This window comes from Alosa pseudoharengus, unplaced genomic scaffold (genome assembly GCF_046254945.1).
Source record: "Alosa pseudoharengus isolate Yale_2024_CS ecotype anadromous, Long Island Sound unplaced genomic scaffold, YU_APseudo_1.1 YU_APseudo_1.1_scf_16, whole genome shotgun sequence".
Classification (NCBI taxonomy): domain Eukaryota; kingdom Metazoa; phylum Chordata; class Actinopteri; order Clupeiformes; family Clupeidae; genus Alosa; species Alosa pseudoharengus.
The window spans coordinates 20,839,573-20,980,794 of record NW_027468630.1 but is presented as its reverse complement, the minus strand read 5'-3'; the positions used below and the strand labels follow the sequence as shown (position 1 = coordinate 20,980,794).

At 41.5% G+C, this 141,222-nt stretch overlaps 12 protein-coding genes and 1 pseudogene across 19 annotated transcripts in view; 10 read left to right on the top strand and 3 right to left on the bottom strand.

Moving 5' to 3' along the window:
* Window positions 1–282: 282 nt before the first annotated feature.
* On the top strand, window positions 283–4,066 carry and4 (actinodin4). The gene is made up of 5 exons (XM_076286596.1): window positions 283–320; window positions 1,920–1,982; window positions 2,069–2,148; window positions 2,604–2,764; window positions 3,083–4,066. Exons 1-5 carry the CDS (start codon window positions 283–285, stop codon window positions 3,821–3,823), a joined length of 1,083 nt encoding a protein of 360 aa, XP_076142711.1. The 3' UTR covers window positions 3,824–4,066.
* A 981-nt stretch (window positions 4,067–5,047) lies between these two features.
* On the bottom strand, window positions 5,048–12,177 carry cops6 (COP9 signalosome subunit 6). Its single transcript, XM_076287413.1, has 10 exons — window positions 12,115–12,177; window positions 11,400–11,525; window positions 10,977–11,108; window positions 9,070–9,158; window positions 8,303–8,365; window positions 8,065–8,112; window positions 7,631–7,745; window positions 6,982–7,074; window positions 6,326–6,426; window positions 5,048–5,621 (listed from the first exon to the last, which is right to left on the bottom strand). The coding sequence occupies exons 1-10, from the start codon at window positions 12,155–12,157 to the stop codon at window positions 5,481–5,483; spliced, it is 951 nt and encodes a 316-aa protein (XP_076143528.1). The 5' UTR covers window positions 12,158–12,177; the 3' UTR covers window positions 5,048–5,480.
* A 315-nt stretch (window positions 12,178–12,492) lies between these two features.
* Window positions 12,493–14,724, top strand: LOC143125714 (F-box/LRR-repeat protein 12). Its single transcript, XM_076287412.1, has 3 exons — window positions 12,493–12,606; window positions 12,958–13,033; window positions 13,443–14,724. The coding sequence occupies exons 1-3, from the start codon at window positions 12,506–12,508 to the stop codon at window positions 14,571–14,573; spliced, it is 1,308 nt and encodes a 435-aa protein (XP_076143527.1). The 5' UTR covers window positions 12,493–12,505; the 3' UTR covers window positions 14,574–14,724.
* Window positions 14,725–15,340: 616 nt separating this feature from the next.
* Window positions 15,341–38,629, top strand: LOC143125254 (NXPE family member 3-like). The gene is made up of 5 exons (XM_076286595.1): window positions 15,341–15,444; window positions 34,949–35,623; window positions 36,026–36,030; window positions 36,951–37,157; window positions 38,023–38,629. Exons 1-5 carry the CDS (start codon window positions 15,341–15,343, stop codon window positions 38,556–38,558), a joined length of 1,527 nt encoding a protein of 508 aa, XP_076142710.1. The 3' UTR covers window positions 38,559–38,629.
* A 1,993-nt stretch (window positions 38,630–40,622) lies between these two features.
* On the top strand, window positions 40,623–46,529 carry LOC143125710 (retinol dehydrogenase 11-like). Of its 2 annotated transcripts, XM_076287407.1 has the most exons (8): window positions 40,623–40,824; window positions 40,921–41,061; window positions 41,205–41,396; window positions 41,657–41,818; window positions 42,278–42,394; window positions 43,676–43,880; window positions 44,079–44,160; window positions 46,440–46,529. In XM_076287407.1, exons 1-8 carry the CDS (start codon window positions 40,752–40,754, stop codon window positions 46,479–46,481), a joined length of 1,014 nt encoding a protein of 337 aa, XP_076143522.1. In that variant the 5' UTR covers window positions 40,623–40,751; the 3' UTR covers window positions 46,482–46,529. The 2 variants fall into 2 exon arrangements, with proteins under 2 accessions (XP_076143522.1, XP_076143523.1); XM_076287408.1 differs by lacking the exon at window positions 46,440–46,529 and having other exon boundaries at window positions 44,079–44,858.
* On the top strand, window positions 45,449–53,788 carry LOC143125713 (retinol dehydrogenase 12-like). The gene is made up of 7 exons (XM_076287411.1): window positions 45,449–45,851; window positions 46,415–46,555; window positions 46,731–46,922; window positions 47,233–47,394; window positions 49,937–50,053; window positions 51,669–51,873; window positions 52,061–53,788. The coding sequence occupies exons 1-7, from the start codon at window positions 45,779–45,781 to the stop codon at window positions 52,155–52,157; spliced, it is 987 nt and encodes a 328-aa protein (XP_076143526.1). The 5' UTR covers window positions 45,449–45,778; the 3' UTR covers window positions 52,158–53,788.
* Window positions 53,789–54,335: 547 nt separating this feature from the next.
* On the top strand, window positions 54,336–58,565 carry LOC143125712 (retinol dehydrogenase 12-like). Its single transcript, XM_076287410.1, has 7 exons — window positions 54,336–54,606; window positions 54,829–54,969; window positions 55,115–55,306; window positions 55,597–55,758; window positions 56,036–56,152; window positions 57,054–57,267; window positions 57,354–58,565. Exons 1-7 carry the CDS (start codon window positions 54,534–54,536, stop codon window positions 57,448–57,450), a joined length of 996 nt encoding a protein of 331 aa, XP_076143525.1. The 5' UTR covers window positions 54,336–54,533; the 3' UTR covers window positions 57,451–58,565.
* Window positions 58,566–60,487: 1,922 nt separating this feature from the next.
* Window positions 60,488–64,894, top strand: LOC143125711 (retinol dehydrogenase 12-like; annotated as a pseudogene).
* A 3,013-nt stretch (window positions 64,895–67,907) lies between these two features.
* On the top strand, window positions 67,908–77,558 carry LOC143125708 (retinol dehydrogenase 11-like). Of its 3 annotated transcripts, none has more exons than XM_076287405.1 (7): window positions 67,908–68,174; window positions 72,367–72,507; window positions 72,834–73,025; window positions 74,223–74,384; window positions 74,538–74,654; window positions 75,278–75,491; window positions 77,239–77,558. In XM_076287405.1, exons 1-7 carry the CDS (start codon window positions 68,102–68,104, stop codon window positions 77,333–77,335), a joined length of 996 nt encoding a protein of 331 aa, XP_076143520.1. In that variant the 5' UTR covers window positions 67,908–68,101; the 3' UTR covers window positions 77,336–77,558. The 3 variants fall into 3 exon arrangements, with proteins under 3 accessions (XP_076143520.1, XP_076143519.1, XP_076143521.1); XM_076287404.1 differs by having other exon boundaries at window positions 72,364–72,507; XM_076287406.1 differs by lacking the exon at window positions 67,908–68,174 and adding an exon at window positions 68,181–68,268 and having other exon boundaries at window positions 72,364–72,507.
* Window positions 77,559–85,095: 7,537 nt separating this feature from the next.
* On the top strand, window positions 85,096–95,030 carry LOC143125707 (retinol dehydrogenase 13-like). 3 transcript variants are annotated; one of them, XM_076287403.1, is made up of 7 exons: window positions 85,096–85,325; window positions 86,245–86,388; window positions 86,763–86,954; window positions 90,160–90,321; window positions 90,465–90,581; window positions 91,181–91,391; window positions 93,262–95,030. In XM_076287403.1, exons 1-7 carry the CDS (start codon window positions 85,250–85,252, stop codon window positions 93,359–93,361), a joined length of 1,002 nt encoding a protein of 333 aa, XP_076143518.1. In that variant the 5' UTR covers window positions 85,096–85,249; the 3' UTR covers window positions 93,362–95,030. The 3 variants fall into 3 exon arrangements, with proteins under 3 accessions (XP_076143518.1, XP_076143517.1, XP_076143516.1); XM_076287402.1 differs by lacking the exon at window positions 93,262–95,030 and adding an exon at window positions 85,718–85,780 and having other exon boundaries at window positions 85,236–85,325; window positions 86,248–86,388; window positions 91,181–91,638; XM_076287401.1 differs by lacking the exon at window positions 93,262–95,030 and adding an exon at window positions 85,718–85,780 and having other exon boundaries at window positions 85,236–85,325; window positions 91,181–91,637.
* Window positions 95,031–100,819: 5,789 nt separating this feature from the next.
* Window positions 100,820–105,008, bottom strand: LOC143125253 (protein unc-93 homolog A-like). Its single transcript, XM_076286594.1, has 8 exons — window positions 104,916–105,008; window positions 104,234–104,415; window positions 103,323–103,561; window positions 102,836–102,961; window positions 102,313–102,524; window positions 101,875–102,010; window positions 101,441–101,572; window positions 100,820–101,124 (listed from the first exon to the last, which is right to left on the bottom strand). The coding sequence occupies exons 1-8, from the start codon at window positions 105,006–105,008 to the stop codon at window positions 100,820–100,822; spliced, it is 1,425 nt and encodes a 474-aa protein (XP_076142709.1).
* Window positions 105,009–108,163: 3,155 nt separating this feature from the next.
* slc26a2 (solute carrier family 26 member 2) lies at window positions 108,164–118,714 on the bottom strand. 3 transcript variants are annotated; one of them, XM_076287398.1, is made up of 4 exons: window positions 118,643–118,714; window positions 115,629–116,254; window positions 113,446–114,185; window positions 108,164–112,982 (listed from the first exon to the last, which is right to left on the bottom strand). In XM_076287398.1, exons 1-4 carry the CDS (start codon window positions 118,686–118,688, stop codon window positions 112,136–112,138), a joined length of 2,259 nt encoding a protein of 752 aa, XP_076143513.1. In that variant the 5' UTR covers window positions 118,689–118,714; the 3' UTR covers window positions 108,164–112,135. The 3 variants fall into 3 exon arrangements, with proteins under 3 accessions (XP_076143513.1, XP_076143514.1, XP_076143515.1); XM_076287399.1 differs by having other exon boundaries at window positions 118,577–118,663; XM_076287400.1 differs by having other exon boundaries at window positions 118,389–118,662.
* Window positions 118,715–131,811: 13,097 nt separating this feature from the next.
* pde6a (phosphodiesterase 6A, cGMP-specific, rod, alpha) overlaps window positions 131,812–141,222 on the top strand; it is a 17,067-nt gene continuing 7,656 nt past the window's right edge. The window contains exons 1-10 of the mRNA XM_076286593.1: window positions 131,812–132,279; window positions 135,025–135,177; window positions 135,609–135,698; window positions 136,742–136,882; window positions 137,540–137,614; window positions 138,367–138,431; window positions 139,392–139,458; window positions 139,923–139,970; window positions 140,247–140,396; window positions 141,072–141,215. Of these exons, the coding sequence (XP_076142708.1) occupies window positions 131,812–132,279; window positions 135,025–135,177; window positions 135,609–135,698; window positions 136,742–136,882; window positions 137,540–137,614; window positions 138,367–138,431; window positions 139,392–139,458; window positions 139,923–139,970; window positions 140,247–140,396; window positions 141,072–141,215 (1,401 nt within the window). The remainder of the gene's footprint in view (window positions 132,280–135,024; window positions 135,178–135,608; window positions 135,699–136,741; window positions 136,883–137,539; window positions 137,615–138,366; window positions 138,432–139,391; window positions 139,459–139,922; window positions 139,971–140,246; window positions 140,397–141,071; window positions 141,216–141,222) is intronic.

Below are 141,222 nucleotides of genomic sequence, written 5' to 3'. Positions count from 1 at the left end.
CCGGTCTAGACGAATGAATCCTGCTTTTTTCGTGCATGTCCGTAAATATCAGCAGAGGGCCACAGCACTTTCTATGATCAATTGTCAACAATGGGGAAAAATGAGTTTTCATAAACAAAAACCATAAACATACAAACTATACAAGGCACAACTGCCGAGTCTTTATAAACGCTATGTCCTGAAATTATCACAAGAACGCAGAGCACTCGGCAACTCTTTCCTCCAACCAGGAACCACCAACGGAAAAAGTCTTGATTGTGAGTGACCTCTGAGTGTTAATGGATGGTTGACAGGAGATGCTCATCAGAGGACTGCAGTTGGTGAGCGGTGATCTTGGAAAATGTAGTAAAATATAATTTCTGCACTTGCATTGCCCATGCCTCAGGAACACCTGTTTTTCCTAAGGACACATTCAATCTTTCAGTTTGTTTTGACATTTACTGGGGCATGACATTTTTGGCATTTGTCCATCAGATGAGAATTGATGTCTTTCAACAATTTATTGCAGTGTTCTCCCTCATGCTTAACTTGACTTCTGTGGCATCATGCGGGCATGTTGATACACAAACTGAAAAATCAAATGAGGTGTGCCGTGACAGGCTTATGAAATAGGCTAGAGGGACATTTTTAAATGCATCAATGACTGATCTTAAATTAACCTTTAAACAGTTTTAGGTAGTCATAAATTGGTTGTTATAAAATAGCCTAATAGGCTACAGATTTATTACACAGCTCAGGCTACATCGTGTGAGATTGCCATGGTCTCAGTTTGTAAACACTATAGGGGAAATGTATACAAATGAACACCCTGTTATAGACTAATGTGTTTGACATGCATCATAATCAGTAATCATTAGTGGGTGTTTTGGTTTGATCTTTGGTGCCCCAAAAAGGTTGAGAGAACCTCTGATCTAGTCTAGAGTGGTATGTGTAGGTTTGCTTTGTAAATGTGTCCTTTCCTTGATAACACTTTATTTTACAGGGTCCTTTTTCCAGTGTATCTACATAATGAAGTACAGTCTAACAGCCAATGTAACAATATATCACATACTTATGTTGTCCATACATAACCTACTCTTTCATTTCCCTCGTGCACTTGCCTTGAGTGGAATCTCAATAAGTTGGTTAATGTTAAGAGTCCCAAAGGTCACCCCATAGCCACTTTTTGTCCTTCCCTAAAGAGAAGCCACTTTGGCAACGTATTGTAACAAGCACTTCTTATAACACATGTATTAATGATCTGTAGGTACACAAAAATAGCAGACATATCTACATCAATAGTTGCCAGGAAGACAAGGCGTCAGTTGATCTGACGCGTGTGCAGGTAGCCTATTATATTAATTATATTTTACTACTTCTGTCCATTTTGGTATGCTTGCCATTAGGCTGTATCTGCTCCACGTAGACTGGTAGGCCTAATTGGTACCAGAGGCATCTGTACGGCTTCTTTATGACGAGAAGGAGGGGACTGAAGGCCGGGCTGGGGATTACCTGCAGCCTATTGGACAAACCCCTTCCATGTCTCCGCTTGTTAGAATAATTTACATTATACTGCACGTATAAGAGTGCAGAGTTTGCAGCTCAAGGCAAAGGGGCCTCGCATCATACAAACAGGTGAGTTGTTGACTGGTTTATTCTGTAGAGCAGTGAATAGTAATGCTTCATATTTTGAACAATAGTTTAAAAGACATCAAAGTTAGGGCGTAATGATACGCTTTTGAACTTCTTGCCGTTTGTTTAGGATTATTCACCCTGTTGCTGTAAACATTTTCATTACATGTTTTTTAATCACATAGATTGAGGTTTAGTTTTTTATTGTTATAATGGTGATAAATGTAGCCAGACCTTGCTTTTTTAAAGTGACATTGGCAGCGTTCTGAGAGTGGTTCAAACCTGCTATAACTACCTCCCACTTGCAGGTGGTACAAAGATGTCCCTACTGTGGCTAGTGGGGGTAGCATGCTGTCTCACAGCACTGCCAGGTTGGCAAAATCCTAACAGTTTCTCACAATACATTTCTGGAGAATATAGTGTACATTTTGCAAACTATTCAAAGTTCTATATTTAGACATCACTGTAATATTGTAATACTTCTTACTACAGGGTGGACTGATGCCAAGTCTTTGTTGAACGTTATTCAACCAGAAGGTAATTTGTCATTGTTTTTTTGTTGTCTCCAAGTAATATGATGTGGGAAAACACAATTTGGGAGGGATTGTTTAATGTCCTCAGTTGTTCAGATAAAAAAAAACTAGGTGGTATGATTAAATATTGATCATAAATCTTTTTTCCATCTGTTGGAATTATTTCATGAAGAGTTTTCATGGACTGGGTGTGGCTGGTATCGAAACAACAACATGCCATTAGCCTAAAACTGTTTCCTCTTGACTGTTGGCTGAACAAAACAAATCTGAATCTGAAATCTAATTATCCAGTGGGACAGAGCCTCTTTGCCTTAATGTCATGAACTGACTTGTGTCAACTCCGTGGCAAAGGATTTGGGCAAAAAATCTCACTTCCATGATGAAACTCAGGGGTTTTCCCAACCGTACCTTTTTAAAATGTGTGCATGTACATGTATCTCCCACTGTTCCGCATACCAGAGACCCTGCCTGCCAGTGCATTGAGTATTGACTCGGAGAAGGCCAATGACTTTCTCCACCACTCCCGACCCAAGAGGAACGTGGACCAACGCTGGTACCGAGCCTCTCCGGACTTCCAGTCCTACTACCGCTACTACACAAGCATCGGACACACAGAGGGGGTGAGAGGCAGGGCTTGGGTCTGAGGTACTGGGTTGAGTAGGTGGACTGTAGTTAGCCTATGGTTATGAAAGCCTCTGTGAATTCTGCATTAGCGTGTGATGTGGCACAGAAAGCGTAAGGTTGTATTGTCTTTAATAATGCTTCCACAGATTAGTGAAGTAATTGTCAATAATGGACTTCTTCTTTTTCATTCTCTCATCTGTCATTGTCTCAACTCTCTCTCTCTTTTTCTCTTCCTTCATTCTTTGAGCCTCTTCTTTCTGTTTCATCCCCTCCCTGTTCTCGGTCTGTTTCATTGCCTCCCTCTGAAACTGCAGCTCTATGAGATTGATAGGCTCAGGATGCTGTACCAGCAGATGCGCCACCTGGAGCATGTGTACGGCCCCAATGCCTCCTATTACCAGAACAAGCTGGGGATGCCCACCCTGAGGTGTGATCCATCGAAGGACAAGAAGTGCCCAGTACCCCCACCGCCACCCCAGAAGGGCCCCCCTCCACCACCCATGAAGGGTCCCCCTCCTCCAGCCCCACAGAAGGGGCACCCTCCCCCACCTCCCATCTCACATGATGCTGATGTGATCTACCTGTGCAACGCCAAGGACCCTCTGTGCAAGCCCCACATTGTCTACCTGCCAACCGGGGCCGTTCCTGTGCTTTGTGACCCTCGTTACCACCCATCCTGCAAACTCCACAAAGTACCCCCTCCCACCTTGCCACCCCTGCCTCCTCCTCCTCCTCCCAAAAAGTCGGAGCCCCTCCCTCCGCCCGTGCCAATTCGCTACAAGGGCATGGAGTACGACTGTGACCCCTACTGGGATCCCGACTGTTTGATTGACCACCCACCACGCCCAATCAAAGGCAAGGCTATGCCCCCTCCACCCCCACCACCCCCCGAGGAGGAAGAGGAAGAGCCCGAGGTAGAGGAGCCACTACCGCCAGCACCAGTGGCCAAAAAACACCCGTACCCATACCATTATCCCTACCCCTACCCCTACCAGCACGAGCTGTATGACCCGTACCTTCACTCCTACCCAGGCCCAGACCCAGACAATGAGTAGAGCCTGCCACCACTGAACCGCAAGAAGAAGCGGACGAAGACGACCACATGGTAACCTCTACTAGTATGGGGGAATGGTACTGAAAGCCTGTAAGAGCTTTAACGCCAGTGTCTAAAGAGGACACTATATGCAGATCACAGTGAGTTCAGATGAAGGTATTAACTAAGTTCTTTTGAGATTTAAAGTCATTGTTGGCCCACATTACTATGCACAATTGTTAGGCGTTGTTAGGCCAACTTTCCAGAGCTCCTACAACTGTAATTGCATTATGTCTTAGTCAACCACCACTGATTTTCTGACAGGTATTCTGAGGAAACAGAAATAAACATTCAACTTATTTCCTCTCTTTCAGTGTCTGACTACAATATGACAACTTTATAACTGTGTGACTACAACATATGACAACTCTATAACATTGATGTTTTTAATTGAGCAACAGCCATACGTTTTGACTTCCCCCGGAAATATACTGTTGCCACTGTAATGTTTATAACGGGAAGCTCTAAACCCGAGATGGTGATTTAGGAGCAGTAAGGTCATATTAAAGTCTTAAAGGTTTTCAAGCTACAGCCGCACGAAAATAAAAAGTGAGACGCTTATTAAAAACAGAGCAATAACCAAAGCCTAGGAGGGGATTTGGGTCAAATTCTGCCACCTTTGCATTTAATGCCCAACTAAAAGCTGACTCGTACCACGTTAATAAGGCTACCCATCTCCTATTTTCCAGCAGTGGCTCGTAATTCGTTACCCCCTGCCTTGCAAAGAACACAGGGCACTTTACCTTACAACAGCCCTTAAATGACTTCAAAGGAAACAGTAACTGCAAACACATTCTCACCGACGGGCCTGTAGACTGCAGAGCCGCTGACATAGCAGCAGGTGAGGTTTACAAGAACGCTCTCATGATTATGGGTTTTGTTCCTCCTGTTCCCCCGAGAGAGGGTCTGCCTGTTGTTAGTTCCTGTGCTATATGAAGAGTAGTGTCATACCAGTGATGTAAAGAAAGATGGAAATTCTAAACATATAGAATTTAGGTTATGAATATACAAGTTATGCATAGCCTGTGTATATCAACACACTTCACTGACCCATCCAAAATGAGCACCTATTCTTACATAAGGTTACCAAAAGAGCCTGTAGACTGTTTATTGGAATAAACACTTTCTTATAATTGTTATTTACTATTCAATAACTCCAGAAACATTTCACATCAGAACACATAAACAAAATCAGTAGACGTTTATTTTTCTCTCAAGAACAAACAGAATAATTTCAGCAACAACAAAAGAAAGAAGCAAAAGGATACAATGGAAGTTTGTGTAAGTTCAAGTGTACCAGATGCCAACATTATGCACACTCGAACACATAAAAAAGATGAGTGTGTCTGTGTGCAATTACGTTTACAATTGACCTGCCTATGTTGTATTTGGTACAGCTACTCATCCAGTCTTTAGCTGTGCTTGGCTGCTTTACATCACCCCATAACTGTGACAACTAAATCACGGATTTTTTGTTTTTTTGTTAAATAACTGTTAGTGAAGGAACACCAGCGAGCAAATGAGGATCCGCAGTGCATGCTGCCTCTTCTGAATCCTTTCTCTCCTATAGTCAAAGGCCTCCCATCCTTGGGGTATGTAATAGTTTTTTTGTTCCTCCTTCAAAAGAACAGGCCCCTCATTCTTCGACCGATCCCTTGGCGGTCATAGAGGACGTTGAATTTATTGATGAACTGGTTCATGCTGTTGCAGGTCTTTGTGATGGTGCCCAGGTAGGCCATCAGACCTACATCATTGCATTGCTGGAATAGAACAAGGTAAAGTGATTCAGAGGGATATACAAAGAGACAGAAAGAGACGCTTACCACTGGCGAAGTGAAATAAAACCTGTGTCCAGGAAAAGAAGTCTTGTTTAACCACATACATTCACTATATAGAATGCATTCTTCAAGTTTAGCCCTGGGAACACTACACAGAGAGGAACAGGAAGCCAGACCAAGAGTAGGAAGGCACCAGGAAATAATCATTGTGTAGTGAGTGAGTGTATAGGGTGGTGCTTGGTCTTAATTAGATACATATCGTTTAAATGTATACATTTACCTTCACTTAGAACATTAACATAATACAGTTAAGTAAAATTCCAGTTTTTAGCACTTTAAGGCCCTTTTCTGGTTTGTTTTGGATGAACAAGAGTGGTGGACACCGAAATTTTGACGATGGGTCCTGTCTCGACTTTTCTGACTCGTTTTGAATCGCCTTTGACTACTCAGGGTGGCTGCCAATAGGCATACTGTAGTAGGCTACTCAAACATGTCCTAAAACAACCCTTAACGTTCGTCTTCAAAACTGTGCAACTCACCACTCTAGTTCATCCAAAACAAACCAGAAAAGGGCCTTAAAGTGCTAAAAACCGGAATTTTCCTTTAAGTGAAATTCCATTTCCCTGTGTACATGGCAAATGCTGAGTTGAGTTTGAGAAGAGACATTTGGTGGGGCAGCAACTCACATCATAGAAGTCAGTCTTGAACTTGAGTGTGCTGAGCACAGGCAGTCGGTGGCACAGAGCATTGGCCTCACGCAGAATTTCATGGTTAAAGGGCACCTCACCTGGGCAGGGTCACACCGCAGAGAGGAGAAAATGCAGTTTATTACCACAATCTCCATGTTAATCAATGGCAAACAGAGCAAAAATATAATGATTTAGTCCATCTTCTTTTGTAAATTAGAACACTGCACCTCTATCTACAGTGTAGCAATAGATTATGTCAGATACACGAAGATCAGAAAGTTTCCTAATTGTCATTTCATATTTCCCCTCAAGCAGTGAGTGGAAAATAAAAGGTTGTATTTGCACATAAAACTGCACCAATAGAAAGTACTCATTTAGCAGACGCTTTTATCCAACATGACCTACAAAATGAGGAATAACTTTAAAGCCGCATTTTGAAGGACACCTTATGTAACATTAAATACTACTACCAGAGGATGAGAGTGTAGAAGTTTAAGTATTAGTTAAAGTGCTGACGAAGAGGGTAGTGGGAGAAAGAGAAGGAGGAGGAGGGAAGGGGAAGGAGGGACGAAAGGAAGTGCATATGGTAGGAGCAAGTTAGGTGTGTGGGGTTGTTAGAGGAGTTAGGAGAGGAGATACTCCATTCTGCCTACCTGCTTCCACTGCTTTGACGTACTCTAGGATCACCTTCACCCGGCTGTGGAGCATTTTGATTGCACTGTGTTGGGCAATGAGGTGCTCTGCCACTAAAAAACAGACCAAGGGTCATTATTTCAATTATAGGTAAAATGCAGAGTCCTAAAGAAAAACTCCGGTCTAAAAATAACATAGGGGGCCCAAACTTAAACCCGGTGCAACGTGGTGCCAAGCTCAACGCAAGTCTTGTTCCACTCTTACACCCAAGGCAATGATAAATTTTTCAATTCAGAACTGCACCCATAGGAGCGTCATTTAAAAAAAACAGTAGGTGTGGTCAAGCACATGATCCAAAAATCATTATCTTAAAACCCAGGGCCCAGGGTCTATTTTTCTATGGTAGTGAGTGTAAGCTTTCTTTGGGGACCAAAATGATGTTACTCAGAGTAGTTCTGAATAAGATCGGTATATGCAATTACGACTATGGACTAGGCTTAAAAATATCTTTACAATACTCATCAACAACCACATAATACTTCCAGACTAACAATAACACTTCCTTCAATGTTTCATTACACTTAGTTTGTAGAGCATCACACACAGCATCAAACAGACATGGGACATGAAACAAATGTTTGTTTGTTTTTCAGTTGTGGGCGTAGTTACCTGTGGAGTTCTCCCCCGTTCCGGTAGCAGTCATGCGGGCCACGTGGTCCACTCCTATCCGCTCTGCCTCCTCTGTGGCCAGAGTGTAGCCGAGCTCCGCAAACAGCATGGTGGCCTAGGACCCAGAGCATACAGAGGGAGGGGGATACTTAATGCACACACTGGCCTTGGTAATGGTGCAGGGTAATTTACTTCATTTAATTCATTTGTGAAGCGAACTTGGGTGACTTGAAAGGCGCTTTATAAATAACATTTATTATTATTATTATTACTAATTACCGGTAGTATCAGGAATTCTTAGTGCATGATATAAAGCTCTGGAGGATATTTTAATCTTCATATGCTGATTGGACTAAAAACCCAAATACAAGTGATAAAGTGATGAATGGCTATGTTAATATCTTTGTATGAAGTACTCATAAGATGTAAATTACCTCTCCATTGATGATATCAATGACAGATTCGTACACACTGACAGGGAGCTTTGGGGTGAAAAAGACAAAAAAAAAAAAGAGAAACTGAGAAAATGAAGCAGACTTTTTCACATCACCACACGTCCCAATTCACTAACACAGATTATTAGTGTTAAATTATTGTTATCATACTACGCACAAACTGACAATTCATGTATTCATTTATCATTTAGATACTATCCTCCCTAATGCTACTCACATCAGTATGCTTTGTCATGGGGTTAAGTTTGAGGAAGAGGGGACTCTCAATGATCTCGCACACCTGCACATGAGACAGAGGAAAGAATAAAGAGACATTAAATGAGCCCCGGCTGTGGCGTGACTGGCTGGGGCACCTGCACCGTACGCCGGTGACCCGGGTTCGATTCCCGCCCCGTGGTCCTTTACGGATCCCACCCCGACTCTCTCTCCCTCGCTTCATGTCATTTTCCACTGTCCTGTCATTAAAGGCATAAAAAGGCCAAAAAAATATACTTTAAAAAAAAAAAGGGACATTAAATGAGCCCAGAGGTGCGTTCAAATTCCTTGAACAGAGGTGAACATTTGCGGCGGAACGTGTTTGTATGAACAGATACATTTGAAAGTTTTTCTGTAAACAGACAGAAAAGTAATCTTCCATGGTAACTCTCCATCCAACTTCTTACATGTTTGCAGAAAACTACCTCCTCAAACTGTTTGCGAGTGTTTGCTGAAAACTCAAGGCACTTGTGGGTGTGTGGCTGAAGTTGATGCCCTCTGTAACTCATCTTGACATTTCATTTTCTTTTATCCAATCCTGAGTGATGTTATTAGTCTTTAACTATTATGTTGCTCTAACATGATAACTAAAGTATATGCATTGTATTATTTATATAATATATAAGTGACATTTCTACAACAACAGACTTAACTGCTCTGTGTAGTTCTGTGCATCTGCACACATCAAAGCACCAAAAAAATCCCTTGTCTTGTATCTAATCCACTCACCTGCTTATGAATGTGGATGTCTGATTGGTCAGGGGGCCCGCCTGTTGTGTACCAGCCCAAGAACTCCATCTCCTTAAAAACTTGTTTAACTAGAGGGACAAAGGTGGTGTGGGACAAACAGTCTTACAGAATAGTGACAGAATGATGGACATGTTTACATTAGGGACCGTTCGTTATTTATAAACGGGGTCACCGGAGGAAAATAGGGGAGGGTCATGTCTTTTTATTCTTTGATGAGGGGAGGGTCACCTAACTTTTTTTTGTCTAGGAGGGAGGGTCACCCATCTTTTGTATTAATGAAAACAGCAAAAAATCAAAGTGGCTTGTTTGATTGTTGATTTCTGTCGCCATATAACGTTCTCTTTCGTTCCATAGCTCTGTCAACATTGAACAATGAAAATAAGGGAGATTTCCCGGGTTTCTCACGCAAAATAAGGAAAATGTCAACATTCGTCCCCATTAACGTTGGAAGGGTTGAAGCAACAAAGTAGCCTACTTCATTCACGCAGCCTATATCCATTTGGTCAACTTTATCCAGCCCTAAAAAAGCTAAATTTAACTTTGGTTTACTTGTAGTTTACCGAGTAGCCTAACTTTAAACAGTGTGCATGCTTAACATAAATAGGCCTACTTGTGCTTCATTCATCCACACATCCAGCTCCTAACGTTTTGACAAGCATTTCTACCAATTGACCTTGTTCCTGCCCATCTCTAGCTTTGCTGTCTCCATCCTTTCTGTTTTTGTTGTTTGCAAAAAAATATATAGTATTTATTGGTAACCAGCAACAAGTGCAATTTGTTAATCGCTGTCATTCTCTCTCCTGCCAACAAAAATGTGTTACGTTCCAAGTAGCAGTGCATCGTGTTCTCACGACAACCACGTCGTTAACTTAAATAGGCCTAGGTTAACATCACTCTGAGTTCGCATTCAAGCAAGCAAAACAATGATTTGAATACACTGGAAGGGCAAGGGGTAACAACAGGACAACACAGAGACAGCCAGAATGCAGGACTAATGTTATGATAGTATTACAGTAATATGGATATTCTACGGGAAAATATTAAAACGGCAAGACAGCGGGGAAACGTTAAAATGATAAACCCGGAAAAAGTTGGCATGTTATTTTTCGGTCCCTGTGATTATTTGTGAAATTGTGCAAACGGCCTTTTCAAGTCATTTGAGAAGGAAGGAGTGTAGCAAGCTCCCAAATTGACGCTCGTCTGAGAAATTGAGTTTTGGAAAATGTTCAGCTTCGGCAGCTTTACAATGACCGAGGAAGCCTAGAGACGAGTCCATAGCAACAAGTTCATGTGTTGAATTTGTTATTACCCAGTGTGCTTTGTTGAATGGTCTCAATGCTTTATTGTTTTATTTCATGTGAATACTTACTAGAGGAGTAACTTTTCAAGTAGGCTAATGCAGTTGCAGGAAGTGTGCATTTACTTTCTATGCTTATTGTGTTTCCACAACAATGTTAGTGAGTAAATCTACTGAAATGGCCACCATCTTGGTGAAGTGTGATGTAAGATCAGAAAGCAGAGGTTGGTTTGAGGGCGGTATATGTTGATGTGGATTCATAGCGCGTATAGCGTGGGCGGAAGACATCGACAATTGGCCAGGGAGGGTCATGTCATTTTTGAAAATACTGCTGGAGGGTCGTTGAAAATTATATAGCAGGCAGGAGAGGGTCATGCAACTTTTGATCGTGGCACTCAAAATCCCTCCGGTGATCCCGTTTATAAATAACGAACGGTCCCTTACTTCTAATTTGAATCTCAAGATAAAATGTATTCAACCTTAATATGGGTAGGGTTATATCCCCACATACCTGTTACATAATGCATATAGTGCACATATTCGTAAACAGAAATACAAAACACACACACACACAGGTACACATACTCACATTGTTCTTCTTTTGTATAGTAGTACTCTTTGTCAATGTGTACTCTGTCATCCACCGTATGGGACAGAAGCTCAAAGGAGTTCATCACCTCAATGTTTCTACCCTCTTGCTTCCCAATTAGGGCACCGATCACTGAAAAAGAATATACACCACTAATCATCAAATTACTGTTCTTGTAACAGGCTTCACACTGAAAATTCATATACTAATGTTAGTCTGAAATCAAATCAATAAAAAGACTATCTGGTGAGCAAGTTTTCGCACATTCCAATCAGAACCATTTGTTAAACTGTATGAGATTCTGTAGACATAATAGACAATAATAATCAACTTTTCATCATACTTGGCACAGAGACTGTGGTGCATGCTTGGTGAAGATGAACTGACCATGACGTGCGAGTGCCTAGGCCATTCTCCACTTACCCTGCATTGGGCGTCCCTCCTGGGAGCGAATGCGTATCCAATGATCAGAGATGTTGAGGATGACCAGCGGGTGCAGGGCAACAGACACACTCCCGGTCACTCCGGAGGCCATGACGCTGGGGCTTGCTGTGTCATCATGAAGTGAGTGAGATGTCATTTACCATACATTTACATAGTGAACCCATCCTAAAGACGCAACAAGTTTATCCCGTTTTCCGCTGAAGTGCACTATAAAGAGGTAGCGCAGCATTCCTAACACCTAACACTGACTCTTCTATACAACGTCGTGAGGTGGTACAACCACAACTTTGCATACAAATCTATGGATCTGAATTTATGTTGACAGTGTGACTGTGGCTAGCTTGTTGTTGTCATTGATGATTTTGCTGATCTATGGGGCAGTTGGACAAATAGGCCCAACCAACGATTTCAATCATGTTGTAACCTAAACAGGGACGCACCGTTAGTTAACTAGTGGCAGAAATAAATTACATAAAAAAATGCTATGCCAATATAAAGCTAACAGTAACCATTTGCCATTCAATCGGGTAAGTTAAACAGCTAAGCTAACTTAGGTAGCTAGCCATTGCATTGAACAACGTTCATGAAACAACTGTGCAAGTGCCTCGAAGTCGTTATTCCGTTAGGCAATGCAGAATGACTGACTGTCTGATATTCTCGAGGAAGACACTATTTCGCTCGTAAATACACTTACCTGCCCCGTCCACTTCCATTCCACCACCATTGCTTGTCGCCATCTTGTCTGACTGACACCTGCGCAAGCGCGCATGGTTTTGTGAAGCCGAAAGAATAAGGTACGGTAAATTGTGCCATCTGCTGGCCACAACGCTTTAGTAGTAGTTCTTATTGTGGATAAGCAACACTGTTGTTACAGCTTAGCTAAAAACAACGGAATGAACATAGAAGTTAATTTCATGTTAATATAGAGCATAGCACAGAATACTACAGTAGCTGAAAGAAGGCTGATATCTAAGGCACTTTATTTGGCTAAAATCACGTATATAAAATTGGTCCGTCTGCATATAATGACCGTGTGATCATTGCCGACAAGTCAACAGTGGTTCCTTCGCCATATTGTTTACAAAATGGCTGACATTAAAACTTGTACATTGGACTACTTCCCTGAAAATATTTTAATTGACATTTTATCTTATTTAAACATTAGGGAGCTCGTGCGCGCTGGCAGGTAATTCATGGGTAGCAGAACTGTTAACCACCATGTGTTTTCTTCAAAGGTTTCTCTTTGTGCTTAGCCTAGCGATATTTCACGATGAAATTGTTAGAATATGTAGGCTATTTGTGCATGATGTGAGCTCGGCGGCTTTCTACCTTTTTGTGTTTTCACAAAAGATTTTTGTTTAAGGAACACAACTTCGTGTTTTAAAATGTCATGCTCACTCGGTTCTGTCTCCTTATGTAGCCTACTTCACATGCTTTGTTCTTTCATGCCATTGTACTGCTTCCTGTTTGATCCAAGCTGAAATGTTTTATTGTTAATAACCCCCACTGAAAGTTCTGTTTATGTTGATGTACTTAGGGTGTGTAAGAGATGGAGACGTTTAGTGAAAGACCAAAGACTATGGCGTGCTGTTGATCTCACCACATGGAAAGGGGTATGCTAACACCAGTTGTCTCTCTTGAGTTGCATCAGTTAGCCCTCACCTCATCCACCCAGATAGCAAGAGGCTGGTGGACCACCAAGGGTAGACACTTCTTTTTAAATATATTTATTCAGTTTTACTTATTCTTTCATTTTAAAAATATTTCCTGTTTTCTTTCTTCTTTTTAATATTCACAATAAGTTAAATTAGGTGATGGTGGTCCAACAGCGGACAAGAAGTGGCATGTCACTGGCAGTCCGAATCTGTAAATCTGATTTTGCTATCTGGGCAGTGACATTTCTGGATTTCATATATTCAAAATGTTTGGTCTTTCAACAAAGATGTGGCTATTCATGTTGTCACAGTAACCCATGTTGTCCCACCTTTTCCATTTATCTTTTCCCTTCCTCATGTTTCCAAGATCACGTTGCACTTGCTGTGGGTTCTGCTGCGCCAATATCTGGGCTGTGGCCTACGTTGCTTGCGTCTGCGAGGCCTGCTGCTGTCTGCCAGGGCTGGGAAGTTATTGTCAGAGTCCTGGCTACAGGCTCTGGCCTCTAAGTGTCCTCGTCTGCGCAGACTGTCCTTGTTCCACGCAGACCTCAGGGGCTTACGGAGCTGCTCCCTTCTGCCTCGGACAATACAGGTGCTTGAGCTGCATGGATGCGAGCTGCCCCCTGGGTTTTTCACCCAGCCTCCCCCAGAGGGGGATGAGGGGGAGACTGCAGCGTCGGCCAGCGTTAAAACGGCTGAGGGAGATGAGGGCAAGCTGAGCAAAGGGCAAGGCTCTGCCGCGTCAGGCATCGCCATTGAGACACTGGTCCTGGACAACGTGCCGTCCTTCACAGACCAGCACCTGCAGAGCCTGAGCTCCTGGGAGAAGCTGACTCGACTGGAGCTGCGTGATGTCATCCGTGTCACGGCAGCGGGCGTGCGTAACTGCGCGCCCAAGGAATTCGTCCTCAAGACCCCCACCGGCGGCCTCTCCCGGCTGCGGCGCCTCGAGATGGGCAACTTCGGCCGGCCTGGCTCCCAGATGCAGATGGCCTCCCTTGGCCTCGGCGTGGGCTGGCCCGGACTGGAGGAGGTCAGTCTAGGGGGTCGGGAGGTGGGGCCGGGGCTCCTGTGCCTAAGGCGCCTGCGCGACTTGCATTGGCTGCGGCTGCGCGGCTGCCCGCTCAGTGAGATGCAGGTGCTCCGCGGCTGCCGCATCCTACGCGGCCTCAAGCGGCTGGAGTTCTGCGAGGTGGACTTCCAGGTGCACCAGCGGCAGCCAGACAGGGAGGCTGGTGAGTGGGGAGGTGGGGCAGCGGAGGGCGAGGAAGAGGAGGAGGACAGGGGGCCAGACAGGGGGCCGGACAGGGAGGCAGATGTCGAAGATCGCGACGGCGGAGAAGGGGAAGAAGGTGAAGGACACGAGCATGTGGCGGAACCAGGGGGGCCGTATGACGAGACAGACCCGGTGCCAACAATACGCCGTGCCCTGGCCAAGCTTTTGCCCCAGTGCACACTAGTGTTCACAGGTTGCAAAGTGACGATGCGTTATGACTAGTATCCTCTCATGAAGGGTTCTGTGGATGCAGCAGAAGTTTCACATTTATGTGTTGTCATGACTATCAAAGTGCAAACGCCTCTGTATGAAGGACAGGATGTTCTGTCTCTCTGATGTTATGCTGAGAAATAAAGTATTTCTGAGAAATTAACTGTGAAATTTCACAGGGTTGCCCAGTGATGTGTCCAGGCTGCTTTTTTTGTAATGTTTTAACTTTTCAATTCTTTTCATTTACTTCATATGGCTCTCAATGTTGACTTTTTAAATCTAGCTTTTTTTTTTTCTTACCCTATATGGTCCTATTATAGTGATTATTTTGATCCGTGTGACATTGTTGAACGGAACACTTGTGGTTATCAGATTTCATCAGTTACTGTGTGTACATGGACATTGAGTATCCTGTTTAATATCTAAATATTCTAAAATTTTTGAGTTTTCGTTTGCGCATGTAAACATATCCCAATTTCAGAGTCTCCAATAAGCCCTTATCCCGGTTTTGGGAATTCCGGCTATAGCCTACTAGCAAGACTAAAAAAAAAAAAACAGGAGACTGTTACTTGTTTTAGTTCCTGACAAAGACGTGCAAGATACATTGAGGATTAGTACCAAAGATAACACGGTGATGCTCTCTAGAATCTTTGGCAAGAAAACTAATACAACCCCAATCAGAAAAAGTTGGGATGTTGTGTAAAATGCAAATAAAAGCAAAATGAAAATCTCATAAACCTATTTAACATAGACAACATATTGAATGTTGAAAGTGACAAATGGCGTGGCAGAGAAAGAGGAAGAAGAGGAGGAGCAAAGGGGGCTGGACAGGGGGTCAGATGTTGAAGATCGCTATGGGGAAGAAGGTGGAACCAGGGGGACAGTATATAACAAGACCCGGTGCCAACAGTACGCCGTGCCCAGGCAAAGGGTTGCAATGCACACTCGTGTTCACAGGTTGCAAAGCGACGATGCATTAAGACCTGTATCCTCTCATGAAGGAGTTCTGTGGACGCAGCAGAAGTTTCATATTCAGTGATGCCGTGATTACAATGCAATTGCGGTACCTGAAAAGATGCAGAACAAATTTTCAAAATTTCATGTAACCTTTCATTTAGTCTCTCTTTAGAGGCAGAATTGGCTATTTTAGTGTACCCAAAGGGATAGGCCTACTTCTGCAGCCTTCCTTCTTGAAGAAAGATTCAAGAGCTCTGGCCAGGTGTTTAATGAGTTTTCCAAGATCTTTATACCCCTTATCAAAGAGAATCTCAGAAGGACGAAGAGTGGAGTTTGTATGGGACTGCTAGGAAGTCAACAGATTAAATTCCCACAAAGGACAGAAGTGGGCAAAGGGGTCAAGAATAATAGTGGATGGAAAAAACAACACACTACTGGAAAGGTTTCCTGACAATGGATGGAAACAATTACAACTCTTCCACTTTCAGACCTTGCATGGCTAACCTAGACAGACTTGTTAACGCAGCCATTGATGCACGTGATTGTAGATCCTGGATTTTTGATTGATTGATATTTTATTAATCATTTACAGGAAATTGCTTTGTTTCAGCAGCTAGGCATCATCAGAGCACCACAACACACACACACACACACACATTGCATCCATGACCATGGAATACATTGATACAGAGCACAGATATTGTAAAAAATAAATTAGTCTGCTGTAATTGTAAATGTACATTTATAATTAATAGAAGGTTTTAAAAAAAATATGTGTACCTAAAAAATAAATAATACATGCATATTGAACAGTGTTATGGCAGCTGGCAGGAAGGACCTTCTTTTTTGGTAATTTGGAATGTGTGGAGAAATGACTCCTTTACGTTGTTTGGTGTTTGCTTTCCTATTTTGTTGTGTTTATATTGAAATCCTCTTATAGTTAATTCTTTTGCACATTAAGTTATGTGTTTCTTTCCTTCAGAGGGCCCTTTCTATTGTAAGCTACTTGAGTTGTACATACCTTCCATTTCTTTCATAGGTCTCTGATCCATCCGTTAGGGTTTATGTCATGGCTGTTTCCTCTTGCATTCCCTGTGGTCAGTTATCTTCTAACTTGTTCAGGCCTGGTATGATTTCACAACATGTATTTCGGCTATCACCACTCCGATATTTTTATTTTGCCTTTAACACACACACACACAAATGTGTAGGTTGGGCTCACTAGCTTACTTGAAGTCGGCAAACCAGTTTCCTGTTCATTGACATTGCTGTCAACAGGCACCTGAAGATGCTTGAGTTGAACCAAAACGTGTGCTCACCGAAAATCCTTCCCTCCTTATTTTGTGCAGGCACTGCACATAGGCTGGTGTTTTTAGGAAAAATTTTGAAGCTAAAATCGCTTTTATAACGACTTGAAGCCGAGCATAGTGGCACACAGCAGTGCTCCTTAGAGCCACTGACATTAAGACATTGTAGCCTATTTCTTACGTTTTGGTACAAATAAAGCACTCATCTTCAGGTGCTTGTTGACAGCCATGGTTTGCTCCCCAGGGTAAGTGGTTGTGCATATGGCCCCACCTGGTCACACAGATGGTATCTCTTGGTTAATGAATTGTTGACATTACAAGTTGGTAATTTTGCAAGCAATATCTATTGTGTATCTATTGCTGTGAAGAAATGATAAACAGTTAATCCAATAGAGGTCAGCAAAGATGGGAAACTCGACTTCAGAAACAAGGGCGTTACTAGGATTGTAAGACAGGGGAGGGGCTTAGCCCCAGGGTTGTATGGTAAAGCATGCAGTGAAAAAATCTCATCACACCTTAAAAAGGCTTCAATGAATTAGTATTAACAGGGACACCATGCCATTTTCACTTTCACAATATTAAGTCTGTGACTGTGTTACATTGGGTATTTAAATTAATAGTAAATTTCATTTTTGTTTAAATTTACCCACTGCAAAACATCACATATACAGTATTGCTTTGAGGCCTATAGGCTATTTTCAGTGTCATTTTACAATTACTTATCTTGGCCATTGTAAGGGACATCTATGAGTTTGGATCCAACACGCTATATCCTCCATTGTGTATTTTTTTTCAATTTTGTTTTTTCAAGTAATTTCAGTGGAACTGTAATTGGGTTGTTGTTGTCATTCGATTTATCTTTACTAAATCAAAACAACACAACTGCACTTTTATTGATATTACCTGAAATACACAATGAAATAACATGAGTTATTAATGTTTTCAAAAATAGATTTATAGCTTTTTGGAAAAAAGCTTTTCATAGCTAGGCTATATCATTTTCAAGACAGTATAACCCATATCTGAGGAAGTATCAAGTATATCATGCATATATCTTCTGTATTTCCAAATATCAAGGAAAAATACTTTGTCTCATGATTGTTTTGCATTCATGTCACCTGAAGCATGCCGGAATAGAAATATCTATTTAAAAGTACAGTTGATCTGTACATGCCATGATCAAGTTTTGATTATTTAATATGGAAACCAAGTTCATTATAGAATGAACCGCAGAGCGGTACAAAATATGACCGCCGCCCAGTCCAGCACATGTTTTCCACAAAAATAAGTCACGCTGAAAGGCATATATGATTCTAACTGTCTCACTGAATTGCATTATGCACACTCAATTCTCACTGGTATCTGCTAGACAACAAGTACCAAAACATGATTAGTTCATAGATTTCACATGTAATATACATTTTTTACAACCCCACCCCCATCTTGCCTGTTCATAATTCTGAGAAATTCTTGAATTGTGTGCATGTGTGCGTGTACATGTTTATGTTTATGTATGTGTGGGTGTGTGGGTGGGTGTGTGTGCGTGCATGTGTGTGTCTGCCTGTTTATGTGCCTGTGTGTGTGCATGTGCATGCATGCGTATATATGTCTACTGTGTGAGTATGTGTCATACGTAGGACTACTGTGAATGTATGTGTGTGCGTGTGTATTTGTTTATGCACATGTGTGCATATGGAATGGGTTTACATGACCCTGGAGGCAAACATACGCCAAAAATTGGTCATCCTAGGCCCTACGGTTCTCAAGATATTCACAGAAACCTGTGTCTGCCCTACCCTCCTTTCGGGGGGTCCAGTCCAGTGGGGGGGCTACAGATCAAAACCAAAAGCGATGGTTCCATGCTATCCATGTGGGGTTACATGCCCACCAAGTTTCGTGTACCCCGGTCTTTCAGTGTCCCGGGAATCCTTGTTGGTGTACGGTCACTAAATGTACACATAAATTATTTTATTGTAAGGCCCCCCATGAACGAAAGTGTACGAAACTTGGCATGCATTCGGAGGGTGTCATAATGATCCTACACTTTCAATTTCGTGTAGTTTTGACCATGTCAGCCAGAGATATTGTGATGAAAACACCTAATGTTTTGCTTTTTAATTTTTAACTAGGTGGCGCTATGTAAGGGATAATGTATAGAACGCCGGTCATTGTTGGGAGATAGGTCCCGACAGGGCGAACCGGACCCCGACGTGCAGCGGAGGGGTCTTGTTCCGCCCTGAAGGGACCTATCTCCCGACAATGACCGGCGTTCTATACATTATCCCGCTTATTACACGGCTACTTACCAAAACAACACAATAAACTCCCCACGATATGACTCTTTAACCTACATAGCCTAGGCTATAGCCTATTTGTTACCGTTTCATCATGGCTTTTGCTGAGAAACAAATAGTTCGCAACAACACACGCTGAACTTGAATCAAACATTCTTTAGAACACAGCTGATCAACCGTCTGCTTTTACTTTTGAATGAAGTTCCAATCCTTGCGTAGTGATATGAAAGACTTGACTTAGAAGCACAAAGCCCATTTTCCTTGACAGCGGTCTGTTATACTTAGCAACGGTCTGTTATTCAGAATTAGCAGACCGCCGAACGTTGGGAAGGCCCATTCAAGTGAATGGAGCATTCTGCAGCACTATGAAGAGCCGTGTAATAAACATGAAATAAGTGGTAATGAGATAGGTTGACATGCCCCGTTAAGACCAACATACAAAAAAAAGGTGGACCTCCTAGGCCCTATACTCCTATGCTTATCACCCGGTTGCCACTGTAAAGCAAAGGAAACACACGGTTCTGTTTAAAAAGAAGCTCACTAGTTTAGCTTGTTGTACAACTTTAGCATGGACAGTTAGCTTGTTTACAGTTGATTCCATTGTTGGGAAGCCTGCAAGCAAAGATTCTAGAGCGCTGCAACCATCGTCCTACTATGGTTGTTATAGTTACCATTCATAAGCATTGATATGGAACGGTGTCCTTATTCAGAATTATCACCCGGAGAGAAGAAATACTCTTTTCTGATTGGCTGGCGGGTGGCCTTTAATTCTGAATAACAGGACACCGTTCCATATCAATGCTTATGAATGGTAACTATAACAACCATAGTAGGACAACGGTTGCAGCGCTCTAGAATCTTTTGGTTGCAGGCTTCCCAACAATGGAATCAACTGTAAACAAGCTAACTGTCCATGCTAAAGTTGTACAACAAGCTGAACTAGTGAGCTTCTTTTTAAACAGAACCGCGTGTTTCCAGTGTTTACAGTGGCAACCGGGTGATAAGCGGGATAACGGCCTTCGAGGTGTGTCCAGTTATACGGAATTAATGGACTTGGGCGGAAGCAACTCCCCTCCGCTGCGCGTCGGGGAGTTTTTGCCCCTCGCCCTCGTCCATTAATTCCGTATAACAGGACACCTCGGCGGCCGTTATCCCTTACTTAAAGGCCACCCCGCCAGCCAATCAGAAAAGAGTATTTCTTCTCTCCGGGTGATAACATAAATTAATTTATTGTGTGGCCCCCCATGAACGAAATTCCACGAAACTTGGCGTGCATTCAGAGGGTGTCATAATGATGACACTTCCAATTTCGTGCAGTTTTGACTATGTTAGGTCACAGATACCTGCGATTACAACACCTCATTTTTACTTTTTTGTGTTTAACTAGGTGGCGCTATACATGAAATGAGTGGTTATGGAATGTGTTGACATGGCCCTTTGAGATCAACATACAAAAAAAATGGTCCTCCTAAACCCTGCGGTTGTTGAGATATTCACAGAAAACTACCCTACCCTCCTTTCGGGGGTCCAGTCCAGCGGGGGGGGGCTACAGATCAAAACGAAAACAGGAGGTTCCATGCTATCCATGTGGGGTTACATGCCCACCAAGTTTCGTGTACCCCGGTCTTACAGTGTCCCGGGAATCCTTGACGGAAATTTGGACATGCGAAAAAGAAAAGAAAAAAAAAATCTGACTAAACCTATATGACCGCCGCGCAGCGGGAACGCTTACTGTACAGAGGAATGGTGCATATCCTTGTGTGCGGTAGTCTGCTGTTTATTCTGATATACTGTAGGCCTATGGTTTGCCATGTGTTGAGTGAAGCGTTCGTGTCATAGGCTATAGGGGAGGGCCGGGACAATTGAAACACTGGACTAATGAAACAATCCTGTTTTCTCCGAGTCTGATGATGATAGACAGACGTCCTTCGGTCAAAACATAGAGCATGTTAACCTCATTCTATCAGCCAAATATCTTCCTGCTATGTCATTTTATCACAGAGTTACAGGCGATAATTTTGATGCATAAAAGAAAACTTATAGCGGTTACATTTTTTCGATTATTAATGAGTGTTTTTCATTTAAAGGTTCGACTTAATGCTTATTCAGTAGACCATTTAGTGTTCTCCACAATCTGAAACTTTCATATTGCATGCTTGTTTACATGGAAAGCAAAACAAGCTATAGTGTCATTAGGCTAGGCTACGTCCCAACCAGGCTGTAACTCCATGTATTTTAATTAAATGCACAAATATCTGCGTTTAAACAATCATTTAGGTGAGACATGGAAAAACAGTTTTAGGAAGATGAAAATACATTTCGGCCCACCAGGTAGGGGGTCGAGTTTTCCCATGTTATCCTATGGAGACTGACGGCCGGTGGGCCGTTAAGCCTACTTATTTGGATGTGCAGCAAAGATTCTAGAGCGGAGCGCTCTAGAATCTTTGATGTGCAGTGGCCTAACCCACGTAAAAACCTAGTGAAACAACATTTTCAACAATATAAACATGATATAAATGGGAAAGCTTACCATTAACAATCCAGAATCATCCACAGGGCATGATATTTCAAAAACCGCTTCATACACGCTTCACGATGATGGCAATGAATTGTTAACAGACATGCACGAAGGCATATAGCCCTGCAACAATCTATCTGAAAAAACACCTTTTGGGAGTACCATTCATGATATGTAGTAAAATGTTGAAGTTGTGGGACATTTATATGGCTTAAACTGTATGTTTCCTTCATTCAGTGTTTTACTTTTACCTTTGTGGTTACTCATTCATTTTGTGATTTATGATTTATGTTGTATTTGCGGTGCTCGAACCAGCAACCCTCCGGTTACAAGTCCAGAGTGCTAACCAGTGGGCCACGGCTGAAGTGCCCTTGAGCAAGGCACCTAAACCCTCACTGCTCCCCGAGCGCCGCCATTGTAGCAGGCAGCTCACTGCGCCGGGATTAGTGTGTGCTTCACCTCACTGTGTGTTCGCTGTGTGCTGTTTGTGTTTCACTAATTGGATGCTATTAATGTGACAACCCGATTTTTTATTTTAGTTTTTTTGTATTTACATTGATAGAGGTAGAGTAGATCGAGTTGTGCACACACCAGTTTTAGGTGTATGCAAAATTATTCAACTGTGATGAAACTCACCATAAGTGTGATTGTGATGGTGTTAAAAAACTTAAAAGGTTAACCTAGTTTAAATTCTTAAATAAGCCATCCATTTGGATTGTTTGTCTTTGAGTTATTGTCACTGATTCATAGTGGGCAATCTATTACACCAACAGGCTGGGAAGTGCAACAGTTGTGGAGTCGGTACATCTCCAAACTCAAAAACAGTAGACTAACAGTCAATAATAGTGGACTGTCAGAGCAGCACAAAATACTAAAAGCCATGCCGAGTGTCCTATTCGCTCTTAAACTTTCCATCACATTTGGTGCCTCTGCCTAGCCACTTCGTAAATGTCTTAGAATTATATTTTAAAGAACATATTTGAGCGATCACATAGCCTACGTTCAATGTTGCAATATGATCAGAAGGCCCTATGTGCAATTTCCTTTTGAGCAGGATCTTACAAGAACATTTCAAAATGAATAGAAAGACACAGTGATGATGACATTTTGCACTCAGCTGTAGCCTAGGCCTGCTAGTGGTGAGTCTGTTATAGCCTATTTACTTGTATTGTAGCCTATGCACCTATTCTATTAAACGCTGTGTGCTAGTCTATTAAACACTAGACTATGACTGCTATATGTTCTTGCACTATTTACCCCCATGATCATATTGTTTCAGTTATCCAAAAGGCTCGAAGGATGCTCTTTATTATGGCAATTTTGGAAAAATAACTAATAAAAGTGAGGTGAGGTCAGTGCTCATGCCAACACCCTCTCCACCCCACCCCACCCGTTGCTCTCTGGTGCCGACCCTGGCAGAGGATTATATTGGGATGTCTAACATTAGGGGTCAGCATATCTAATCTGTTGACTGATTATGGAAGGAGTCTCTTGCTTTCAGATGTTTTTCCAGGTAATGTACAAGTGAAGGGATAGACGAAAAAGGCTTTTAGAAAGAAGTATTTTGTAGTATTTTGAAAATACAAAAATACAGTATTTTATTTTGATACATTTTATTGCTGCTGTATTTTGTTAGCCTGGCGGGCCATCCTATATCATTGAAATGTATAGTCTGGAATCGAATCATTCACCTGCTTAATCCAAGGGGCGGGCAGAGAATTGTCTTTCAAACTGCCTAGGCATGCAATAGGCCAGCGCTACGACTATATCCGTATCCGGTCGGCAAAACGGCAAATACATTCTTCTTCGAAAGGAATGACTTAAGTGCATTGTGTTGCTCTACTTTCAAAGAAAAGCACAAGTCCAACTCCTCCAAAGTTGACGCCAACGCCGATTCAAACAACCGCTCTTCGTTCGCCATAGCCACCTTCCTTGTTGTTCACCGTCGCAGGACTGTCGTTATCCTGTTAAGCCCGCCTTAAGACTCTCTAACAAAATAGAGCGCTGTGATTGGAGAATATCCACGGTGTTAAGCCAATAGAAATCCCTATGGTTTGCTACTAGACGTACAGGCTGAGCAAAAATAATTTGCCGCCGCTAGGGTGCGTCTAGATTTCTAGGCTAGTATTTTGTAGCTTATTTTGCTAAATTTTAAGGCGGGTATTTGGTATTTTATTTGGAAATACATTTTGATGTATTTGTGCCCATCCCTGGTTCTAGATGTGAGATGATTACCTTGGCTTCACTTTGCAACACTGTGCTGTGCGTACAATAAAGCTATCAAAACTCTGTTGTTAACATCCAGAATGAAGAACTATTCTTTTGCAAGCCAGCCTCAAGTTTTTACCTGCTCTTAACTACATTGGAATCTACTCGGTCAACGGTGTCTCCATTTGGAATTAAGGAGACAATTTTAATAGCATTCTTCAGTTGGTGTTGGTCCACCCAGTTCTAGGCCTACTTGAAATAAGGAAAAAACAAGATTATTATGGTCCTATTTTGAGCCTTGTTAGTGGTATAGAAATAGCGATTACTTTTTACTGTACGTCTGCCCCGAAGGCTAGCGTTAAACGCTAATTAGCGGTTTGCAATAAAACTGGTCACATTCGACTAGCATGAAAACAAATCCCAGCGAACGGTCGAACTCGGTACACATGTGTTATTAACCCCTAGGTTCATTTTGCACCGGAATTGTCCTTTAACATTGTTTTCTGGTCTTTTGTAAAAGTTAGTGCCGTCAATAACTCCTAGCCTACAACACTCATTAGCGAAATCTAAGAGATACGTAGTAGGGTAGGCTATTAGGAAAAAACGGATAGCCTATATCCCCTCTGTTTTTAAAAATAATTCTGTTGAACACTGATATGTTATAAACATGTTAAACAGCTGGGAAAGGCTGTCGCAAATCCCTCGAACAAGTGGTCAATCAGAGATTTCAAAGTTTTCAAAAATAATCGTTTTCAGTGATAAAATCTCATTAAATAATATGCATTTTCCATATGGGTTCTTAAAAGCCATGAATCCTTCTAGCCACAGCGTTTTTGTTTCAATCATAAGCCTAATCTAAGCGTGCTCAGATGACAGACGTGATAGACCAGGCGTTGCTCACCTGTCCATCATCGTAAAGCCCGATTTGATTGGTCCGCCTGATCTAGGGCGAGCATACAATGGAGCAATGCCAGACTGAACTTCCCGACCTCAAATGTTGTGGGCAGGACTAAGGAATGGCACCCAGGCTAACGGAAATGCAGTATTTTGGACATGAAAATACTATACTGCACTGTAGCGTACTATAACTGAACTGTAGGCTACTTTAAAAAAAATCCCTGAATAGGTAATAATTAAGTAAGGGATAATGGACGACACGGTGGTCTGTTCACAGGTGGTCTGTTGAATTTCCCATTGTCCCACGTAATTTAGAACGACCATTAACCGTATGTTATCTGCACACCTATGAAGTAGATCCATTTTTTGGCCGTATCACACTTGTATATTAATTCGCCGAACTCGTTGTGAAGTTTAAATGAACTGTCACGTTGCATCCGAGCTGTAAAATGCAGACGTTCAGAACATTGCAACATATTGTAGCATATGACGGAGGTGGCTTTTAGCTAGATGGATGACAGCAGGCTAAGTAAAATAGCGATGTTTCAAAGCTAAGTTCATCAGAATCTTGGGATACGCCCGCTTGACAACGGGAGAGATAGAACTAACGACTGGCCTTTGGCTGTAGCAACCATCCATTTAGAACTAGTAACGGCAGTTTGTCCTGTGAGTTGAGAAATTAGTTGATATGTGTCGGAAGAAATTAGTTCTACAAACAAGACAGTTTTAGCGATTAAAACGTTTAAATTGTAACATGAAATGAACACAACCCAAGTGGCAACAGTGGAATAAGCGGGATAATGGACTCCACGGTGGTCTGTTCACAGAAGTTAATGCACTGTCGAGGTTGTAAAACGGCCCCGACGCGAAGCGGAGGTTCTGTGAACAGACCACCATGTCGTCCATTATCCCTTACTTAGTGGGAGAAACCGACAAAACATTTTGACAATGTAAGTAGCCTAACTTTTCAACAAACATATAGCCTAGGCCCCTTTTTTTATAGCCCATACAATTATCTAAATCTATATATTAACCAATATGTTTTTGGACGCAGTTAGATTTTAGGTGCTACAAACAGCAAATCATTTTGGAAGATACAGCCTGTAACGAAACTTTACTACTCGCTCCAATTGACCGATCCCAAGCCCCGCCCCCTTTTACTATGTCACAATGAGGACTTCGGAGGACCTCGGTCAACCTCGGTCAATTTTGAATTTTCTAGTGTCCATCTGTAGCCTACAGTACGCCGGTTATGTGAATGCTAATGCTTCTTTTGCGAGTATAGCCTAAGTAACTAAATAACTAAAGAGCTCAAAAAGGTTCAAATATATGCCTGGGATACTTGAAGTGACATCCGATATCCTGACCGTGTGAAACGTTAACAGACATAGGCCTAACTTTGCATAACTTTGGATAGGCTGCTACTTTTCAGTAAAGAAATCTGAGTGTGTACGAAAATGTTCCCTTTTTTTGTGTTCATAACTACATACAAAAACATAACTAAACCTGGTTTCCACTGTTGAAACGACAACATAAGCCTACGCAAAAAATTATACCTACCTTGCAGGAACTGAACTCGCACACTCATACAATTGGAAGACGCGCAAATAGGCTACACCTTCAATCACGTATCGCCTTACACACAATAGACATACTTTCAGCTTTTAGGCACAGGCTACCTTGCCATGTTTAACTTGCGATAGAAGACTGTTCACAGAAATAAGCTAATGACCATTTTTTCAACAAACGGAATAATAGCCTACTGCGATGCATCATTGATGGCTGAACGAGAAAGATCAAATCATGTGCCGATTCAAAACTATGCCTTGCTGTATAGGCTATGCAGTCTCAAAATCGCCAATATTAGGCCTACTACATTGCCCACATTTAAATTAAGTATAGCATAAGCGGGCACTGATGAAGTCTTGTGCAAGACAAATCACGTCTGCAAACTGCAGATATGTCGTGAGTTGTATGGGTAAACTCGGGTAGATCTAGTTTCTTTTCAATAGCCTACATTTGTATCATGTTTATTTGAACTCTTCAGTAGCCATTCAAAATAATAAGTAGGCTATCGGCCTACCGAAGCAAAGCTATCTCTCCACCTCTCCAACATGAGCTGCTTAACAGGCTAGCCACTTTCCCTAGAACTTGGATCTGCAGCACTTGGACCCGTCTTCAATTAATCCTCGAAATATGGTTAGCTTTTGTTATGGACACGTCAACACCATATGTTTGCACAGACCTGTTTATTGAATCAGTCACATCTGCAGCAAATAAGGTAAACTACCTGCTTGTGATAACGTGCTAATTGTTTATCCCCAGACATAACATGCATCCCATTAAGATCCGTAACACCAGATTGGTTTGTACTCAATTTGTGGTGTTCCACCTCGTTGATAACAGCAGACATTGTGAATGTGTCCTTCCGAATACTGAAGGCCTTTCTGGCCTCTGTTTTTTGAATATATCAATATTACTTGACGCCCAGAAATCTAGCATACACTGTCTGTTACACTCGGCTAAATGGTGCTGCGTATCCATGTTGAACACGCGTTCTCGCACACTTTCCTGCAAACTTGTCCGACTTAGCAACAGTAACTATGGGACTGACAATGGGAGGAGGGGCTTGGGATCGGAAAATGCGACGTCGAGTAGGCTACTGTAAAGCTGCTTGCATTGCCTTTTTTTGGTGCTGAGATGACGTAGTCACGTTGGGGCTGTATTATTGGCAATTTGGCACGCATCAATGTTTTTTTGTCATGACAGTCACCCCCTCCAATAATATTGCTGACCATTGTTCTATGAGGAGCCCCTGCCAGTGCAGGACGCTTGAAATCGATTTTGACGGTTTATGCCATAATTAATGTCAAATAATTTCATAGCAGATTATGTCTTATCGAATAGGATAAAATCAGCAAATTTTCATGAAAATTTCAACTTCATGTTTATTCAGTAGACCATTTGGTGGTGACGATTTCCTGACTTTTTTGTGGGTTACAATGCAATGCAAAACAAGCAATATCTCAAGATATGGTAAATGAAGGGTCCTGACACTGATCCCGACCAAAACAGAAGGCTATACCCAGATATTCAAAGTAGCTACAGATAATATATAGGATGAGGCAGTGCGAAATGAAAGAGCAAAAATAGCCCAAAATTAAATGAGCAGAATGGACATAGCCTATTGCGCAATAGATAATATCAGTGCGTAATGGGCTTATACCGTTCTACAGCAAAATCATGCCACGCGTGATAAAGGGGTAACAAAATAGTAGGCTACAACTTGTTTCTGACCCAGCGCCCTGTTCTGTGATCAATAGTTTGGAAAAAAGGCATGCTGTAGTAGACTTATCCTGAAGGAGTGTCTTTACGGAGCCCCTGGCTGCAGCTTGTAGATAGGGGCTGGGCTCAATGTGGGGCGGAGCGCACTTGAAGCTAATCTTCTTTCCACTTTTCCGACCTACGGTCAATTAATCGAAAACCTAAAGGATTATCGTTAGTTTTCATTAGGTTTACTTGCCTCTATGTAATGCTTTACCTAACATGCTATTGTAGGCTACATAGCTTTTGATTTCAATAATGTCAGGCTGTAAACAGGTTCAGGCTTTTAAAAAGTTGTCAATCAAAATACTTGTCGGGCTTGGGCCAATTTCTGTCGGGCTCGGGCCTTGATGGGACTTGTAAGGCCCGATTACAGCTCTACTGTAATTCACACCTTCATAAAGCTGTCACTTTTTTATAGAGTGTTCCTGCTTCCTATTTGTCTTTGCTTCCCACATTTGTTATTAGTTGAGGGTTAGTAAATTGGTTAGTTGAGTCAACCAATTTACACACCTTCCTAAAGCTGCATACTTTTTAGAGTGGCTCTTCCTGCTTCCTACAGTATTTTTGTCTTTATGCAGGCCTACTGCAGTAACAATGTTGCTGTAATACTTCACTCAGTTCTGAAATAGTTCCTTCTTCTTTCAAAAGGTAAGGGTTATGCTAAGGAAAAATACACTTAATCCAACTGATATCATAATTAGCCTAATGAATGCTTTTCTGAGCATGCAGCCTCAATTGCAAAATCATGTCTATTTGTCCTTTATGTATCATTGCATCACTGATGGTGTGAGGGAATGTGCTCAATGGCTGTACCACTCCAGTCTTTCAGTCCTTATAAGGTAGCACCTAAAATAAGTTAACAGCTGCAGCAGACACATAGACCAAGCAGATGCTATGCAGCCTATGCTTATCTTATCCATTCAGAACGTGCTCTCGATCTACAGTTGAGAAGCGCAATAATAAACTAAATATGTAAAGGTAAAAAACAGTTAAAGGTGCCTTTAACAAAACATACATCTTCTACTATAGCAATGTTTCTCAAAGTGTGGTCCGGCAGCTATCCCAAGTGGTCCGTGAGCTGACGTGGTAAAATATAAGGTCAGTTGTTTGCAATATTGAACCAACTTGTATGTGTAAATCCAATCTGCAACACTGCCTATGAAAGCTACGCCATTTTAAATGATATGAATCCTCTGACACGATAAGCAAGGTGCAAAGACAAGCAAGGTGGTTCAGTGAGTAATTACTTAAGCCTATTGTGTAATATACTGTTGGAGTAGGTCTACTGTTTTTTTTTTTAACTAGATGTCCGTGATTTTTTTTTATTGATTAAAGGAACCGTATGTAAGAAAAATATTTCAATTAATCATAAAATGGCCCTGATATGTCACTAGACATTAAGAAATCATGTTCATTTCAAATACTTATATCACTGACAACAGTAGTCCGGCCAGGATATTGATATTTAAAAAGTGAAGTTGCAGCCCTCAACTGATGTTGATGTTGTGTTTTGTCATGTCATGTTGTGTTTTGGCCTGATGCGCCACCCTCCACCTATCTACTAATCACGAAGTCAGTAGTGTTTCGCCATCAGGGTTGGCAACCTCGAGTCAGGGGGGAGGGGGAGGGGATACACCGCTCTTCAGTATTTTGAAAGTGATTGCCATACCAGTTTTGGCCAAAATCTTACATATGGTTCCTTTAAGTGGTCCTTGGTTTGAAAAAGTTTGAGAAGCACTGTAGGCTACTATAGCATACAGTAGGCTACAGAATGTACAGTACTGTGTACAGGATAGTACACGTGTATATATACACACACTTCAGGGTTCCACATTCTTTTCGACTTAATTTGATGGCAGTTGTTTTGTTGTTTTTGTTGACCTGTTTCTGTAGATACCAACAGTGGCATGTATATGTGACTTTCAAATCTAACATGCTCTTTCAAATCGAAAATGCTATAGTTTTCTATCACAGTCCATGAAAATAAAATATAATTTAGCATGCATTCAGGTTATGTATATGCTTCAGAATTCTGAACTCGAATACTTTAATTGTTTGAATTTGCACCACTTTGACATTTACATAATTAACCAGAGGTGCATTAAAATTCACAATAGGCGAATGTTAACGAACGCTTGCAAACGTGTGCTTGACGAAGGAAAAAATGCAGTTACCGTTACAATCAAATTTTTAACACCAAATCGTTCAAATTTAACTGTTTAGAAAAAACATTTTCACCACAAAAGGTTTGCCAATGTTTGCGAATTTGAACGCACCTCTGGAGTCAAGATCTGAGCCAACTTTACCAGTATGTATGGCTATATGTATAAATCCCTCTTTATTATCTTGTTTTTTAGATTGAAAATGGGGAAAAAGTTCTTTGTTGTGCCTCTGTGGATGACTTTTTTTCTCATACTCTTTCTGGTAAGTCCTGTACTAACATTTATTCTAGGCTAATATCTGAATATTTCAGCACTCTTGTCTATCTGTCACTGTTGTATATCTATAGGTATGCAGTTATTTCCATGTCAAACTAGATGTACTGCATAGTGGTACAAAATATGACCGCTGCTCAGTTCTGCACATTCTCTCCGCAAAAATGTATCATGCTTCTCAATTTGTCCCCTACTCTTGCAACTCATGTGTATGTAAATGTAAGTGTGTGCATGTGAGTATATGTGAGTTTGCTTTTGTGTGCTTCTGTGTGTGTGTGTGTGTGTTCGCTTGTTTGTGTGTGTTGTGGAAGAAATTTAGCTTAAAGATGTATAAATACTGAGAGTCTGAAATAAGGTTTGACTTTCTCGATAGTAGTTTATTAATCTCTCCGCAGAGAGGTCTCAAGCATCAGGCAATCAGGATACAGAGACAAAGTCTGTGCACCCAAGAGACAATCAGTTGTGTGTGTGTGCGTTTATGTGTGTATGTCAGGGTTTCCGTTGTCCGTTAATTACCGGACATTGGCCGGGAAAAAAATGAAATGTCCGACAAAATGAAATCTTTCTGGTCAAATTGTCAGATTGAAATTGGGTAATAGTCCCGTCCCCCTAACACAATCTGAATTTGAGAATAAGCCTAAAATGTAGGCCTATCACATTGGCGGACCAAAAGAAAAAGAAACTAAAAATTTCCCAGAATAGGAAATGTTTCTTAATTTATTGTTAACCAATAAAGAGGCATAGCCTTAGGGGTGTGAGCGCTCATTCTTGTGTGTGCCCATCTGTGCAAGTTAAACAGTTGAACCACTGGATATAACGTGGGTAAGCAGCAACAAACAACGTATCCTATTTAAAACAACGAACGAAGCAGATTCTTGCTGTCCATGAAAACATAGATACTGGATAGATCTTGTTAGGCATGTTTAAATTAGGCTAATGAACATATTGCATTCTATACGGCCATTTTCACCGGAACAGGTCATTTCACCGGAACCATCCAAATTATTTCTAAACGGGTTTATTACGTTGAAACAGTTGCCAAGTTCCCCTTTAAGAATTCACCTTTTTCTCTACATACTATAGTACTGTGGCCTTTGCTATATGAAATATTATTAAAATGATCTGGGATCTCCTCCAATGTAATGACACCCTGTGCGCTATTTTTAGAGAACCTCCAGTTTTCTCTTTTTGTGGAGCTCCTACTCTCTGTGATTTTGGGGTAGGGAAATTGGTTATTTCGGAGTCACTTGTTAATGAACAAGTCACCTGGATGCCTAAAGTGACAAACACCTTTAAATATGTTAAAAGGCTTTACTCACCCAGCCACAAAACAGTTTTTGATTACTGTGTATTTCATCAACTGTAAAACTACCCATGTTGTCTGTATACTGACCTGCTCTTTATATGATGCGTCCTATGAGGGATGTGGGCTACTGATGTCAAGTCAAGTCACTCTTATTATGACCGCCGCTAGCGTAGCTGTCATATAGGGATTGCCAAAGTTATTTACCTAAGTCATTTACTTCCTGAAATTTTGGTCAACGATACCCGGGACACCGAAACACCGGGGCACATGAATCTTGGTGGGCAACATTATACTGCTTTAATCGCCCCATCTTCAGTTGAGATGTCCTGAGCTGCACCAAATTTCATGTGTATGATTAACCTGACATCCACTCGGGGTATGCCAAGTTTCATGGAATTTCATCCATGGGGTGCCATAAAATAAATTAATGTATGTGTACATTTAGTGGCTGTACACCCATCGGCCTGTAGATGGTGGTGTTGAGCGAAGCGATAAGGAGAGGAGCTACAAGGCAGGACTGTCTCACACGCACTCTCTCTCACAAACACACACACATACACGAACATACACACACACACACACATATAAACACACACACATGCACGCACACACTCACACACACAGGCACAGACACACACACACACTCGCCCACTCGTACGCACGCACAGGCACGCACATACAATCATACACAAAAGTTGCAAGAGTAGGGGGTGGAGTAGGAGATTAGAGCTCGACCGATTTATCGACGGGCCGTTGTTATCGGACAATATTATAGGCATTTTCCAAACTATCAGTATCGGCAATTATAACGGCGGATAAATAATTGTAAAATCAGTAAAGGAAAACCGAATATTGATCCTTCATTAAGGCTGCATTTCCAGTTTTGGCGTTACGTAGTTTGTCCACCAGATGTCGGAGCTTCTTGCTGCAAGACACACATACATTACTTGACTTGGTTTTGGTAAACGGGCTGTGGTTTTACTTCACTGTGACTTGGGGTACATCAAGTCTATATAGCAGCTACAGTTTTTGCCTATTGCTTGAACACTCTTTGCAAAACTTCGGCTCATTGTATCAAAACTTTCCACACAAGACACAACACTGGGAAATAAACCATTCACATCTATGTCGATTTGAAACTACTATCAAAACCTAACAATCCCTTGTCAAAATGTCACTCTGAAGACAAAATGATACACACTTGCATCATATGAATACACTTTCAGATTTGCAGCAATACACTAGGGTACTTTATATAAAACACTGCAGTCTTTAAAGGGATACCAGGCAAGCCTGATGCTTTTTCTCTACGAAACTCCCCCTAGCGTCTGTACGTGTCGATACGTGTGCGAGCACTCGCTCGGTCTGAAGCTCTTTTCCTTGTCTTTGCATCGTCCATCAAGGGTTTTCGCTGCTTCTTCGCCAGCTCTGCCATTATACACACGTTTGCAACAATCGCTAGCGTTTCGTTAGCCTACCTCTGTGCTGTGGATGCAGGATGTAAACTGATCCTGCTTCTCGCGATGTCTGAGACTTTGTGAGACTGAAGGTCGGCGGGTACGATACACTGAACTTGCAAGCGGGATATTCTTCCTACAGGTAGTAGGGACGAACGAGAGAGTCTTCATTCGCCCTGTAATGAGTCATTTAACCATATACCGACTTACGAAGATGATTAATTAACACGAAAACGTTGCCTGGTGTCCCTTTAATTTTCAAAAAACACACACACAATGGGCAAACCCCTCAATTCTCCTGCAAAATGAAACTTTACATTCAAAACAATGTTATTTCTTCTCAAAATAGTATTTTGTTTTCAAATGACACACACAAACCATCATATGAATAGACATTTATAAGAACCAGAGAGAGAGAAGCTAGTTTTGATGGACATGTCAAGAAAGTCAACACGTCAAGATTAAAGTCACTATGATATTTCAACTTTGTTCTCAAGTTAAATTTCGAGTTAAATATCAACATGTTGACTTTAAAGGGATAAGTTTGGTGTGATATTTACCTAAAGTGTGTTGAAACATGATACCGAGTGTGAACTTTTGTCTCATAGCCCATCTCGGCTTGTCCCCTGCATTCCGAAATCCGGTGCTATTTAGCCGATGCTACCAACAGGCTTACAATGGGAGTGCCTCGGGCATCGGGCTAGCCATGCAAATAAATTACTATTTTACACCATTTATGAGGCTCAAAGTAGCTCCACACTTCATTGGTAGACTTCCAATGGCCCTGACATTTAAAACGAGACATTGAGGACTTTGAAAAAGCACTGGTAGTTTATTTACAAGACAATTTATACAGACAGTACCTTCACAGTTTTCCTGGCGCCGCCATCTTGAAATCTTGCGTGTCACGGGAAGCAGGGATGGATTACTGCACGGGCCTACCGGGCCCAGGCCCAGGGGCCCAAGGGGTCAGGGGGCCCTGAAGCCCAAGCCTTTGCATGGAATCATTGCCTCAATATCAACACATCAGGATGTAGGCTATGTATCTGATTGAATTTAGTATTGGCCATCCCCAACATGCACCAGAATACAGGAAATCACATCAAACAAATTAAAAATGTTCTGGGGGAAGACCCCCAAACCCCCCCTCCCCCATATGTGACAATTAGTGGGGGGCCCTTAAAACATCTGGGCCCAGGGGCCCTAAAGTTCCTAATCCGCCCATGACGGGAAGTTGATTGATGAGAAAGAGCGAAACCGAACTTATCCTTTAAAGTCGAAATGTCGAGTTTAATCTTGTCATGGCAAAAATATTCCGTTTTTCTTCATGTGTGGCCCTAATACTGGGTTAGTATGTAGTATGTAGTAGCCTGAAAAGTTGTGGGTTTCAATACCCAGCATCCACCGTTGTGCCCTTGAGCAAGGCTGAGTTGCTCTGGGAAAATGACCCTTGTAATATAATTGAAATATTTAAGTTGCTTTGGATAAAAGTGCCTATATGTACACATAAATTGAATACACACACAGCCTACTGTATACCACTAAACCCATTGTTGTCATTTCTTTAGATAAAGGCCATCCCTAAAACGAACTTTAACTTCATGGAAAAGTATTCATCTTGGGCATCTGAAGACCTCCCATTTTTTTAAAAACTTGGGACATCGACCACTTCAAACTTAAGCTCTGCAAATGGGATTAATGACACTTGTATTGATTCAGCTGAATGGCTGGCCCTGATGACAGAAATCAAGTGGCCTCACCCAGCTCAAATCCCAACTACAGCAGATGTAGCCACCGACCCAGCCCAATGCTCGTGCACTGTGACCAATCCTGATGCAACCCATCGAGTAGGAGACTATGTGACTGTTGAAGTCTTCACAAGGGATGTCAAGGGGAGGCCAAAAACCTATGGGGGTGACTTCTTTCAGGCAAAGCTTTATAATACTGAGCTAAAGGCTAGTACATTCGGCCAAGTGACAGACCACCGGAACGGCACATACACCATTCAATTAGCCTTACTGTGGGCTGGCACAGCAACAGTCTCTGTGCGACTGATCCATTCAAGCGAAGCAGTCCATGTCCTGGCCAGGCAAAGAGACCAGGACCCTGACAAGGTTTACTTCCTGGGGCACTTCAGAGGGAAAGGCCTTGAAGAGACAGTGCATTGCAATGCCCAGAAGAGTGCCAGGCTCATAGGAGATGGTAACAACTGCTGCTGTATATTTCCTGACCCGCTGACGGAGGAGACATGGATCTGTCGTAAGCCAACCAAGCTACCCTGCAGTGCCTGGATTGAGCACAGCTTTGGGGGCTACCAGGCCAGGCTCTCGTGGTTGGAGTCAAGCCTTCTTAGCAGGTAAGAAAGCATGTGTAGTTGATCAGTGAATGACTTATGTTGGCGGAGGATGGTTTTGTAGAATAAAATTTTACCACATTACACTATCCAATCAGAATTGGATTAGTAAGATTGGCGATCTCTCTTAAACTTCACCTCTTCAACTTAACATCTGCACAATTGACCTCGGATTTGCTCAATTTAGAAAAGCACACATGCAGCCTTAATTTACACATTCAGATATACGGCTCACAAAAATAGCTAGCCTCTCCAAGCATTCCTCCATCAGAATGCACCCTGATTACCACTAACAGGCATCAAGTGAGCAGTCCTCCAAACAAGCTATCACGTTTGTTAAATGTTAAACTTTAGTTAATAGAGGTACAGTAAGTTTTACCAAATAACAAGATAATTATCTGCCAGAACAGGTAGGTTCTTTGCCTGCCAGAACAGTTGGCACTTTTGCCTCATGGAAGATGCTATAAAAGGAAAGTTGAAAAAAATACATCTCAGCATACTGTTGATAAACATCCATAGTCAATGATTTCACTACTTCTAAAAGTTTGCTAGTGCTACCCGTTTTCCACAGGTGAGTGACATATTCTGTTTTGATGTCAGAGCCTTTAATTAATTAGTTGCTATCGGGGTCTAAAGAGGATTCAAGTAATATAGCTGAAATGCAGCAGAAATTATATTATATACAACTTTTAACCTTAGTGCCAGCTGTAGTAGTTTGTATTGAGCCTAATTCCTCTGTCAAACAAGCATCAGTCAAGCACACAATTTGTATTTACAGGACTTCAACTGACATTATACTGCCAGGATGTAATATTGTCCTTAATGTTCAACAGCAGACCTTGAAAACATGTAAGTCCTCAAAAACAACCAATTTGAATGGAATAGACACAAATTAATTATTTTCACCATAAAATGCCCATCATCAATTGGATATTTAGAATTCAAGGTGTGTTCTACCACATGTTTAAGTAGATATACCAAAAGCACATAGTTTAAACAACAAATGACTTGATGAGATATTGAGCTAGACCTCACTGCTGAAGTAGATCTGTTGAAAAAAAAAAACCTGCTAGCATGTTATTTAATTAAGATGAAAACAGCACACACTGATGGCTGGTGTGATGTGGTATACAGTACTGTACATTCTCTGAGTATTCTTATCAGCATCAGTTGCAATACAAACATAACAGCCTCAAGTATTTGTTATGACTGGAGTACATGTGTGGTGTAATAAGGAATGCACACGTTATCATTATTTATAATGCCTACAGCTTCTTAGTAAGTTGTTGCTCACTTAATACTTTCCCTCTCTGTCGATTCACTCACACAGCACACAAAGTAAAGTGTTTGCCAGGTTTGGACACTCCTGTTCCTGCTGGGTTTTTCCTCCAGGATAAATGGATGTCTTTGGTTTGTGAAACCCAGTCATTCCCCTCTGTGGAAAAAGTTTCTGCATGCATGAAGGACAAACATATTCTTATGATGGGAGACTCAACTCTGCGACAGTGGTTTGAATACCTCCTACAAACAGTGCCAAGTAAGAACAAATTGTCATGGGCTGAACTGCTTTTTGACCACTCGAGAACCCTTTTGTTACCTGGCTCACCTGTGTCTCATTGTCTCTCTGTCTCACGTGCCTTATACACTTAATGTTCACTGGGCCTTCATTTAACTAATTAATGTGTGCTTATTGTTTTAAGTGCGTTTCCATCTCTTGTATGCAAATTCAAATAGACATTCCCCTGATCAATAGAAGAGTTATGTGGACCAACATGTAAGGTAATGTTTATGGAAATGGAAAACAATGAAATTGCAACAATCCAAATGTATGCAAATATCATGCAAATTATAACTTATGCTAATGTTAATTTGAGCTGAACTTTTAGTAGCACGATTAGAGAATCTTACGTTCAAGTGTTTCTATAGTCAGGATTTATTCAAATGTCAAAATCAAAAAGTTGGATGGGAACCCAGGTCACCCAAAAGTATATTGGCCATCAGTCATAAAGACTTTCCTTCCCCCTTTCATCCCTACTCTGTCTTATTTGCCATGATGGTTGGAAATGTGAATGAGAGAAAGAGAATGTGTGTTCGTTTGTGTGCGTCAGAAACAGTTCAAGCAAGTTCCATGAAGAATAGAATCACAGATTCGCCTGATGTACTTTCCATATCAGTATGACCTCCCTTTTGTACACTTCAATAAAACAATAGCTGCCCCAAACAACCCAAAGTGTGTTACCAAGATGGCCGCTGAGTGGGGGGACTTAATCAGTTAAAATTATATTTCCCCCATCCCTGAGGATAAATATACAATCACTATTTCAGTTTCAGTATAGGCTACTGGACATGAAAATCCCTCTCAACATTGTGCTAACAGGCCACTCTTTTCTAATGCTCTGCAGCCTTGAAGAAGCTAAACTTCTTCACCTCCCATAAGTCTGGTCCCTTTGAGGCGGTGGACGTAACAAGAAACATTCTTCTTGAGTGGCGAGCCCATGGCCTTCCGCTGCGCACGGACAAGACTCCCCGTGCCGACTTGCACTACATTGCGAATGAGCTGGAGCGCCTGCCAGGGGGGGAGCACACCGTGGTGGTCTTCACCATATGGGCCCACTTCACCACCCACCCGCTGAGCACCTACATCAGACGCCTTTCCAGCATTCGCCGAGCGGTGGTCTCTCTACTCCGACGCTCTTTCAGTCGCACCCTAGTGGTCATCAAGTCAGCCAACACGGGGTACAAGGATGTGTACGGCAGCGACTGGCTGAGCTGGCAGCTCGACCACGTGCTTCGCGCCATGTTCCGGAACCTTCCTGTGGTCATCCTGGATGTATGGCAGATGACCTCATGCCACTATGCACCAGACAATATCCACCCTCCAATTGTGGTGGTGAGCAACGAGGTGGAGCTTTTCCTGTCATTTGTATGTCCAAACTAGGAATAAGTGTGTGTGAGAGTAACTGAGTGTGTGTAAGAGAGAGAGAGAGCGAGAGAGAAAGGGAGAGAGAGAGAGAGGGGTTAAGAATAGTAGTTTTGATAGTGTATTCTCCAGAAGTGCATACTATGTTTGTCTTCAAGGTGCAGTGCCTTACAGAGAGAGGTGCAATCTGCTGAACGCACCATCAGAGCACCTCTCCCTACCCTGCAGGATACCTACAAGGAAAGACTACGTACCAGGGCTCAAAGTATTGTAAAGGACTCCTCACATCCTGACCATGGACTTTCCAAAAACACTGGGGTCAGGCAAACGTCTCTGCTACAAGACCAGAACAAAGAGACTGAGGAGGAGCTTCTTTCCTCAAGCCATCCGTATCCTGAACACACACAAGACAAAATAAACTGCACTTACACTTTTTACACACTTGCACATGGACTGTACTTACACAACCAACCAACCTTAGAAATGTAACCAATGGGCCGCTGATTGTCCTTCCTTTGGGCCGATCGTTGGCCAAAATAATACTCATATAGCCTATTCCAGTGGTCCCCAAACTATGGCCCGCGGGCCGGATACGGCCCGCCACCTCATTTTGGGTGGCCCCCCAAAACATATCTGTGGTATATAGCATCTGGCCCGCACAAGAGTATGACATCGCCAAACTATAACCTCCGTAATTTCCCCCATTCATTCTCTATGGCGAGTCTTAACAGTACACGTGTAATACTGTTTTTGTCCACTGGTGGTTGTTTTGCCGCTGTTTCGCGTTTACCATTGAAAACGGAATGAAATGTAGGCTTACCTGCAAACAATGTAAAGAGGCCTATGCTGACTGCATCAGTGCTCAAAGTATTCTAAAAGTTTATCAATTAATTGTTAATAACTAACTAACTTCTATTCAAGTCATATTTCTGTGACTTCCTGGGATAATTATTTCTTCACTCGTTTAAATGTTCATCTAAATTCACACTTCACAAAGTTCTCATCAGGTGAGTGAAAGTTAGAATGGTGGTAGAATTTCAGATGTTTTAGCCAGCACTTCATAAAACTCTCATAGTTTGATTATTAAATATTTTGTAGGATATTGCTTGTTCACAACTTGAGCTGTGTATGCATAGACACAGAGTTCACACATTTTAGATAAAATATACTTTTAGGACTCCCTGCTAATACTTTTGGGAATGCTAAAGTCTTTTTTATACATCATTTGAGCTACATTTTACATGGCATGATGGCAATATAAACACAGCTAACAATGGTATTAAATTGCAGTAGCCTGATAAAATGTAATGTAATATTCAACTAGGTAGACTGTTGTTGTTCACAGCACTAAGCCAATTAAGGTTACTGATATACTCCGAGTCTCTGGCCCTCTCTTAGAGCCAGGCATAGTGAGCTGGCCCTCGGAAGAAAAAGTTTGGGGACCACTGGCCTATTCTATCGGCCCACCAGGAAAATGCCATATGCCAGATGGCCAGTCCGCCCATGGGCAGGGCCTCAGATAGAGAGCTAACCTACCACTTGCCACATGTACATTTAGTGACTGTACACTAAGCATGTACACAAACACGCACTCATGAACACACGCAAACTTCAGGCAGGCACACACAAACACATTCAAAAAGGAGGAGAGAATGTGCAGGACTGAGCATTTTGTACTTTGCGGTAGACTAAATCTAGTTTAACTATTAGTGTTTTATTTAAATCTAGAAACATTTGGCTGCTTGTAAAGGACTCAACTTTCCTGGAGTCCATTCTTTTGTAGAGACTCAATAGGAATTTTCATTATCATCAATTACAAAAAGATACAAAACATATACCGTTAAACATACAAAAAGAAAACGAAATGCATAGTAATCACAGTATAATAAATGTACATGTAAATTCAATTCATGCATTTGAAATTAGTTGCATTCAAATGTTAACCTTTGAATGTCTTGTGCATTTTATCCAGCAGCCAGAAGAATAATGCGGGGGGGGGGGATGCTTAGAACATCTACAGGAAGGTTCTTAAATTTAGCCTAGGCCTACTTTTATTTTGACAGTAGAACTACATTCTCACCCGGACGCTTTATCTTACAGCTGACTCAGGTTCTGCCTTAAATCGGGTCCCAAGTTCATAAACAGTCTCATTTGAATTTGAAGAACTTTTCCCCTCTTTTCTGATTTGTCTGGGTTGCAGTGTCAAACGCCATGGAAGTCTTTACCCGTGTGAAAGAGTTTGCGAAGGAGCATACAACTGGGCTCGCGATTGTCCTCATTACTGGTAAACTCTAAACGGAATTGAGAAATCTTAACCTTAACGTTAGGCTACATGTTCTAGCATAACACAAGCAGTTATAATCTTAATTGTGGTGTATAGGAACTGGCCTTATCACGATCCGCAGATGGATGGCTGGTGGCGTATGCCGCAGCAAAGCCCGACTAGATGGCAAAACGGCACTGATCACCGGAGCGAATACAGGGATAGGGAAAGAGACAGCTGTGGACTTAGCCGGCAGAGGTTGGTTGGTTTTACGTGTGTGCTTTAAATCGGCTCTAAAGTTGTCCTGCTGCTATAATGAAATAACTTTCACATAAGAATGATTACGATACCAGACACGCTCAGTTTAAGTGTCCAGAGATACGCCAATTATCTCCAACCAGGTGCGAGGGTGATCCTGGCGTGTAGAGATATGGGCCGGGCGAATCGAGCTGCGGATGAAATCCGGAAACGGAGCGGGAATGGGAACGTGGTGGTGAAGCAGCTGGACCTGGCCTCCTTGCAGTCTGCGCGTGCGCTAGCCGCTGATGTGAAGGCCAGTGAGGAGCGTCTGGACATTCTCATCAACAATGCAGGTGTGCTCATTGCACCCACATCAAGAACACTCATGGAGGATCAGAAGTCCTTTGCATCCAACATTTGATTGTTTAATTGAAGTGTCAGTTAATTCATGTTTGAAAATCTGCATCTTCAGGATGTTCACATTAGGCTAGTCATCTTGATTATGACTGGCATTGGCCACAGAAAGGTCAAAGACAAGAGCCTCTGGTTTTCTGTGGCTGGGCCATCAAGAGTTTGACCACAAGTAATATGGAAGTCTCCTGTTTGCTCTCAGGGATCATTATGACTCCAAAATCACGGACAGAGGACGGCTTCGAAACACACTTTGGGGTGAATCACCTGGGCCACTTCCTTCTGACCAACAGTCTGCTGGACCTGCTGAAGAAGTCGGCCCCCAGCCGAGTGGTCAACGTATCCAGCCTGGCCCATGAGACAGGTGCTCAAGGGGTTTGATGTTGCACTGGCCTATAGTAATGCATTTGTTTCGTCCTGCAGAACATGCAAGGAACTTTGCAAGGAAACGTGTTGCAACAATAGATTAATTAATGTGACAGTGAACGAACATACAGTACGTGAGACTGGGTTGTGGGCTGACATGTTGTGTTGTATAGTATGTGGTTTTATAATTGTGCAGTGCAGTGAGGCGTATGTGAGATTTTCCTCATTTCCCTAAATGTGACCTTGTTATTCATACGGAGTATTAGGGCCACACATGAAGATTTTTTTTATTTATTTTTTCTGTATTAGTTTAATTTGTCAAATATTTGTTTTAATTTGTACAGACGTTGTGAGACCATGGTATTTTGCTCTTGAGTCAAATATGACTGGAGTGTAGCTGTAGTTTGTAGAACATTGTAAATGGTGATTTACATGGGATGTTAATTTGTTTTTCCAGCACAAATTCACTTTGATGACTTAAATATGGATGGGGATTCTGATGACTTTAACAGCTACAAGCAGAGCAAGCTGGCAAACGTGCTCTTCAGCCGAGAGCTAGCAAAGAGACTGGAGGGTAAATGTGTCATACACAAACATATAATGTGCCTTTGCTTTCTAGTAAACATGCGCACACACACACACACACAAACAGTGTTTCTTTCTTGTGGTATCCACACAGATCTAACTCATCAATCCCTTGATGTGTGTATTTAATGTGTGAGAATTTTTAATAAGGGCAGTAGTTTTCAGATTACATTATGCGTGCTTACATCATTGCAAAAGGGTTCTTCAATGTTTTCTCAGTTAGCCTTTTAAAATTATATCAGATTAGTAAACAGAATGTGCCTTTGGAACATTGGATGAATTGTAACTGATAATGGGCAATATAGATATTGCATTAAAGATCAGCCATTTCTTTCTACAACAGTCGAGAACCTTTTTGCAGTTATGTAGCCTACTGTAAGCACATAATGTAATCTGAAAACTGTTGCCCTGATTAAAAAAACAATGCAACTGATCTCAGCTAGTATTCTGTCTATAATAAGGTGGAATGGAAACTGGTTGACCGTCAAACACACATATGTGCGCTGATAGCAATAAAATGTATGGTTAAAATGGATAATAATTTAACTTCAAGACTACTTTTAGTTAGCCATGTAACCCATCTTGGTTTTAAACAAAGACACTATCCCCTCCCCCAATGGAATGCTAATGTGCTGGTTTAAGGCCTATCACTTACACAAGACAAAGGATGCTTCCTTGATATAATGTATCCATGTATCATGAAATGTAAATGTATTCATGTCTGGTATCATTTTGATAGTCTCATTACAAGGATTGTAATGATGTGATTGTGAGAATGTTTGGAACATTCTATAAGTGATATTTCTGATATATAAGATATCTCTCCTCATGCTATTCATATAGGTGTGAAGTGGGTGTGAGTAGGTGTGTCTGATACCAAGTGAAGAGCCAACCAAGTGGGATTGTTCTTGGCGCCATTTTGTTCTTTGTTTAAAACATTTAAAAGTAACTAAACTGCAATGTTTGTCAGATCAGATTTTGGATTGTCAGACTAAGGATGTAGAGCGGAAGAGAGGAGTTGGCTACAGGCCAACCTAGGCCTTTCAGGCCTGGGATAGGCCTACATAGACCATAGACCTTTTTGTACCCTCTCAGCTTGTAACAGAATAAACCTGATTCCTGAGTTTTCCTGAAGTTCGCCAGTCTAAGATTAATATTAAGTAATTATTCACTACAATTACTTTCAGCGCTCAAACACACACACACACACACACATTCTCACACTTAGTTATAGATCACTCCTCAGTAACTTCCCTTCTGTCCCATACAGGCACAGGTGTGACAGTGTACAGCCTCCACCCAGGTCTTGTCTACACTGAGATCGCTCGGCACCTGTGGCCCTCTCTAGCCCTTTGGCAGCGGCTGTTCTTACAGCCCATCATGGTGCTCGCCAAGTCGCCCTGGGAGGGAGCGCAGACCACCATCTACTGCGCTGTGGATGAGAGCCTGCAAAACACCAGCGGCCTCTACTACAGGTTAGCTGAGATGCACTGATTAATAATCTTCCTACGCAAACACACAGTAGGTGACAATTGATATCTTATTACAAGTGAATATGCATACTATTTTTTGCAGGTAAATGTCCAAATGTGTGTGTGTGTGTGTGTGTGTGTGTGTGTGTGTGTGTGTGTGTGTGTGTGTGTGCGCGTGCGTGCGTGTGTGTGTGTTTACAGTGACTGTGCCCCTAAGCAGGCAGCACCCCAGGCGTGTGATGATGCTGCTGCTAAGAAACTCTGGGACATCAGTGCATCCATGGTGGGACTGGCTTAAGAGAAGAAACTCCCTCTTTACCAAACACACACACAAATATGCATACATATACATATCACTTTCATAATGTTTTATTTGTGGTTATCCATAATGAATTTTATCAGTGTGTATGCAGAATCTCTGATTGAGTTGAATTCGTTCTGTAGTTGCACTGCAAGTACAGTGTTTCTTGCAAGGCCAGAAAATAATTTCCTTTTAGCTGAATTAGTTAATATTTAACCTGTGTTTCACAATTGTTGCAACTACTCAGATAAGATCTGCTGGTATTCTACCGTTGCCCATGTCAACAGAGCACTATAATATCCCTTTACTACTAACTACTACTTTAAAAGGTCCCTGGGGTGGCTCTATTGATAAGCCCACTATACCTTACTTTATGTACTATATAAGTGTAGCTCTACATTTTAATTGTTTTTAAGAGTTATATATTTGGGAATTATTTAATTATATAAGTGACTTGCTGCATATTGGTGCCAAATAGTACAAAACCATACACAGAAGGAATAAAGATTTCAAAATAAACATTGTAAAAAAATAAACAATTGTATTGGGATCGTCCCAGATCTCCAGCAGTGGGCAGTTTGCTAGAATCCTCTGAAAACAGCCATATCCTCTGGGGATGCAAAGACTTAACAAAAAAATGAGCTAATTAAATGAAAGTCGGTTGTAAATAGGAAACACAAGCTGTCTCTCTTGTCTCTTATTTAACTAGTTATTCGTATTTTAATTAAATCTAGAAACATTTGGGTGCTTGTAAACACTTCAGTAGGCCTACTCTCAATTTTCCTTTATTAGCCTATATAATCAATGTAAATATTAAATGTATGTGTTTTAAAAGGTTTTATGTCAAATGACCTGCAACTTCAGAGCTATGCATAGCATAGGCATAAGAGTTATGTCATGGCATCTGGCAGAGGGAGGGGGGAATGGGGCGGCGGCGGCTGTACTAGAACAGTGGTTCTCAAATGGGGGTACGCGTACCCCTGGGGGTATGTGAAGGCACTCCAGGGGGTACATGAGATTTTAAAATATACATATATTTAAAAAGTAGAATCCATGCAAAAATGCAATTATTTTAGATTTCAGTAGGCTATTCAATTTCATTATCCTAAAAACCCAGAGTCCCCCCCCCCCCCCCCATACCAGAAAGGTTTTAAGTCTTTTTTTAAGTCTGTTTAAGTCTTTTTTTGCTTTACGCTGATAGGGGGTACTTGGCTGAAAAAATAAAAAATATTTCACAGGGGGTACATCACTGAAATAAGGTTGAGAACCACTGTACTAGAATATTAACAGGAAGATCCTCGGAACTTTTAATTTGACAGACTTGTCCTCACCCGGATGCGTTATCTAGATAGCTACAACTGAAGCAAAACACATTACGTTCAGGTTCTAGGCTACCTTAAGTTGGGTCCCAACTTGGGCCATGTCCATAAACAGTTTCATTAATTGAATTTGAAGAACTTTTCCTGAGGGACTGTAGAGGACAACCTACTCATTTCAACATAGCCTACTTACAAGGACACGCGATAGTCTGTCACTTCTACTTTGGCGTTAAGTCATTCCCCCTTTTTTCTGATTTGTTTGGGTTGCAGTATCAAACGCCATGGAAGTCTTTAACCATGTAAAAGAGTTTGCGGAGGAGCATATAACTTGGCTTGCGATTGTCCTCATTACTGGTACACTAGACAGAATTGAGAAATTATAATTTTATAATTTTTTACATGTATTTATTTAGCAGACGCTTCTTATTAAAGCAACACCAAATAACTTTCCCTCTGTCGCACGCACGCTATTTGTTTATCCAGCACCAGCTTTGCAAATAACGATGTCCACAGACAAGGTAGAATATTTTGCATGACTTATGAAAGTACGATGTATTGCGACATCAGATGCAAGTCAAATTTGTAGTTTCTTATATCTTATTATTCCATCTAACTACAGATCCGCTACCCGATCTGGCAAACTTACATAGTGCGGTTATAGCCGATAGAGGGCCGCGAAGCGAATGCAGAATTGCCGTTCACCCTGTTACGAGTTGATGAACCACTGAAACGATTTTGGAAACATTATTTTAAGGTATAAAAAACTCTTTGGTGTTGCTTTAAGAGCTCTCTGTTGTTTCGTCTTAACGGTAATGCTAAATGTTATAAACATAGTTAGGCTAGTTATATAATTCTAACACGCAGTTATACCTAGATCGGAAAACAGTTAACCCAACTCTTGTGGTACATACATGTAGGAACTGGCCTTATCACAATTCGCAGATGGATGGCTGGTGGGATATGCCGCAGCAAAGCCCGACTTGATGGCAGAACAGCATTGATCACCGGAGCGAATACAGGGATAGGGAAAGAAACAGCTGTGGACTTAGCCGGCAGAGGTAGGCCTAGGTTAAATGTGTTACATTTAATCTTTGTGCTTTAAATTCACCCCAAAGTTGTTCTGCTGCCGTAATGAAATAACTTACCCCTTTAAGAATGGTTACCAATACCATACCAGACACAAGCATCCAGTTTTAATTGACACTCGTACGTACAACAATTATCTTAAACCAGGTGCGAGGGTGATCCTGGCGTGTAGAGATATGGGCCGGGCGAACCAAGCTGCGGATGAGATCCGGAAACGAAGTGGGAATGGGAACGTGGTGGTGAAGCAGCTGGACCTGGCCTCCTTGCAGTCTGTGCACGCACTAGCCGCTGATGTGAAGGCCAGTGAGGAGCGTCTGGATATTCTCATCAACAATGCAGGTGTGCTCCTTGCTTTCATACCAAAAGCAAACTTATCGAATTAGACTTTTAACATCAAGAGTTGTATTTTGATTTAGCAAATGTACAGATTGACTTGCAGGTTGTATTTCTTAAAATGTTTGCAATTCTCCAAATTGGGCAGCCCTGGGGTAGACTGACTCCAGATTTAAAAATCTAAAGTCTTACATCATGTAATATATGAACTATTAAAAGTAGAAAAGTAGTGGCCTCAGTCAAATACCTTTTCTGTGGTTGTGCCAACAAGTATGCTGTAAGTTATGGATGGACTAAGTCACCTGTTTGCCCCTAGGAATTATGATGTGTCCAAAATGGAAGACAGAGGACGGCTTTGAGATGCAGTTTGGGGTGAACCACCTGGGTCATTTCCTTCTGACCAACAGTCTGCTGGACCTGCTGAAGAAGTCGGCCCCCAGCCGAGTGGTCAACGTGTCCAGCTTGGCCCATGAGAAAGGTGCTCAAGGGGTTTGATGTTGCACCAACGTATCCTATTTCTAGATACAGTATGGGGCAATTCCATGCAAAGGTCATCCTTACCATGGAAAAAAAAGTTGTGCATACGCAAATAGAACTGTTGTTAAAATCTTCATTTAGGTCTATATTTTATTGTTTGTAACTGATCTGATTGAATTTGATGGAGAATGACACTCTTTTTACATCATAAATATGGTGTGCAACCATACAGAAACAACATATTTCACATGGTAATATTATACATATTTCAAAAGTGGATAAATTCCAGATTGACAAGGGAATGGTAGAGTAATGTCTATGCTCAGCTTGCCTTTAAGAGCACAACTCCTTACATTTGTAAGGCTTTTGTTTTTAAGTCAGCAAGTTCCATGGCCATGTCACATCCATAATGTTTTATAGGAAAAGTTTATGCTACACATACAGTATTGATGCGACAATGTCCATAGTGTCTGTGCAAAGCTGATTTATATCAATGTAAAGTGTGATGACCCAATAGTGCCCCTTTCTTACTTTTAAAACCTTTAATGGTGCGTTATGGATGTGACGTTATGGATGTTACATAATGTGAATTTACAAGACTGGGGACTTTATTATACCTCAAAGCCGATAAAACGTCTGTTCTGGTGGCATGTCAGTTTCAACGCATTTCAACTTAGTGTTTACAATTGACATTTCAAAGATTATTAGGTTGATCAAAACCACAGGGAGGCCTTGCCTAACCATTAGCAAAACAAACATAATATTAAAATACCTCCAGTGATTAGCCTAGCCATAGCCTATTTTCAAATGGCCTAATAACGAAAATCTGAGCGATTATCTTCCTGTAACTGTCATACTAATGTTGTACAGTAACTGGATTATCGTGTTAGCTGGTGAAGATGGCTGACTTTGCAGCTGGAGTTAACATAGCAACCTCCTTCTGTTGCAGATCTGTTCAGCCTGCCGTTCACGTCTGCTTAACACAGTTTAATTTTAAATGTGACGCGATATGACAGCATTTGAAGTGGCAGGTCCTCTGTAGGTAATACCCACAGAGTAACATAAGTAAGGGCAGCAATAAACTAGATGTACCGTATAGCGGTACAAAATACGACCGGCTCTCAGTCCTGCATATTCTCTTCGCAAAAATAAATCACGCTTGTCAATTTGTCACCATCTCCTACTCCTGCAACTCATGTGCATGTAAATGTGTGCATATGTGAGTTTGCTTTTGTTTATAAGAGTGTGTGTGTGTGTGTGTGTGTCTGTGCATGTGCGTATGCGTATGCGTGCCTGTGTTTGTGTGTTTATGTGTGTGTGTGTGTTTGCATGCCCACATGCGTATGCATGCCTGTGTGTGTGTGTTTATGTATCTGCATTCATGTGGGTGGGTGTTTGTGCATGTGCTTGCCTGTCTGTATGTGTTTATGTGTGTGTGTGTGCTTGCCTGTCTGTATGTGTGCGACTGTGCGTGCGTGCGTGTGTGTGTGCGCATGTGCGTGCATGTGCGTGTGTGCACGTGCGCGTGCATGTACTTTATGTGTGCAAATCACAAATGAGTGGGTATGGGTTAGGTTCATGCGGCCTCTTGAGACTAACATACCATAAATATTTTGTCATCTTGGGTGCAACGGTTCAGGTAGGGCTAGTTATTTAGGGGAGTGGCCACCAAGTTTCATGTTCCCTGGTGTTTCAGTAACCCGGGAATCACTGACCAAAATTGATGACGGTAAAAGAAAAAAAAAAATTTATTTTTTATATTTTAAATGACTTATGTCCTGATTCTTCCTGTGGATCTTAGTGGGCACTGAGGAAGCAATAATTTCATCGCTAGTTTTTTATGATTACTATTTCAATTGTTTCATATCAAAATTCACTACTTAATTATGTGTTTTATGTAGTTTGTCGAGGACTGGTTCAGACACGTCACATCCATAACGTGAAACCGTCACATCCATAACGCCAGTTTTTCCTACATAATGCATTACGAAAATGACGCATAGTTTCAAAAACACACTTTTTGTGTTCATTCAAGTCTCCTTCATGCTACATATATCACAGTTTCGGCAGTTTACTTCAAAATTCACAGAGTTTGTAGAAAACCTGTAATCTCTCATAAAAGTGTGTCCATTTCATGTCACATCCATAACGCTGATAAAATGCCTTGTATTCTTAGGATGAAATTGATTATATGAAATTTGAGGATTTCTCAGTATTCAGAGGACAGAGGTTGCATTAAAAGTTATGCAAATTAATTCACTGATACTAATTTTGCCCCCACTCTAAGGCATTTTGTTTACCAATATGAGTCCAATTGTCACATCCATAACGCTGGAACTGCCCTATGAGTATTTTTGCTTGTAGTCTTACAGTGATACTTAGATGAGGTTTTACCACAGTTTCCTAAATGTGAACATGTTATATTTGCTTATTCAATTACAGTTATGTGTAAAACATTTGTTATGGTTTAGAAGATTTGTGTCAGATAGCTTGTCTTTGTTTGAAATTTGTGGTTTACATGGTATGTTCATTTTCCTTTCCAGGAAAAATTCACTTTGATGACATAAATTTGGATAAAGATTATAACCCCATGAAGAGCTACAGGCAGAGCAAGCTGGCAAACGTGCTCTTCAGCCAAGAGCTAGCAAAGAGATTGGAGGGTAAATGTGTCATACGCATACAAAAATATGTCTTTACCTTATAACGAACACACACTTAAGGGCTCAACATGCTTCTGCGTCAACTCCACGGAGTAGCTACGCCTGCACTCTTACGGCGTCTTGACCATTTTATGGTTCTGCGTCGGGTTGCTTTTCATCGTGGTGCATTTCACCGCCATAACTCTTGGTGTCGCCTGTGTTTGCGTCGCCCACCACCGAAACAAGACTGTAGCCTATGACCGGTAGCCTACTGTCTATGTAGCCTACTCACAGAGAATGTAAACAGGCTCTGCTACTCAGAATAGCAAACCCCATAGACTGTCGTGCCAAAATATCAATCTTATTTGTTTGGCCTTTTCTTGCTTAGATTTTGTACAAATATCAAAAAATAGACACAGTAAACCAGCAAATAAGTCTGAGGTTATTTGCGAGGGGTCTGCCAGCCTGTTTAAGTTATGTTAGCAGGTGAACTTTAGCACAACTGCCCACAAAGTACTGCTTGCTGCGAAGTGCTAATTTCAAAACGTTGACTGCAAAGTGTTTAACTGACATATAAACACTTTGCAAACGGATAACCCCGTCATTGTAACCAAAATATGTCTGAGTTTATTTGCAAAGCTTATGTCAGTGAACTAGCATGTTGCTAATCCCTACAGTAGGCTGCTTGAAACATCGACTATCAACACACAGGATGAGTTGACCAATCACAGTCCTTGCGGTCTGCGTCGCCAGAGACTTTCTAATGAGGAGAGACAGCACTCAAAAAATACTCCATAGAAATGCATGGGGTTAGTTTGTAATGCCAATATGGCCGTTGTGTACACATATCCCACCCCTTCCTCGGCAAAATGTCATGTGAATACATTGAGCCAATCATGTGGTGTGATGTGAATACATTGAGCCAATCAAATGGTGTGTTGTGAAGACATCATGCCAATCATGTGTTGTGAACTCGCCGCTGGAACAAGGTTGGTGTTGTGAAGCCTTGCGCACGCGCATTTCTGTCGAATAGGATGCCCGATGAGTGCCCAAAAAGCGTTGCAATATGGCCGCTAAGAGGGGGGACTTGCCTAAAAGGACTTTGGCGTCGCCTTTTTGGAGGTGCACGTCGAGCTACGGCGGAGGGTTCAGAGAGGGGTTCGCGACGTCGCAGAGGGGTCTGCGGGGGTACACCGACGATTCGACGCAGAAGCTTAAAATAGGCTTTACGCAATGTAACACACACACACACACACAGACAAATGGCCCAGGTGTTGTGTATGGTGTGTGTTGTAAGTGTGAGGATACCCTAAGTAAGGGGGCGATCAGACAGGACGCAGTTTGTGCATTGACTGAAGTGCGCCTATTTTATGTTGTTTCCTATTGGCAGTAAGTGTTTTGCGTGCTGTTATGTATCCAGAGTGCCTCATGTTATGTGTGCCTGCTGCGCCTCACATTTGTGCAGAGGCGCCCTGAGTGCCTCGAATCGAAAAAAAGTTCAACTTAAAACGGAAAAGCACCTGTATTTTTATGAAAACTATATAAATAGTTTTAGAAAATAGTGCACCTGACGTTTTATAAGCGGCAAAGCGCATCCTGTCTGATCGGCCTCTAACTTTCCCTCTGTCCCAGACAGGCACAGGCGTGACTGTGTACAGTCTTCACCCAGGTGTGATCCGCACTGAGCTGGGACGCCACCTGTGGCCCACCATTGCTCTTTGGAAACGGCTGTTCTTTCAGCCCCTCATACTGTTCATCAAGTCCCCGTGGGAGGGAGCACAGACCACCATCTACTGCGCTGTGGAAGAGAGCCTGCAAAACACCAGCGGCCTCTACTACAGGTTAGCTGATATGCTATTAATCTTCCAAATCCAACACAAACACACAGAAGGTGACATTCATAACATATCCTATTAATATGTAACAAACTAAATCTTATTTGTAGCACATGAATAAGTTGAAGTGTGTGTGTGTGTGTGTGTGTGTGTGTGTGTGTGTGTGTGTGTGTGTGTGTGTGTGTGTTTACAGTGACTGTGCCCCTAAGCAGGCAGCACCCCAGGCGTGTGATGCTGCTGCTGCTACGAAACTCTGGGACATCAGTGCATCCATGGTGGGACTGGCTTAAGAGAAGAAACTCCCTCTTTACCAAACACACACACACACACACCACCCCCTGCATTTATCTGAAACACAAGCATACAGTGCAATACATACATATTTATATATTTTCTTTATTTTGCTGTGATCCAAACAAAGTTTCCATGTCATGAAGGTATGCATTTTAGTTAACTTATACTTATATACTTATATATTTAATCAGTGTTTTACAATTGCAACTCAACTACTCAGATAAGATCTGTTGGTAATCTCCCTACCATTGCCCACAGAGCACCATAATATCCCTTTACTACCAGCTTCTTCAGCCAGGTTAGATGAAAGTGCCCTGTCTCTGAATATAGTTATCTACATTAAGCCTTAATTATTGTACTTTAAATGAGCTATGTGGAATTCTGAAGGATTCAGCCAGACAGCACTCTTTCTTTGACTTGATGGTATTATAAGAGAGGCTGGCCAACGATAGTTGGTTTACATGCTAACTTTCGTCAGTATCTGGACAACACAGAGCATAGGAGTTTTTGAAGGTATGTCACATCTACACATTCTGTTGCTATTTCTAGATAAGTTTAATAATGTAAGTCAAAAAAATCACGTAAAGAGCCGTTCACACCAAGAACGATAACTATAAAAAAAAGTATTGTTCTCGTTAATCTAAACCATAAACTATAACGATAACGACATGAAGAATGATATCGGTGGGGATCACTTTCAGAGCGAATTTGAGAGCGATAAAAAGCTAACAGCCAATCAGAACCCATCACAGTTTAGCCATCACATTCATTAACATAATGAGAGACTGCTTATCGTTGATCAGTGTGGACGCTTTTATCGTTATGGTTGTAGTTATCGTTCCTGGTGTGAATGGCATATAACACCTTTAAAAGGCTCCTGTGATAGATGTGGTATAGATAGATAGATAGATAGATAGATAGATAGATACTGTACTGATCCCCAAGGGGAAATTCAAGGTCTCAGTAGCATACAGACATTTCACACAACATGCACTAATAGCAGAAAAGGTAATTCAATTATATAATATAAAAAACACAACTAAGCAATAAGGACAGTAGAAGATAAATAATATACTAAAATTAAAATTATACTAAATAACACTAAATCTAAATCAAGTCTAAAACAGTATCCACATAGTGTGCTTAGGGGTGATTTAGCATGAGGCGCTTGCAATGACTGAGGCAGGGACTGAGCCTGTGATTCTCTGTACATAGTAAGGTGCTCTGTGAGAGTGAGTGTCATGGTGATGGTGCAAATGAGTCCAACAGTGCAGGAATAAAGTCTAGAGACCCGCATAAAATAAATATGGACATATAAGAGAGTAGACAAGGTAAAAAACGATATGCCCATTGTATACCTTATTTTGTGTACTGAATACATTTCATTATTGTAAGAATTATACATTCAGTGATTATTGATTTAAGGGGCCAAATAGTACAAAACCACACTCAAGAAATGTGAAGATTTCTTATTTCTGTTCAGTGAATGGAATGTATATGCATTGTCCCAGTTCTCCAGTAGAGGGCATCATATCCTCTGTAAATGTTTCTACCAATCTACCCTCTGTGAATGCAAAGACTATCTTTACATTTTTAATTAAATGAACGTCAGCTCTAAGTAAAAATACACGCTGTCTGTTGTCTCTCTTATTTATTTTATTAGTATTATTACTACTGTTTTAACTACGGAGGGACGTTCGGCTTTTGGTGCAAATAAGCACTTCAGGACTCTTGAAGGTTCACCTTGGCATTGGCTACTCAGGAGTTTCAGTTATCCATCTTGTTGGAAAACAGCAAAGTAAACAAAATGCAGTAATCCCAGTATCCATTTGAATTCAGTTATTCAATGCATGGCTTTTGACATAAGTGTTTATACTTTGAAGATATCTGGCTGGAAAACCAAATGATGAGTAGCATCAGTAAAATGACAATTTAAAGACTATGATTATGTCAAATTAACTTCAGCATAGCCGAGGAGCAAGTGGCACAGCAGGGATTAGATGCGTTGGAACAAACTGAAACGGTGAGAGTGCTGGAAAAAACCCATTTAGAACTTAAAATGCTTGGAATATAAACAGGGATGTGGTAAATTCAGTCTTAGCACATGTCGAAAGAGCACTTTTATTTTGACAGGAATGCATCCCTAACCCCGGATACGTTGTTATGTTTATTTGTTAAATTAAAGTTTGGTGGTCAGTCACATAGACATATCCATAGATAAACAGAGGCTCAGTCTCGTGTCGAATTTGTGGCCTACAGCTTTTTCGCAAAAAAACTATCCATTTCAACCTGGATACGTGGTAGAACAGCTGGCATTAAGTAATTTTGCCATCCTTTAACATTAGTTTATTTGGGTTGCAGTGTCACACGCTATGGAAGTCTTCAATCAGGTGAAAGAGTTTGCGGAGGAGCATGCAACAGGGCTCGTAGTTGTCATTATTGCGGGTAAACTGAATTTTAACTTCTGCATACCTTATATGGCTACCATAATTCTAGCCTACTATAATACAAATTTAGATCCCTTCATGTTCTTGACATTATCAAGAACCGCACTATTTCGTTTCATCTTAACGTAGGCCGTTGTCTGCCTGATTTAAAATGTTTTGCGATCTACCTTGACGTATGGAATAATAGCTAGTCAACCCGAAATACATTTTTGTGATGTAGGCACTGGCCTTATCGCGATCCGCAGATGGATGGCTGGTGGGGTATGCCGTAGCAAAGCCCGACTGGATGGCAAAACGGTGCTGATCACTGGAGCGAATACAGGAATAGGAAAGGAGACCGCTGTGGACTTAGCCAGCAGAGGTGGGTTGGTTTTACGTGTGTGCTTTAAATCGGCTCTAAAGTTGTCCTGCTGCCATAAAAAAATAGCTTACCCGTATGAGAATGATTATCATAGTAGGCTACCAGGCCACTAGCGTGACTGTTTACGCCAACTATCTTACGCCAGGTGCGAGGGTGATCCTGGCGTGTAGAGACATGGGCCGGGCGAACCGAGCTGCAGATGAGATACGGAAACGGAGCGGGAATGGGAACGTGGTGGTAAAGCAGCTGAACCTGGCCTCCTTGCAGTCTGTGCGCGCACTAGCCGCTGATGTGAAGGCCAGTGAGGAGCGTCTGGACATTCTCATCAACAATGCAGGTGTGCTCTTTGCTTTCATACCAAAGCACTATAATTGAATGTTTGCCATTCAGAATAGTTTTGAATACCAACTGTATCAAGGATGATCAACAAGTTTGACATTAAGAGTTGCTGCTGTTTCAAATGTCATATTAAGCTACTGTCAGTAGGCCTAGTCTCACCACACAGTCTATGCAAAGAATGTGGAAATCCTAGGTTTAAAAAATCTTCTGAATTAATCCTTCTAGTTGAGCATGCAAGAGTTTTGTTATAGCCATACTGTATAGATGGCTTCACCTGTTTGCTCCTAGGGATCATGATGTGCCCACAATGGAAGACAGAGGACGGTTTTGAGATGCAGTTTGGGGTGAACCACCTGGGTCATTTCCTTCTGACCAACAGTCTGCTGGACCTGCTGAAGAAGTCGGCCCCCAGCCGAGTGGTCAACGTGTCCAGCCTGGCCCATGAGAAAGGTGCTCAAGGGGTTTGATGTCTATTGTGTTCTACATACTGAATGAGCACTTGTGCTTAGTTAGTATGTATACCGATTTCCTTTATTGTTCTCTAAAACCTGTAATTTGTTCAAAGCACTTGTTCAAAACCTTTTCTCTTATTTGCTTATTATATGTAACATTTGTTTAAATTTGAATAGAGCTCTTGATACCACGGTATTTTTCAGATGTGCTGAAGACTGTACTCAACTGTAGTTCATGGAACATTGTAACAAGGGATGTTCATTTGACTTTTCAGGAGAAATTGACTTTGATGACATCAATTTGGATAGATATTATGATCCTGTGAAGAGCTACAGGCAGAGCAAGCTGGCAAATGTGCTCTTCAGTCGAGAGCTAGCAAAGAGACTGGAGGGTAAGTGTGTCATATGCATACATTAATATGCCTTTGCTTTCTAACACACACACACTTATGCAATATTTCTTGGCCCAGGTGTTTTGGTGTATGTTTTAAGTGCATGTGTCTTCACCTTCTAATACACACACACACACACACACACACATACACACCCACACACCGTCCCTTTTGTGGTCTCTGCCTCATACACACGGATCTAGCCCATTCGTTGACAAGCCCTTGATATTTGTGTTTTATGTGACTCACTATTCTCAAATCTGTATCAAAGTCATATGGGTTGGATTAACACTTTCGCCCGTCAAGGAATTCTTGATCCTTAAGGCCAATACCTATCGGCAGCATCTGAGAGCAGAATTTCATTCTGTTTCTTTATGGAGCAAACCATTGGATCAACCATTGTTGCCAATAAACAAAGCTAGCTTAATGTTACAAAACTGTAGCTGACTGATCAAAGTTATGACTTAATGGCATTATATTGCCAGTTAGAATTGCTCTGAAATGCTGTGTTTCTGCTATTGTTACGCCATAAGCAAAATATGGGCTTGTTATCAACGTGTTGATGTTAATGGTTGTTTCTGAATGTAAGATGCATTTCATGACTGCTGCCAATGGGCGCTGGATTTTAGAATCACTCTTTCTCACACACATACTTAAGGCTGTGACATGCTCCTGCGTCTGTGAGAATTGCATCATCAACGCACATGATCGTGTGCTTTCCAACAATTGGGACTGCGCGTTAATGACGCGCGCAAATGTGCACAGAGGAGCATACCACTTGCTTTACACACACACACACACACACACACACACACACACACACACACACACACACACACACACACACACACACACACACACACAGACCTTTCCTGAGTAAGTCCCCCTCTGTCCCATACAGGTACAGGTGTGACCGTGTACAGCCTCCACCCAGGTGTGATCCGCACTGAGCTGACCCGAAACCTGACCCAGTCCATACCCCTCTGGAAGCTGATGATGTGTTCACCCCTGATGCTGTTCCGGCCCCTCATCAAGTCCCCGTGGGAGGGAGCGCAGACCACCATATACTGCGCTGTTGACGAGAGTCTGCAGAACACCAGCGGCCTCTACTACAGGTTAGTTATTACAGTCATAGACAAAGTCACATGTAATATCTTATTTATTATTAAAAATGTATAAATTTGTGTGTGTGTGTTTGTAGTGACTGTGCCCCTAAGAAGACAGCACCTCAGGCGTGTGATGATGCTGCTGCTAAGAAACTCTGGGACATCAGTGCCTCCATGGTGGGACTAGCCTAAGAGAAGAGACTCGGTCACTCTCTCCTTGTCTACCACACACATACACACACACAAACAAACACATTCCTTCCCAACACAAACATCTGCAATACATTTCAATTGCATAAACAAACATGTGCGTTGCCTTAGGCATATCCGGTGGCATAGAAAACAAGATTGTGCTAATGGTATCTTGGGGATAAACAAACATTTAAAACACTAGTTTAAAAGTCAACATGTTGTAGCGCATATACAGTACACTAAAGTCCAATTTATTTTCATTTCAAAGTATGTGTTGGTTTTTCACTTTTCGCCCAGATACCCTCTAGGAACAGATTGAAAGGGTCTATGGGTCTATATTTGGTTGTCATCCAAAAGGAGTGTGTGTGTGTGTGTGTGTGTGTCCGTGTGTCCGTGCGTGCATGCGTGCATAGAATCTCTCTTAAACACCATCTTACATTTAAACTATTGCTGCAATAGTATTGCACTTCCAGTGTACCCTGAAGGACCAGAAAATGTATTTTCTGATGAAATAGAACTGGTACTGGCAAAGAGTAGTTACAGCATAGGTTTACTTGTCTTCTCCAACATGCTGAATGTTACTGATGTTTTTACAGGCCAATAACATTTTCGTTTTGCTTACCTTTATAGCAAACACAGTATATTGATGTGCAAATACTCATAAGTTTAAACAAACAAATAAAAAAAATTAGGCAAACCTGTCACTTGATATTATCACAATATCTATACATACAAGCCTTTATGCCTGCACTTTAAAATGTCTCTGTGGTGCCTCTTTGATATTGTATACCCACAACTTATTTATTAATGTTGTACTTTTTGGTTTTCCATTTTAATTATTTGTTAAGATATATTTTAACCTATTCTTATTTAGAGGAGGGCAATGTATTGGTGCTGATAAAATAGAAATTAAGTGATAAGATTACTGCTTTGTGTCTTTTGCGAAGTAAAACTAATGTATCTGGATTGTCTCAGAACTCCAGTAGTGGGTCAGCATATATGCTAGAATTCTCTGAAAATTTCTGAAAATCTTGCGCGTTTGCAAAACTATCTTTATAAATGTCATTTCATGAATGTCAGTAATAAATAGCAGGTCTCTCTGAATAACATAAAAATGTTGGAGTTCTTTTGTCACTTTGAATTATCCAATGTATGACTTTAAGCAATGTTTTAGACTCCATGGATGTTTACTATGGAGTAAAACATGTTCCACTTCAAACCGAACCTTTTGTATTTTCAATTGAATTGCTGAATTGAGCAATTGTATTGAAAAACAGTGTTGCCTATTCATGGGTCTCATCAGGTCCCTTTCCACAGGTGTATACAATCATGCACCAAAACTTGAAATATTTTTTTAAAAATTGAACTCATTTGCTCTGATACGTAAATTATCATCACTAAAAATTCTACTCACAATTCAGTTTCACACCGTGAAATTCATTTGCAGTCTACTGAGACACAACATCTGGTAAGTGAGGAAGAGCAATCGATGGCAGATTGCTCATCCGCTTCACTCAGCTTCTGCCATTTTGGCTACTTAACGTTAGCTGCCAACAAGGACTGGGAACAATATATCCAGCCATAGCTCAAGGACACTGGTTGCCTAAAGGCTCTTCTACCTCCTGAACTATGGCTGTCCCATCCCATATTTTAGTCAGTCACATTATAATCCCATATCATGGCACAATAAAGAAAAGGCACAGCCAGAGTAAAATGTCTGTTAAATGTATTCAATGGAAACGGTATGAAGTTAGTCATCTTGTTGTCTTACATTCAAAAATCACAAACAACACATGTTTCTCAAAAAACAAGATACCCCATGAACTTGTGACGTCTAATATGAGCATACAATCGCTTAGTCATGTTATAGCTGGTTTTAAATCTACCATGACGGTTATGATTTTATGGCTTATTCAGTTGTCAATGGAGAAATTTAATTGGATTCTTACTTCCGGAACTTAAGGGGGGTGGGACTGTTGAGCTCTATTTCACAGTCTGAAATTGAATTGTGAGAACCAAATGTGGAAGTGCAGAAAGTGAAATTTTCGGTGAGGATAATACATATCAGAGCATATTAGTGAAATTCATATTATTAAATTGCAAATTGACTGGGATTCAGTACCAAACAAATTAATTCCATTTAAAAATATAACCTATTCAAATTTGGTTTTTAAATAGTCCTATTGCTAAAATTCAGCAATTTAAATGAAAACACAAAATATTCAGATTAAATTTGAAGTGGAACAAGTTGTACTCCATTGTTTGCCTTAGAAACCAAGTACATTAGTTAAATACTTTGTGTCAAGTCACCTTCAACATCACAGTTATAGGAGCTAGTGGCATATTGTGGACAGGAGATACTGGAGTGAACTGGAGCGGAGATCTGGAAAAATGATCTAAATTAAATCGGATAGATGAATTTAAAAAAAAACTTCATTTTCAGACCAGATTAGTGACATTGAGCCAAGATTTACAAATGTCCCTGCTGCTAAACAGCTGTCTCTCACATATAACATCAACTGACTGGTTCTGGTGAATGTTTCTATAGAAGCTTATGGACTGTATTGATCACACGTGTGTGTCAGCACATTCCCACAGGTGATCCTTAACAAAATGGCCTACCGAGAACACGATCTGAGATGGGTGGAATGTGCTTACCTGAGAGTGAAACCAGGGGAACTCTCATATTTTAATGAATATTGATTAGCTAATGATGCCCTGTATGAACGTATGCTAAACATTAAGTGGAAATGTTTATGATCCTCTGTCCTGTGTCAGGATCAGCATTCTGCTGGAATAAATATTGACTGAAACTTATGCAGGAACTTATGAGGAAGTCATGACTCAGCAAAAATTTAACCAGCCCTTCAGTGTGACCAAGGGAAATCAAACTGATTTGTAAAAATTCTTGCAATCAAAGCTGACAGTTGAAGCTATGATAAATTGCAATATTGTTGTGAATTCTGGTCAGAAAATGTGTTTGTTTAAGCTTTAATCATTATTTCGGTTTGTTCTGTTTGTGACCCAGAGAATGTAAGTATGGTAGAGTAGGTGACAGTTCATGGGGCAGCACAGGGCAGGACAGCAGCTCGGCACTTTATCAGCAGAAACACTTTGCAAGGGCACCTACCCCACTGCGGCAAAGTGGTCACTTTAACACATCATAATTCCACCCACGGCCCGATGGGGGAGCGTGATTGGTCAGGCCAGGGACACATGTTTTACACAGGTGTGCTTGAAAAGCGCATTCCACTCAGAGCGCACCTCATATGTCATCTGTTTCTGCTTACCTGCAGCTGGAAAGAAAGGCAGTTGAACAGTAGAACAGTAGAGAGATGGTAATACATTAGGGAGGCACAAATTCAGGGTGACAGTTTGATAGTAAAAGTGAGTCTAAGTAGCAAAAAACAGAAGTCAGACGCAATCTGTAGTATATCCAATTTCCTTCTCATTTGTTTGGATTACACTGTCTGGGACTATGGATGACTGCATTTCCCAGATGAAGCATTTTGTGACTGAGCATACAACTGGACTGGCAGTTGTCATCATAGCTGGTAAATTCTCATTCCTCTATTTTACAGCCTCTTCTGATGTTCAATTAACCGACTATCACAACTGTGAAGGACATTTTCTGCCAAAAGTAGAAACTACTGGGCAATGATTCAGCAAATTTAAGGATTGGATACATAGGCCTCGCAGCTTAATCTCATTGTTTTGATTATGTACTCAGGGATGTGGTTGCATACTTGTTATAGTCATCTGCATTCCTGATGACCCCCCCAAAGCCAAGCGTAATGAATGCAGCCCTTCCTGCACAACTTGTTTTTTAAGACAGTCATATATGATGGGACATTAATCCTAACTCCTGCTCTAAACACAATTCTCTTCATGTTAAGTAGGTGCTGGGCTTTTCGCACTGCGCAGACATATGGCTGGTGGCGTATGTCGCAGCAAAGCCCGACTGGATGGCAAGACAGTGCTGATCACTGGAGCAAATACAGGGATAGGGAAGGAGACAGCTGTTGACTTGGCCAGGAGAGGTCAGTAGGCTACATTCTCACCTTAGTCATCTTTTATAAATGAACACACCCACACATTAGCACACTTGTACAATGACTCAGCTTTTAGATCCATAATTAATATAGAATGTAGATTTTTAAAAGTATATTGAACTTTTACAGGAAAAGGCTGAATGAACACTACCACACATATGGCACACCCATTAGGTCTACAATGACTCAGCTTTTTTGATGCTTGATTGAGGTTTTGACAGATTGATGATGACTAAGCTGACTAATGTCTTATTATTTCTAATGACCTTGCTAATCTCTGAGTGATTGAATCCCCTGTCACACCCTCCCTCTATTTTGTCCAAACCAGGTGCGAGGGTGATTCTGGCGTGTAGAGATTTGGGCCGGGTGAACCGAGCTGTGGATGAGGTCCGGAAACGGAGCGGGAATGGGAACGTGGTGGTGAAACAGCTGGACCTGGCCTCCTTGAAGTCTGTGCGCGCACTAGCCGCTGATGTGAAGGCCAGTGAGGAGCGTCTGGATATTCTCATCAACAATGCAGGTGTGCTTATTGCACCCACATCAATGGTCATGTTCCTTGGCATTTCTATATGTCAATATATAAATGCCCTAAGGTAAAACTAGACTTGAGATATGAATAAGTCTGCATTTGTTAAAACTACAGAGAAAGAAATGAGATATGATGTCTGTGTCCTTATGTGAGCCATTTGAAGTCGTGTAAGTCACAAGATTAGTGCTTTGTAAGTGGCAACAAGACTTGTGTTATCTTTCAGACACACTGTATCAGGCCTTGAAGCTTCATGCCAGCTATGGACCTGTTTGCCCCTAGGAATTATGATGTGTCCAAAATGGAAGACAGAGGACGGCTTTGAGATGCAGTTTGGAGTGAACCACCTGGGTCATTTCCTTCTGACCAACAGTCTGCTGGACCTGCTGAAGAAGTCGGCCCCAGCCGAGTGGTCAACGTGTCCAGCCTGGCCCATGTGAGAGGTACATAAATCTAAAGGAAAAATTCAGCGAGTTTTCACATAGATCCCCGTTTCTCGAGATCACTGAGTATTGTCAGTCCGATGCTGCTGCTGGCGAACAGCGGTCTTTGAATCTGCTGGTGGGAAAACGCATGGGACTCATGAGTTGTATCCTATTGCGTGCTGAGGGATTTTGAAAGGCAACTGTTTGTCCCACCCCTCGGATTGAGCACTGCCAATGGTGAGTTCCCAGACCCTACATCTTGATGTGGGTCTGGCTCGTCAGGCTAGGCTTGATGGTCTTTTGGGCCCCCACCATCGACCTCATGGCAGCGCTGACAGTCGACAGTGGGGGCCTAAAAGACCATAGATCGTAATCCTGACAATCATGTCATTTAAAGGAGATTTAAACCAATGAAGCGTGGAGCTACTTTGCATCTCGTAAATGGTGTAAAACAGTGATTTATTTGCATGGCTATACCAATGCCCGAGGCACCCCCATTGAAAACCTGTTGGTAGCATCGGCTAACTAGCGCCAGATTTCGGAGTGCAGGGGACAAGCTGAGATGAGCTACAAAAGTTCACACTCAGTATCATGTTTCAACACACTTTAGGTCAATATCACACTTTAAACATGACCACCACTTTCACCAGAAAATACCTTACTGTAGTTTTTACGGATGTTCATTCATCTTTCCAGGTAAAATGCACTTTGATGACATTCACCTGGATAAAGACTACGATCCCGCAACAAGCTACCGTCAGAGCAAGCTGGCCAACATTCTTTTCACCAGAGAGTTGGCTAGGAGACTGTCAGGTGAGTGGGTCACAAGCAACCACCTGATTCACTCATTGACTCATTCATTCATCTATATATCTAACTCAGATACACTCCTACAGACTCATAATTCCCTTTCTCACACAGACAGCACACAAGTTGAGTAATTTAATTAGATGCTCTCATACATTTCCCTCTCCCTTTCTCTCTCTCTCCACACATACAGTACACACACACACACACACACACACACACACACACACACACACACACACACACACAGACCTTTCCTGACTAAGTCCCCCTCTGTCCCATACAGGCACAGGTGTGACAGCGTACAGCCTCCACCCAGGTGTGATCCGCACTGAGCTGGGACGGCACATGACCCAGTCCCTGCCCCTCTGGAAGCTGATGATGTATGCACCTATGATGCTGCTCTGGCCCTTCATCAAGTCATGTGAGGAGGGAGCGCAGACCACCATCTACTGTGCGGTGGACGAGAGCCTGCAGAATGTCAACGGCCTCTACTACAGGTTAGCTTTGACACACACACTTTTAGTCATAAATGATCTGTAACCCAACATATGCTCATGAATGAACACACCACACACACACACACACACACACACACACACTAACTGAACACGTGCTAATCAAGGGTGTAATACAGTAGTTAAGATAACGGTGTCTGGAGAAAGGAGTAATGATATGGAGAACACCACCATGAGTCTTATTACACCTTTAATACAACCCATTTCATCACGACCCTACCTACCTTTATTTTGTATTATAATTGATGAAAGTGAACGTGTCATTATTTGTGTGTGTGTATGTGTGTTTACAGTGACTGCGCCCCTAAGCAGGCAGAACTTCAGGCGTGTGATGATGCTGCTGCTAAGAAACTCTGGGACATCAGTTCCTCCATGGTGGGACTGGCTTAAGAGAATTTAAACTCCCTCTTTACCAAACACACACACACACACACACACACACACAAATATGCCTAAGAGAAGACACATTCTCTCTGTCTCCCTCTCTCTCCCTCAGTCACTCACACACGCTACCACACAGACACACACTAGTGTTGTAGTACCCGAGACCGGTTTTGGTCTCAAGACCATTTTTTGCTTACTCGGTCTCGTCTCGGAATTGAAAGCAAAAATGCTCAGTCTTGACTAGGTCTCGGCCTACATTGGAAAGAGGCGGATTCGTAATTTTAGAGCGAGACCACGAGACCCTTTCCCCCCCATTTGTTTTAATTAATTAAATATATGATATAATTAAATGTCACACTTTGAATATGAAATCCAGGTATATTGCTGTTATTACATTTATTGCATTTAAAAAGCAGTCTCGGTCTTGACCCTTTAAAGACTCGGTCTCGACTTGGTCTCTACATGCAGTCTCGTCCCCATCACTAACACACACACATATACTGATGTTCTCCACAGGATCCACATTCCTTGCACATTCTTCACACGTCATGTTTATTTTAGCATATGTTTTATAGAGGGTTGTTACACATTTCATGACTTTCTGATTGCTGTATGTGTTGACTTTCTGATTCCTCAAGTGCACGGTGGCATTACCAATAACCTACAGATACAGTTTTCATAATGTGATGGTATTATGAGTGTATGCATACTGGAATAAACAGTTCATTTGTACTCTCTTGACTTTATCCAACTAATGATGTAATCAGAGCAGTCCAGCAAAAAAAAAAGTCTTAGTTATTTGACTGCTTGTGGTGATATGTTGTAATGACGTCACTTTTCAGGATCAAAGAGGGAACTGAGTGGTCGATAATCGTGAAGCTAAATATGGAAAATCTGGTAGCATGCCACATCCAACTGATTAGCCCCTATACGGTGTCGAAAGCTAATCCTAGCCATTCCTTGTGGCACACCGTAACCTGGAGGATATCTAAAGAACGCAAGAAAGCTATGCGGGTAACAATTTATTTGTCAGGTATAAGTTACTCATCCTATACATTTTAGAAAGTACATCTAAATGAATAATATGAAAGTTACGAAAACAGGTTAAAGGAACATTTACACGAAACAATCTTCTGGCTACAGATGCTCCTAGTATAATGTGTCAACTTCCCTTACATAGGCTACCCAGTTCATGTTTGGTTACATTGATATGGATCACATGGTTTGAGGTCAGCTGATGTGGGATAACACGAGGAGTAATTTTGATGAGACTTGAGACCATTGTTGTAGTGAGTGAATCAATCAAGACATGACAAGGTATACATTTGATTACATTTCCTGTCCCTGTAGTTAACTGTTTCTGTGGACATGTGCCAAGCACGTGACAGTAGGCCCACAACAGGCCCACACTTAGTAGCTGATTAAGAGTCCACATATGATTGAAAGGATTATCATCAGCCTGGTAATTAGGATTCTTACAATGTTATTTTTAACTGTTTGTGTGGTTATACTATGAATAATGTTGACAGAAACAGACAACAACAGTGGAGTGGCACATGCAATTCAGCAGGCTTCTCAATTCAAGTTTGTATTGAATGCTGACTGGACTCCACTCATGTCAGAGGTCCAGCCCTGCAGCAGGTTAACAAATAAAACATATTCACATCCAGTTGTCACTGACTATGTGTAATAAGCAATATCTGTATGATATAAGAATTTAATTAAACCTAGCTACTATACTAACTATAAACCATCCCAAGGAAGGAAGATGCAGAAAAGGAAAATAGCTTGCTGCACTGACAATTACATTATGTAGGTATAGTCATATACTCTCTATGCTGGTAAAAAAGAAAAAGACTGACATGGAAGGTAGGATATTTCAAGAAAGAAAGAGCATATGACAGCAGTTCATGATAAATCTATATCCCTTGTTTGCTCATATGGGTGTAGTAAAGGAGTAAATCGCGAATCCGAAACAATCTGATATCCATGCAGAAAATGATAATGAGAATGTCAAAGACAATGATCAGAGGTGGATGACGTACACAATTCCTTTACTTAAGTAAATGTATATACCTTGTCAAATATTACTCTAATACAAATGGAAGTTGCTAAGTCAGATTTTCACTTAAGTTGAAGTACAGAAGTACTTGCTTTTAAAAATACTCAAATATTCAGAAGTACAATTTGTCCTTTTTAATGTATTGTAATGTAATGTTTTTTTGGTCATTACAGTAGGGCATACATAATTTGGTCACTCATTGGACTTACATCCAACAAAAACATTGTACCTATTTTCGTAACCTTGCAACTGTTCAAATGGATGCAATAGTATAATGCAAATCATTATTCATCCTCTGTTCACAAATCTAAAAACATTTTAACTGGCAAATAAAAAAACAGATAACTCAATAATAAATTATTTATTGTAGATTATTGTTCAATGATGTACGCTAAAGACCTATGTGGTGAATGTTCATGACAATGGAGGATAACCTGGTTGAGAAGACCACTTCTCAAGTCAGGTTTGTGTAGTTCTCCCAGGCTACACGGAGGATGTTCTGATGAAGAATCTATGCAAAACAGGTTTGTGTAGTTCTCATAGGCTACATGGAGAATACTCTGATGAAGAAATTATTGCAAACAGGTTCGTATAGTACTCCAAGATAACATGGAGAATGTTCTGATGAAGAATCTATTGTCACCATCAGCAGCACAGCCAATTCAGCCAAGTTCAAATTGGACTATTGAAAAAAATGAATTTCAAGATGGTCAATTGCGAAAAGTAACGAGTACTTCTTGCTCATATTTCAAATGTAGTGGAGTCAAAAGTACAGTATTTGTCTTTCAAATGTGGTGGAGTGAGTCACAAGTTTCGAAAAATATTAATACTCAAGTAAAGTACAGATACTCAAAAATCATACTTAAGTACAGTAATCAAGTAAATGTACTAAGTTACTGTCCACCCCTGACAATGATGGCCCCTATGAGGTCAAACCCGGCTGTCTGCCTAATATGATTTTGACGCCCCTAACCTACAGTTTAAATCTTTTGCTTTAGATGTTGACTCAAACTCTCCATTTGAGGAAATCACCATAAACCAAAAATGACTCCAAAGCAGTTGTAGGCAATACAGGAGACAAAGACTCCTGTGAATGAAGTCTAATGGCATCATCATTCTTTACATCCGCAATGAGATTCAATGAGATTTTGAGATGAGACTATGAAATGAGCGTGTATATGACATCTGAATGCAAATGCTTCTGGATGTTATTGTTGGCATTCATCTAGTAACTAAAGTTCAACTCAACAGGTGTATCAGTCTGCCCTGTTCAGTGGCAGAGTCCTCTTTTTAAGTAAACAGAGTTAAGGTAAATATTTGTTTCCTCCTCTATTTGTTGGGGAATTATTCACGTTATGTCTGTGTTTCATTATGATTGGTTGGTGTAAGAATCATGCTGAAGAGATACAAGCTTAGTCCTATACATGATACCAGAGTTCTTAGTTTGATAACTTCTTGTCTTTGCTGTAGCTCTTATAGCTTAGCTCCTTTGCTTTTTTGCTATAAGGAGGAGTACCTAAATATCTGCAGAAACATCTTGCAAGGGCACTGGGGCAAAACTTGTAAGGCTCACTTTACATAACACTTCCGCCCTAAAGCCCAATGGAGCGGCGTGATTGGTCTGGCCAGGGAAGCATGTTTTACACAGGTGTGCTTGAAGATCAAACTCCAGTCAGAGCGTACCTCATATGTCATCTGTTTACCTGCAGCTGGACAGGAAGAGAAAGTCCAACAGTAGATTCTGTTTTTATAAGGAAGCGCAAATTCAGGGTGTGAGTAAAAGTGAGTGTTAGTAGCAACAAGCAGAAGGTCAGACGCAAACTACAGTATATCCAGTTTCCTTCTAATTGGTTTGGACTACTACACTGTCTGGGACAATGGATGACTACATTTCCCAGATGAAGCAGTTTGTGAATGAGCATGCAACTGGACCGACAATTGTCATAGCTGGTAAATTCTCAGTCAACTATTTTACAGCCGCTTCTGATGTTTTCTTAGCAGACTATAACAACTCTGAGAACTATAGAGGACATTTTCAGTCAAAGTGAGAAACTACTGGGCAATGATTCAGCATTTAAGCTTTAACTCTTTCTTGTGTATTGCTGACTTGACTTCATATGTTACCATTAAGATGTTAATCTCAATTCCGATTTTAGTCAACAGAGCTCTTTGATTATTTAGAGATAAGTTTATTCTGCACTATTTTTTCAGTTCCATGTTAAGAGCAGCAATAGGTATTTGCATGGTCATTGTTTCACAAGATATGGATATCTTTTATTGTTCTTTCAGAAGTTTATAATGTTTTATTGATGTTCTGTATTATCTTGCAAAATTATTTGAGTCGCTCTATTTTTCTGTTCTGAACAGAATGACGCTCTTGGATTGAATGCCATGCTTTGCCCTCATATCAGCTTGATACAATTGTTTTGTTTATGAACTCGGGGATGTGGTTGTATACATCAGTCATCTGTATATCAGTCATCTGTATTCTTGACAATAGATATCTAAAGAATTGTGGGAGATCAAAATATCCACCATATTTTGATGAAGTATGATTATCAAGAAGCAGAAAGTGCTATTATTTTTTTGTTTGGTTGACTCCACAAGCCCTGAATGTAGCCTACATCCCTGGCTGAGCATTCAAACTGTTTGCTTTCCAAATGACAAGGAATAACAGTTATACTTTGCCCTGCCTACTTTATCTACGCTCCTGGCTACAGTTATTAGTTTGCCTCGCCAATTACCCTCACATGCTTTCTCAGTTTCAGTGTGTTAATTTGAAGTTCCTTGTCATTTAGACAGCAAAAAAGTATTTTGCCATTTTTGCCTGGTAATGTTTGAATGCCTTACAAAAATGCAAAATGTGAAGTAACTCACTATTTTAATAGCCTTTATTGTTTGTTTTACTCTTACTTACTTATTCTTACTCATTATTATTTTGAACTGAAGTAGGCTTGAGTCCTGTTTCTGTTTACCCCCCACTGCCCAAAATCAGATGTCAAACTCAAGCCATGCATAATGAATGTAGCCCAGTTCCTGCACAACTACTTTAGACTATAAAGACAGTCACATATGATGGGACATAAATCGCAACTCCTGTTCTAACTAGATGTACCGCATAGCGGTACAAAATATGACTGCCGCTCAGTCCTGTACATCCGTTCCGCAAAAATAAATCACATTTATCAATTTGTATCTATTTACTCCATCCCCCACTCTTGAAACTTTTGTTTTGTGTATGCTTGTTTGGTATGCCTGTGTGTGTGCGTGCCTGTGTGCGTGTTTGTGTGTGTGGATGTGTGTGTGTGTGTGTGTGCATGTGCATGTGTGTGTGTCTGCGTTTGGATGCGTGTGTGCATGTGTGTGTGTCATCTCAATTTGTCTCCATCTCCTTATAGAGCCTGACCGATAGCCTATGGGATTTCTTAACAAACCTGGCCTGGATACACTCTCAAAGTGCGCTCTAGAATCTTTGGTTTAAATTGGGATGTAGCCTAGATCACGGGTGCGTTATGGCTACAAATTATTCATTTTGACGAATTTATGTAGTCGATTACGTCATCGACTAATCGTCCCAGCTTAAGCCTTTGAAGCCTAAACCATGCTCTTCCTTACTTGAAACTGAAGGATACTATAGTTGGTGTTTGGGAATGAACATTAGTTCAGATGCTTTTTGTGACTTTTTGTGGTCTTAAATACATTTATTTTATAGCCTCCATGGATGAAATTCCACAAAACGTGGCATACTGTACCCCCAGAGGATGTCAGGTTAATCATACACATTAAATTTGGTGCAGTTCAAAACCTCTGTGGCCCCTGGGGCCCAAATGAAATTTTTCCGTAAAAGTCTAGACCACAACCTCATTCATCTCCAGCCAATGTACAAGCCCAAAGTACAGAGGCTACCAGTTCCCACACGCACCTTCAGGAAGTGGACACCCGAAGTGGATGAGGCTCTGAGAGACTGCTTCGAGTGTACTGACTGGAGTGTGTTACAGAATGGAGAGGACTTGGAGGAGGTCACGCAGTGCACAACCGACTACCTGAACTTCTGCATGGACATTGTTGTTCCCACCAGAACTGTACGCTGCTTTCCCAACAACAAGCCTTGGATAACCAGTAATGTCAAGACCCTTCTTAACAGGAAAAAGATGGCGTTCAGAGAGGGGGACATGGCAGAGCTGAGGCGCGTGCAAGGGGAACTCAAATTCATGCTGAAGGAAGCTAAGGAGGATTACAGAAAGAAGGTGGAACAGAAGCTGCAGGAAAACAACTTGAAGGAGACATGGGACTGCTTGAAGGTTATCACTGGCCTGAAGAAGAACAGCAGCTCTGTGGAGGGGGACCTGGACAGGGCGAACCAGTTGAACCACTTCTACAACAGGTTTGACTGCCCTGCTCCAGCTCCAATGGCGGTGGTCTGTTCACCATCCCCCAGCCCCCACCCTCACACCCCCTCAATACCAGTGCAACACTCACCTCCATCATCACAGGCTATCGTACCCCCACCATCACTGGATTTTGCACCCCACCCCCACATGGCGATCACAAACAATAAGGTGACAACGACCTCAGTCAACAGCCATCAGACACACAGATCCCAGATGCACCCCTGGGGGGTGTATCAGGAACGGGCAGGAGGAGGAGTACAGGAGCCTGGTGGAGGACTTTGTGCAATGGTGCAAACTCAATCATCTTCAACTTAATACTTCAAAGACCAAGGAGATGGTGGTGGATTTCCGCAGGTCTAAGCCCACTCTGCGACCAGTCCACATTGATGAGGTCAATGTGGAGATGGTTAGCACCTACAAGTATCTGGGTCTCCACCTGGACAATAAACTGGACTGGTCAGCCAACACTGATGCACTCTACAAGGAAGGGCAGAGTAGGCTGTACTTCCTGAGGAGGCTGCGGTCCTTCAATGTGTGCAGTAAGCTCCTCAGGATGTTTTACCAGTCTGTTGTTGCCAGCGTCCTCTTCTATGCAGTAGTGTGTTGGGGAGGAAGCACAAGGAAGAAGGACGCGGGGCGAATTGACAGGCTGGTAAGGAACGCTGGCTCTGTAGTGGGAGTACATCACTTCACTATCTGACAAAAGGACCCTGAACAAACTGATCAACATCTTGGACAATGAGTGTCACCCACTCCACACCACTATTGTTAAGCAGAAGAGCCTGATCAGCTGGAGACTTCGCTCACTGCCTTGCACAATGGACAGACTGAGGAAGTCATTTGTCCCCAGGGCCATTGAACTGTTCAATGCCTCACTTAAGGGAAGAGGAGAGATAGACTTCTCGGCATAGTCTGTCTGCCTCTTCACCCCCTCCATGTTTGGCACTGTCTGTCCACTAGCCACTTGTACCACTGTCTTTATGCCTCACTGTTTGCGTGCTATATTAGCACATTTGCACATATGCATAACCCCCCCCCCCCCTCAATGCCACAGCCGAACTGTGGCCACACTTATACTTTTTCTTAATAGTTCAATATATAGATATATAGACTTTACTTTACTTACTTCTGCATTGTTGCACTGTTGCACTGTTGGTCTTACTCATTTGCACTATCACCATGACCACTATCACCATTGCACTACCACCATGTCACTCATTCACACAGAGCACCTTACCATACCTTACTATGTACAGGAAATCACAGGATCAGTCCCTGCTTCAGTCATTGCCATTGCAAGCGCCTCTGATTGATTAATCACCACTATGTGGATACTGTTTTTAGAATTGATTTAGATTAAGTGTTAGTATAATTTGTATTTTTGTAATTTGTATTTTAGTATATTTTTATATATTGTATTAAGTGTCAGTTAGTATAATTTGTATTTAGTATATTTAGCATATTCTTTATCTTGTACTGTCCTTATTATATTGCTTAGTTGTGTTTTTATATTATATACTTTAATTACTCTTTCTGCTGTTAGAGAATGTGTTTGTGTTGTATGTATGCTGCTGAGACCTTGAATTTCCCCTGGGGATCAATAACGTATCTATCTATCTATCTATCTATCTATCTAGTTGGGCTACATGTCCATCAAGTTTCATGTGCAATCCCTATATGACGGCTACGCTAGCTACCATAGCGGCGGTCATAATTAGTCTAACCAAACACATTATCTTCATGTTTAGTAGGTGCTGGGCTTTTCGCACTACGGAGACATATGGCTGGTAGAGTTTGTCGCAGTAAAGCCCGACTGGATGGCAAGACGGTGCTGATCACCGGAGCGAATACAGGGATAGGGAAGGAGACAGCTGTGGACTTGGCCAGAAGAGGTCAGTAGGCTACATTCTCACCTTCGTCGTCTTTTATAAATGAACACACACATTAGCACACCCATACAATGACTCAGCTTTTAGATAAATGATTGTGTTAAACTTTTTATGAATGAACACACATACAGTATGACACACCCATTATAATGACATGGGCCTATTGTTTTTAAACACCTTTGTAAAACCTTTAGTCTAGGGTACACAACTCAAGATGACTCAGCTGTCTAATGCTGTAGCCTGTGCTGTCTACTTATGACTCAGTTTGGTAATCTCTAAACGAATCCTCTCAACACAATCACATCCTCCCTCTATTTTGTCCAAACCAGGTGCGAGGGTGATTCTGGCATGTAGAGACATGGGCCGGGCGAACCGAGCTGCGGATGAGATCCGGAAACGGAGCGGGAATGGGAACGTGGTGGTAAAGCAGCTGGACCTGGCCTCCTTGAAGTCTGTGCGCGCACTAGCCGCTGATGTGAAGGCCAGTGAGGAGCGTCTGGATATTCTCATCAACAATGCAGGTGTGCTCCTACAAAAGCACAAATACCCATCAGTGGTCATGTTCCTTGGCATTTTAGAAAGGGATAACCTGCAACGATCTGATTAAAGGTTGTATTTTTTATGGCTCAAAGCCCAAAGATAAATGATCACATTTATCTAATCTTTCCTAATGATCCGCTAGCAGGCAGCCTAGGCTCCGAGATCTGTACACAAAAACAATTGCTACCAACAAGGGTTGGCAACCCACTCAAAGGCAAAATAAAGTGTTTCAAGGACTAACCGACGATATGCGCGTTTAGGAGAGTTTTAATTGCACGGGAGGGAGGGAGAGGGAGTAGCGAGCTAGCTCTCTGTTTTGTTTGAACATCAACAGAAGTGACGTATCCCCGCTATCGCTGATACAACCTTTAAGGTCACTACCAAACTTTCTCAGTTGATCCTACATTTCGCGTATAATCCATTTCTGCTTGGGATATTTTTGTATCATGTAGCTTATAGTTAATGAGATCATTTGCATATTTTAATACATTAGCAGATATAAATACATGTCAAAGACATGTATTGATAATAGACCTCTGAAGTTGCTGTATTCTATGGGAAAATAACATGGGGAATTTGAATTATTGCACCTGTTAAAACTCTCGCGGGGACGAAAGAGTCTGAAATGCAGACGTTTTGCTCAACACTTTTGTCCTCTGCCTTCAAGTGGGTAGTGTGATCTTCAGTAAACTTAGATCTTTGCCACCCCAGAGCTAACTTGCAATGCAACTTGCCATTGTTGGCTTCAATTAACACTCGGATCTCCGTATATGGGCAAAGATGGCAGCTTTGGTTCCTTTTAATATAGGCAAACTTCAGAGGTCTATTTGACTCAAGGTAGACAGATAGAGCCATGTGTTCTGGCCTCAACATATTCAAATTTTATCAAATGGTTATACAAAATGATGCGTTTTCATGTCTACGTGGTCTATTTCTATTGAACAGTGTAAACAAAATGTCCTGAGGTCAAGCTAGATTTAAGAGAAAGGAGGAAGGAAAGGAGATATTATGTCTGTGAACTTATATAAATCATTTGAAGTTGTATTCACAACATGCCTTGTAAGTGGCAAAATGAAGACAGAATATTTGAAATTCTGTCTTCGGTCATCCCAGACATATAAGCCCTTGAAGCCTTATGCCAGCTATGGATGCCCTCATGCTCACCTGTTTGCTTTCAGGTATCATGATGTGTCCAAAATGGAAGACAGAGGACGGCTTTGAGATGCAGTTTGGGGTGAACCACCTGGGTCATTTCCTTCTGACCAACAGTCTGCTGGACCTGCTGAAGAAGTCAGCCCCCAGCCGTGTGGTCAACGTGTCCAGCCTGGGCCATGAGCATGGTAGCCTACATACATTTAACGTTAAACTGGATCATCACGTCATTTAACTTTACACTAATCCTGACTATCATGTCATTTAACTTTAAACATGACCACCACTTTTACCAGAATATACTTTACTGTAGTTTTAAAGATGTTCATTCATCTTTCCAGGTAAAATGCACTTTGATGACATTCACCTGGATAAAGACTACGATCCCATAATAAGCTACTGTCAGAGCAAGCTGGCCAACATTCTTTTCACCAGAGAGTTGGCTTGGAGACTGTCAGGTGAGTGGGTCACAAACAACCACCGTCACTGATTCACCTGACTCACTCGTACTATTCACGCGGGACGACTGTCCCATTTCAACAGACGGAGGCAGAATGGGGGGTTGAAATCACAATCTGTTCTCCTGCCATTGATGTTTTGAAAATAACACCCATAGATGATACCACTGATGTGCTGTAATAGGCAGGGGTGCCACTAGGGTGTGAATGATTCTAAGGGCCCAGCACTGATAGGGGACCCCCAGAGAGCACCTATATTATTGGGGGGGGGGGGGGGGCGTGGCAGAATTATTGTCTATCATAGGGCTCAAATTTTCTAGCAGCGCCCCTGGTCATAGTGGTATTCATACTTCCGATATGCAAGTTATACAGTACATCACGCTACACACCTTATGCTGTGCTGCATGTCACGTTCAATGTTTTTTTTTGACATTTTACTAAATTTACTGGCTTCCCAAAATACCAGTTTATACTGTATGTGAACACACACATTGGGGCAGGAGTCTGCCGTCACTCTTTTAGAGAAGTAGCCTAATGCTCTTCTCCCTGTGAACATCAAACAATTTTTGTATATAAAGACCCACAGACTCTTCCTGAGCAACAACCTCCTTTGTCCCATACAGGTACAGGGGTGACAGCGTACAGCCTCCACCCAGGTGCGATCCGCACTGAGCTGGGACGCCACGTGACCCAGTCCATGTCCCTCTGGAAGCTGATGAAGTATGCACATCTGATGCTGCTCTGGCCCTTCGTCAAGTCCCCGTGGGAGGGAGCGCAGACCACCATCTACTGCGCTGTGGACGAGAGCCTGCAGAATGTCAACGGCCTCTACTACAGGTTAGCTATGACACACACACTTAGTCATACTTTAGACATACATCAGTAGCTCAGTATAGCCTACACTCATGAATGAACAGACACACACACACACACACACAAAATAATTGAACACATGTGCCACCCCTGATCAGCTGATCATACCTACGGCTAAGTGAATCAAGGGTGTGGTAGAGCAGTTATGCTGCATTCCAGTTGCAGTTGTAATTTGGAATGACGTCACATTCGTGTAAAAAAACGAGTTGGATGCATTCCAGTTGTTAACAAGTTGTCAGAACAAAATGCTTTGCAAAAAGTTTGTTAGCAATTGTCTCTTATTAGCAATTGTTAACAGATATATCGGAACTCCCCCTATTACTGTCGGTCCTGTATTTCCGCCGTCTTGCCTATGTGTCACTTAATATCCATTTCTATACAAACCAAGACGGCGGACTCCTAAAGAAACGCAACCACCCACACCATAGGTGTATCTAAATTAGCCATGTAGCCTACCAAAATTACATTTTACTGTGACTCAAAGAGCTGTAAAGAGTGTTGTAAGGCTGCATGTACACAACCGCTTGGAGCTCCAGTGGAATTTTAATTTAATGACGAGAGTCTAACCGTTCATGTGCCGTTGAAACAGCGTAAATAGGAGACCCATCAGGCCAGCACTATAACTCAGAGCGTGGTAAACAAAATCGGATATTTCAGGCAGTAAATGCTCCCGTTAAGAACCAAATCAGATTTTGTTAAAATCTACACACCTATGCCCTACTGAAAAATGTAAGGTTCATTTAGCAAATGTTATTTTGAAGTGTTAAAAAGCATCGTTGTTTTAGAATTTCTGAACAAAAGTGGTGATAATTGGGGGTGTGCTAGCACTGCAGTTTTGTAACAAAGCATTACCAGAGAATGTCTAATAAGGGGAGAACTGCCACTCTCGGAAAACTTCCGGTTTCTGAACTGGTTGCAGTTCCTTCTGTGGTTCCACATGAGGGCGCTCGTCCACGAGTGCAGAATGCATGGAGGTCTATGGAGCTGTACCCCTCAAAATCCACTTTTCTCGGGATATAATTTTTTTTCAAGTAATTTGAGTATTGTATTCGAAAGGGGAGGCAAAGAAAATACACTTGGTTGAGTATTATATTTTTTAAAATCACTTAATTGTTCTAAAAAGCCTTTCAAATGTGTCAATGACGTCATTCATTAGCACAATGCTAGCGTGTTATGTGCAACAACGACCCAACCTGTAAGAAATCGAAAGGACATAAGTACTCGTTCATTCAACTTTTGACCTATAACCCATGTTGAAGTTATACAAACTACAATCAAATCTGAGATTTGTCAACGACAATCAGGTGAAAGAGACAAATTTAGCCGTCTAGCTCCATTGACTCCCATTCATTCTGCACTCATGGCGATCGCCCCCAGTGGAACTCTGGTGGAACTGCATCCAAAATTCGGTACAATGGGACTTAATATGGAGTGGCAAGGCTCTCCGTAGACGGGCTCTGGCATTACACAGTATTTTACACAAACAAACATCGTAGCAACCTAGCGACCGATAGAGGTTGGACACCATTGTTTCTAGGACTGATTTAATGAGACAGAAATCAGACAGAACTGCTAATAAACAGTGTGCATATCAGATACACATATACACATATATACAGATAAGTGTGTGCCCCAGACTAATAATTCATTATTTTGCATCATAATTGTTCCAGGTAAGCATTTAATTATTTGTGTGTTTGTTTGTTTGCAGTGACTGTGCCCCAAAGCAACCAAAACTTCAGGCATGTGATGATGCTTCAGCTAAGAAACTCTGGGACATCAGTGCCTCCATGGTGGGACTGGCCTAAAAGAAGACACATTCTCAAACACTCCTCACACCACATACACATTGTTGACATTTTTACTTTTGCGGATACCTTTGTTCAATATGACTTTTTATAAGTTTATTATTTTTAACTGATGCCAATAATTACAGATATAGTTTTGGTGTTGAACATTACACATGTAAGGGTTATCTGTGATGGAATAAACAGACAATTTATTTCACATCTCCTGGCGTGATAAAAGAAATCCAGAAACAATTCTGTGTCAACTATTTGACATCTTATATATCTAGAAACTTTATTTTGAATTATTCATGCAATGAAAAGCAATAAAAATCTACAGAGCCGAAAAAGGGACATGGGTAAAAAGAACGACCTTTTTGGTGTGCACCAGCCCCAGTGCCAGCCCCTTTAAGTTTCTGGTGTGCATGAGAAACACATACAAGAAAGATTTTCTCCATCTCTTTCAGCTGAATCACATATCAGCTCCATTGGAGGTATTAACACTTAGTTGGTAACTGAAACAAAAACTTCTATTTGTAGATATGTATTGATAGCAAGATCTACTATCAGCATTAGTTATTTTTCATATTTGCAATTAAACTGCCAATTAAAGTGAACTTCTCATTCACTCTAAAACAAGAGAGTAGGCCTATTCCAGGGGCGTAGCAAGCGTAGGGGATGTGGGTGTTATAACGTACACACTTTTGCTGGAACACAATTCTATCCCCCACACTTTTTGTCAGATTAAAACAAAAGTCAAATATGGAAATAAACGCTCACGTAAAGAGTTGGAACCGTATGTCTAATAAGGGCAGGCTCTGATAACGCGCACTCACAGACACAAATAGGTCTGTTGATTTGATTGAGCCGCTCTGATCAAATTCTAAGTGCGTCTTTCAAGGCTGTGCTGCTGCTTGGGTCTGTATTATAATGTCTGCAGTGATCAGATTTGAGGTAGAATTGAAATGATAATTGTAACCACATTATGCTAAACGAAAATTTATTGACTTACAGTTTTTGTCACAATGTAGAAATGCAGGGAGTCAAAGTGAAAGCAGGGGTGTGCGCACCAAGGCACTTGTTGTTTCTGCAGAAATGCCCTTGGCTACTGTTCTCAGAGTATTATGCTTTCTCTCTGTCTATGATCTGCAGTTTTTCTCAAACTATGGGCCTCCTCAACAATTAGCTGCCAAAATAAGTTATGCTTGGTGCTTCACACATCTGATCATTTGCAGCAAGTTTAAATGGTATGGAACCGTGGACTGAAAGAAAAATTAAATATAGCCGCAAGCGGCAATGGCGGGCCCGAGCACTGGCCGCAACCCGTGACATTTCAGAATCCAACAAAGCTATATATATTTTTTGTAACTTTTTGCCGCCAGTCTTGGCCAGGACTCCCTGGGAGAAGAGTTACTGTAACTCAATGGGACTTTTCCTGGTTAAATAAAGGTTAAATAAATTTAAAAAAAAAGCACCGACGTGGTGCATTTGTAAAATGTACATATTTGATGTGTGTGCTATTTGTTTTTGCATGTTTTTTCTGGCACATTTACTTGCCTGGCCAGGTGGGGGCGCAATGCAAGACAGGTCCATTGTGTGTCATCATAATCATAATATAAATTAACCTGAGAAATTTCAGATTATTCATTTTAAGCAAAGAACATTTCTGATACACTTTTTGGCCAGATGGTGGCGCTATATTAGGCATTTGAATTAGACATGTGAATATCATCACAATAATGATATCCAATATTTTATAAAGTTTCAGATCAATCACTTAAGGCATTGTCCATTTCTGGCACATTTCCTACTTGGCCAGGTGGTGGCGCTATGCCAGGCAGGCCCATTGGGTGTCTGAATATCATCATAATCATAATATCTATTAACCTGAGAAGTTTCAGACCATTCATTCAATGCACTGTGACTTTATGACACATTTCCTGTTTATATGGTGATGTATTAAAATCATGACATATTACAACATATCAAAAATCCCTTCACAATTTAACATCAGCAACATCTTGGCATCATATTTGCCAAATTTCACATGAATCTGACAAACCGTCTAGGAGGAGTATGTTAAAATTGATCATGTGACATCAGTGTAATTGCCATTCTTTCTGTTGCCAGGTGGTGGCGCTATGCCAAATATGCATTATGGGCATGTGAATATCATCACTCCCATGGTATTCAAAGACCTGTGAAATTTAAAACATTTCAAGCCATGCATGGTGAATTAAGACACATTTATTGTTTATGTGGAAGGGTATTAAAATTCATAGTTTTGCCATTTCGTCAAATTACAACATATCAAAAAAAGCTTCACAATTTAGAATCAGAAGCATATTGGCATCATGTATACCAACTTTCACATGAATCGGATCAACCGTCTAGGAGGAGTATGTTAAAATTGATCATGTCCACAATGCACAAAATCCCAATTACCTCACTTCCTGTGGGCATGGCTAATGACATGTTAATTCAAAAGTCGATTGTTTTTGGGAGTTACACACACCCACCAAATTTGGTGTGTGTATCTAAAACTATATGCCAACCACAAGTCACAGTGACATAAGGGGGTGCTATGGAGTTCCTGGGCCAAGCTCAGTGCCAAGGCTTTGTGTATTCATGGTACCTCTTGACGTGTGTGCCAAATTTCATGCGTTTTCACCGATGGGAAGAACCTCTTTTGGCATCACAATTCATCACATTTTAGTCCGCACAAAATCCCAAATACCTCACTTCCTGTTGGGTGTGGCTAATGCATTGTACATACGAAAGTTGTTCATCTTGGGGAGATACACACACCTACCGAATTTGATGCGTCTAGCTGAAAGTATGTGCCAACCACTGCCTCAATCACCTAAGGGGGCGCTACTGAGTCCCTGGGCCACGCCCAGGGCCAAGCTCTTGTACCTAACTGCTTTGCGTGACACCTGATATGTGTGCCAAATTTCAAGACTTTTCACTCATCTTAACCACCTCAAAAAAGGAAAACGCTCTGAGACAAAGTTAAAATAATAATACTTGTAAATATAGCCGCAAGCGGCAATGGCGGGCCCGAGCACCTGCGGGCCGCAACCCATGACATTTCAGAATCCAACAAAGCACCGACGTGGTGCATTTGTAAAATGTACATATTTGATATGTGTGTTATTTGTTTTTGCATGTTATTTTCTGGCACATTTAATTGCTTGGCCAGGTGGGGCAATATGCAAGGCAGGCCCATTGTGTGTCAGCATAATCATAATATATATTAACCTGAGAAATTTCAGATTATTCATTTTAAGCAAAGAACATTTTTGATACACTTTTTGGCCAGATGGTGGCGCTATATTAGGCATGTGAATTACACATGTGAATATCATCACAATAATGATATCCAATATTTTGTAAAGTTTCAGATCAACCAATAAAGGCATTACCAATTTCTGGCACATTTTCCTGCTTGGCCAGGTGTTGGCGCTATGCCAGGCAGGCCCATAGGGTGTCTGGATATCATCATAATTATAATATCTATTAACCTGAGAAGTTTCAGACCATTCATTCAAAGCATAGAGCATTTCTGGCATATTTCCTGTTTGGCCAGATGGTGGCGCTATGCTAGGCATGTGAATTATATGTGTGAATATCATCACAATAATGATATCCAATATTTTATAAAGTTTCAGATCAATCACTTAAGGCATTGTCCATTTCTGGCACATTTCCTACTTGGCCAGGGGGTGGCGCTATGTCAGGCAGGCCCATTGGGTGTCTGGATATCATCATAATCATAATATCTATTAACCTGAGAAGTTTCAGACCATTCATTCAATGCACTGTGATTATATGACACATTTCCAGTTTATATGGTGAGATATTAAAATCATGACATATTACAACATATCAAAAATCCCTTCGCAATTTAACATCAGCAACATCTTGGAATAATGTTAGCCAAATTTCACATGAATCCGGCAAACCGTCTAGGAGGAGTATGTTAAAATTGATCATGTAACATCAATGTAATTGCCATTCTTTCTGTTGCCAGGTGGTGGCGCTATGCCAAATATACATTATGGGCATGTGAATATCATCACTACCATGGTTTTCAAAGACCTGTGAAATTTAAAACATTTCAAGCCATGCATGGTGAATTAAGACACATTTATTGTTAACGTGGAAGGGTATTAAAATTCATAGTTTCGCCATTTCATCAAATTACAACATATCAAAAAAAGCTTCACAATTTAGAATCAGAAGCATATTGGCATCATGTATACCAACTTTCACATGAATCGGATCAATCGTCTAGGAGGAGTACATTAAAATTGATCATGTCCACAATGCACAAAATCCCAATTACCTCACTTCCTGTGGGCGTGGCTAATGGCATGTTAATACAAAAGTTGATTGTTTTTGGGAGTTACACACACCCACCAAATTTGGTGTGTGTATCTAAAACTATATTCCAACCACAAGTCACAGTGACATAAGGGGGCGCTATGGAGTTCCTGGGCCAAGCCCAGTGCCAAGGCTTTTCCCCTGTGTATTCATGGTACCTCTTGACGTGTGTGCCAAATTTCATGCGTTTTCACCGATGGGAAGAAAGTCTTCTGGCATCACAATTCATCACATTTTAGTCCGCACAAAATCCCAAATACCTCACTTCCTGTTGGGCGTGGCTAATGCATTGTACATACGAAAGTTGTTCATCTTGGGGAGATACACATACCTACCGAATTTGATGCGTCTAGCTGAAAGTATGTGCCAACCACTGCCTCAATCACCTAAGGGGGCGCTACTGAGTCCCTGGGCCACGCCCAGGGCCAAGCTCTTGTACCTAACTGCTTTGCGTGACACCTGACACCTGATATGTGTGCCAAGCGTTTTCGACCATGTTAACCACCTCAAAAAAGGAAAACGCTCTGAGACAAAGTTAATATAATAATAATAATAATAATAATAATCCTTACAAAAACAATAGGGCCTTGCGCCCTTTCGGTGCTCGGGCCCTAATAATAATAATAATCCTTACAAAAACAATAGGGCCTTGCGCCCTTCGGTGCTCGGGCCCTAACTAGGCTAAAAGTTTCCCCAATCAGAAATAGCCTACTTATTAATTTGGTGTCATCAACTATATAGACATAGCCCAGTCAGCACACACGTCTCCAAGACGCTTGGAAAAAACAGCTTCATTACATCACGTTCCTTTTAGAACGTCTTATTTGATCTTACAAACGGCGGCGTCAAAACACATTTAAGTTCTACATCTGAGAACTAAGATTTCCAGTATGTAAAACTCAAATAGAACGCTTATGAGTGCTCATGCAATGTGTGCGTCCCTGCAGCAAGTGAAAGGTAACGTGGGCTAGAAGCAACAATAGTTTAAACAATAACGTGGCTTCCTGTAACTATCATTGGAAACAGCATATAGAAACTGCTAAATATAATCTTTTAATTGACATTAATTAAGCTGGCTATATGCAACACAATTTATTTATTCCCTTATGTTTGGGTAGACTTAAAACGTTTTTGAATTTGAGCTTACAGTTCTGTCATTATTCTGTGTCCTTTACATTAGGGTTGTGCCGATGGACGATATCATCGTCCATCGTGATGGTTGACAGGCATCACGATGGAAAGCAACCATCGTGATGCCACGCCCCCACATGCCAGTCACTAATTCTTGCTGTAACAGGCTAAAACATAAAAAAACCTTTCCCTGAAAATGAAATTCAGCCTACCTACTTTAAAGGCTGTCAGCCAAACAGTTATCACGTATTAGTCTACCGTCTTGTAAAATAAAAGACTTACCCTCTTATTCAAATAATTCCTGACTGTGACGGGAATGTGTAGCCTAATTGTCCTTTAGTAGCCTACATGTCTCGCAGGCCTATAGCCTACATTGGACGTAATATGTACCCTAATGTTTTAGCAGAAAATATAGATTTATTATTGTTAGGCTACGACTAGGACATTCTAGCGCTCAAATATTTTTGCGAGGCTACAGCGAGCGCCAAATGCGTCCTTCTTCTCTGTGTTAAAATAAACCATTTCTTTCGTTAATTATAGGATCAGAAGGTAGCCTATCCGTCTTTCACTGTAAGGCTTGTATTTCATGCATTTAGCAAAAGTCCCAGACAGCAGCGGAGTGGTAATCGGGATTCGTTATTTGTAAAAGTGTTTTTACTTCGCCCTCCTATAGCCTGGACTGCGCGATTGCAGCCCTTTACTTTCACTTCCCGCCGCCCTTATAGTCAGCATAGACGGTAGCCTGATAACGTGGGATGCTGCATAGTACTAATATTTTAAATGAGTGACCACGATAGTAGTCTTAAGTAGCTTTTTTGCTGGGTCCAGCGAAGTCTGTCAATGTGTAATATTCCGCTGGTTGGTGCACACGCAAGTGTTCAGATTGATTGTCTATCTGTCTTTCACAACAATTTTCTTGGATTAGATCTTCCACACAACTTCGGTAGCCTGGTCAGTATGTCTCTCTTAGCTGTCCACTTTCATCAGGCCGTATAGCCTATATATAGCCACGTATAGCCATTTTTTTTTTTTTATGTAGAACATTATAAATGTATTTCTGTACAGACATACCTATAGGCTGTTTACGAACGCCCCCCCCCCCCCCCCCCCCCGCCCCCGACGATATCATCGTCCATCACGATGTTTTACTGTACACATCGTCAAATGCCAATTTAGGCGACATCGCCCAACCCTACTTTACATGTATTTAATATATATTATAGTTAGGCATATTAATAGTCCGGTGATACCTCGAAATTAGGCTGTTGTCTGCAATTTATTGTAGCCTGCTAACCCATATGCACAAAACATGATTTCTGTATTGACTTCTTCATTTATAACATGAAATGTGTCTCCAGGGTAGTGTCAAATAGTGAAGTGATAGCAGGTAGATAATGTAGGCCTACGTGTCACATGAGCCACACAGATGAGGGGCGCTGCTTGTTCTGTCCCTCCCAAACTACATTAAAATGGTGTATTTAGCAATCAGAATTTCAAAAAACAACCGCCAATATAGTCCGCACCCCTCTCAGAAAATACTTACAACATCCCTGTAGGGAGTTATTTATAATTTGGCCAGATTGTTTCACTTCCCTATCTCAAAACCCCCACACTTTTAAAAAGCTTGATACGCCTCTGCTATTGACAATTGCATTTTTCCAAGAAGACACATCAGAAGAAATTTGATATTAGGCAGCTGTGGACATCATCATGTTGATCATAATAACCACAAAAACTCTGATAGCTAGTCTCACATACGTGTGATGCTGATGTGACTCGAGTCCCTCATGTCTGTTCATCTGTCATAGTAAATTACTAAAGTTCAACTCAAGAGGTGTCTGTCCTGTTCAGTGGCAGAGTCCTCTTTAAGTATACAGAGTTAAGGTAAATATTTGTTTCCTCCTCTGTTTGTCGGGGGAAATTTTCATGTTATGTCTGTGTTTCATTATGATTGGTTGGTGTAGAATCGGGCCAAAAATATACAAGCTTAGTCCTACTGTATACATGATACCAGAGTTCTTAGTTTGATAACTTCTTGTCTTTGCTGTAGCTCTTAGCTTAGCTCCTTTTCTTTTTTGCTTTAAGGAAGAATAGCTAAATATCTGCAGAAACACCTTGCAAGGGCACCTACTGGGCAAAATTACTACTTGTAAGGCTCACTTTACATAATAGTTCCGCCCACAGACCAATGGAGCGGCGTGATTGGTCAGGCCAGGGAAGCATGTTTTACACAGGTGTGCTTAAAGAGACATGCAGCTGGACAGGATGAGAGAGTCCAACAGTAGATTCTGTTTTATAGGGAAGCGCAAATTCACAGTGAGAGTTTGATAGTAAAAGTGAGTGTTAGTAGCAACAAGCAGAATTCAGACAAAATCTCCAGTTTCCTTCTCATTGATTTTGACTACACTGTCTGGGAGAATGGATGGCTGCATTTCCCAGATGAAGCAGTTTGTGACTGAGCATACAACTGTACTGGCAGTTGTCATCATAGCTGGTAAATTCTCATTCCACTATTTTACAGCCTCTTCTGATGTTCTGTTAGCCGACTATAACAACTCTGAGGACATTTTCAGTCAATGTGAGAAACTACTGGGCAATGACTCAGCATTTAAGCTTTAACTCTTTCTTGTGTATTGCTGACTTTACTTTATTATGTAACCATTGAGATGTTAATCTCCATTCTGATTTTAGTTAGAGATAAGTTTATGCAAGATAAGTATTTGCAGGGCCATTGTTTCACAAGATGTGTGAATATCTTTTATTGTTCTTTCAGAAGTGTATAATGTTTTATTGATGTTCTGTATTATCTTGCAAAAGTTGAGTCGTTCTATTTTTCTGTTTTTTTGTTTTTTTGTTTTTATTTTTTGGTTTGGTTGACTCCACAAGCCCTGTATGTCACCTATATCCCTGGCTGAGCATTCAAACTCTGTTTGCTTTCCAAATGACAAGGTACAGTTATACTTTGACCTGCCTACTTTATCTACGCTCCTGGCTACAGTTATTAGCTTGCCTCTCCAATTACTTACCCTCACATGCTTTCTCAGTTTCAATGTGTTAATTTTGAAGTTCCTTGTCATTTAGACGGCAAAAAAGTATTTGCCTGGTAATGTTTGAAATGCCTTACAAAAATGCAACATGTGAAGAAACTCACTATTTTAATAGCCTTTATTGTTTTTTTACTCTTACTTACTTACTTACTTACTCTTACTCATTATTATTATGAAGTAAGCTTGAGTCCTGTTTCTGTTTACCCCCCACTGCCCAAAATCAGATGTCAAACTCAAGCCATGCATAATGAATGTAGCCCAGTTCCTGCACAACTACTAGACTAGAAGACAGTCATATATGATGGGACATAAATCACAACTCCTGTTCTAATTAGTCTAACCAAACACAATTCTCTTCATGAGAAGTAGTTGCTGGGCTTTTCGCACTGCGCAGATATATGGCTGGTGGGGTATGTCGCAGTAAAGCCCGACTGGATGGCAAGACAGTGCTGATCACTGGAGCAAATACAGGGATAGGGAAGGAAACAGCTGTGGACTTGGCCAGGAGAGGTCAGTACATTCTCACCTTTGCCATCTTTTATAAATGAACACACCCATACATTACCACACCTGTACAATGACTCAGCTTTTAGATACAATTGATTTATATGTTTCTTTTTTTAATGTTTATAAAACTTTTACAGGACAATGATGAGTGAAAACATACACACACACCCATTACAATAACAGCTTGTAGAGACATGATTGATTTAGAATATTGTTTGTTTGTTTGTTGTAACACCTTTGTAAAACCTTTAGCCTACAGGACAACAAAGGATGACTCAGCTGTGTAATGTTGTAGCCTATGTATGACTCAGCTTGGTAATATGTCTAATCGAATCCTCTCAACACAATCAAGTGCTCTCTCTATTTCTCCAAACCAGGTGCGGGGGTGATTCTGGCGTGTAGAGATTTGGGCCGGGCGAACCGAGCTGCGGATGAGATCCGGAAACGAAGTGGGAATGGGAACGTGGTGGTGAAGCAGCTGGACCTGGCCTCCTTGAAGTCTGTGCGCGCACTAGCCGCTGATGTGAAGGCCAGTGAGGAGCGTCTGGATATTCTCATCAACAATGCAGGTGTGCTCCAACAAAAGCATCAGTGGTCAGGTTCCTTGGCATGACAGGGCTAACCTACAATGATCTGGTTAAGGTCACTACCAAACTTTCTCAGTTGATCCTAGGCTGAATTTGCATAGAATCCATTTCTGCTTGGGTGATATTTTATCGCACACCTGTTAAAACTCTCGCGGGGACTTTTGTCCTCTTAGTTGGGGGCCTTAAGCACATTTTCGCGCAAATTCATCTAAAAGTGGCAAATTTGGCACAGATGTAGCTAGGTCATACTGAAATGATTTAGCTAGGGCGCCGGAGCCAGCGACCCTGGGGCCAAGATGGCAGCCAAATCCAATATGGCCGCTGCCCGAAAAGGGTTCCGGCTATAACTTTTGAACCACATGAGTTATACAAACTTGATATCTTTTTCAGCTTAATTGATCATGGGAACACAATACACACAATACTATTTTTGACCCGGTGCATCTGGACCTTTTAATCCTCCAATATCATAACCCCCAAATTCCCTAAATTCAATATCCAAATCTACAAATGAGGATGTTGTGTCTATTTTATGTTTATTGACCACAGGAAGTCCATTGTCATATTTATATGTATGCTTGTGTAAGTTTCAAATCACCTGCTTCATCACCTTCTCAAACACCTTCATGACTAAAGAAGTGAGGGCTACAGGTCTAAAATCATTCAGGGCTTTGGGATTAGAGTACTATTATGTCAAATTGTTAAAAGAATAATATAGTCAATGTGTACAAAACTCTTAAAGGTTTGCTTAGCATAACAAAAAACAGCAATAACATTTTTAAAAAAAAACAGTGAATTTTCATGGTCTCTCTCATGAATTCTCACTCTCACGGTCTCTCTCACAATTGTAGTTATAAGAACAAAACACTTGTAGAAAAAAGTACACTTGGTTAGGAAGGAAGTTAGTAGGAAAGGAAGTAGTTGGCTAAACACTGTTGTTGGTCATCTTCGCCTTTGACCGTTGCTGTCCATCTTCCTCACAAGCATGGAGTAGCACTAAACAGCTGCTCCACCACAGTTCATACTGTCAACTAATATTCTGACTCTCCCTCATAGGCCTCTACATTCTCATTTAAAAAATTGGTGGGAATATTATGAAAGTATGAATTATCAGATAGTTGCTTTCTAACTGGGGTCTAAACACAGGCAATCATAAATGTAAACATTCCCATGTGTTTGTCATGGTAAAAAAAATAGACATTAAATTTTCATCTGTAGCTTATTTGGTTCAACAGTTGTAGTCAAAACCCTTTTTCGGACAGTAGCCAGAATCGATTTGGGGATCATAAATATAAATATTTTGTTGTGTTTCCCATAGCAAGAAAAGGAGACATATTTATTAACTAATCTCATCTGGTTCAAAATATGCAGCCTAATGCCTTTTCAAGTGGCTGCCATATTGGATTTGGCAGCCATCTTGGTCTCAGGGATCACTGGCTTGGGCGCCCTGGCTAAATCATTATAGTATGCCCTCAGCTGCATCTGTGCCAAATTTGTTGCTTGATAAATTGGCGAAAACAATGGGGTGTAAGGCCCCATGCTACAGTCAAAACTGCTTTTTTGGACACCGGCCATAGGAATAGGAGAATTAAGGGGTCCAGATATACTGAGTCATAAATATAAACATTCTTATGTGTTTGCGCGAAATTACCTATATACCGGTATGTGCTTAAGGCCCCCAACTATCCATGCGACAACTCACCTCATGATTCAGTGAATCAATGCTGCACTTTACCGGTAGGCTAAGTTGCATATGCCGAAACGGAAGACGTTTTTTGACTATGCGCAGTATTCTAAACACCGCTTTGCTACCAAAAGCAGGACAAGTGCATAACATGCATTTTATAAACTATAAAACAGACAATGATGTCAGCTCCAGGGGTAAGAGTGCCTTAGAAAGGCACACTCTCACAGACAAGCACAAACTGAAAGCCAGATCGGCCGGGCAATCCTCTGTGGCATCGTTTTTTGCTCCAGCAGCAACCACAGCTGTAGAGCTCACTAACTTATTAAGTGACTAAAAAGTTAATGGGTATAAAAGGTGGGTCTGTTGACTAATGTGAAAAAAACACAAAAAAAACTAATGTTATGTTATTATTGTAACGTCGGCGCACAAGACTGTTAGCGTTCTCCCGCGCAGGGCATCCTGGGATACGAGAGCGAACATTTGGGGGGTTTATGTCGTTAATTCTCCTTAGTTTTGAGTGTAATGTTAGCGTCTTTATTGTGACATGTTTCCCTTTTAGTTCTCCCTCGTGTGTGATCCTTTTTGTGTGGGGGGCTGCGTCCTCCCCTGTGTGTGTAGTGTGTGTGTCTGCTTGACCTGCCCCGTGTGTATTGTGTTCTGGGTCTTAGTCCCTGCTCTCGTTCTCAGTGAATAAACCTTTTGATTGGACAACTGTGTGTGTCGCTATCAAATCGTTACATTATAATAAATAGTTGCCTTGTATGGGAATGTTGGAAATGGAAATTGTTGACTAATGTGAAAAAAAACACAAAAAACAACAAATGTTACTATAATAAATTATCAATAAATAGGTGCCTTCTATAGAAATGTTTTCTTTTTAATCCTATTCCCCACTAATGTTACCCCGATTCCATGTGTGTACTCACTTTTGGATCTTTGTCCTAACTTTTGGGCACAAGTGTCCTCCTTTTCATCCTTTTCAGTGTCATTTCAGTGTCACCCTACCTCCTGGGCTCCGTAAAACTTGCAATGCAACTTGCCATAGTTAGCTTCAATTACGCAACACCCGGATCTCCTATATGAGCAAAGATAGCAGCTTTGGTTCCTTTTTGTTGATGAACTTCAGAGGTCTATGACTCTAGTCTAGGTAGACAGATAGAGCCATGTCTTCTGGTCTCAACATATTTACATTTTATCAAATGGTTATACAAAATGATGCGTTTTCATGTCTACGTGGTCTATTTCTAATGAACAGTGTAAACAAAATGTTCTGAGGTCAATAGATTTAGGAAGAAGGAGGAAGGAAAGGAGATATTGTGTCTGTGAACTTATATAAACCATTTGAAGTTGTAGTCACAACATGCCTTGTAAGTGGCAACATGAAGACAGAATATTTGAAGATCTTGTAAAATTCTGTCTTTGGTCATCCCAGACATATCAGCCCCTTGAAGCTTCATGCCAGGTATGGATGCCTTCATATACTCACCAGTTTGCTTTCAGGTATCATGATGTGTCCAAAATGGAAGACAGAGGACGGCTTTGAGATGCAGTTTGGGGTGAACCACCTGGGTCATTTCCTTCTTACCAACTGTCTGCTGGACCTGCTGAAGAAGTCGGCCCCCAGCCGAGTGGTCAACGTATCCAGCCTGGCCCATGAGAATGGTACATACATTTAACTTTAAACTGGATTATCATGTCATTAGCTTTACAGTAATCCTGACTATCATGTCATTTAACTTTAAACATGACCACCAGTTTTACCAGAAAATACTTTACTGTAGTTTTACAGATGTTCATCTTTCCAGGTAAAATGCACTTTGATGACATTCACCTGGATAAAGACTATGATCCCATAATAAGCTACTGTCAGAGCAAGCTGGCCAACATTCTTTTCACCAAAGAGTTGGCTAGGAGACTGTCAGGTGAGTGGGTCACAAACAACCACCGTCACAGATTCACCTGACTCACTCGTACTATTCATTCATTCATTCATCCGTTCATTCATTCATTCTATCTCTCTATCTTGATTGGTATGATTCTATCTATCTATCTATCTATCTATCTATCTATCTATCTATCTATCTATCTGCTGTATCTATCTATCTATCTATCTATCTATCTATCTATCTATTACATTAATACACAGGATTAGATGTTAAAATCCCTTGTGCCAAAATCCAAGATAAAAACACATTCAGAAGCCCCTGCTCAAGTTTAACTTTAAAAAGCACACTACCCACAAATCCGCCAACAAATGGTCACAAACACAATACAAATGGCCCATCCAACAGCAGTATATAGTATGCGGCATGTCATTGGCGTTATCAAGTGGGCACTCTCATTCACCGATGTTTTGTTACTGTAAGTTAGGCCCGTTCTATCACGTTAGATTTTACAGGAATCTGTCGTCTCTCTCTGAGACAAGTAGCCTAATGCTCTTCTCCCTGGGAATATTGCACAATTTCTGTATAAAAAAGCCCACAGACTCTTCCTGAGCAACACCCTCCTCTGTCCCATACAGGCACAGGTGTGACAGCGTACAGCCTCCACCCAGGTGCGATCCGCACTGAGCTGGGACGGCACATGACCCAGTCCATGCCCCTCTGGAAGCTGATGATGTATGCACCTATGATGCTGCTCTGGCCCTTCATCAAGTCATGTGAGGAGGGAGCACAGACCACCATCTACTGCGTGGTGGATGAGAGCCTGCAGAACACCAGCGGCCTCTACTACAGTTTAGCTATGACACACACTTTTAGTCAGATTTTAGACATACATCAGTAGCTCGGTATATCCTACACTCATGAATGAACAGACACACACACACACACACACAATAATTGAACACATGTGCCACCACTAATGATCAGCTGATCATACCTATGGCTAAGCTAATCAAGGGTGAGGTAGAGTAGTTATGCTATGTTCCAGTTGTTGTAGAACCACTAGTAATTTGGAATGATGTCACATCTGTGTAAAAACTGAGTTGTTCCAGTTGTTAACAAGTCATCAGAACAAAATGCTATGTTTGTTAGCAATTGTCTGTTATTAACAATTGTTACCAGATAGCAATACCAGTTTTGTGACAAAGGATTACACAGTATTTTACACAAACAAACATCGTAGCAACCTAGAGACAGATAGATTTTGGACACCATTGTTTCCAGGACTGATTTAATGAGACAATCAGACAGAACTGCTAATCAACAGTGCATGTAGCTCTAATTTGCTGTTAAGGGGCGCTGCCATCTTGAAAATTCAAAGTGGGGATATTCAGGATTTGAACGAGCTAACGAGTCGGCATAATAACTTAAGGTTGCAGCCACAGCATATTCTGTGTTATAGCTATGAACACATACAATGGCTCGTTTGAAAGGTGAGACTTTACAGTTTTTCTCAGTCACTTTGGTGCTTTTTTCAGATCAGAATGAAAATTCTCATAACTATTAGTTCAACCTCCACAACATTTAGTCATTTGTGCACATCAGAGTAGTACATTCTCCTTCTTCTGAACAAATTGCAAATGCTTTTGGACATGTATCAGTTGCTTTCATACAATTCTCTGCTGTTTTTTAACATTATCATTTGCTTATGTCATGTCAGTCAAAATGAACTATACTTATGGATACTGAATAGTCGTTCCCTATAAAACTAATAGTCTTCATTTCATTGCTTGAGTCATTACATAATTGGTGAACTAGTTATCAAATTCTGTCAAAATGCTGTAGAATTGCAAAGAGCATACAGTAAAAATGTACGTATTCAGTGTCTTGTACTCACTTACTCCCCTAACTACAGCAATGTGTAACTTTACTGTAGTTTTCAAATGGCTGTACAAGTACTGTATAGTGCTGTCTTGAGCATGTTCAGGTAGCGTCACCGAGTTCTGACCTTTTTTTTGCATTGAAAACACTGAGAGAACTGTCATAATGAAAACATGACAAAGCCATTTGACTATCTTGTTCATAAACGATGGTGTCAAGACTTCTCATTTTGATGACACTGACAGTTTCATTGACATGAATACGTGCTTTTGAGGAATGGACTATCCATTTTGAGCAAGTGACATGCTTTTGCAGGTCATCCACTAGGTTTTGCAGTTTGCACTAATTGTTTTGAGAAATGCACTAACTGCTGTGCAAATGTTAATAGTGATGTGAGAATAGCACCAAAGCGACTGAGAAAAACTGTAAGCTCTCAGTGGGCTCCTAGCAAGACTGCCACCTAGTGATAGACCCACGAAAATGGCCTGGTTTTGAGCTGACGTGCATGCGTCACTGATTCGACCCAAAGCGACAACCGAGTTATGATTAATGTCCAGATAAAATGTCCAGATTGTGTGTTTTCATGAGTTTTTGATCATCATATATTTCATTTCCATTCATCACAGAGTTCCCAAAATCACATATAAGGTGTGTTAGAGTGTCTAGTTTCGTAATTAAAAAAAAAAGCTAAAAACGTAATATTACGTTTTTGGCACTCAATGAGTTAATACAACTCACTTTTATAAACAAGTGTATGCCCCAGATTGATAATAACTCATTGTTTTGCATCATAATTGTTCCAGGTGAACATGTAATTATTTGTATGTTTGGTTGTTTGCAGTGACTGTGCCCCAAAGCAGGCAAAACTTCAGGCGTGCGACGATGTTGCTGCCATGAAACTCTGGGACATCAGTGCCTCCATGGTGGGACTGGCCTAAAAGAAGAAACTCCCTCTTTACCAACCACACACACAGAGACACACACAGAGACACACACAAACACTCCCCACTCCTCACACATCATTTTTTTACTTTTGCAGATGCCTTTGTTCAATATGACTTTTTATTACAGAGGATTTCTTGATTTCTCAAGTGATGCCAATAATAACAGATATAGTTTTGGTTTTGAACATTACACATGTAAGGGTTATCTGTAATGGAATAAACAGACAATGTATTTCACATCTCCTGGCATGATAAACGAAATCCAGAAACAATTCTGTGTCAATTGTTTGACATCTTACATATCTAGAAACTTTATTTTGAATTTTTCATGCAATGAAAAGCAATAAAAATCTACAGAGCCCAAAAAGGGCCATGGGTAAAAAGAATGACCTTTTTGGTGTGCACCAGCCCCAGTGCCAGCCCCTTTAAGTTTCTGGTGTGCATGAGAAACACACAAAAGAAAGATGTTCCCCATGTCCCTTTAGGGACTCCGTACAAATCAGTTAGTCTGACATGAACATGTCTTTCAGCTGAATCACATATCAGCTCCATTGGGGGTATTAACACTTAGTCGGTAACTGAAACAAGAAGTTCTACATTTGTGGTTATGTAGCAAGATCTAGTCTCAGCACTAGTCTTTAAATTATTTTTCATATTTGCAATTAAACTGCCAATTAAAGTGAACCACTCATTCACTCTAAAACGAGAGAGTAGGCCTATTCACAATTGCAGTTTTCAAAGAAGACACATCAGAAGAAAATTGATATTAGGCAGCTGTGGACATCATCATGTTAATCATAATAACCACAAACACTCTGATAGCTAGTCTCACATACGTGTGATGCTGGGCACCGTCACCAAATGACAAAAGAAATGGTGCCATCCTAACAAGGCAGCATGACAAATTAACATAATACAATGCATACTAGCACACTATGTGTTATCCACAGCATTGAAGGATGCCACACAATCCTTGATAAACATGTAATGGAAAACTTGATAAACATGTAATGGAAAACAGGTAAAGCATGGAAAGTTGGCATGCATCTGTTGCATTCAATCGTTTTTTGACCTTTGTAGTTTTGCTGTGATCAAAATTTGAACTACAGTGTGCTGTAGTGATATGAGGTATAATCTTAGTATTTGTGTGTTTGTGTTTAGTAAATTCTGTTATGTAGATCACAGCCTGCAGCTCTGGGATATGGATAACAGCTTGTAGCTCGTTTAGCACACCAATGCTAAAGATCACAGCATGTACACAACTTCAAATATACCCCTGAAACTTTACACAGCAATATAAAATCTGTAGGAATATGAAGTATTATACATTACCGTATTTGATTTGAAAATTTGATTTGCATCTAACTGTTTGGTAGCATGGTCGGCCTATGCATTGCTGCTGAACTCTGCAGATATCTTTGCCTATATGAGTGTAATTTAAAATAGGTTCATAGTGGTTTTCAGTAATGCATGCGAGAGTGCAGTTAGGTCACAGCACTGTACAGGAGAGTTCAGCTGTTTGTGTCGGGCACATGCCCTTATCAGTTCTCCGTCCAACGGATCCAGAATTGCTAGCTGGGCTGGAAAAGTGATAAGGAGATGTGAGCGACCATCAGAAGAGTCTTTGCTGTCATGCATCACCCCAGGATCACCCCACCTTAAGTCCGCCTTTGAACCCGGTTGAGTGGGGCAATCCATGTGCCCCCCCGCCCTCCCCAAAAGTATTCTGCAGAGATCCAAGCGCTCACTGAGGTGGTCCACATGAGCAAAGTTGCCATCTTGAGAGACGCACAGAACCTGTAGGGTTTAGAGGTCTCGTGGGGCGCTGTGATCTGGTGATGTATAGACGTGCTCCTTTCCCGATCATCCACCAGTCCAGGAATCTGAGATGCAGTGACCTTGGCACCAGCCACTGTGTTGGAGTTGTCACTGGTTGGGATGGCACCAAGGGTCTCCCTCTTCTCACACAAGCTGTGTGTGAAAATGTACGCGTGTGTGTGTTTAAGAGAGTGAGACTTCCAGAGGTAGCGTAGAGAAAGGTGGGAGCTCGGCGCTCCTCTGTGCACAGGGCCTCATCTCTGTCGACACGCCCCAATCAGGAGTTTTATCAGCTGTCAGCTCCGCCCACTCCTGGCCACATCTTCCATGCCATTGGTGCAAAGTCTTACCACTTGTCATGCCAGCCCCACTAAAGACACAGTGGAGAAGTGTGATTTGTTCCTTTGTTTGTCAGTCTGAGAGGGATGGGCCAATTGGATGGGAGAGGCCAGGCCAGGTGGGCATGTTCCACACAGGTGTGCTTGAAGGGGACATTCCGATCCGAGCATACCTGTCAGCTCTCATCTGTGTCTGCTTACCTGGAGCTGAAAGAGAGAGAGAGAGAGAAAGCAGGAGAATGTCATGGATTGGTAAGAGATTAACCGTGAAAGAAATGGAGGAAAAATTGATTCCCATAAAGAGAGGAATATAATGAGTGTGATATAATGAGTGAAACTGAAAATTGAGACCAGATAATTGATTAGAGAGAGAGAGGGAGAAAGTGAGACAAAAATGACTAGAATGCACAATTGCAGGCCTATAAGTTCTTCCCCATGTCTGAGATAGAAAGAGAGGGTAACAGAAAAAGCAAGGGATCTAGTGAAGAGGAGGCCTGTCAGACTACTTCCTGTTGGTTCTGTCTCCTACGCTGTGCTTGTTGACAGAGCGGGTGTGTTATCTGTCACCTGCCAGAGCCACTCAGGCTCACAGCTCCGTCCATTACTTCTGCATCATTAAAGGGAGCCGTTGGGCTCAGCCCCCCAGCCCAGCCGCCTCTGTTCAGGTCACAGGGTTGGAAGGCAGGTCTGGGAGCAGCAGCTCCAGGCTTCACTTGCCCTGCTCCGTCCCACACAACAACTGCAATAGTAAATATACTATTATGGATAATAGTAGTGTTGTTTTAGTTTTGTGTTAGTGCTATGTTTATTTAAATAGTATTGCAAAAACATTCCATGGTTCAGTTTTTAACAATAACAACAATAACAACATTTAACAGCAGAAGTATTATCCTGTGTGAAAACCGTAATAACTTTTGCTCTTATTACTTACATGGTTATACTGACCAGTTAGCAACTATAGTTATTGAGGAATAACTTAAAACTGTAGCATGATTGTGCTAGTCAGATCAGGACCATTGTACTGGTCAGATCAGGACTATTATGTGCTGGTCAGATCAGGACTACATGATTGTGCTGGTCAGATAAAGACTCTATTTGTCCTGGTTAGATTAGGACTATATGATTGTGCAAGTCAGATAGATCAGGACTAGTTAGATACAGATGTAATGTACAGATATATTACAGCATAATTGCAACACACAGTTAATGGTAAGTATTGATGGGGGCCATTTCAGCTGTTAAACTACTGTTCAACTACATTAATGTTATAGATTTATATTTGGGTTTTTATTTACAATGGTTGGTTTAACCCCCTTTTTGTGTGTATACAACCCCAAACCAGAAAAAGTTGAAAAGTTGGGACGTTGTGTAAAATGCTATAATAAAACCAGAATGTAATAATCTGGAAATCTCGTAAACTCATATTTAGTTGCCAGAAGGACACAGACAACTGTTGAAACATGTTGAAAATGACAAATTGGACTATTTCATGTAAAATATATGTTCATTTTGAATTTGATACCAGCAACACATTTCAAAAAAAGTTGGGACGGGCGTAACAAAATGCTGGAAAAGTTGTGTGATGATAAAGAAAACAAAAGAAGGAATGTTTCACAACTTAGGGTAAATTTCACTTAATTAGGGTAACTGGCAACATGATTGGTTAGGAAAAGGAGCAAGTAAAGATGTAGGGGTATTCATCACTCTGTGTAAGCAAATGATGAAACAATGTCATTTTCAGGCTTCTTAACATGAAATTTGCAAGTATTTGGGAAATTCATCATCATATATTTTCCATCAAATTTTTCATTTTCAACATTGTATATGTTTTTTGTATGTCCTATTTGCTGCTAAATATGGGTTTACGAGACTTGTATATTATCACATTCTGTTTTTATTTGCATTTTACACTATGTCCCAACACTTTCTGATTTGGGGTAATATGTAGGTTTATAACTGTGTGTGTGTGTGTGTTTCTGTCTTGAACCCTCATGTGTTTCTCTCTCTCTCGCCTCTCTGCCTCATGTCCACGAAACATACGGCTCTGACATGCATTTTCCTCCAAGCAATCAACAGAGCAAAAGATCACAAAAAGCTGTGTGTGTGAGAGTGAGAGAGAGAGAGAGAGAGAGAAAGAGAGAAAGTGAAAGGTGGCTGGAGGGTTTCATGCTATGTAAGTGTACTTAAAGCAATGGTTCGGAGTAATTTCACTCCAGGGTCCTTTGCACCATGACGCCGAGCCAAACACCCTCCCAGAACCTGTTTTCCCTTGGACGAACCCTGGTCGAGGCTAGGTAGCGCTGTCAGAAACTAATGACTTTCTGCAGGCGTAATGGAACCAACTTAGTATCTCGTAAATTAATATGGTTTGAGTACTACATGTATGCTTATGTATGCTGAGGAATTAGAATGTGGTGTTCCTGCACATATAAAAAAGTGTGTGTGTGTGTGTGTGTTGTTGTTGTTAGAATGTAGGTTTACAGCATTCCAGGCTTCAGGATCCACAGTGCTGAATATGGCAAGTCAGAGCATGCAAAGCGCTGAATCATAAATAGTCACACACACACACACACACATACACACACACACACACACACACACACACACAGAGACACACATATATGACCAAGCTTTTTACTTTTACTTTATTTATTTATTAGCGTTATAATAAGTGTTATTTTATCAGCAAATAAAAATGTTGACCTATGATTATGATCCAGACAGAGAGAGAGAGAGAGAGAGAGAGAGAGAGAGAGAGAGAGAGAGAGAGAGAGAGAGGGGTAGGCTGGCCTAGGGGATAAAGGTGTTGATGGGAATAAAGAGTCAGAGGAGACATGTGAACACTCACGCAAGGGAGGGGTTGCCCCACTGTCACTGCCAGTCAGAACACACTCACTGCACCAGAGACACACACACACACACACACACACACACACACACACACACACACACACACACACACACACACACACACACACACACACACACACACACACACACACACACACACACACACACACACACACACACACACACACACACACAAACACACTCAGCCTCTTATCAGATCCAGACCATAACCACGGCCAGGGCCTCGGTCCAATACACTCGATGCACCTTAGTTTCTCATTTGAAGGGAGGAGACCACTGAGTCTTTTCAAGCTATGTTTGAAATACCAAGAACATTTCTAATCAGTTCTAGTTTACAGGGCTATCTCTATGCTTCCATACTTTTCCTAAGGGGTTGGATATGAAGAAACAAACATGTTTGAATATGAAGATCCTGTAATTTGTCTGTGACCTTACAATTTGGGTTTCATGTCATCACAAGTTTATCTACACCTCACCGTCTCTCCCAGCCATACCCCACTGCATATCCTTCACCTGTGAGTACTTCACTATGCGGAAAGAAAATATCCTCATACAGGTCAGGTCTTATATGTCGTGTCAGTATATTCTTGTACTCAAAATGAAACACTTGTAAAAAAATGAAACACTTTTGTCAACACTATACAATTATTAATCAAAACTCTATTGTGTTGTCATATAACAAACACATCCATCATATGATCTAATTATGTTTGAATCAGTTACACACTAACGTAGTCAATGCAAAACACGTTTTACAAAACAGGCTTCCCTAGGATATAGTATATGCTTGATTTTTTCCAGAAATATTGTTAAAGTACGATTAGAGGATCATTTAGAGTACAATAATATACTGACCAAACATGATACATAAGACCAGACCTGTACATTGAGGATTTTCTATCCACATTATGAAGTACACTACAGTTTTTCTTCAACTGCTTGCACACAAAATCTTTGCATATCATTTTTACAGTAAACATATCACTTTAACCCCATTACCCCATATAATACCATAACCCCATACTAAATCTGCAAAACCAAACACTAACTAATTCTCAGTCTTTTACCTGAGTTTTCAATTTCATTAAAAAATTAAAAAACAATTCAAAACTGTCTCTTTCTCTTCCTCTCCTGTCCTGTCCTATCATTGCCTTGATTTCTGTTGTGACAACGTCACACCGTCACACCTGTTGCCCAGTGTTTAGGATGGTTGAGTTTACAGTTAAGCCCCTCAGTGTCTTCACATCTGATAGTTGTGAACAAACAATTTGTGTCTAAAGTAGAGAAATGTGTTTAGTGTTTTGTCTATCAATGTGTGTAGTGCTTTGCAAAAAGTGTGAGGCTGATGATGTGCTTATAGTTGTGCAAATCTGGGCAGATGTTTTGCTCCTTAAGGTTTCGTTAACTGTGGAATACTTTTGATTTTAGTGTTTAAGCAATCGTAAAAAGAACTCTAAGTAATTGAAAAAAATTGTAACATGATATTATCTTTTGGTGTCCCTGAAAGTCAGTGAGTCTGGTGCCACAGGATTTCCGCATGGCAGGGGCCTGTGTGTGTGTATTAGTGTGTGTGTGTGTGTGTGTGATGAGGCAGCCAGCAGAGGAAAGGGGTGGGTGTGTCCCCCGTCAGCTTTTGTGGGCAATTACGCGGCTGAGTTAGCGGTGGCGGTGTGAACGCGCCACGCTAAGCAAACACGTCTCGCGGCGCTCTTTATCCCGCTTCTGCCTCTCCGGACCCATCACACGCCTCAGCCGCCTCGCTGACAACACACAGATCCACTTAAAACATCGGCAGGGCCGCAGCCAGATTAGCGCAGAGGATGTGTTCCCATGGGTGGAGGGAAATTGTGTGTGTGTGTGTGTGTGCACTGTGCAGAAGAGAGTATGAGGGCCAGAGGTGACTCACAGAGGTCAAAGGGAAAGAGGGGGAGAGAGTGAGGTAAGGTAAGCAAAGGAAATGAGAACAGATAAATGAAAAGAGAGCAGGTGGTTGGAGGAGAGTCCGGAAGAGTCTGTTTTTCCCCTTTTGTCCCCATCAACTTGAGTGATTTCAGTCTATTTATTCACATCTTGTTTTATTCAGAGATGGTATAGTCTTAACGTTAATGCTTTTTGACATATTACAGTCTGGCATAGCACAACATAACTACTGAATACTGAATACTACTACTGAATAACTAAGACATTAATGAAAATAACACAAAAGTACTCCTGGCATTTTACCAAATTGAACATACATGGGAGAGGATATATCTCTTCAGCATATGTTTTATAGAAATATTCATGTGACTATAAAAACACGACCAAAATCTGAGAAAATGACTGATCTAAAAGATATTCTTAAACAGTGGGAAAAGTATTTGGTGTTATGATTGCCTAACAAGGCATGACTGGCTGGTCTCAGAGTGGCCCTAAACCTTCCTGTTCAACCCTGCAATGACTGTGGCGCCCCCTCTGGTAGAAACTTGCTCTGCAGCTCCTCCATCTCTCTCTCTTGTGTTGCGCCCTTGCTATACTTGACCGGGGCGGATGGGCTCACCCTCACTAGGTACTCCAGCAGCGGGTAGGTGAGCACAGAGGCAGCCAGGCCAGAGAGAAGCAGGTAGGTCTTGGTGGAGAGGCAGAGGTGGGGGCTGTAGCCGAACGCCATCAGGAATCCCAGGGACTCCCACAGGCGGTAGTTGGCGAACGCTGCCTCCGTGTGGTCAGGAAAGAGAACTCCATACAGAGCTGAAAAAGCAGCAACCAGTGAGAGGTTAGACCCTAAGGCACATTCACATATCAGCATGTGCTCTTTTAATCAGGGTTGTAGTTGTAGTAGCTTATTCATCATAAAATGTCTCAGTTTTTATCATATATCTATGCTTAGACATAGATGGGAAGCCTTTTTAGGGATTGGATGAATTGTTGTTAATTTTTATCACATCTGATTATCTTGAATGTCACTTTCGAATGAAGTATACTAAATACTGTGGTATCAATATTTTGTACTGTATGTGTAAACAATGTTTATGTAATGTATTGTATGTGGGTGTTTCTTCTGCACCATTAATCTGAGTCTGCCACACAGCATCAGCGATGCCCCAAAGGCCAGGGATCAAGAAAAAGACAACGAAATGGTCTGGATGAGGCCTCCAGAACAACAGCCCCATGGTGCAGCCAAAGTTGGTCAACGCAGCTGTGAGACAAACATAATAAATCACCCTGATCCTGCATTCATATGAGTGTGTACGCATCAATCATATGGATGGACTGATACTTCTACATTAAAGACTATTCTATTCTACTTCTACATTGAAGACTATTCTCTACATTGAAGGCTCAAATTTAGATGTATAAACACAAGAAAACAAGAGAGTGAGAAAGAGAGAGGGGGGGGGGGAAGACAGAGAATATGCCTAAAATACCAATGCTCGTAAGTGTATGGAGTTCACACAGTACAGTTAAACCTGCAGTGAATGTGACATGTAGTTAGCATACCCAGGCAGAACAGAGCGATTCTTCCAGTAAAGCGTGCTATTTTCCCAAACACAAATGAGAACAGGGAATCGCAAGCACCAAAGCACATCATGGTGAAGCCAATGTAGTGTATCCCCAGAGCACAGGTGACATAGTTCTGCAGAAATAACATATCACCTGTACAGACATCTCGGTTACCACTATAAAGGTTGCACATGTAGGACAGCTTATGGAAAAATTAGCCATATAGCCTTTTAGTCACATTAAAGTTAACCGACTTGAAATGTCATCTTACTTAAACTTACTATACTCTCACAATTTTCCTTGAATCTGTAATGTTTTCATTCCAATAACAAGGTATGCAATATCTAATAGTTCAGTACTCTAAACTCTAAATCTCTGGTCCTTTAATGAAAAGAGATGACATCTATGAGAGTACACACACTCACAGGTCCTCACCTTAGTATACTCTCCCCACAGGAAGCTCTGCTCGAGACCACTGTAGATTGTCATTGGGATGAGCAGAAGGAGCTTCCTGTCCCTCATGAGTCTGATGGTGGCCAGAAACGTGCTACAGAAAGGTTCTCTGTTCCCTCTAAACTCCTTGGTTACTTCTCTGTCAATGTTGTCCAGGAACACGGCCACTAGAGCCATAGCCAGAAGGCCCACACCTAAGAAGAAATAATCCACTCAGTTAACCGCTGTTAATGGAATTCATAATTATGGATTCATCATTTTTCATTATCAATTAATGAATTATTCATCATTAATGAATCATTATTCCACTACGTTAACTACTGTGTGTTCAACTGACTAAACTTAAAGATGAAATGTCTGATCAATTATACCCCCAAATGAGTAGAATATCCATTTTTGTATATGAATACAAACATTACTAAAGTAATCAGAATCAGAAATCTGTATGTGGAAGTAGTGTACTGAACATAACATAACTTAGATCAGGAGATATTTGCATTCTTACCGATATAACAGCCCATAAGTGTGTAGACTAGTTTCTGCTCAGGCCGAGTATAGTTCCCAGATTGGATGAAATCATCGGCACACAAGCCTACTCCACAGTACTGCAACTTTTCTTCTGGAATCTCAGCTTCGAGAAGACAAGCGTTCAGACTCTCAGTCAATACTCTCCTCCTACGTTTGGCATATACGTATTATCATGTGTACCATTAATACCCTGTATAACTGTAGTGGTTGGTCTCCATTTTATATGGGCAGTGATTAAACTTCAATCATAAATAGCCTACAATGTTTGCCCATGTCTTCTGACTGTTGCCACTATATGTTCTTTGTGCAACAGTCTGATAACCTGATGTTCAGACTTAGTGTAGGTTGTCAATACCAATGGTCAGGCACTAACTAAGTGAAAACTCTTTACTTCTCCATACTGTAACTGGGAGTACAGATGAGATGAAAGTAAAGTTTAGGTTAATGAGTCTGGTGTTCCTTACCAACATGTGTGTCTTGACTGAAGATTAGGGAGGACAGGAGGTTTCCCCACACGGCAGACGACTGGAACATGGCGAAGAAGATGCCAAAGTACTGTGTAAGGAGGTCCTGGGCTCGGCTGATGCCCCTCCCCTCTCTCTGGGCCTGCAGGTGGCCACTCATGGCCAGGTAGGTGCACTTGGCCGACCACAAGGGTCCGCCAGCCGCACCCAGCACAGCAGAGGTAGGAATCAGAGTCGCCCTGCAGAGAAAGTCTTTCTGAAAGGGCAATGCAGAACTATGCATTTACGCACACACAGACAAATATACAGAGAATCGAAAGCTAATGCTTATAAGTATAAGTATATATACTTTTTTGATCATCATAATCATAGACTACACTGCCATACTAATTGTACTATATAATACAAATATATGTTGATATTTTGGGAGGAAAATAACATTATTCTGTGTGAATGTGTGTCTGCTACTGTAGACATACTAAGACTGTGCCTGCTAGGATAACATTTTTTTTTTTATTAATCATGATAGAATTGTCTGTCAATAATCAACATTCAGCATTCTTTAGTGTTATTCAAACTGTCAGTGTGTGGAAGGGGTGAAGGAGTCCCACTGACCATACACAGTGGACAGAAATGAGAGTAAAGGTCATCCTGGCCAGATGTCTGTATGTGTATGTGTGTGAGAGAGAGAGAGAGAGAGAGAGAGAAAGAGAGAGAGAGAGAGAGAGAGAGAGAGAGAAAGAGAGAGTGAGAGAGTATGGGAGCACAAGGGTGAGGGAAAATGAGGGAAAATGTATTTGTGTGTGTGTGTGTGTGTTTGTGTATGTGTGTGTGTGTATGTGTATGTGCATGCGTGTGCGAATGTTATGTTCAATGGAGAGCGTCCATGCAGGATTTCACAGCTTGTGTACCAGCCTGGATAGAGGTTTCCACAGGAGTAGGTGACATAGCAGCCCATGGAGGCCACCATGGTCCACTTGCAGCCCAGGTTCTTGATGAGGATGGACGGCACAAACATGGCGGACAAGATGAGGGCGGCATAGATCACACTCAGACAGGTAACACCCATTCCCTGCTCAGCATTCAGACTACTCTGTCATCAAACATACACAGGTACGTTATTAATATACGTATCGTGTTATTTTGATTACTTTTATCTAAAATGTTTTACTGTAGTGTCATAGTACAAATATGTTTCTGGGACTTTAAAAAGCACAGGCTGATCTTCAACAAGTCTATCTAAAAAGAGGAAAAACTAAAGTTTGTCTCTGTAGGTCACATATGACCAGTGATAACTGGCAATTTTTTCTGTTTCTGTTCAAGATTTAATTGTTTTGACCATTTAAGTAATAGAGTTCAGTATACACCACAAAATAAAAACAAACAAACAAAAAAAAACAGTGCATAATCTTGATAATAATTTATCTTTCATTGTGTATCCTGCTTAAATAGTAAGGTTCATTTTATTCCTAAATGGCAATGAGGTTATTTAGATGGAATTCAGAAGAAGATTTACCTGCAAATTTGCAGTCTATACGTAGACTATGCATGCATGAGGTCATTTTGTTATAATGCAAAAGTACCAGGGTTTACCTGCAAGTTTTGTAAGCCTCCGTATGCTGTAAAAAGACATACAAATCCAAAGGACACCACCAGGACATTTTTCATATTCGGCCCAATCATCATTTCGACTGTGTTTGGAAGTACAGAGCTCCACACTCACTCTCTCATTCACACAAAGAAACACACCAGCTCTGTGTCTGATGTGTTCTTGTGCATAGCTCAGGGTTTCAACTGACACTGATCTGAACAAAGGTCCAATAAAGTTAGTTACAGACTTACTTGTGTGTGTGTATATGTGTGTGTGTGTGAGAGAGAGAGGGTGTGTGTTTTGTGTGTGTGTGTGTGTGTGTGTGAGAGAGAGAGAGAGAGAGAGAGAGAGAGAGAGAGAGACCCCATGAGTGTCATGAATAATCATTATAAGGAAAGTTTTGACTTCAGGAGCAAAGTGGTATACAATTTGTTGAACACCCACAAGGGGGCACTATTACCCTAACCTTGAGCTTGATGTCTTCTGCCTGCCTGAGTAGGCTAGTCAACAAACAAGTGATCAAAATCACTTTGAAGCTGCTATATTAAGAGGCCTTTCAGTATGTGTGTGTGTATATATTGCTATATTAAGAGGCCTTTCAGTAGGTGTGTGTGTGTGTGTGTATGTGTGTATATATATATATGCCTCATCCCAGCATTGAGAGAAGTGGTTGACTGAAATCAAGACGACTTCACCCAGAGAGTATGAAGGCTTTATTCTAGGGCTGTCAAAATAACTGATTAATTTCGATTAATTAATTTGAGAAAAAATAACTGATTAAAAAAAATAACGCAGATTAATCGATTCCATGTGACCTTTGACCCCGAGCCATTCTAGTCAGTAACCATCAGACTGATCATTGATTGGAACATTTACTTTTAAAAAACGGCCTGATGTTGATAAAAAATAAAGTGTTGATTAAAATAAAGCCCTCTGCAATGTCTGCATCAAGAAATTTGCATATCACTGGAGTTTGTCGCACATCAATGCAAAGAAATAGTGTAGACATTCAGGGGAGTGTTCATTTATTTTCATTGTGTCCCCTAGGTTATATCTGTGGCCATAAATGCCTTGTATGTGAAAAACTTCTTTCACTTTTGAATTGATTTCCTCAGCATATTAGGTCATATCATAGATTATTATGTCCATTATTTGAACTGAAAATAATAATAAAAGAGTTTTTGAACTTTAATGTCACTAATGCTGATTATTCAATGATTAATTTGAATTTAAATATTTAAAATACTTTCACAGCAGAAATTATAAATGCGATTAATTTAGATTAATTAATCACAGAGTATGTAATTAATTCGATACATTTTTTTAATCGATTGACAGCCCTACTTTATTCACATCTGCAACATGTTTTAAAAGCATACGAACAGAGTGACCTAAAATGAGTAGCCTACTTAGAAATAAAGACATTTGGGAAATAAAAAGTGATCCAGTGTCAGTACAGTAGTTATGATAAATATGTGATGCTAGAGTTAGTTTATTTACTACTTTCAAAACCAACAAATAGCCTATTCACCTGCATGCTCACACCTTTTCCGCATATACACATATACAACATACATTAACTGTACATAATATTTACAGCAAAAACTGTCTACAGTGTCAAATTGTGAAAGTCATCCATCATTGAAAAGTGCTAGACATGTCAAATATTTAAAAGCAGTCCAATGCAGTTTTGGGTTTTTATTTTCTACTGCGTTCCCCCTATACAATTGTACTTATATTTTACACTGCTGTCATAAATACATCTCATATTGAGCACCCTTCCTCCTGTGCATATACATTTGTTTAGAAACCGGCAAAGATAATCTCTGAAGAGCCATGTCGACTGACATGGTAATATTACACAATTTTATAGAAATAGTAGGCTGTAGAAATAGTTGGCTATTGCACAATTGCCACAAAGTAATTTGTGATTGTCCAGGGAGGAGGAGAGTGAAGGTGCAGGTTCTACGTAGGCGGTACTACAGCTGGAAAGGCACATCATCCTCCATACTGCACATTAGTTTGCCATCAAAATTACTTTGCTTTGAATGCCTTTAAGGGCTCCAGTAAACATAATGTCCATGTTTGCGCCTTTTTCCAGCATTGAGAGTATTGACGAAGATCATCCAGACAACTTCTTAGCCTTGAGAGCCTGCAGCCCATCTCTCTCCTCACGTCCACATGTCCTGAGCAACCAGCTTAATCTTCTCTCTCTTACAGGCAGCTACTGGAAGAGGAGCCTCGCGGCTGTCCTTTTCACACACACACACACACACACACACACACACACGCAAACACACACACACACACACACACACACACACACACACACACACACACACACACACACACACACACACTCCTACACACACACACACAGTTAACACACAATAAACGCTTAGTGTGTGTGTTTGTGGTGCAAATATGGAGAGGGAAACTTAACACTCTGAAAATACAAAAGCCACAATTACTGGAAGAAAACAGATTAATTTATAGAGCAGATGGATGTCATGTAAAAATCTTATTATATAATATTTAATCCTGAGAGTGATACTGATGCTGATTCTAATCCGAGAACCAGATCTATCCTAAATGGCCTGATTAAGTTTCGATTTCTGGAGCTCACAAGCCAACGGAGAGTTGCTAGACTAGCCCTGGCAGCAAATTTAATTTGCTGCCGCTAGGGGCGCGTCTAGATTTCTAGGCTAGATCTTTACACCTTTGAATGCATAACTGAGTTCCCAATCAGGTTGAAGAGGAATACATGGGCTTGTGGAGTAAGAAATCATGAAAATATGTAAAAACAATGACAGTGTGATAGAATAATATGGTTGAATAACATTTTGTGTTCAACCCCATACAGTCTTGAACTTTGACCCAAAATGATGATGACCTCATCAGGTTCTCTACCCTTTTATTTATAGTAATGAACTGTATCAGGTACAATGAAGGTCCTTGAATGTGTTGGTGATTCTGTGCAAACAGTTTGTTGCAGCAATATTTTGTGTATGACTGCATATGACCTCGACCTTTGACCTGATGACCTTGAATTTCAATCTAAACTTCATGGTGATTAAGCGTGCCAGGTTTGATGAAGATCCTTCAATATGCTAAGGAGATATTGCACAAACACTGTTGTGTAACTGAACATCTAATTTGAATAAGAGATTTGCAACAGGCTTTAAAAATCCCATATGCTATCATGTAAAAATATGCATAGCGTTCAGAAAAAAAATACAGTGAGAATGAATGAATTGCTCATAATTTATTTAGCTTTTAAATAGAGAATGAATTTAAGACGTAACCTTTTTGGTATTTCACTGACAAACACAGAAAGAAAACTAGACAACACAATGTCTTCATAATAATGGTATATCATCCACATCCCTGTGATTATACAATGTGTCTACATATGGCTATGTATGAAAATATAATTTAAAAATCTATATTATGTAACTACAAAAACAGTAACAAAACCCTACATCCAGTTTCCCAGCCCATGTATTGATCAACGCTACAATAACTGACCTTTTAAATAGCACTTTTAGGGTAAATAATTATTTTTAAAAGTTTGCATAATATGTTTTTTTGTATAACAAATGCCCTGCACTTATAGAACACAGCCTATCTAAAACATTGTCTAATGAAATTTTGTCAGAACCGGTCACCCATGCAAATCCCCCCATCTTGTGGCTAGAGGTGTCAACACACCATCTAAAGGCTCTAGTGAGGAAACACACAAAAGCACACGCCCAAGATGTAAAGATCATAGACCTCTGAAGTTTGCCTACAAAAAGGATCTAAAGCTGCCATCTTTGCCCATATAAGGAGATCCGAATGTTAATTGAAGCTAACTACCTTTGGCAAGTTGCATTGTAAGTTAGCTCTGGGGTAGCAAAGATCACAGTGTGCCGTCTTCACGTATTGAAGATCACAGTATCCAGAGGCAGAGGACAAAAGTGTGTTTAGGAAAACGTCTGCATTTCCGATTTTTCCTTATATGGGCAAATATGGTAGCTTTTTTGTAGGCGAATTTCAGAGGTCTATTACTCTAGGAGTGAATGATCGGTAACTGACTGGAGTGTTGTAAAAGAAGGAGGTCCCTGAGCTATGAGCTGTGTGGTCGTCATGATGCGTCTGATTTGGACCGTTTGAGACAGGGCTATGTTATCAGCTGTATCAATAACATTAATGTCACTATCAACAATACACTCATCATTGGATGCCATGGATGAGGTTGTAACAAGTTATAGCCCAAAACAAATCACATGTAAATGACAGAATTGGGAGCTTGATTGACAGGGGTATGGTATTACACCTGGTAGGAGACTCCATCCCCTCCCCCAATGGAATGCTAATGTGCTTGTTTAAGGCCTATCACTTACACAAGACAAAGGATGCTACCTTGATATAATGTATCCATGTATCATGAAATGTAAATGTATTCATGTCTGGTATCATTTTGATAGTCTCATTACAAGGATTGTAATGATGTGATTGTGAGAATGTTTGGAACATTCTATAAGTGATATTTCTGATATATAAGATATCTCTCCTCATGCTATTCATATAGGTGTGAAGTGGGTGTGAGTAGGTGTGTCTGATACCAAGTGGAGAACCAACCAAGTGGGATTGTTCTTGGCGCCATTTTGTTCTTTGTTTAAAACATTAAAAAGTAACTAAACTGAAATGTTTGTCAGATCAAGATTTTCAAGATTAGGACATGGAGAACTGAGAGAGAGAGGGTGATCCTACAGAGGCCATGGCCTTGTGCCATGGCCTGGGCTAGGCCTACATAGACCATAGACCTTTTTTTGTACTCTCTCTGCCTGTAACAGAATAAACCTGATTCCTGAGTTTTTCCTTAAGTTCGCCAGTCTAAGATCAATATTAAGTAATTAGTCACCACAATTACTTTCAACTGCTATGTGACGACATGGCCACTGAGATGCTGTCGACACACAGCACTATCTTAACGAGATGGAGATGAGGGAGTGCTGATATTTTGGCTTTAAGCTATTACTGCATATTTCCTTCCAATGCCGTTTTAGTCCGTTCTCACAATATCATATTACTCACAGTCACGCCATATAAATTGTAACCTGCCCCTCCGCTATTAGCGGAGGTGTGGAGAGATTGTCTTGTTCGTTCAGTCAGGATGACCTGGCACGCTGGGTGCTTAGGTAGGTAGACTCCAGAGTTGAGCATTGTTATGGCTTCAGTAAACATTCCATTTTTCCAAGGTTATCTGGGTGAAAGAGTATGGCCAAGCCTCACTCCTTCACCCACCCACACAACCCTGAGACGCGCTGTGGATACACCAGCCCTAGGGTTTGGGCCGAGAAGGCACAGTCAGTAACATTAGAACTGTGGTAGCAAACTATAGGGTAAAAGAAAAAAACAAATAAAATAAAAGGGACATTTTTGTTCTCAACAGTAAACACTAGAGATGCACCGATATGGAATTTTAGTGCCGATAACGATAACCGATATTTATTGGTTTGTTGTGGCCGATACCGATATGATAACCGATAATATTACTCTTGAAAGTTCCCCAAAGTGATTTGGGGAAAGCATTTAATAAGCATAATTTTATTGCAGTAATTTTACCTACCACCAAATGATGGACAGAACTCATAACAGTCCTCAATAGTATGGCAGTCAACAACATAACAGTAGCCTAGCCCTACAGTATGTGTGGCTCCTTTAAGTGAACCTGACGTCAGTGAATAGCGAGTGAGTGGCTAGAGAGTTTGAATCGTTTTCATTTAGGACTAAACGCTCATAAACGGCTCAGCTTGGAATAAGCTACAGTATAGCGACCAAATCAGAGTTTGTGAGGCAAACTTAGGTTTAGTTTCAACTGCGGGTAACTGAATAAAACTGCAACTCCTCAGACTGTATCTTATGTCCGTCTACCCTGTTGCGCACAACCTGCTGCAGCAGAAATGAAAGGCGTTAGCCCCGAAGGTTTTAATAACTTATTATGGTGACCTGTCTGGAACTGAAGCACGAATGGTTAGCATATTTCTAGGTAATAATACAAAACCCAAGCTAAAGTAATGCAAATATAACACAACTTAGAACTAGGCCTACTGATGTACTCATCCCACTAACGAGTTTGTTTATTTGTTTCCCCGACCAGCGCGGTAAAGTGCAAACACACCAGCACAAGACGGCTCTAGATAGGGCTGAGCTCCGCTCTGGTAAGGTTAAATGACGGATCATTCACGGAAGGATTTTGAGTTGCACAGATTCCCAAATGAACGCATATCCACAGATTTTGTTAGAGTGGTAAAATACATTCACACCGCTGACATTATATTGAGGAAAAAGTATAGCCAACCAAGCTCAAGTAGCTCAGTGTAGCCAGACGGACCTTACGTAGGCCTAAATTAGGACTTTAAAAAATATCGGCGCAAATTATCGGCCAGAATTCTGTTATCAGACCGATAATAATATTTTCATTTTTTCACTTATCGGCCAATAATATATCGGCCGCCGATATATAGTGCATCCCTAGTAAACACTAATGGAGAGAATAAATAAGGATCATTACACTCAATTTGCTAGATTTTGCTCACAAGTAACACACTTCTTTTTCCTTAATTTAGGAAAATTAAAAACATAAAAAAGTCTCCATACAATGTCATAAATTTGAGTAGACTGGCTGCATTTATGCATATTTGTTGAAGGATGAACACAAAAGCTGAATAGAGGTCTGCTGGTGGATGGATAACAGAAATGCAACTAAGAATGTAAAAAAGAGCAAAACAGATGCTTAAATAAAAAAAGGAACCCTGACAAATGTTCCCAAAGGCACTAGAGTAGCCCGATCCTTGTAGGAGTGGACTTTAAACTTCAGGATCCTCTTTGGGCTCTGAAGGTTTTAGTTTTAGTGTTGCTAAACCACTCAGGGCAGGCTTGGGATCATTTTGGAATTAGAGTTTTGGAATCAGCATTTGACATAAACTGCTATGATATGATTGCTCAAAAAAAAATAGTCATTTGTCTATATAAAGCCTTGGCATTATATTACCGGTAAAGCGATAAAAATGCATACTTTACTGCATTTGAGGCAGGTCTTGGTCAACATTCATTTTAAGGCACTTGTGTGTTGGAAGGCACCAAACATGTACATCAACATACATGCACACACACACACATATATATATATATATGTAAATAAATACATATGCAAGTATCCCTTACAAGATAAGGTTCAACGGTTGTTTTCACAGTCTCCATTCTGAGCGGAGAGGCTTTGTGCATAGAGCACTGCGTCGGTGATGGTGAAGAACTCCACCTTTGTGTGTGCCCCCTTCTCTTCGTAGTACCCGCCCCTCTCCAGCGACTCCGTGACAGAGGGGCGGCATCGCGCCAGCAGCAGACGCACGCCCACCTCCGCGTAGTCCTTGCGCACCTCCTTGAGCGCGCCCACGCCGGCCGAGTCCAGGAAGAGCACGGCGCTGCAGTCCAGCAACAGGCTGTGGAAGCTGGCGTGCTGTAGCAGGATGGCCTCACCGCTGGTCACCTTCAGCTCTGCAGACTCGGGCGTTGAGTGTGTGCCGCTGTCCTTCTCGTCCCCGGAACCCCGTCGGACCCCGGTCGTCGTAAACGCCACGGCCTCGTCTGCCAGCTTCTTGCGTCGTTTCTCCTGCTTGCGGCGCCGGGCCTTTTCCTGGAGCGGGTCGAGCCCCACGGCGCGGTACAGCGCTCGCTTGAAGAGCGCCTGGTTGGCATAGTAGATGGGCGCCTCATAACGGACCACGGCCACGCCGGGCTGCGTGTGCAGGCCCCTGTACTGGCCCATGTCCTCGTAGAGCTCGCCGTCCGCGGTCTGGCCCAGTGGCACGGCGCTGGCACGCTGTGTGCGGCCCAGGACGCAGAAGGCCGACACCAGGACCCCCACCAGCAGGCCCAGCTCGGTGTTGACAAGGGCGGAGGTCGCCATGGTGATGAGCCATATGAAAGCATCCACGTGGTTGGCCCGCCACATGCGCGGCACGTCAAGGAACTTCCTCAGCGCCCCCCGGAGGTTCACCAAGATAATAACAGCCAGAACACACCTGGGGATACCAGCAAAGTATGTCATCAGGAGAGTACAAGACATTCAATTGATCAGGCAGCTACTTTGAATAAACCACACAAAAAAATTACAATGGATTTTGAATAAAACATTACAACTTACATTAATGTTAAATACGACATTCAATAAAACATCTTTCATCAGTTGCCAACAGGGACTGGCACAGAGGAATGAAAAGCAGAAACATTAGCACTAGTGTTCTATTCACATTCTATTTAATTCAATTCCAATCAGTCCAATCCAGATAAATAATACCTAAAATACCTTTTTTTATCCATGTAATCTGTGTAAAACTCAAAAGATTTGACTGTTTGTTCCCCATAAACAAATCAATTTTGAACAAAGTATTACAAAACCACTGCATTTAACAAAGCTACAGTATAACCATATAAAGGGAAAAGTATAAGAGTAAGCCACTAAGCCACACCACGCTCAATTCTTACTTCTGCAGGGAGTAGAAGAGAGGGGCGATGAGGAGCAGGACCAGCAGCAGCACCAGCGCCGAGACCAGCGCCGACAGCTGGGTCTGGCAGCCCGTCGACTCCTTCACCAAGGTCTTGGTCAGCGCCGCGCTGGTGGTGAAGCAACGGAAGAACGAGGGCAGGATGTTGCAGAAGCCGATGGCGTACATCTCCTGGTTGGCGTCCACCGTGTAGCCGTGCTTCTTGGCGAACATCTCGGAGAGCGAGACGGTGATGGCGAACCCGACCAGCGCGATGGAGAAGGCGTCCACCGCCACGTTGGGGATGAGGTGCCAGGCGGGCAGCTGCGGCGGCAAGAAACCCGTGGGGATGGCGCCCGCCACCTCCGAGCCGTAGCGTTCGCGGAACCCGCCAAAGTGCGACGCCAGCGTGGCGGCGATCACCACAAACAGCTCGAAGGGGATGGGCGCCCGCAGCTTGGACTTGAAGCGGTCGTTGAGCTCCTTGGCTGGTACGAGCACCAGCAGGCACAGCAGGCTGGTCACCAGGTCGCACAGGTTGGTCTTGCCCAGGTTGCTGAGCAGACCGACCCAGGTCTTAATGAGGGAGCCCCAGCCCTGAGGCCGGGGTAGCTTAAGACCCAGCAGATACTTCAGCTGGGAGGTGAGGATGGTGAGGGAGGCGCCCGTGGCAAAGCCGCTCAGCAGGGAGTCGGACAGGAAGACGGAGACAAAGCCCACCTGCAGCAGCCCCATCAGTACCTGCGTAGAGCCGGGACGACAACCATCATCATCAACATCATCATCATTATTACCACAGAAATAACATCCTGATGCCTTCCTGCTATGCTCAATATGAATCAGGAACACAAGCAGTCAGAAGGATGGCAACACACACATCAACTAAACATCCTAATGTTCACATCACACACACACAGGTATAATAACACACTGGTGCATGAACCTTCTGGGGTCTGAGTGCTTTGTATTCACGCTATACAGTCCTGACACATGCAGTCGCATGACAGACAGTAAGATACTTCACTGTGATTCTGTCATATGATACAAAAGCATGTAGGAGTATGATGCACAACCTGTACAAACCTGTAAGAAGCAACACACACTATAACGGTGGATTAAAAGCACTAAACAACATCTTCCAGGATAACCAGTATGTCAAGCAATGACATGCTCCGATAAACTTGATGACTTGATGACTTTCACTTGATCACTTCACTAGGCTGTATCTATATCCACTCTGCATTGCTTTGGACTTAACACATGTTGGTGGTCTTTCTAGGCACACAGAAAAGCACCTGGCATTATTTTATTTGTGGGCTACCTTTCAGGATAAACAGCATATTTTCACTAGAATGCCACTGTCAAACTTTGCATCCAAAATTAACTCATTGTGTGCCAAAAACGTAATATTACGTTTTTCCTTCCCATGCGTTGAGTGCCAAAAACGTAATATTACGTTTTTAGCTTTTTTTTTTTTATTACGAAACTAGAGACTCTAACACACCTTTATGTATGTGATTTTGGGAACTCTGTGATGAATGGAAATGAAATATATGACGATCGAAAACTCATGAAAACGCACAATCTGGACATTTTATCTAGACATTTTATCATAACTCGGTTGCCGCTTTGGGTCGAATCAGTGACGCATGCACATCATCTCAAAACCAGGCCATTTTCGTGGGTCTATCACTAGGTGGCAGTCTCGCCAGGTCTCGCTGATCACTTCCCATAAAGTTTACAGGCAACACTTAACATTTCATGAAAGACGATATATCTCCATTTCTAGAAAAAAAACAGCGATTTTGATGAAAACTAGCCACTGTTTAGCTTGGGATTTCTCAGGAACAGAGGCGTGTAGAAATACACCGTGTGCACCCACTGAGAGCTTAAAGTCTCACCTTTTAAACGAGCCATTGTATGTGTTCATAGCTATAACACAGAATATGCTGTGGCTGTACAAAAATCATCAACAATGGTCTAGATTGCTGGCACTCTAGGACAAAGCTTCCGAAAACAGCTTAGCATTCAATGAGTTAAGAACATAATCGTCCATAAGTACGTAGGTTATGTTCTAGAAAACATATGGTAGGACCATATTCTGTGTTGATGGGGGATTTTGCTCCCCAGATCTTAAGTCAGTCACATCTACCTCCATTAGAACACCCTCCACTTGAGACATACCTGGTACACCCCAGCAGTGAAAGTGACTGTTGCCCCCACTAGAATGGCGTAGCAGCTACGGTCGCACACAACTCCCATGGTGCTGTTCTCCATCGCTGATCCAGTCATATCGGCGGTCAGGCTGACATTGTTCTCTGGGGGGTACCCTGCCAGCGCCACTTCCCGGTCCACAACCTGCCCCACCAGCAGGCACAGCACCCCGAAAATGCCCACGGAGATGTGGCGCGAGCTGCCCAGCAGGGCGTAGATGATGCTGGAGAAGAAGGACGTGTAGAGGCCATAGATGGGGTCCTGCCCAGCCAGCAGGGAGTATGCGATGGACTGGGGTACCAGCAGGATGCCCACGATCAACCCCGACATCATGTCTCCCAGCAGCCATTCTCTCAGGCGGTACCGTGGCAACCATCTGAGGATGGGCACAGAGTCCAGGAGCAGGGCCTTGGCGCGGGCGGTGCTGCAGGTGCAGAGCTTCTTGGCGCGGCGACGCACCTGGGCGCTACACGGCTCCTCCTCGCGCCCCCACTCCTCCAGCGTCAGAGGGGTGTGCAGCGGGCAGGTGTGGTCGCCGTTGCCAACCTGCCCCGCCTCGCCGTTTTCCACGGTCATGCTAGGTGCCAGCCTCACCCCTACGGGAGAGAGATTCAATTCACTTTAATTCAATTACATTGCTTTATATAAAGCCATTAACAATATATATAATCTCAAATTCTACAGAGCTCAAATTCTGAGCCACCTGGAGCAACAAGAAAACACCCTGAGCAGTACTCAGTGGGGGGCCTTTCTATTTGAAGCCAGCCAAATAAATAATAGAAAACGTGTTCTTTATTCAAACACAAACCTCACGTGTGGTCTTCCTGACAAAGAAGCTGTTTACCTGAGATAAGCGCTGTATTGTTCATGTTTGAGCTGTAGAGTCTGAAACTAACTTCTGCGTTTTTGCTACTGAACAGTGTTATTTGAATGACATTATAATCAAAATCTATTTTCTTAATCCTTATTTGTCTGCAGTATCTAGCGTGTAACAATCCATTATCTTATGTCTACTAGACACTAGAGATTTTCACCACTTTAAATGCACTGAAAGCCTAATGCACCTAGGGACTGACAGTGACAAACTCTCACCCTAGGGACCTGTTGCTAAGAGCCAGTGATGGCAGTGGACTCATTCTGAGCCAGATCCCGTTTCCTCCCGAGGTCAAGAGACTCTTCCTGCTACACTGCACCACCAGTCAGGAAAAACAATCAGTTTAAAAACACTTGCCTCTATGGACTCCTCTCGCTCCCCCTCACACACACACAATTAAAACATTACACTGACACACTCAGCCGAGGCTCTGCAAAACTGAGGTACGCACTGATCTGTGATTCTTTTGTACTGTTACACCCCTAATGTACACAGCATTTCTAGCACTTTCACACACACACACACACACACATTGGTGGTAGTAGTGAAAGGGAATTCAGTCAGCAGGATCTTTTCTACGATTCAAAAGCAATGGAGTAGAGCAGACTGTTTCTTGCACTTGTGCAATAGCCTCCCACTATGGACGGAATACTCCGTAAAAACACAATCATCCACAAATGGCTCCAACTAACCAACACTTAAAGCAACACGATGGAGGACATGATATGTATGCCCCTTAACGTCAATATGTGACACTACTTAGAGCTAAGGCAGTACCCAGTTAATAAAAAACTGACTAAAAGGGTCACGGTGACGGCCCTTCCCGATCAACAATGTTAAGCGACGCAGTACAATATCAAGCACTGTAGGCATGCATTGGCAATGTAAGATATTTAATTCTCTGCATCATAAGTCAGTGTAGCATCAGGATGAGTTTAAAGCTATTATTATAAGGAAAAAACATGTTAAGGTTTAACCTCTACCCTTCTAAGCCTCTATCGATACCAGAGTTTTAGGAAAAAGAAAAGTCTGTTCGCTAATTACAGGGCATGCTTTCTGTGACACCAACCCGAACACATTCCATCCTGTCCAAGTCCAATTGCTTCTTATCAATCACACAGTCCAGCCTACAAGAGAGTCTCTCAACATAGTTCAGTGGTGACTGTAACAGATTTATGAGTGTACCAAAATAGAAAACGCTGCAAAGCTCCATGTCTGGAGTTTGCACAAGTCCTAGCTTATTGTGGTCAACTTCTAAGCATCCTTCTTTATAAACACTCGATTACACTAATACATAGTCCACTTTGTGAGATTATTAATTTAGTTTTAGATGGAGTAATTTAAGTAACTGTACCTCGATACATTCACTCAGAGCAGTAGGTTACCTTTCCTCCCCCTTGGACGCAGAAAAAAAAACCTGAAACTGCCGTTAAAACCCCTCTGCTGACCGCGACCTCTCCTCAAAACAAAGACTCCACTATACACTACCAATGAGTGAAAACACTGTCAAGCTGGAAGACCTTCCTCCCCTCACAGGTCTCGGAGTCGAAGTCTGCACTAACTGCAAGTCAAACTCGTCACGCCCTCATCCATTAGAGTCAGTTATCAGTGCCTACACTTATCAATGCTAGGCTTTTAGGGCACCCAATGTCCCAGACAGAAACTTAGGTCTGCTGGGTTGTAAAAAGAATGTCTGACCAAACCTCAACATCTACAGGGGGCATCTAACTTAGTTACATATCGGGCATTTACTCCAGTATTTGAATTACAAACAAATGTATGATAGCCCATGAACTGAGAAACCAGTTGGCTAGTAAGGGTTATCTATCTTTTAAATAGCCTGCCCTGAGTGTTACCGTTAAGTGTGAATGGAGACCACTGACATCAGCCTTGCATCGACTTTGCAACGTGTCCACGACGTCGTTAATGCTAATTACTCGAGCGCTAACATTAGCAAAACAGCTAAGGCGACTTTCCAAAAATGTCTACAACTTTTTAAGTGACATCTTCGTAAAGTAAATATCATTCGTGTGGTTCTACTTACCACCGACCAATATGTGTTATTTGGAAAGTCGAGGATTTACACGGGCACTTCATCTTGGCTTCATACCTGTTACTAGTCGCCTCGATGATGACGGTTTCCACTTGCATGACATCTGAAGCCGGTGTTACCAGATATACGGTTTCTGAGATTCTGGGTTTCCATGGGTGGAGTCAGGTGGAGTTTAGCGTGAATATTGTGTCGTGCGCGCGCGCCTAGAGAGCATTCATGAAGCGTGACTCAAATGGAACTGAAAATGTTGGTAAAGAAGCTAGAAGACTACAGCAATTTTAACACGTTTTTGAATGTTATTGTGGAAAAACGTGACAATTTCGACGACCACTGGTGGTCGAGTAAGTGTACGATTATGCAATTTGGCATATGTTTTTGATCTTGTGTAGCCTAGACAGGCAGGCTATCCTACAACAGCCTATCAAATTGTCATTACTTTCATTTAGCCCTGTTTAAATGGGCTATTTAGCACTTAAAGTTGTAATGTCAGTGGGACATCATGGTAGATGTATTTTAAGTGTCAGTAGGCTACATCATCTGTTTTTTTTTTGTGATGTCCAATGAGTTTCGAAGTTTGATCATGCATGCTTGCCTACACAAACATCTTAGCCTAGTTTGACAAATTTACTTGTGCTGCATTACAATGCCCAGCTACCTCTGTTGCCAAAACAGATCATTAAGGCATGCTTTATTGGACATTCTGATATCTTGGAGTCTTGTGAAATAATAAAACTTGTTTTATACAATCATGTTGTTATTGTACCATTAGGGAAGCAGGGCATCAATATGGGCCATGCACTTACAGTATATTGGTTATGTTTATCCATATAAGTCAATATGCTTTATTACCTTACAAACACTGTCTAGCTTTACATGGATGATGCCTACTTACATAAGTCCTTCAGATACACAAGATGAATGGGTTAATGTTATTAATGTGGGGTATGGTCATATAGAATCTGTATATTCAAAAGGTAATGGTTACAAATGCAATTAAGTAGTACTTTAGAAGAACCTATGTGTTCAATGAGGATGATGGGGGGGGGGGGGGGGGACTATAACGTAAAGTTCATCAGATTGAGATGAATGACTACATATGGGCTGATTATAACAGGTAGTAATCTGGCCCTTCAAACCCCAAATGAGTCATGTGATGCATAAAGAGAACAGAGAAACAGACAACAGAATTATGTTTATGTTCATTATAATATGAATTATTGCTTTCTTATTGTAGTGTATCATCAACATGACAAGTTACTTAGTTGCCTGCTGTGATGAAAATATGTTCACCAGCACTCACCAAAACACACCACTCCACTCGATTTGATGCCAGACAGGCTCATATCATGCTGTTCTATGTATGCCTATGAATTTACATTTCGACCAAATCTGCTGTTATGTTCTATTCCCTAAGAATATTAGGCTAATTTGGCCAGACTCCCTCTTACAATGTAAAATTAAAATTGAAAAGAATAAACTGCTGTACAATAGATAGACAGGGCACCCGATTTCTGCCCTTTCAAGGCTGATTACCCAAACTTTATTTTGTATATCCTTATCCTTGCACACAATACTCTGTGGGTATTTTGGTATGATAATATTGTTTAACTTTGAGTTAATAGATATGTGTGATAATGTGATTGCTGCCAGGGCTGGCCTACCACTGAATGTGTAAACTGGCCTGACACTGAAGGACTGTTTATTTGCCCTGGCTGTAAATAACTAATACAATAAATTGTTTTTACAACTTTTTGTGTGTTTAGTTATGTGTAGCAATTCCTATAGATCAGGGGTGTCAAACTCAAATTCACAGGGGGCCAAAATTAAGAACTGGGAGTATGTCGCGGGCCAAGCTCAACATTTATTAATAACCGATGTTTTTATTAAATTAAAACTGTATACACACAAGAAAAAATAGAATGCAGGCATTTCTGAATATAGCCTAATAGAAAAAATATATTGAATATCTGAATAGAAAAATATTGGCCTATTTTTGCAGGTGAACTATAAAAATTGTAAATAACATTTAACAACTATCAAAATTGTAATTGTAACTATTAACAGTTCATGACAGTTCACGTCATGAACTCATGACAGTTCACGTTCACGTCATGACAGTTCACGTTCAACGTAGTGCCGTTTTATGTTGTACTCTTTAGTGACAGCTACGGTGAATCCACATACCTAGCAAACGGGTTTGTCCTTGAATAATATGAACATATAATCGTTTTCCCACCTATCTTGAAAGGTCCGATTAGCAATCTTTCGCTTCGCCATTTTTTCCTTGATAGTTTGTCTGGTTGCATGGATAGCCTACATGTTTTGTTTATGAACAGAAAAGGCGGCATTAACGATGCAACGCATTTTGGGATTTGAAGTGTTATCGGTGTATGATACACTGTACAGCAACTTGATGGGCTGCGCTCATGCGCTGAATAGAATAGCGTGCTGGGCCAGCTCTAACGCGGATGCGCTGAAGAGAATACTGTCGGGCCAGCTCAGATATGGATGCGCTGTAGCCTATAAACTATGCGGCGGGCCACTTCTAGATTGAATAATGACCTCGCGGGCCACAAATAAGCAAGTTTGACATCCCTCAGAATAACATATCACATGTGCATGAGGGCAATGGCACTGACAGGATACCATTTGTTCAGAGTTAGGACATACACAGGCAACATGGGCCATTTATTGCATAGACATTTGTGTTGTAGGCTATACAGTGGGTCAGTCTGATGTAGGCTATGTTGCTGCCTGGGCTAACATCACTACAGATGCACAGAGGCTAGGCTACAATCAAAACGATTAACGACCAATATCCTTAATGTAAGGGACCCACTGAATCTGACACAAAGTTTTGTTTGACTGGCTGCGACACAAGATAACAACATTGACGCCAAATTGCATCTATACTCGAACACGACATAGTCATACTTTCCATTAATAACAAATGACAACATCCAAAAACGTGTTAAAACGCCGTGGTCTTTCACTTTCTTTGACAACATTTTCAGTTCCATTTCATTCACGCTTCAGCAATGGGCGTCTAGGCACTCGCGCACAACATCCTCCGTTCATAAATATTCACGCTAAACTCCGCCCTGGAAACTCAGAATCTCAGAAACCGTATATCCGGTAACACCGGCGAGGGTCACGTGGATCGAAAGAGAACTTGTCATGTGACCACATGCTGACATTTCGGCTTGTATGACAACTCATGCTATCTTTTACTGTCTATGCTCATGCTCCAAGTCGATTGCTGATGCAGTTGGGTCATTATAGTTGTTGAGTGTGCTACTGCCAGTTCTTAAATAGATTTTTAATTCTATAAAATGCTTGGTTTTTCAGTGTCACTTTTCGTGGGACTGTTGCCCCCCAACAAAAATGTTGAAATCAGGTAGCCTACTATAGCCTAGCCTAATCACTGACTGTAGCCTACCTTTTAATGTTGACCTCGAGTTTCCATTTTTACATTCCTCTTAACTGTAGCCTACAGGGCTGCTGAAGTCCTTCAGTTGGAAGTAGGCCTAGAACAACAGTCATCAGAGTAGCCTACAAAACGCTGCTTTGAAAAGGCCAGGAATTGTAGGCCTAGCAGCCAATTAATTGATGTATAATGGGACTCATTGCTTTGCCAAACACCATGAAGCCATGGGGAGAAGTCCAACCTTAATTTGCACACTGTTGAAATGGACCTATTGCACTCCCCACATTCAAGCCATGATTCAGCAGGCCAAGGTTAGTTTGTAAGATAATTCTGCTAAGCTGAACTTTTGGAAAATGCCAATATTTCTCTTTTTATCTTTATTCACATATTTATCTATTACAAAAAATCTTGAAGATCTAACTCTTCCAAGCATACTTCCTCTCCTAAGACTTATAACAACCTAACTTACCTAACACACACATACCATGCATTCCCCTTTCTTCCTTCCTCTACCTCCCTCTACTTTCTCCTACCACATTTTGTCGTAATGTTGTAATGTCATATGTCATAATAATGTCAGTCTTCTAGTAATAGTACTGACACATGCAGTAGTAATTCATAGGTCTCCTCTGCACTGTAGCTTGAATGTTATACTCTAGTGTAAGTCGCTTTGGATAAAAGTGTCTGCTAAATGAATACATATGTAAATGACTACTACACAGGGGCTTATTCCTCTGTGATGCTGTGAAGACTATTTTTTGACTTTGGGGGTGTTGCTGTATTGCTGGTCAGGGTTGTTGTTGATGGTAATTTTGATACCATAGATTTAATAGAGACCTAGTCAGACAAATAGTATGAAAAATCAGGAGCAGAGTTTATTTACAATGATGGGCATCAAGGGAGAGACAGCATGACTTCACCTAAAGATCGATCCATCAGCTGCTCTAACTAGACAAGGAAATAGTTAGGGTTTAAGTATCCTTCCAGGCTGACGGGAGATGGAGTTGGTCATCCCATCTCACGTGGACTACACTGAATCAGACCCTGATTAGTGGCAGCCTGGCAATCCGGAGCAGATAGCTACTGACGCAGCCATGCAGAACAGTGAAACACTGCAAAGTCATAATATTCCCGCTTATCTCTAAATACAGTCACACACAGATATACACAGGGACAGTACAGATACAGTGATTACATAGAATCATACTTTTGGTATCAAAGTGACCCACTAATGAGAAATGCAGAACATTTAACCACATATTGGAATATTGGACATAATGCAGAACATTAAACCACATATTGGAATATTGGACATAATGTTCTATTCCACTTTCTCTCAATCCCCCTTTTTCAGCCTTTATGGCTGGAACATTTCATCAAATACTGGCACTATATAAAATATAAATGATTATACAATTGGTTCATTAAAGTTAGTCAGATCCAAATAAGCAGGTACATGACTAGATACATAATTTAACTGATTTGTTCATAAGTCATGAAAAATAGCTACACATGATTGGTGTACAATAACAACCCCAGTAAATCAAAAAGAATATATTTGGTCAATCCCCCTAAACTATTCAGAAACTCGTCTATATAATTTCTATATCAGGTTGGGATAATCCCATTGGTGTACCACCTTTTCAGATTATCCCAATTTAGAGGCATCAGGACATAAATCACATGTATATAAAAATAATAAGTTCTGAATCCAATACTCTCAAGTCCCCCTTTAAAAGACGTGAAGCCTTTGACACCAAACAATAGCACAAATCTGATTGAATCAGAATGAGCCTACTAATTAACTGAAAGTAATGCAGTAATTGTGTGTCTTTACCATGAGTATAATACCTAGGCAAAGCTGAATATAAAACCAAAACACATAAGAAATGTCTCTCAACAATTCTCAAATAGAACCCAATAAAGGAAATGAATCAAATTAAACAACCTGGTTGCATGTGAAAATTGTGGCCCTGACTTGATTTCTCACAGGGTGTGATGAAAAGTTTACAGACCACAGAGTACCAGTGATAAAAACAATAACCAAACAGTTCTAGGGGAAAAAAAAGAAACAATAGACAAAAAGAAAAAGGAAAACAAGTAGAGTCTGTAAGGCTCCCCCTTTTTGACCACTGATTGCACCTGAAACAAAACACAGAGATATACATATCTGGGCCCAAGGCCTCAGTATAGAGCTTCCTAAGTTTAAGCTAACATTATTAAAAAGATTTCAATTGCAATACTGCTATTATCAGTCACCAAATTAGTAATTAGCAATGAAATATAAATTCACATGATCATGATCTTCATGGATACTCTTTTTTTTGTGTGTGCCTCATATCAAGAATTGTTTATCATACAGCAAAGCTATAAATTATCTTAACCTTTTTCCACATTGTTTAAAGCAGGCCTAAAGGAATGTTTTAAAGAATTTGGTTAGAACTTTATTCTGAACATATTCTTAAACAAATGAAAAGTTGTATTTTATTTTATTTTATTTTATTTTATTTTATTTTATTTTATTTTATTTTACTTTATTGCTATATCCAAAATAATTGTAAATTATATGGTCTAGTATGTATGTCATCATACCACATTATCATCTTGACACTGGTTTGTAGCTGCAAGTTGTAAAAACCTTTTCCATGTCAATGATGAGAAAAAAAAAAATAATACCAATATAACAACTGCAGTGGGTGTGTTGTTAATAAACAGAATAGTGAAGTGAACATCAACAACCTCTCATCCAACACGAAAGAAAAAGCTATCTTTAATCATAACTTGATAAACTGCAAGAAATAGCTGTCTATGTTATCAGACTACTCTTAATCAGACTCCCCATTATGATCTGCAGCAAGGCTGCAAGATTATTCCCTTAGCTAAAGTGTTGTTGCGTATAACACTGTGTCCAAGAGCTAAGTGCGTCATAGCATCAACAATTTGATAAATTCACTGGTGTTGGTAAGATTACAACTTTGCTAAACTGGCCCCAAAGTATGAATTTAACTGATATGCTTCAACTCTTGTCAGTGTTGTCACTGCCAGAAGCACGAGATTGTGGAGCAATGCTTAATACATATGTCCAAGCTACAAGTTCTGCCACTTGTGCCCCTCATTTATCCAGAACCTTCTCTGCCCTCAGAACCTGTATGTCTTCCACTGTCGCCCATTCAGCCAGTCGCTCACCATAGTGTATGGTGGCCTCACTCAAAGCAGAACCTGGCAGGGCTCAAGTCCTACACAACTAGCCAATCAACAGTCAACAGTCTAACTTGGGTCAGGTTCTATTAGCATGGGGAGCAGGGAGCTTGGGGAAACAATTAGCCTGCATTTAAGCAAAATGGTCATACTTTCAGTGAAGCTGGTTTTCAAAGTTGCCAGAATTCAGTGCCCGGGAGTTTCAGGCCCAAGACCTGCCCACGTTTTCCATAGTGGTGGAAATTGGATAAATGAAGCAACATTTCAGCTCTTACTATCCTGTAGTTTTTATTAGTACCATGGTTCAACAAATGTGTAAAGGTTATATAATAATTCACTTCAACTGAGAAGTTAACAAAAAATATTCCACTATTCCACAAGTTAACAAAAACAGAAAGAAAGAAAGAAAGAAAGAAAGAAAGAAAGAAAGAAAGAAAGAAAGAAGGAAAGAAAGCCTTTGAAATGTAGCCTATCCCATGCTTCCACAAAGAGGCATATATATATTGAACTAATGTTTAGGCTGCATGTTTTTTGCATGGGTAGGCTATATTGTTGTTTGGTGATTTAGCCTACTCCTTTACTACACCCTCTTCTGAGCAAACTAGGCATATAGGTTTATCATGTAGGGTAATTGCTCTTTCTTACATTAAATAACTTTAATTTATCCTCTCTACTTGTCCCTGTAGTCATGGCCTCCTCATCACTAATTTCGGGCTCATCATTTTCAGTGGTCGACTGGTTGATCTGCTGCTCAGTCTCTCTTGGCCTCTTTCTACCATCCATCCTTCCTGACGCTTGTGTCTACTGTAGGGCATTGCATTGGTGTCATGCACAGAATGCGGAACGTGTCCTACTCAGGGATGGATTACTGCACAGGCCTACCGGGCCCAGGCCCAGGGGCCCAAGGGGTCAGGGGGCCCTGAAGCCCAAGCCTTTGCATGGAATCATTGCCTCAATATCAACAAATCAGGATGTAGGCTATGAATCTGATTGAATTTAGTATTGGCCATCCCCAAAATGCACCAGAATACAGGAAATCACATCAAACAAATTAAAAAAATTCTGGGAGAGGACCCCCAAACCCCCCTCCCACATATACGAAAATGAGCCCCTGGGCCCTTAACACATATGGGCCCAGGGGCCTGAAAGTTCATAATCCGCCCATGTATGAAACTATAGTGCCAATGATGTAATTTGTATTATGTTGTTTCTTATTAATTAAAATAGATCTTAAGATGGCTCTTTGTGAAAAACACAATTTGCTTATTGGTCACAAAGCGCCTAAAAAAAGGCTGCACATTATATAGACAGAATAATGTCCTAATAATGTCCAATGAATTCATTTAAGCATATATGGACTCCAATCAAGTTGTAGAAGCATCTCAAGGACCATTGATAGAAGTAGGATGTACTGGGATGTAGGATGTATGTAGGATGTTTCTTTATATTACACCAGGGAATCCGTGTTATGTGGGTAAGCTGCTGCCTAGCAGGTAAAGCACGTTTAAATGGCTATAGGCTACATTTGATACAATTTATTAGGTAGAAATGATGCCACATGTCTACATTCAATGCTATTTAAGCCACTTCGAAAGTTTGTTTAGATCCAGTGATTCTGCCGTCATGGAAACGCTACGTCAGACTTCGGTACTCTATGATTTAAATCCACACATTCAAGATTTATTTTTGTCAAGTTATTCCAATTTAATTTAATTGCATTTAGTTTGCACATTTAATGCAACAGGGTTGACCCAAAGTGATTTACAAATAATAAAATAACAATGATAACAACAATGATGCAATAATAATACAATGCAAAATGCCTACATATGAAGAAATAAAACAATAATACTCATATTAATGTGTTATTATTACTAATTTGCTTATTACAGACAGGTCCAATACTCTTCCTTGTGACATAGAGTCATGAAGTCTTAAATGTATTTTCTCTTATTTTTCTCTAATCCACCATATTGACTACCACTAATATGTAGTTTTTTCGTCTTTATTATTGTCTGAATTTGGCAAGCAGCACCTACAGTATAGCTGCAGAAGCAAATCAGAATGTAACTACTCCTGAGTTTAGTTCTATTTTATGCTTTCATAGACGCAAACACACACATACACACACACTTGAAGTTTAATCTGTATGTAAATGTATTTATTTGATGTAGAATCTTAATGAGATATCAGTGTAATAAATCGTAACGGTGTTAATGATAATAATGTAGTAAGTATGCAATATAATGTAAATGTAGGTCAAGGTTGAAAGGCATCTGAACAGTTGAAGGACCGTAGATGTTGCTTGGCGGTAGATGTTTCTTAGCTGTCCACAATGATGTAAGGCCTGTCCTGCTCCCCATGCTACACACCTGACCACGTTCACACAGCCCAGTCACCCTGGAGCATTAACAAGATATTGATTAAAGATATGAGTCAGCCATGCAGCACAACATTCAACATATTTTCTCAATATCAGCATCAATTTACGCAATTTAAGGACGTTTACTGTAATAACAATGGTGGATGACCAAAGTGCTCGTTTCCTGTACATGGGTTAAGCCTAGTTCTACACTACAAGATAACTTCAATGAAGATCGCCATTGAAAATATAATTGTACTTGGTATAATGTTTTACTTACAGTATATGATGGGCATGTTGCTGCAAAGCACAGGACCATCTTGCTCGGTTATTTCCTGCCACATCTGGCCGTAGGCCACAACCCAGCCTGTTAGAAAAAAAATGAAAAAAGGTTAACTGTGGACATGAATAAACAGTTTATGGCCTATCTATGCTATTCCCATAAAAGTTCATCTCTGGGCATAAGTTAGCAGTTTGAGGTCTATGCTATTTGCATTCTGACTTGCTGATTCACCAGGCTGCACATCCTCTCCTTAGGCCTTAGGTCTCCTCCATGTTTGCCCTCTCACTGACTGGTCCATCCTTGTTCTCTGATGACCTCTGCTCCTCCATCAGGGGGTCAAGGGCCCATTCAGCCGGGAAATGGCAGCTGGAGCCAGAGCCGGCTGTGACAAAAACAACAACATTCAAGCGACATTCAACATTGACTCATTGGGCCCTATTTTAATGGTCTAAAACGGAAGTGTCTTTGCGCAAAACGCAATTCACTTTGTGGGCGGATCTCGGGCGCTGATGCTATTTTACCGGCGGGATATTTGACTGTTGCGCCCGACGCAAATCTAAAATGGGGTTGTCTGAAGTAGCTACATTAATCATGGGTATGGTTTGGGCGTAACGTGCAATAAACCAATCAGAGCGTCATCTCACATTCCCTTTAACAACAGGCACGCTTGTTCCATAGCTGATTGCTATTATGGTGGCGTATTTGCCAGGCGCAGCCAGGAGCGTTCACAGCGCTATAATCACTGTTCAGTTGGGAACAGTTAGCTATTGATTTTTCATCTTCACAAAATGTAATACAGAATTGTCACAAAGACATACTTTCCGATGTTTTGGGATCATTCTCACTGAATCACGAGGTTATGAATGCATGGTGATATATTTGCAATGTACAATGTAATCTAACATTTCCTCTCTATAGACAATGCATATCTTCTGTCAGTTAATCTCTTCTCTCCCGTGCTGCCGCTGGGGCATTTGGGTTAAATGGCATCGGCATGCAGTTCAACATCACGTCTCCTTAAGTCCTCTAACATTTCCTAATTTATGTCATCAACACATCAGTGATTCGTGAAAATGTGTACGCTAGATTTATGCCTATTTTTTCACATGGACACCACACTGATTTCCCTCGAGTGGTAATATTTTTCTTTGAAATTATGTATGGTTTACAGAAATGGGAACTACATTGTATAGATGAGAGGAGCAAAGTGTGCGTTGCGCAGCACAGGCGGCCAAGCAGGGCTTCGTTTAAGTTGACCTAACTTTCAACTCTGCACAGTATCCCATTAACTGCGTACTATCTGTTGCTGGTTAACAGCACATGAAAAGCTGATTTAAGCTAATTCACTAACTCAAGACTTCAAGGCCATCATGGATATAAAACGTTTTTTGAAAATAACGAAAGGATGGAGGGAACATAGCAAAGCTTGGAGTTATTTCAGATGGGCTACAACAAGGTAGGCAACATTATGGTGCTTAAAACCTTACACAACGGTAAATTGGAACAAAACTAAAAGTAACTTTAGCCTTTATAGGGCTGTAGCCTATAAAGTTGTCCAGATTAATAGGTCGTAATTAGGCGTTGTTGTAAAGATATTGCATGTAGATGTTGTACTATATAGGCTACTAAATATTTAGGTCACCAATGCACGAACAAAACCGGGAAATGGACAAATATTATCAAGGCTTTGAATGTTTCCGTCTGTGCACGGGGGTGTCTGTAGATTGGTGTGCAACGCATTCATTCATGCAGGCCTGTGGTCATGCATGCGCCCTTAAAATAGCATCTGCATTTTCGCCACAGACTTTAGACCAGGGAGTTCCTGGTCTGTGACGGAATTGTTTTCTGAAACTGCAAAATATCAACAGTGAACGTTTGCGCCGGAACACGCCCCGTCTTTTCGCTGAACCGCCCCCGTGGGCGCAATCGAATTCCCTAATTTACAGGCATGTACCTGTGGAGGGAAAATTCCAATATGCGCTGACTGCAAAATAGGAAAGACAAACGCGCGAGTATACAAAGTCAATTGCGCCGGCACGGAAGATAGAGCCCATTGTCTCAATATCAACATCAGTATCAATTTAAGGACATTTATTAACAGTGGCAGATGACCAAAGTGCCAGTTTTTCTGCATATGGATTGAATTTAGTCCTACACTACAAGACAACTTCAATGAATATCTCCACTGAAAATATAACCAATAACGGAATAACTAAAAACATTTACTTACAGTATATGATGGGCATGTTGCTGCAAAGCACAGGACCATCTTGCTCGGTTATTTCCTGCCACATCTGGCCATAGGACACAATCCAGCCTGTGGGCATGAAGAAGCAGTTTATGATCAATAATACTATGCCCATGAAAGCTAAACTGGGCATACAGTACCAGGTAACACTTTATTTTACGGGATCCTTGTTCCATTGTATCTACATAATGAAATACAGTGTAGCAAACCTATGTAACAATATGTAACATCACCTACTTACAGTATGTTGTCCATACATAATGTATTTTTGTACCTACAGAACGAGTACATGTGTATTAAGAAGTGCTTGTTCTTATTACTCTTCTACTTCTTATTAAGTGCACTTCTTATTACACGTGTACTTATGATCTGTAGGTACACAAAAATATGGACAACATAAGTAGATAATATTATATATTGTTACATAGGTTGTTACACTGTACTTCATTACATAGATACACTGGAACAAGGACCTCATAAAATAAAGTGTTTGAATCCATTTTAAGATGAATCTGAAACATGAAAATGTGGAAAACTTGAAAGGGTCTGAAAACGTTCTGAGTGCATAGTGTCTCTGATGCACAGTGTCTCTAATGCACAAAAGTATGCTATATGCATACTTAGTTCAAAATAAGTAGACCAATAGTACACTCTTAAAACATCACATGCGTTGTTTTTAACACATCTCTATGTCCAGATAGAGACAACACCGTTTGTGTTGTTATTAACACATTTATTTTGTTATTTGTTTCAAGAGTGTCGAACAGTATGTGTTGAACAGTATGTGTTGAAAATAACACAACTTGCATTGAAAACAACACAACTTGCGTTGTTTTTAACATCTCTAAGTCATGGTAGGGACAACACAGTTTGTGTTGTTTCCAACATTTGTTTTAAGAGTGTACATTTCTATAATTTTCTTTTTGCGAAGTGAAGTTATAATAAGAATTGTTTCCAGGCATTCGGTCACTCCTTTATGTCTAATGCTGTGGGGATACTGTAAGCCTTTGCTTCATTAGTCTTAACAACCACTCTTAAGTAAAACTGAGGCCAAGCCAATTCCCAAGCGCACTTTCCTTCTCTGGATTAAAGGTACTTCAGCATTTGGTTGTATCACACTTCGCTTACATCAGTAACAGTAGAAGTTTCAACACAGACAGCCCACACTGTAACTTATCCTGAAAAAGCACTTCATTATACAGCAACCTTTTGCATTGTCTCATATTGACTTAAGCTTCACCACGTTGTTTGCAGAAGTAATGAATAACCCAGATACCAATGGACACTACTAGCACTGCAGGACCGATCTGATTACAAATGCTTGCTTTGTGTGTAATAAACATACCCTTATACAACAGTAGAGAGATACAGAGATTTAATCATTTCATCATTTGAGTTGTACACTCTACAAGAAAGAGCATTGTTACGTGCATTACAGAGTGGCATTTTAAACACATGTCTATCAGGTGTGTCCACTCCACCTCAGGCATGTAAATTTCATAATCCCAAGACATAATAGGATACAGGATTAGGAGCACACACCCCTGTTTAAAACGATCCTGTTAATCCCCCATCCTCTCCCTGTCTACCTGCAGGCTGAGAGCGGAACACAGGTTTGAGGTTCCAACTACTACAGCACAGCCTCGGCTCTCCACGCAGGACACGTCAGATCTGCATTCTCCTCAAAGACGCAAGGAAACACAAGAAAATGGTGGACAAGGACGTAGCTGAGAAGTTCCTGGACAGCAACCCGGCCTTCGCCAAGGAGTACTACGACGCCAACTTCCGCCCGAAGGTCATCTCGGACCTGCTGAGCGGCAAGAAGGCCCAGGTGGACATCAGCAAGTACCATGATCTCAGCTCAATTGAGGAGAGCGAGATCATTTTCGACCTGATCCGCGACATCCAGGAGGACATCAAGATGGAACGCGCCACCTTCAACCTGATGAAACACATGAGCTTCTTGCTGCGCTCTGACCGCATGAGTCTCTTCATGTACCGGCAGCGCAACGGCGTAGCCGAATTGGCCACACGCCTCTTCAACGTACACAAGGACGCCACGCTGGAGGAGTGCCTGGTGCAGCCCGACAATGAGATCGTCTACCCGCTGGACATAGGCATCGTGGGCCAAGTGGCCACCACCAAGAAGATGGTCAACGTGAAGGATGTCACGCAGGTGAGGGGCGGTCACACTCCATGCTGTCCTGGAGTTAGATGTTATGAGTTATACAGTGAGCTATTATATGGAACACTGCCACACCTGTTGTCAAGGGTACTTGGAACGTAATATGGCTCTATGGAACTTGCCTGCTAGCACCAACTACAGGGTCCCACTATGGCAGATATAGCATGTATAAACTTGTATATGTTTTACTTAGTTAGTCTAGCGGCCCGCAGGGGGTTGTCCCTGTATGCCAGATGGCCAGTACACTAATGCCAGTAGTGCTGGCACACCACACGTGGCCTGGCATGACCACTTGTGCTTTGGGATACAGAGGGATGCAGTGTCATAAGATGTCACAAGGGGGCAGTGTTAGACTACCCATATTTCAATTTTAGCCGTGTGATACTGTCTTGCTATTAAGCAAATGGATACATAACCCTTATATGTTTGCCACAATTTTGTTGTTGTTGTTTTTAAATGATCTAAATTATTTGGTTTTGTAATATAATTCTAATGTTTCAGGGAGGGGATTTTATTTTGATGATTTATCATATGTTAACCATGCTAATAGACAACATCCTGTCTCATTGATTTCAAATGAGAAAATCTACATATTAGAGTTATGCAGAACTCATTATTGTATCAAATAGAGGATGAGGAGTGCCATAATCATTGTGTAATTGAGCTTGAAGAGGACCTTCACTTTGGAAGCATTTCATGCAGGTAAACAATCTGTCCATGGCTCAGCCAGATTTGGCCAGACTGAAGTGTGCCGGAACTACAACACCACAGCTGGACCAGAACAGGCCCAGATTTGGGCCCATTTGAGTCCCTTCTTATTTGGTCTGGGGGGAGAACCTGAGTGTTCTCGCAACTGATTTTGATTGATGATCATGTCTAAAGAGCTGGCCCTTGATCACCAGTGTGGAAGGGAGAGAGAGAAATCTATTGCACTGTAAAGCCAATAATGACTGGTGTTAAATTGGTTTCTCTTATCTTGGTTCTTTGTGTGTGAGTGTGTGTGTGTGTGTGTGTGTGTGTGTGTGTGTGTGTGTGTGTGTGTGTGTGTGTGTGTGTGTGTGTGTGTGTGTGCGCGTGAGCGTGCGTGTGCGTGTGCGTGTGTGTGTGTGTGTGTGTGTGTGTTTGGTCAGGCTGTTCTGAGTCCTTCATGGCTCATCCTTTTGTTTTAATTATCACTCTCAGTTCCATGGCTAACCACAAAATGGCCACTTCTAACACAGACATAAAATGCTCATTACTTTCAGTGTCTAAAGATCTAACACTCTGATCCATGGTATAGGCCACTGCCTTTTATCTCAAAGTTAACAAGATTGTAGGAATCCGTTATGTCAGGGCCACTCATAAACCGGTAGCTCCAGTATGAGATGATAGCTGAAATATTACAGACAACCTGCTGTGGATGACAGTTGTTTAGTCTTAGTTTCTTTCAATGTCACTATCAAGTCAAAAGTCAACTTTATTTACATAACCCCCTTCACAGTTAAGACGGTCAGCACAGCAGTGAGACTGTAGAGAAGTAAAAGTAGAGCAACAACGACATATGAATACAGATGGGTAACAAATAAAACCAAACATATAAATCCACTAGGTGACCAGGTGACACACAAAAGCAGTAGGAAGGAAGATGAAGAATATCCTGGGATGGGTCACTCTTGTGGTCCTGCTGGTGGTGACGTTGGCATTAATCCTCTCCTCTCTGTTTGGGCGAGCACGGAGTGTCAATGTGCCCAGCGGGATGACAGCCTTTAATCTCCTCTGAATTAGAGCGATCCTGGATTAGTTCTAAAGGTCAGGTTGCTAAAGCTTTGTTCTACAACTCAGCAGAATAGAAGGGTTTACCTAGGTTCCATATCTCACACACACTGGTCTCCTCTCTGTTTCTCTCCCTCCCTTCCTCTCTTTTTCTCTCTCTGTCTCCCTCTCTCTCTCTATCTCTGTCACATACACACTTCAGGTCTCCTCCTATAGCTCTCAAATTCAGATTTAAAAGTTGCTGTACTGGCGTGACATATGGGCATTTGTATTGCCCAAGCAGTCATGTCAAACGGATACAAGATATCAGAATGCACACAGAAAATATTCATGTACAGTAGTTCAACAAACAATTTTTATTATTGACAATGCGTTTAGTTTTAAGCAGTAGACTGACTACCAGCTGTCACGTATTGGGAACTTGAGAGTGTGTGTGTGTGTGTGTGTGTGTGTGTGCGCTCTCTCTCTTCTCTGGCTTCAAACCCTCCAGTGGAAAATAAGACAGGGTGTGATATATTAGCAATACTTCTGCAATGAACTCATTCTAGAGGACGTAATATGTATAGACCTTAGAGGTTAATGAGCCTTTTGTGGATGCTGTTTCAGTAGCCCCATTGCAGGCTAGGTGTTTCCCCAATGTAAATGATGACATCTCACCATTCCACCAAAACAACAGCCCTGTCGACTCTCCACCATCAGGGGTGGCTGATATTCACATAATTATGATCTTACTCCATATTTAACCTTCATATGATAAGCTATGTCTAGTGAATTCAAATTACAAAGTAATTATAGTAGGCTATATAAATGTGTGTGTGTGTGTGTGTGTGTGTGTGTGTGTGTGTGTGTGTGTGTGTGTGTGTGTGTGTGTGTGTGTGTGTGTGAATTGTAATGGATTGGAAATTATTGGTTTATAATTAAAGTGAAATAAGTGATGGGTTTAAGTGTCTGGAGGATCATATTTTTGTTGCGTTGCCTTGGCAGGAGGAGCGCTACAGTGACTTTGTGGACATCCTGACGGATTACAAGACCAAGAGTGTGCTCGCCACGCCCCTCATGAACGGCAAAGACGTGGTGGCGGTCATCATGGCCATCAATAAGGTGGACGGGCCTCACTTCACTACTGAGGATGAGGAGGTACTGCACTGTTCTACGTCAGGAGTGGCCACATCTTGGCCCTGGAATATGAATGTAGAAAAACACTCACAAATAGGGCCAGCTGGTTCTCAGACCTGCCCAAGAATGTCGATGTAGAAAATCCATTCAGTTTATCTAGCAAATATGGCTGAGCATTCCATTTGATTCTACATGTATGATGATCTTTTAAAATACAACAACCAGCTGTTTTGTTCTGATATGGAAATGTCGAGGAAGGAGAAATAGAATGCTTTAACGCAGCTATCATGTTTTCACTCTCTGTCTTTGTGGTTTTTGCTTTATTTTGAATTAATATACGGAGTTATGTTTCAGTTTCACTTTGTAAATGGATTTGAGCTGATGGAATGGATTCTTTTGAAAGTTGTGTGATCATCTGTGTGGTGCCCTGACAACCCTGATGTGTGTTCCAGGTGTTAAATAAATATCTCAACTTTGCCAATTTGATTGTGCGAGTCTACCATTTGAGCTATCTGCATAACTGTGAGACCAGAAGAGGACAGGTGAGAAACAGAGGCATTGTCAGGTCTTAAACCCACAGTTGGGGTTAATAGGTGTGTGTATGTGTGTGTGTGTGTGTGTGTGTGAAACACTTTGGCTTGCTTTTTAATTGTATTAACACTTAGTGGATCTGCATAACACACAGGGAGAACAGTAGCCTACAATGGTTGTTAATGGGGACTTCCCGTCTTTCCAAATTAGCGCCATTCTGTCATGAACGAGAATTAATGGATGAACTTGATTATGACAAAGTCATAAACTTATAAGCTGCAGTTAAGCCAAGGGGACACCATCAGCTTTGCAATGCACATCATCACCACATCCCCTCACTAGGCGAATGTACCCGTGCTTTAACCGCCTGTGCTCAGATATGAGCTCACCCGTGTGACCTCCGGACTTAGTACAATGGGGCTGGTAGTGACAGACCCGGGTGATTTCGAGGTAAAATAATTCAGACATTGTGTTCACACATACAGCCCACCTAGCGTTTGATTCCCGGATCATTTCTGGAGTCCAGAGCATGTCTGAAAGGGACTAAAGACTAGTTCCTCACATCTAATGGTTTGGAGCATCTTTGTACACAATCTCACAGCATCTTTGTGCATGTATATAACAAGGAAGGAAGAGGCCGGTTGGCACTCAACATTTTATATGAGTCGTGTGTGTGTGTGTGTGTGTGTGTGTGTGTGTGTGTGTGTGTGTGCGTGTGTGTATGTGTGTGTGTGTGTGTGTGTGTGCGTGCTCTAGCTATGTTGTTGTGCCCCAGTACACAGAGACCTAATTCAAGCTAAAACTATGTGACCTTTCCCCAAGCTGTAATACAAAACTACAAGAGCACCAACTACAACATGTTGTTCAGTGACAAGGATCCTTTATAACATGTATTCTTCTCTGTGTGTGTGCAGGGAATTCATAGAAAGATGTTATGTCTTAAATCACTTTCAGCATTGTCTAATTGACATCAAGTGGTTTCATTGTAGTGCACCAAACATGCAGTGTTTTTGTTCTGAGCTAAAGTCAGTGTGTGTGTGTCCATGCTTCCCAGGTGCTCCTGTGGTCCGCCAGCAAGGTGTTTGAGGAGCTGACAGACATTGAGAGACAGTTCCACAAAGCCCTCTACACAGTCAGGGCATTCCTTAACTGCGACCGCTACTCTGTGGGACTCTTGGACATGACCAAAACAAAGGTGCACCCCCACAGCCATGGCTTACCGTGTGTGTTCCTGCTAGGTACTGTATAAGACCGTTAAACCAGAGTGTTGGAGATGGTCATGGACTAGGTAACAGCTAACGTAGACCATGGAAAACGTTTTTTTCGCTTTACGCTTGAGATTTACGCTCATGAGATATGTGATTGAAGTATATCATCACATGTACATTTAAACCCTTTCAATCTGTTCCCTCAGGGTTTCCAGTTGACATGTTCAAAACCAACGCAGATACTTTGAAATTAAAATGAATCGGACAATAGTGTTATGCTCTACAAAATGTCGACTTTAAAACTGTTTTTTTGTTTATCTTCAAGTTACCATTAGCTAAATGTTATTTTCTGTGTCACTAGAAATGCCTTAGGAATGCACATGTTTGTTTATAGTTGAAAGGGTCTATAGTATACCATCGCATGTGCATTTGCTCATGTAGTGGACTTGATTAACGACTGAGTGAGTGTTGTACAGTTTTATCAGCATGTGACCTCTGGCATGGGTATAGCTTAGAGAGCATGATGTTGTTTGTGCCTTGCTTCAACTGATAAGCCGCTGGGACATTTGCCATATAGTGTGATTTATTTCTGGTGTTAAACAGTATAGTAATGTATCCGCTGTGGGCTTCTCTTTATCCTGCAGGAGTTCTTTGACCTTTGGCCTGTGCTGATGGGAGAGGTGCCACCCTACGATGGACCCAAGACCCCAGACGGCAGAGTAAGACACTGCACATCACCTGTCTCTTTCCTCACTGCTCCACCTGTCTCGCTCCTCTCCTCATTGCTCCACCTGTCTCACCTAACTGCTCTACCTGTCTTTCTCCTCACTGCTCCACCTGTCTCTCTCCTCTCCTCATTGCTCCACCTGCCTTTCTCCTTACTGCTCCACCTGTCTCTCTCCTCACTGCTCTACTGCACCTGTCTCTCTCCTCACTGCTCCACCTGTCTCTCTCCTCACTGCTCTACTGTACCTGTCTCTCTCCTCACTGCTCCACCTGTCTCTCTCCTCACTGCTCTACTGTACCTGTCTCTCTCCTCACTGCTCCACCTGTCTCTCTCCTCACTGCTCTACTGTACCTGTCTCTCTCCTCACTGCTCTACTGCACCTGTCTCTCTCCTCACTGCTCTACTGCACCTGTCTCTCTCCTCACTGCTCCACCTGTCTCTCTCCTCACTGCTCTACTGCACCTGTCTCTCTCCTCACTGCTCCACCTGTCTCTCTCCTCACTGCTCTACCTGTCTTTCTCCTCACTGCTCTACCTTTCTCACCTCAGTGCTCCACTTGTCTCTCTCCTCACTGTTTCACCTGTCTTTCTGCACCTCACATGTCTTTCCCCTCCTTGCCTTAAAGACTTTATGGGTACTATTTTAAAGTGTAACGTGGGTGGGCACGTGCCCATCTAGCTTTAAAGGGCAGAACACCGCTGAGAGAGAATTTAAATCAAACCAGTGTCATCTCTCCTCCCTCAGGAAGTCAATTTCTACAAAGTGATTGATTATATTCTACATGGCAAGGAGGACATCAAAGTCATTCCGTAAGTCATTGCACACATGCAAAAATTAACACACACACACACACACACACACACACACACACACACACACACACACACACACACACACACACACACACACACTGTTCCACTGACATTCTCTCTTTTTATTTTGGATGCCTTACTACGCATCAATCAACATATTATTAAACTATAAACATTGTTAGTACCGCTAGCTAACATCTGTGGTTGGTGTGCATCCTCCATTGAGAATACCTTATTTATAGTACTCTGTCAGTTAGCATGAGTTGCCCAGCAGGACTAACAGGCTTCAGTATTGGTTAATGTGTCTATCATGGTTGTGGGTTTGTAATGACCTGCATTTGGCACACACACCATGCCTCAGGGGCAGTGAGCTGGAAAAGACTTTCCTGTGCGGTCTCCCCACTGACTACCCAACACTAATGTAGTGGACTTGGGGATCCATTGCGAGGATGCACAGAAAATGTGATGCCCTTTGATCTCTAGGAGGCACTGCAATTAGCATTTAATGATGACAAAGTTAATATCAGGGTTGGAAGTATTTATTAATTCCTATTAAGAAATGGCTACCACAAATGAGTCATTTGTGCATTTCAGAGTAGAAATATAAATGAATTCAGGAAATGCAAATATTTGAAGATGAAAAACAAAATACTGGAAGAAGAAAACAGACTCTCGGAGGCTAGGACAGGACATCAGGAGAAAAGCTCTTAATAAAACCCACAGCAACCTGCTCTCTGGCTGATAACATTCTTTAGGCCTCATAAAACCTAGAGCTCACACACAGCTGTATGCTTATCAAGCCTTGCATGTGTGTGTGTCTGTGTGTCTGTGTGTGTGTGTGTGTTTGTGTGTGCGCGTGTGCATGCATGTGTGAGTGCATATGTGGTGTGTGTGTGTGTATGTATGAATGTGCGTGTGTGCATATGTGGTGTGTGTGTGTGTGTGTGTGTTTCACAGGGGTCCTCCTGCTGACCACTGGGCCTTGATCAGCGGACTGCCCACCTACGTGGCCGAAACAGGACTGGTGAGACTGGGGGGGACTGGGTTAGAAGGAATGGGAGATTTGTACAGGGTTGGTGTGTGTGTGTGTGTGTGTGTGTGTGTCTATGGGGGGGGGGGTAGATGTGAGGAGGTGTTCCTGAGGCAGTTAGAGAAGCCGAAAGCCATTAAGGTTACTAATGCATCTGTCCAATGGTAGCGGTGGTGGTAGGGAGGTAGAATGGACTGGTTGAGATGATGGATAATTGTAATTCTGGAGGCACAGTAATTAATAACAGGGCATTTCTCCATACCACCGAGCATGACCGCACCCTCTTCCCTCACCATCACTAACTCTCTCACTCTCTCTTTCATAACCCCCCCCCCTCTCTCTCTTTCTTGCTCTCTGTCTATCTCCTCTCTCTCTCTTTCTTGCTCTCTCTCACTTTCTTTCTCTGTCTATCTCTCCTTCTCTCTCTCTTTTTCACGTTCTCTCTCTCTCATACATAGATCTGCAATATCATGAATGCTGCTCAGGATGATTTTTTCAACTTTCAAGTGAGATCTCCTTTCATTATGTTTTTTTTCTCTCACACACTATCACTTTCATAATTGCATTGCCCTGACATCTTTAGCACAGCAGACACACACTTCAGGCTACAGACGGCAATTTAGACTTAAATTCGTCCACTTTAGTCTGAGAACCGTCACATTTCACACACCATGCCGGTAGCACAGCTAATTGGTGTGACCGATAAGCTCATGTCATCATCAATTAAATATTTTGCCCTAAGACGAAGTTCTAAAGAAGCTGTGCATTATCTTCTGAGACAGAAAGAGCCTCTGGACAGCTCCGGCTGGACTATAAAGAACGTCCTCTCGCTGCCCATCGTCAACAAGAAAGAGGAGATTGTCGGCGTGGCAACCTTCTACAACAGGAAGGATGGAAAGCCATTTGACGACATGGACGAGGCACTGATGGAGGTAATTGAGGGGTTTGCATGCATACAGAGGGAAGGAAAGCAGGAACAGAGACAGAAATAGCCAAGGAACCACAACAGGTTCTGAGAAATTCATGAGAAAGCGCCACACTCAAAGTGAGAGCACTCCCATTAAGCTCAGGCTTTCCCAGCGTCCTGAAGGGGTCAGCAAGGCACAGCACAGGAAGTGGACAGATCTGGCCCTGATGGTGTGGAGATATAGTGCTTAGAGAGTTTCAAACACACACCCACACAGTCCCACACATACATACACACACACACACACACACACACACACACACACACACACACACACACACACACGCACACACACACATACACATCTATCACCTCATACCACTAGTCATATGATATTACATTAGGTTTCAAATCATTTCACACTTCACATCATAGCATAAATCAGCATAATATATGACAGGTCATATTTTGCATTACTTGAATTTGTATTGCAATTCAATGCAGGACCTCGTGTTACAGTCCCTGTGTGATACAATGCTAGACCATGTTTCTGGAATCCCTGGTAGTGGTGAGTGAGGTTCCCCCCTCACTGTAAAGCGCTTGAAAAGTGCTATATAAATGCAATGTGTTGTTGTTGTTGTTGTTTTGTGTTTTTGACATGGCTGTCTGTTGACTGGACCCTCCTCTCTGGCCGCCTCAGTCTCTCACCCAGTTCCTGGGCTGGTCCGTGCTCAACACCGACACCTACGACAAGATGAACAAGCTGGAGAACCGCAAGGACATTTTCCAGGACATGGTCATGTACCACATCAAGTGCAGGAAGGACGAGATCCAGAACGTCCTGGTTGGCT

What these genes read in the sequence shown, in the direction of transcription:
- and4 (XM_076286596.1), top strand. Translation starts at nt 283, where the DNA reads ATGGTTGACAGGAGATGCTCATCAGAGGACTGCAGTTG. An exon ending in TCATCAGAGGACTGCAGTTG is followed by an intron (nt 321 to 1,919) that starts GTGAGCGGTGAT and finishes TCCCACTTGCAG; the next exon opens with GTGGTACAAAGATGTCCCTA. An exon ending in CTGTCTCACAGCACTGCCAG is followed by an intron (nt 1,983 to 2,068) that starts GTTGGCAAAATC and finishes TTCTATATTTAG; the next exon opens with ACATCACTGTAATATTGTAA.
- cops6 (XM_076287413.1), bottom strand. Translation starts at nt 12,157, where the DNA reads ATGGCGACAAGCAATGGTGGTGGAATGGAAGTGGACGGGGCAG. An exon ending in GGAGGGACGCCCAATGCAGG is followed by an intron (nt 11,109 to 11,399) that starts GTAAGTGGAGAA and finishes ATTCTTTTTCAG; the next exon opens with TGATCGGTGCCCTAATTGGG. An exon ending in CTATACAAAAGAAGAACAAT is followed by an intron (nt 9,159 to 10,976) that starts GTGAGTATGTGT and finishes TTGTCCCTCTAG; the next exon opens with TTAAACAAGTTTTTAAGGAG.
- LOC143125714 (XM_076287412.1), top strand. Translation starts at nt 12,506, where the DNA reads ATGGCTGACATTAAAACTTGTACATTGGACTACTTCCCTGAAAATATT. An exon ending in GAGCTCGTGCGCGCTGGCAG is followed by an intron (nt 12,607 to 12,957) that starts GTAATTCATGGG and finishes TGATGTACTTAG; the next exon opens with GGTGTGTAAGAGATGGAGAC. An exon ending in ATCTCACCACATGGAAAGGG is followed by an intron (nt 13,034 to 13,442) that starts GTATGCTAACAC and finishes CATGTTTCCAAG; the next exon opens with ATCACGTTGCACTTGCTGTG.
- LOC143125254 (XM_076286595.1), top strand. Translation starts at nt 15,341, where the DNA reads ATGGCGTGGCAGAGAAAGAGGAAGAAGAGGAGGAGCAAAGGGGGCTGG. An exon ending in AAGGTGGAACCAGGGGGACA is followed by an intron (nt 15,445 to 34,948) that starts GTATATAACAAG and finishes TTCAAACTTAAG; the next exon opens with CTCTGCAAATGGGATTAATG. An exon ending in CCTCCTACAAACAGTGCCAA is followed by an intron (nt 37,158 to 38,022) that starts GTAAGAACAAAT and finishes AATGCTCTGCAG; the next exon opens with CCTTGAAGAAGCTAAACTTC.
- LOC143125710 (XM_076287407.1), top strand. Translation starts at nt 40,752, where the DNA reads ATGGAAGTCTTTACCCGTGTGAAAGAGTTTGCGAAGGAGCATACAACT. An exon ending in CGCGATTGTCCTCATTACTG is followed by an intron (nt 40,825 to 40,920) that starts GTAAACTCTAAA and finishes TGTGGTGTATAG; the next exon opens with GAACTGGCCTTATCACGATC. An exon ending in ACCAGCGGCCTCTACTACAG is followed by an intron (nt 43,881 to 44,078) that starts GTTAGCTGAGAT and finishes GTGTGTTTACAG; the next exon opens with TGACTGTGCCCCTAAGCAGG.
- LOC143125713 (XM_076287411.1), top strand. Translation starts at nt 45,779, where the DNA reads ATGGAAGTCTTTAACCATGTAAAAGAGTTTGCGGAGGAGCATATAACT. An exon ending in TGCGATTGTCCTCATTACTG is followed by an intron (nt 45,852 to 46,414) that starts GTACACTAGACA and finishes ACATACATGTAG; the next exon opens with GAACTGGCCTTATCACAATT. An exon ending in ACCAGCGGCCTCTACTACAG is followed by an intron (nt 51,874 to 52,060) that starts GTTAGCTGATAT and finishes GTGTGTTTACAG; the next exon opens with TGACTGTGCCCCTAAGCAGG.
- LOC143125712 (XM_076287410.1), top strand. Translation starts at nt 54,534, where the DNA reads ATGGAAGTCTTCAATCAGGTGAAAGAGTTTGCGGAGGAGCATGCAACA. An exon ending in CGTAGTTGTCATTATTGCGG is followed by an intron (nt 54,607 to 54,828) that starts GTAAACTGAATT and finishes TTTGTGATGTAG; the next exon opens with GCACTGGCCTTATCGCGATC. An exon ending in TGTGGACTTAGCCAGCAGAG is followed by an intron (nt 54,970 to 55,114) that starts GTGGGTTGGTTT and finishes ATCTTACGCCAG; the next exon opens with GTGCGAGGGTGATCCTGGCG.
- LOC143125708 (XM_076287404.1), top strand. Translation starts at nt 68,102, where the DNA reads ATGGATGACTACATTTCCCAGATGAAGCAGTTTGTGAATGAGCATGCA. An exon ending in GTTGGCTTGGAGACTGTCAG is followed by an intron (nt 74,655 to 75,277) that starts GTGAGTGGGTCA and finishes TGTCCCATACAG; the next exon opens with GTACAGGGGTGACAGCGTAC. An exon ending in GTCAACGGCCTCTACTACAG is followed by an intron (nt 75,492 to 77,238) that starts GTTAGCTATGAC and finishes GTTTGTTTGCAG; the next exon opens with TGACTGTGCCCCAAAGCAAC.
- LOC143125707 (XM_076287403.1), top strand. Translation starts at nt 85,250, where the DNA reads ATGGATGGCTGCATTTCCCAGATGAAGCAGTTTGTGACTGAGCATACA. An exon ending in GTTGGCTAGGAGACTGTCAG is followed by an intron (nt 90,582 to 91,180) that starts GTGAGTGGGTCA and finishes TGTCCCATACAG; the next exon opens with GCACAGGTGTGACAGCGTAC. An exon ending in AACACCAGCGGCCTCTACTA is followed by an intron (nt 91,392 to 93,261) that starts CAGTTTAGCTAT and finishes TTTGGTTGTTTG; the next exon opens with CAGTGACTGTGCCCCAAAGC.
- LOC143125253 (XM_076286594.1), bottom strand. Translation starts at nt 105,008, where the DNA reads ATGATGATTGGGCCGAATATGAAAAATGTCCTGGTGGTGTCCTTTGGA. An exon ending in TGTGGGGAGAGTATACTAAG is followed by an intron (nt 102,011 to 102,312) that starts GTGAGGACCTGT and finishes TTATTTCTGCAG; the next exon opens with AACTATGTCACCTGTGCTCT. An exon ending in GTGGCAGACTCAGATTAATG is followed by an intron (nt 101,125 to 101,440) that starts GTGCAGAAGAAA and finishes CTGCTTTTTCAG; the next exon opens with CTCTGTATGGAGTTCTCTTT.
- slc26a2 (XM_076287398.1), bottom strand. Translation starts at nt 118,688, where the DNA reads ATGTCATGCAAGTGGAAACCGTCATCATCGAGGCGACTAGTAACAG. An exon ending in ATCGAGGCGACTAGTAACAG is followed by an intron (nt 116,255 to 118,642) that starts GTATGAAGCCAA and finishes TCTCTCCCGTAG; the next exon opens with GGGTGAGGCTGGCACCTAGC. An exon ending in TCACTGCTGGGGTGTACCAG is followed by an intron (nt 114,186 to 115,628) that starts GTATGTCTCAAG and finishes GGCTCTACGCAG; the next exon opens with GTACTGATGGGGCTGCTGCA.